The sequence below is a fragment of the Oncorhynchus tshawytscha genome, linkage group LG20 (genome assembly GCF_018296145.1).
Source record: "Oncorhynchus tshawytscha isolate Ot180627B linkage group LG20, Otsh_v2.0, whole genome shotgun sequence".
Lineage (NCBI taxonomy): Eukaryota > Metazoa > Chordata > Actinopteri > Salmoniformes > Salmonidae > Oncorhynchus > Oncorhynchus tshawytscha.
In genome coordinates, this window is record NC_056448.1 from 10,901,822 (window position 1) to 11,042,922 (window position 141,101).

The 141,101-nt window shown below is 42.9% G+C and overlaps 5 protein-coding genes and 3 non-coding genes across 10 annotated transcripts; all 8 read right to left on the reverse strand.

The window, feature by feature from the left end:
- Positions 1 to 51,063: 51,063 nt before the first annotated feature.
- nkx6.1 (NK6 homeobox 1) lies at positions 51,064 to 54,886 on the reverse strand. The gene is made up of 3 exons (XM_024380823.2): positions 53,797 to 54,886; positions 53,264 to 53,436; positions 51,064 to 52,116 (listed from the first exon to the last, which is right to left on the reverse strand). The coding sequence occupies exons 1-3, from the start codon at positions 54,347 to 54,349 to the stop codon at positions 51,871 to 51,873; spliced, it is 972 nt and encodes a 323-aa protein (XP_024236591.1). The 5' UTR covers positions 54,350 to 54,886; the 3' UTR covers positions 51,064 to 51,870.
- Positions 54,887 to 68,282: 13,396 nt separating this feature from the next.
- Positions 68,283 to 73,345, reverse strand: LOC112219515 (60S ribosomal protein L17). Its single transcript, XM_024380829.2, has 7 exons — positions 73,254 to 73,345; positions 72,767 to 72,816; positions 72,479 to 72,519; positions 72,041 to 72,175; positions 71,494 to 71,592; positions 68,735 to 68,926; positions 68,283 to 68,361 (listed from the first exon to the last, which is right to left on the reverse strand). Exons 2-7 carry the CDS (start codon positions 72,804 to 72,806, stop codon positions 68,314 to 68,316), a joined length of 555 nt encoding a protein of 184 aa, XP_024236597.1. The 5' UTR covers positions 72,807 to 72,816; positions 73,254 to 73,345; the 3' UTR covers positions 68,283 to 68,313.
- Positions 68,455 to 68,524, reverse strand: LOC112220428. The gene has a single exon (XR_002948862.1). It is a non-coding gene; the product is annotated as a small nucleolar RNA SNORD58 (small nucleolar RNA).
- On the reverse strand, positions 71,706 to 71,775 carry LOC112220429. The gene has a single exon (XR_002948863.1). It is a non-coding gene; the product is annotated as a small nucleolar RNA SNORD58 (small nucleolar RNA).
- Positions 72,601 to 72,670, reverse strand: LOC112220430. Its single transcript, XR_002948864.1, has one exon. It is a non-coding gene; the product is annotated as a small nucleolar RNA SNORD58 (small nucleolar RNA).
- A 5,513-nt stretch (positions 73,346 to 78,858) lies between the features above and the next one.
- On the reverse strand, positions 78,859 to 104,593 carry mfhas1 (multifunctional ROCO family signaling regulator 1). The gene is made up of 3 exons (XM_024380816.2): positions 101,244 to 104,593; positions 80,271 to 80,613; positions 78,859 to 80,070 (listed from the first exon to the last, which is right to left on the reverse strand). The coding sequence occupies exons 1-2, from the start codon at positions 104,200 to 104,202 to the stop codon at positions 80,483 to 80,485; spliced, it is 3,090 nt and encodes a 1,029-aa protein (XP_024236584.1). The 5' UTR covers positions 104,203 to 104,593; the 3' UTR covers positions 78,859 to 80,070; positions 80,271 to 80,482.
- A 2,999-nt stretch (positions 104,594 to 107,592) lies between these two features.
- eri1 (exoribonuclease 1) lies at positions 107,593 to 110,298 on the reverse strand. Its single transcript, XM_024380821.1, has 7 exons — positions 109,900 to 110,298; positions 109,607 to 109,779; positions 109,209 to 109,431; positions 108,977 to 109,060; positions 108,746 to 108,855; positions 108,520 to 108,634; positions 107,593 to 108,411 (listed from the first exon to the last, which is right to left on the reverse strand). The coding sequence occupies exons 1-7, from the start codon at positions 109,975 to 109,977 to the stop codon at positions 108,169 to 108,171; spliced, it is 1,026 nt and encodes a 341-aa protein (XP_024236589.1). The 5' UTR covers positions 109,978 to 110,298; the 3' UTR covers positions 107,593 to 108,168.
- Positions 110,299 to 116,418: 6,120 nt separating this feature from the next.
- On the reverse strand, positions 116,419 to 120,714 carry LOC112219513 (protein phosphatase 1 regulatory subunit 3B). Of its 3 annotated transcripts, none has more exons than XM_024380826.2 (2): positions 120,437 to 120,714; positions 116,419 to 117,387 (listed from the first exon to the last, which is right to left on the reverse strand). In XM_024380826.2, exon 2 carries the CDS (start codon positions 117,363 to 117,365, stop codon positions 116,502 to 116,504), a length of 864 nt encoding a protein of 287 aa, XP_024236594.1. In that variant the 5' UTR covers positions 117,366 to 117,387; positions 120,437 to 120,714; the 3' UTR covers positions 116,419 to 116,501. The 3 variants fall into 3 exon arrangements, with proteins under 3 accessions (XP_024236594.1, XP_024236593.1, XP_024236592.1); XM_024380825.2 differs by lacking the exon at positions 120,437 to 120,714 and adding an exon at positions 119,313 to 119,645; XM_024380824.2 differs by lacking the exon at positions 120,437 to 120,714 and adding an exon at positions 119,050 to 119,301.
- Between the last annotated feature and the right edge of the window lie 20,387 nt (positions 120,715 to 141,101).

A 141,101-nucleotide genomic window follows, 5' to 3' on the forward strand; every position in this document is an offset into this window, starting at 1 on the left:
TGATGAGGTGTCCTTTCAACCTGTTTCTGTTTCTGATCAGTATTAGCTACATGGCTAACTCCAGAGGACCTAAAATAAACAGCTCACACCACAACAAACAGCATAATGGTATAATTCACGCCTGTTTACTTTGAACCTTTCAAGTTGGATATTTATCATTTTTAACATGCAGGGTCACGTGTATGTGTCCCTACACTGTAATAACACCATGTAAAGATATAGGTTTGACTAACCGGAAGGTTGCAAGTTCAAACCCCCGAGCTGACAAGGTACAAATCTGTCGTTCTGCCCCTGAACAGGCAGTTAACCCACTGTTCCTAGGCCGTCATTGTAAATAAGAATTTGTTCTTAACTGACTTGCCTGGTTAGATAAAGGTAAAAAAAAAAAAAAAGGTTTAAGGGCCACGTGTTGTGCAATAGGACCCATTATATTAGGACCCAGTAACATTGCATAGACACAGACAAAGAGAAGACAAGGTAGAGGGATTCAGACAGGTGGAAGGGACAGGGAAAAGGAAAAGGGACCCAGAAAAAGAACAAAGAAAGAGATAAAGCGATCGGGTGAGAGAAAGCGGTGGAACAGGTGTAAAGTCAGGTGGACAGATGAGAGTGATTTGTTGAGGTTTTTCTATCAGGTGTCTGCCTGGGAGCGGTGCTGGGTCGATTGGATGTGAAGCATGTGCGCCCTGGACGTGTTGCAGCTCAGTCAGGTCCAATCCCTGGGTTGTTTTACTAAGTGACTGATGACCAAACTGGGGTCAAGAGTAATGAACAGAGCAGTCAGCAGACACATCCTGGAGGACACCCACGCACGCACGTCTAGGCCAGAGAGGAGTGTGGGTATGGCTCAGAATGGGCTGTCCACCGAGATATAGACTGGGTAGGGAGAGGGGGATAGGGGTCGGAGGTTGGGAGGGATGCAGGCTCAATCAACACTAACAGTTGATTCGAAACACATCCAGGGTGATCTGAAGGCATATAGTTAAGCACAGGCTTAGAGGTAAAGGTAGGCATCCCTGCTCTGAAAGGGCCAGGGACCTGTCCACAGCACAGTTACCACTGCAATGGTCTAATGATAACATCATTGATGACATTTAAGGTACAGCTCAAAGAGTCTCTTATAAACTGAATAAAACATCGAGCTATCACGGTGCTTTGGCTCTGCAAAGATATTGTATTCTAATGGTTTGTCTATTTAAGCATGGATAATGTAACTGCAGCAGTAACTATAAGTGCATTGGAAAATGTGTCTCCCTCTGCAACACCTTTTACTGCTTCTCATTAGTGAAACCTCACCCACTGGATGAACAGCCAGTCTTCCCACCAGGGAAAGTCACTCCAGAAAAATCACATACTCCCCCCCCCTCCCATGTTTCCTTTTGTAAATCAACCTCCTACCTGACATCTGACATTATCTTGTCTATACCCTGGTAATTCAAAGCCCTTAAGGTCTACATCCACCCAACGACACATCACCGTGTGGATCCGCAAAACAATGTCAAATACTGTATACCAACACATTAATGTCAAGCCATCAGTATGTCGCTTAAATACCGCTCCCCGTTATTGGCCTGGTGGCGGCCGGGAGGGAGGGAAGAGATCTATATTAAAATAAAATGAATGCAGAGGAAAAACGCTGTTAGATGTATGACCTCTGGCAGAAAACACATTGGGACTGAATTGATCTGGATGACATGAATAATTTAGCTGACACTAAAGAAGGCAATATAAATGCACACATATATTCTAATCTTTCAGCCACTGTTCTGTAAATGCTCTGTTTCCCGGTTCCCTCCATCTCCCCGGCGTGGAACTCAGCATGCAGTCGGCTGCCCTGGAGGCTGAATTAATCCCAAAATGTATCCTTCCTCTCCCCTATTCCACATTCAAAATTATTCACATACAAGATGCATAATAATTATTCTGAGATTAATCCGGAACAGGAATTGGTATCCACTCTCTTTCTTGTGCAGTGAGGGGAACTTTTTCTCTGTTGCCCTTTACCTTAACTGAAGTTCCATCTCTCAGGTAATCCAGTGTGGCACCTCTCGTCTCCCCTGGCCCTGGCTCTCTCTCTCGCCACAGCCTGTCCGGTTGACAGTCCGCTGTCCCGTTCCTCCTTTAAACACACTAGGAATGGATGTCCTCTCTTTGTCCTCTTCTCAATGATCAGGTTAAAACAGTGTTGACTTGATTCAAACATTCTGAAACATCTCAGTGGAAGTGACTCTGCTCAATCTGTATCGCTGGAGTGCGATAGAAATGGAAAGGCAAGTTCCAATTTTAGTCGACGTACGCTACGTTCACCGCTAACGCAGAACATTTGCCTTTGAGTGTAATTCACGCTCCACCGTTGAACTTTCACAATACGGATTGAATAGAGCCCTTAGTTAAAACATCATCTGCATAACTATGCCAATATACAGTAGATTTTATATAATCAATGTATCCTTCCATTTTGCTGTGCACAATAGAAGCCAATCACTCGCAAAGGGTCATATAGCCTATGTGAATATCCTGTCTCCATAAACATGGTATCTTTACGACTATTAAAAAGCTCATGTCACCTATATTTCATACGGCACTGTATAATTGTGTTGTGATATCAAATCAAATCAAATCAAATTGTATTTGTCACATACACATGGTTAGCAGATGTTAATGCGAGTGTAGCGAAATGCTTGTGCTTCTAGTTCCGACAATGCAGTAATAACGAACAAGTAATCTAACTAACAATTCCAAAAAAAACTACTGTCTTATACACAGTGTAAGGGGATAAAGAATATGTACATAAGGATATATGAATGAGTGATGGTACAGAGCAGCATAGGCAAGATACAGTAGATGATATCGAGTACAGTATATACATATGAGATGAGTATGTAAACCAAGTGGCATAGTTAAAGTGGCTAGTGATACATGTATTACGTAAGGATGCAGTCGATGATATAGAGTACAGTATCTACGTATGCATATGAGATGAATAATGTAGGGTAAGTAACATTATATAAGGTAGCATTGTTTAAAGTGGCTAGTGATATATTTACATCATTTCCCATCAATTCCAATTATTAAAGTGGCTGGAGTAGAGTCAGTGTCATTGACAGTGTGTTGGCAGTAGCCACTCAATGTTAGTGGTGGCTGTTTAACAGTCTGATGGCCTTGAGATAGAAGCTGTTTTTCAGTCTCTCGGTCCCAGCTTTGATGCACCTGTACTGACCTCGCCTTCTGGATGACAGCGGGGTGAACAGGCAGTGGCTCGGGTGGTTGATGTCCTTGATGATCTTTATGGCCTTCCTGTAGCATCGGGTGGTGTAGGTGTCCTGGAGGGCAGGTAGTTTGCCCCCGGTGATGCGTTGTGCAGACCTCACTACCCTCTGGAGAGCCTTACGGTTGAGGGCGGTGCAGTTGCCATACCAGGCGGTGATACAGCCCGCCAGGATGCTCTCGATTGTGCATCTGTAGAAGTTTGTGAGTGCTTTTGGTGACAAGCCGAATTTCTTCAGCCTCCTGAGGTTGAAGAGGCGCTGCTGCGCCTTCCTCACGATGCTGTCTGTGTGAGTGGACCAATTCAGTTTGTCTGTGATGTGTATGCCGAGGAACTTAAAACTTGCTACCCTCTCCACTACTGTTCCATCGATATGTGATGGAGATGGGGGATTCGATGTAGTGCCAAACTGCATGAGTCTACAATGCTGCGTTGTTGTCTGTGTGAGTCAGAGGCTAGTCACAGAGGTGATAGCACTGACAGATGGCCCATGGAAAACAACTCATTTGGACACCAACAAAGAGTCCAGAATGATTTAATGATCATTTCTGACTCGCCAATTATTTATATGGGAATATAATCAACTGACACACAATATTTAATTTGTGGAAAAAGCTCTTATGTCAACAGAAGGCCACGTCACCATCCCGCCATGTGATTCAGCACATAGCCATTGGTTCTCAGGCGCTAGAGACGAGAGAGGGTGAGAGTCTAGTTTGTGTAAAAGCTGCCTCATTATAATCCTTACTGCCACTGTTAAACCATTATCCCTCAGCATATTCATGACTTCCCGTAATGTGAATTATTATGCTGATTATAAGGTGCTTTTATGATCCACCTCTTTCAATTAAAGGGCTGGTAATGAATGCGTGACTCTGACAGGTGTTTTGTTGTCGCCCGAATTGCACTCTTCGGATTTACATGGCTGACTAATTTAGTTGCGAGGACGGTATAAAAAAAGGTCAATACCCCTATGGTGTACAGCCTTGTATTAAGCCGCGGTGTCGAGTTGTACCAGGTTGTACCAGGTTCTACCAGGTTGTGCCAGGTTCTGCCAGGTTGCACCTCTGTACATTTGGAGCTATGAGCTCCAGGTGACAGTGTTGGGGGTTCCAAATGGGGAGGTAATGAGTTCTGCGCGTGTGTGGCGTGTGGCGTGTAATGTGTAGCGTGGGGAGCGGGGTTAATTAATGAACTAATCCAGAATCAGGGAGAAAGACATGGGCCTGCCATCCAACCCTGAGCAGCAGGTCACAACACTGACAGATGCCCTATTACAATGTTAATGATAGGAGGCCCCGGGTCAGATAATCATATTCAAAGCTTTTTCTACCAGATAACAATCAGAAGCATTGCCAGGCCAAAGATGGCATCCCAGAGGAGGATCTGTAGTGTTTGGAACATATGAGGCACAAGCCGAGGGAATCCCCGAGCAGAGAAAGCTGGGATCCACCTCTACTGTGTTTGTGTTCAAACCTGAACGCGTCTATACAGCTGTGGAGGGCTCAGCCAGGCATGAAGCTGATCAATCTGATTGTGACCTGATAAGATCGGTGGGTTTAGCTCCAGTGGGTGTGTGAGCAGCATGTGCCATGTGGACCTGTGAAAGGGCTTCTATTTCCTCTGACCTATCTATTTCTTCCCAACTTAAAATAAGTCATCCCCACACAGTAACAGACAGGATGGGAAGGGAACCAGCAGTCCATGATGTGGAAAGAATTCAGAGAGAAAAGGAAAAGCTAACAACCAGAACAGGGGTGACATTTCTTTTCCAACCCCTGTCCACAAAGTGCATTAATCTAACGGCAACCTCTGACTGGCTAGATTGGTAGATGATACTGCAGTGGATTTCTCCCCATCCAACCTCTGACTGGCTAGACGGTAGATGATACTACAGTGGATTTCTCCCATCCATGGGCCCTCTTTCCTGCTCTCTCATCCCAAACATTAAATATCACCTGCCGTGAATAATCCCAACTTAATTAAATCCATCAGCGAGACAATGGCCAGGCAATGAGCTATGTAATCATTCACGTAGTAAATGAAATTATGTAAGGGGTCCTCCATGTTGACAGAGATGGAGAGGATAGGGAGAATAGGACCGGGGGTTCCCAGAAGTCTCAGCTTGGGAGGTTCTGCCTCTACCCATGCTGCCCCTTTTCTGGAAAAAACACACACATTTACTGGCGCACGGGCGCGCGCGCGCGCGCATACACACACACACACACACACACATACGCACAGCAGACTGTAACTTTGCTATAAGCCCCCTCTGCTCAGCACACATTCAAATGAATGTGAGACTTCTCCATGCTCTCCCGACCTGCCTGGGGATGCTTATGGATGGCTGCCATTTAGAGGCTGTTAGAACATGTGTGTAGGGAGCATGTCTGTGTCACTAAGCTACTGGCAGGGAGGCATTGCACACATCACATGCCACAACACACATACTCTCTCTCTGTCTGCACCAACTGGTCTGGTACTAGCCACCTGGTTTTATGGTGAACACAACAATACCACAGCTTTTTTATATATTTCACAGAGTTACGCTTAAGCATGTTACATATCCTTGAGTAATGTATCAGTAGCATGTTACATATCCTCGAGTAATGTATCAGTAGCATGTTACATATCCTCAAGTAATGTATCAGTAGCATGTTACATATCCTAAAGTAATGTAGCAGTAGCGTGTTACATATCCTAAAGTTATGTAGCAGGAGAGTGTTACATATCCTCGAGTAATGTAGCAGTAGCATGCTACATATTCTCGAGTAATGTATCAGGAGCATGTTACATATCCTTGAGTAATGTAGCAGTAGCATGCTATATATCCTCAAGTAATGTAGCAGTAGCATGTTACATATCCTAAAGTAATGTAGCAGTAGCATGTTACATACCCTCAAGTAATGTAGCAGTAGCATGCTACATATCCTCAAGTAATGTAGCAGTAGCATGTTACATATCCTAAAGTAATGTAGCAGGAGCATGTTACATATCCTTGAGTAATGTAGCAGTAGCATGTTACATATCCTAAGTTAATGTAGCAGTAGCATGTTACATATCCTAAAGTAATGTAGCAGTAGCGTGTTACATATCCTTGAGTAATGTAGCAGTAGCATGTTACATATCCTTGAGTAATGTATCAGTAGCATGTTACATATCCTTGAGTAATGTATCAGTAGCATGTTACATATCCTTGAGTAATGTATCAGTAGCATGTTACATATCCTTGAGTAATGTATCAGTAGCATGCTACATTTTCTCGAGTAATCTATCTGAAGCATGTTACATATCCTTGAGTAATGTATCAGTAGCATGTTACATATCCTTGAGTAATGTATCAGTAGCATGTTACATATCCTAAAGCAATGTAGCAGTAGCATGTTACATATCCTCAAGTAATGTTGCAGTAGCATGTTACATATCCTAAAGTAATGTAGTAGGAGCATGTTACATATCTTGAGTAATGTATCAGGAGCATGTTACATATCCTCGAGTAATGTATCAGGAGCATGTTACATATCCTCGCAAAATGTAGCAGTAGCATATTACATATCCTTGAGTAATGTAGCAGTAGCATGTTACATATCCTAAAGCAATGTAACAGTAGCATGTTACATATCTTCGAGTAATGTAGCAGTAATATTTCTGTTTTTGTTTTCATCATATCTGACAATGTGCATGAAATCCAGGTTAGAGTAGAGAGAATGTGGCAAAGACAAAAATAACAATATCAAGATATCACTAAGTTCCAGCCTGTCGTTTCCCTTCTTCTCCTCTCATATCCACTCTGGGTCAAATTATAGTCATACTTGGCCCACCTCCAATGTTTACAGATGATATCAGCAGCTCATAGAGCGTAAGTGAAGTTCAGGCCTGAAACTCTTGAATGTCCTGCTTGTGTCAATACACCAGCGATAGATAGCTGTTAGGGATACGAACACCCTGGTCCTGTAGAGGTCACCTCCTGCCTTAGCCTGTGTCTGAACCCATAAGGTGAACAGATGTGTTGGGGATGAGGATCCATCCCATAGGCATTCAAGTGCTGCTTGAAAAAAACAAGACATATCAGTGCACACACATACACGTACACACACACTCAAATGCACCCATATGCACACACACACACTCTCATAATGGGCAAACAGCAGCCACAGCTGGGATGTTAATGCCAGCAAACAGGATTATCCTCAGAAAGGATTTCTCCACTAAGCATTTCCTCCTAATTAGATTTCTCAATCTCAGGGATGAATTGCCTTTTAGCAGTCTAAGCTGCCACTGAGGGAGCTGTTAGCTCCTTATAACTGAATTAAATGCATAATTAGTGATACAATTACATTAGTATGGAATCCTTTGTGTTTGTGCGCGAGTGAAGAAGAAAGGGAGGGAGGAATGGAGGGAGGAAGAGATGCAGGGATAGCATGCCACTGCTAGTGAGTGAGACAGAGAAGATACAGATATGGAACATGGGACTGGATATGGCGCTAGAGAAGAGTGTGAGGTTTAGGAAGTTAGCGGTCAGGTAGTTGCCAACAGGTGAGGATTTTGGTAAGTAAGTGTAAATATTATGGGTAACTAAAAAAAATATGTGCTGATTCTGAATGAAGAGAAAGTGACTATAGCGTGTGAATTGCGTGGACATCACAGATGTTGCGTGGTGGACAGTGGTTAGGCACACAGTATTTGCCATTTGTATGGCAGAAAGACCTGGTAGTATCAGGTAGTGTTTACCCATAATGCACCTTTCTAATGTCCACACTAAGGATTCCAGACCAATTCATCACTGGGTCCACCCCACCTATACACACACACATATATGCCGACACACACACCGAAACACACATACACGCACGTCCCAAACATACACCCCCTACACAAGCCCCACACACACACCTCTCCCCTCTGTCCACGGTGTGGATCCCCGAACCATTCATCACCAGGCTGGCGCTGACAGTGACGGATGGGTCAGCCCGCCACTGGCACTACCCCAGACCAAGACTCATACGGCCTCACTAGCAGAGTGACAGCTGGAGCAACGTGTCAAGTGGCGGAGAGACTACGGCCATTAATAACCCCTGTCACATGATCCCACACACCGCCACGCAGGAAGTGGGGGTGGGAGGGTTACCGGGGGGGGGTGATGTCCGGGATCCACGTTGAGACATTAGGCCGGGAGGGAGATGTCACGGTGAGCAGGGGTGACAGTCATGGACGCCTGATCTTTAATCAAGTGTGCAGGGATGGTGGGTAATGAATATATCGCTCATAAATTGGAGGGTGGGGGGGCTATAGGAGAGAGGAGGGGTGGGTCTCTGAATGGGGATGGTGGTTTGCTGATGACCCATCTGTGATTTTGGTTGGACCCTTGACCCTTGGGAGATACTGCTCCTCATGCCAAAGCCCAGTGTGGTAGTGTGGCTTACTTTCCACACGTGCCTGTATGTCATGTGTCATTAATTCAGTGAGTTTGATCATAATCATCTCATTTTAAAGAGTCCCAAGACCCTGAAGAGAGGCAGGCCAGTGGTTTGAGGGCCCAGCCTTAAAGCAAAGTGCGGAGAGTATCTTAAACCATTGGACTGATCGTAATCACTTTCATCAACCTCACTGAATGACATGAATACACTGGGCATTTAGTTGTATCTTATCTTTCTATGCTGTGGTTTTTGTCAACATTTTATACCATTTTCTATTGCAAAAAAAAGGTGCGAGAAAGATACTTTTGAGGAACAAACATTACAAGAGGTGCAACACAAGGGGTACAACATGATCATTCCAGCAGAGCCATTTTACAGTGGAAGCATGAACTTTAAGTTGCCTTTCACCTCTCCTTGTGCGACGCGCTGATGTATGCAAAGCAGGAGGCGGCTGTGCAACTGCTCATAGTTTGGCACGGGCATAAGCCATTTATTTTTATGCAGTGTTTAGGAACCAAGATGATCCTTTAATCCAATTCTACACAGCAATCAAAGTTCCATGAATCAGCCACATTATAAGCAGACCTATGGCCGTTCCGAGCCTTCTGCATGTCATTAGCGGGGCTCCGCCCTAACGAAGCTGTTTTTAATGGGATTCTACAAAGCTCCAAATCAAGCTTTCCTTCATGCCCATGCATCCTGGCTAATTCAGTTTAAAAAAAATATTCATTCATAATTCATTCAAAGACAATCACCAACTGAGGAACGGGGGGATAACACCGGAAGGTTTGTCCTTCCTTCTGACGACAACCACACTTTAATTTCAACCTTCACAGGGAAGAGTAAGAGGCCCTTATCCCAATGAGGGGAAATATCATTATCGGTTTGAGCGATATTAGAGCGGGAACGAGTGAACGCACGGCGCAAGCCAAAAGCAGAGAGACAGAGTGATTAACTCAGATGTCCTCAACGTCCCTAGACTCACAGATGTAGATTTAGCAGCATGAGAGCAGCATGAGAGTACAAGAGTCCTTGAAAAAAAATACACATATCAAATTTACAGATTTCACATGTGAAATAGCTGTTTTCACATGTTGAGGTTAAATTTCACACATGAAACCATTTAGAATGTACCTGTGAACGCCGCCTTTTCACATGTGAGGAGAATGACATGTTTTCACCTCACTTGTGAATTGCATTTAAAAAAACGAACTTTCACATATGGAATCGCAAGTTTACATGTGAAAATCAATCACATGAAAATCAAATTTGCAGGTTCACATGTAAGAACCCCACATGTGAAAATCGCACTTTAACATGTGGCGACATATTGCAGTTCTGCTATATGAAGGTCACTGCCTGTATGAAGGTCACTGCCAAAATATAAACTTGTTTTGCTCCAATGTTTGTAAACAAAGTAAATGTAAACAACCACTAAAAACGGTTTAAACTATAATTTTATATCATGGATGGTCGTAGCCTATGGATTTGACGGGGGTTGCATTTCTCCAGCCCCATCCCTCAGCTTTTTGCTGAAACTGTGGTGTGGAGAACCCTTTTCATGTTTAAATTAAGGAATGTCGCTTTAAACACCTTTAATGATGTGATAGTGTTATTATATGGTGCAATACTTCAGTGAGTGAGTTACCTTTGTGTCATTAATACCAAGCAAAATTCATATCGAGCAAAGCTTGTGAAGTCGAGAGCAAGATTTGTAGCATTGCTAACAAAAATTATGATATTGAAAACAAAGCATAAACCCCAAAAGTATTGATAGCGAAACAAAATATTGCAAGGAAATCATTTCGAAATACGAGAACAAATAAGTTGTAAATGGATGCAAAAAGAAGACAAATCTGTGAATAGATTTTTATGACAACACGATTAAATAAAAGGCCTCCCACTTTCCTGCAATTTTCCCTATCTTTGGATATGTTACCCTGGCCTTTGCTTTTGCTGGCATTTTTCCAGTTGCAAGTTTTGGGCACATTCCTTCCGGAAACATATTACCCTGCATCCCACTGCTGGTTTGCGTCGGTCCTGGTCGGTCCTGGTCGGTCCCTGGATGGGAGACCAGATGTAGCTGTAAATGATGAAAAATAATGTGGAGAAGAAAAAAAATTCATGAGGGGAAAAAAAGAAAAAAAATGTACATGTGAAAGTTCACCCATGTGTCTGAAAACCATGTGTCTGATGTGAAAATGTCAACATTATTTATTCAACATTGTATATGTGAATTTACATTTTTTTGTAAGGGATGCGCTGAGATAGAAGACATACCATGACAATAACATCTGAGAATGTAAGGCTATGTGATACAGTACATTGGTTTCTTGTATATTTTAATATAAATAAAACCATGCAAAAACACTTGACCTGTCTTTTTTCTTGAGCGCAGACCTCTCTACTTAATGCCTTTCTCATCTTCACAGTGTGAACTACCACTGTAGGGGACAAATAGGAGAGAAAAAAAACTGAAAAATGTGGATCTGATGCTTCTACTCAACTATTACAATACAATATACATCATCAAGAGAGAGGGGGTCTTTATCTTGTAGTATGTCATCCCAAGTGCTTTTATGAAGGTGTTCAGACATAGATCTAGAATATTACCCCTGAATGTGTGGATGTCAGATTGGGTCAATCCATCTGTAGGGTAAGTGTGTGACCATGCACAAGACAAATGAACAAACTATGGCTCACAGATCTTTTTTTCCAGCAATCTGTTATGTTGTGAAATTACAGATTGGCTCATGTACCATCAAGAAGTCATACATTAACGTTTGATTCTGATTCTGTACAATGATCCACATTCGTACATTAATATTCTGTTCACATACTCTATGACACGCTACTGATTAGGGGCTGGGCTTGAAGACTTGTAAAACTATAAAAGTGTTGATTAAATTGCTATAATTTAAGCTTCCCTAAGTCTCCATGTTTAAAATCAGATCCAGCCTTGTTTCAGGGAAAATTGTAGCACTTTATATGCAATTCCAGAACCGACAGATAAAAGAAAGTTCTTCCATGGATATGTGTCTGTCCAAACCCCTCCAGCAGTAGAAATGTTCTGTGTGTTCAAAATGAGAATATCATGATGAGACAGCTGTGGCTTTATCATTTCCTTACATGTCTTCAGACAATAGGATAAGGATTAGCAAGGGACATATAAAGCCCCTGCCTGGACCTCAGTGCATTTACCAATAGTAGCCTCTGAAAACAATGAGGCACACCCCTGTGAAATCAGGAGACAAACTGTTACACCTTCTGGGTGAAAGGCATGAGCCTGAGCTGAGTGATGTTCCCCGTCAGAGGACACCTGCCAAAGCAGACACACAACACAGCAGGTCTGTCTGTGGGATTGGCTGGAGAGGATTCGGGGGCGGTGTTCTCCTTAACTAAGCCACACTGAGTTTCTTTTACCAAACTCTCCCCATCTGTTGAGTTGCCATTGTCTGCTAAGTGTTACAGCTGCAAAGGACCAGTCCTGTTCTCTCTACAGAAAGAAAAACACTTTAGCATATTCAGCCCCGGTCCCCTCCCACCGCCCTATTATTTTGCTACTGTTACCAGGCCCTGATTTATTCATTGGCTTTACACACCCTGCCCCATCCCGCCACCACCACCCCAACCCCTACACATGCAACACCCCCCCGGCACCCTCCATTCCCAAATTCACCCCCCCAAAAAAACCCTCCTCCACTCTTTCCTCCACCTTTTTACTCAGCCACCATATCTCATCTTCCCCTTCTCCTCATCCAGACCTCCCAGAGTCAGTCTGTGAGTCAGTCAGTCAGTCAGTCTGTCTGGCCTCATGCTCCTCACATCTTTTCAATTTGTTCCTATTCTCTGTCTCTCACTCCTGGTATCTGCTCATCCTTGTCCTGATCAGGTTAACCTCCTCCTCTCAGGTCTTTTTTGTGGACATCTGTCTCTTCAGTCTCCCTCTGTCCTCCCTCTGTCGCTCTCATCACTGCCTGCTTGGTGTTTGCTCACCCGCTGCCTCTCCTTTTGTGGCTGATTTCATGCCATGTTCACCTCTGTGGTAAGCCCTCTGTTCCTAAACACACTGGAACCATCAGTCAGAAGAGCCACAATATTGTCCTAAACATCTAATATGTTAATGTGAAACTGTCATGTTCCTTTCAGCAGTAATCAAACCACAATGTATGATTGGAGTTTGAAGAGGCATGCAGCATGTTTTATAATGGAGAACTGGCATGAAGTTGTAGCATTAGTGAATAGTTAGCATCTTCTTCGCCCATGAATCTGTCGGGCCCATAGAGCCCCTTAAAGGCGGTTTGGCCAGGCCAGGGTCGGCTAAAAGACGGTGGGAATGTTCTGTCACAACGGGGTTCAGGTCAGGCGGGTAGCTACAGTAGCTAGCCCACCCACAGTCTTTTGGGCTCGGTCTGTCGGCGGGGGCTTTAATTTGAGACTGATTTTTGTAATGCAGCCCCTCCCCCCCCCCACTTCCCCCTGTGGAGAGAACACTTTTACAAGCCCCCCTAAAGCCTGGTTAATAATGGGTCTGAAGGGGAGAGAATGGGCCCGGCACTGCCGTTTGACCGATCATGGCACGCTGTAATAAAGTGGCCCATTCATCCCACGCTCCCTTTCACTGACTCACTGAGGGGGAAGTTTAGGGTAGGGTGCTTGTGTATGGAGTGCCAAAAGCACAGCCAGCTGCAATAGATTGAATTGATCTTTTGGATTCATGCACACACATCTTAAGGTGGCTTTTCTGTTTCCCATTTCCTGGCTCTTCTTCCTCCTGCTATTGTCAGAGGGAGAGCTGTGGTATGAGATTATGAGGATGACTGGCCACTCTTGCAGTGGTGGAGTAAAGTAGTCATCAACACTTGAACACCATGCAGGCGGATCAGAGGAGGAGAGCTGCCTCAAAGCGTTAGCATCTTAAAATACTGACCACCCGAAGCAAAACCTTTACAAAGGTTTAGCAGATCTTCCCTTATATTTTGTTACATATTGACAATTTGCTGTAAATCTATTGAATATGTACCGTCATGTTTATTTTCACTGAAATGTTGTCATGCTGGGGTTTCTAGGCAATAAGTTAATAAGATATTCCAGTTTTTCTCAATCGCGTACAAGAATTCTTTGGAACAATGTTGTATAAAAAAAAAAGCACTCTGTGGCCTTTTTCAAAACAGTCAATGTGTTTTCAAAATGTTGTTGCCTTCTTAAAAACATAAATACGTTATTCAAAACTATATTATACCGTAAAAATTGCAAATTCATCAAAAGAACCCAACTGCCCACAAAACAATTAACTCAAACGCAGTCCATGCAGACAAAACATAAAGTTAGTCTGTCTTTTAAAAATCCCAGTAGATCAATACATTTTATTTGCAGTCACTAAATCACGATGATCAAAATTCAAACTATCAAAAGGTGCAGAATTATGGGTAATTTACTCTCCTCTTATGCATATTTCACCAAACGTCTACATCAAATCAAATACTATTCCTAATGAAGAGGAAAATGGAAAATGAGCACACTGTGTGCAGAATATTCACCACTGGTGTAATCATAAGACAATTCCATGTGTTCAACACATAGGCTCAATTGCTCATAGGTTAAGAGACTTTTCATCAGCAAGCAGAAACACAATCCCCATATGAAACAAGGACAGGTGAATACTGTGGAGGAACACAATGTATATGAATTCATAGGCCAGGGATCATCAACCCGCTTCAGCCACGGGGCATTTTTAAATTGAGTGGGTGGTCATGGGGCCGGAACAGGGTCACATAAAATAATTTGTTAGACTGCAAATTGACCGCAAGAAGCCCAAAATAATATCCTATTTGACTAAAACATAATAATTTCATACCTTGCTTACGTGTGTATAAGATCACATGTCTCTCTATTATGCATGGGAAGAGTTGGGAACAGATTTCTGAAATGAAAACCATTTGGAGTTGATTTCCTGGTGTTCTTACAGTCTTTTATGTCCTACAATGAAAATGTACAAAAAATATATATATATATTTTTGCTCGGGGGGAGTTAAAACCACCTGCTGGCCACCAGTTGGGGAACACTGGTATAGCCCTTTTTTTATTTTGACCTTTTTTTTAACTAGACAAGTCAGTTAAGAACCATTTCTTATTTTCAATGATGGCCTAGGAACAGTGAGTTAACTGCCTTGTTCAGGGGCAGAACGACAGATTTGTACCTTGTCAGCTCGGGGATTCGATCTTGCAACCTTTCGGTTACTAGCCTTAATCCACACCAAAGCAAAGTTCCGTAATGGAAGGTCACAAAGTTCGGAGACGACGACTTCGCAGCAACCCAAAGTTACTTAGAAGTTGAACTATACGCCAGCCGGAGTGATTGAGTAGTTTAAGTCAACGAAGTTAATGCATTTTTAATCTATTCATAATTTCTTCATAATTAGTAACTATTAAGATCATCAACTGAGGACAACTTTCAGGTCGCATATCAAAAGCAAATTATACATCATCAACACACTAACGTCCCTTTGATTGTGCTGCATATGAAGTCTTAACTAATGACAGGGCCTAGCCATCAGTGTGGCTCCATTAAATCAGCCTGCCCAAGTTAATGTTGGGAGGTGTTAACAGATTGATTTGCCTAATCTGTTAAACTACACCAACAGTCAGCATGGTGCTGCCTTAACGTAGCCAGTAGCCTCTGTGTGAGAGTGTTTGTGTGTGTGTGCGTGCGAGCGTGTGTGATAACCAATTTCACGCCCATCTGTCACGCACAGTTAAACTTTCCAGCAACACATTTTTGGCAGAGAGACCCCAGGACACTCACGGGGTACGTACAGGGGACGTGGAGGAGGAGGAAGAGGACAGGGGCCGAACAGTGGTTGCCCTTTCTGGTGTCGTCAGGAAGAATGGCAATCCTCAAGTTCATTCGGCGCGATTAAACCAGAGCAGGAACTTTTCTTCCCAGCTAATTATGTGGAAATGGCAAAGACAATAAAGCATCTGGTGGTCTTTCTTACTCTTTTCAATGTTGCTCAATATTGTGACAGGCTCATGCATTGTGTCTGAGCCTCCACTCCCTGCATGGATCAGCCTGAAAGCTGGGGTCAGCAGAGAGCAAATAGATGAATTTATAACTTTTGCCTTTTCACGTTGCGAGTGGAGCTGAGGATATTGTGTCCCGTCTGCCCCCCCCCCCCGCTGTTCCAGTCCAGAGAGCACCACTCAGTCTCAAAACAGGGCCTTTTCTCCCCCTCCATACCACCCAAACTGAATCTGGCCTCCTCCATTCTCAGCAGCCCAGGACATTGGTACTGGCCCTCCTCCCTTATTCCCCCCAGCCCTATCATGGAGAGCGATGAGGGAAAGGGGGAAAATTCTGACACACAGAAGAGGTTGGTGGCGGCGGGGGGAGTCCAAAAAGGTCCAAGCCCCTGTTGATTGGCAGACAGCCCTGACCAAGGCGTTCTCTTCTTAATCCCTGTCTGAAGGAGATGCCAGACATCGAACAGAATAGTCACAGTTAAGCCAATCACAATGGACAGGAAGTAATGTCTAAAAACTATTTGTTATTCAACTCCATGGGACGGGATAGCTAATGTTCTCATCAAGGGTATTGAAAAACATTATCTCGTTAAAGAATTTTAGTATTGAATTATAGCAGGTGTTTGCTTAGGACTCCTGAGACAGACACTACATACTTTTAAAAGAAACACAAAAATGTAACAATACACTCTCTTTTAGATGATCAGTCCCCCAATGACCTTCTATGGGATTATCTGGTTCCTGGAGAAACATAGTGAGAGAAGACAGGGACGCGTTGAGGTCCTCAGTGGCTGGAGATCATTGACATTACTATGGAACAATTGAAAAGGAGATCATTTCCCACCCCATTTGAGCCCTTCAGCTCTCCTTGTCCATCTTTCTTCCTCCAATCTTCTATCTCTCCTCAACCTGCTCAACTCCTCCTCCATTTCTCCTCTTCCATCTCTCCATCTCTCCTCCTCCACCACTTCTCCTCCTTCCTTTCCCCCTTAACGGGGAACTGCACCTGCTGATTTCGCCTCGTTTTTTGGCTTGCTCCTCAAGAAATGGGCGGCCATGACAGAAGCCAAGCGTGAGTTGGTTTGAGGGTGTGGTTTGATGTGGTTGTTTCTTGGGAGTGTCACCAACAAGACATGCCTATCTGTCAGAACCTTGCCCGTAGCTGTTTCCTTCCACTCAATCACAACAAACAAACCTCCTGCAGGTTGATTTCAATAACTACAGGCAGATGTATGGTGAGATGCCAGAATAAGCTTTAAATAGGTCAGTAGCCTACAGAGTAATATGAGAAGAATGAAATTGCTTAATTTACAGTATGTAGAATTCTAAGTGATAACTTTCAAATGTAGTAACAGGTCCATGAAGAATAAACTACCCTTTACATAATACCATAGAAGCAGTGTTCTGATAATATAACAATGTCATTCCCAGCTGATACAGACACTGTGCCTATCTGCATTTTGTCTGGTGGTAATGGGGCTACCTTGGCAATCATGTCAGAGTGGTCATACCTTCCTGTGTGACGTCCCGTATACAACAGGAGTTCCCTGATCCTGGTGCAGAAATGCCAGGATTTCTCCCTCCCCATATTGACTGATACCATTCAATTCAATGATTTAAAAAAAAGCCAAAACAAGTCAAAGTTGTGTTTAACAAAATGTACATGCAGAGTGATAGGTAACTCTCCATTCAGAGACACCAGTATCGAGACCATCTGTCAGTCTGGACTTCATCACATCATCTTGCAAGTCTCCAGGTGCTGGCTCCATACATGTTTCTGGGAACACATAGTCACTGTTCAATTACCAATGGCAGTTAGTACTTTACTGTATTACCTATCCTATGTTAAAGTTTGAACAGGTCAGATAAAAACGACACAATTATGGTCTGGCAAAAGCCCCTCCGGTCCATCTGTAGAAATAGGCAGAGTTGAGTCCGTGTTCATCAGAGACACATAGAATGAAAAGTGTGTTGCTTTTACTGGACAGTTGTGCTGTACTGTATTATTAGTAATCACCTCATTGTGGATGTGTTGAGTGGGTGTGTTGAGTGGGTGTGTTGAGCGCCAGGTCTCACTGTTCTATTACCAGTGGCAGTTCGGGATAGGTAGATATCTGACACACAAATACATACTATGTTGAAGTTTGAACAGGTCAGACTAAACCTACCTACATTTTGTTCTCCCCATCGACGACCGGCACGAGGTGAGGCTGGAGGTGAGGTCTTTGCCAGAGCCCTATTGATGGGTATAGCAGCGTAGATCGGCCCCTGACCCCTCATCAAAGATACTGGTCGGTCACACACACACAGAGCACTGATCACATTATCAATGGTGGTTATGAATAGCCTGGTGGAACCAACCTGATCGCCTTTCTATTTCACTTCAGATATCATCAAATGTGAAGTGAAATAGAATGGTGAACACAACGATCAGGCTGGTTCAACCAGGCTAGGTAGTGCTCTGGACATTATATGCATCCAAGAAGCAAATAAATACCAACAAATAATGTCAGTTTACATAAATTATGTTTCACAATTGGTTATCGAATGTATCAAAAGTAATGAAGTGGGTTACCTTCTGTATTTGTACAAATGATGAGCTTGTGAAAGCTGTTGCTGCTGACAGGTGCAGGTTTCTGGCTGGATGAGGGGCCCCTTGCTGGTCTTCTTTGTGAACTACTTCCGTCGCCGACAGAGATGGCCGCCTCGCTTCGCGTTCCTAGGAAACAATGCAGTTTTTTGTTTGTTTACATGTTATTTCTTACATTAGTACCCCAGGTCATCTTAGGTTTCATTACATACAGTCGAGAAGAACTACTGAATATAAGAGCAGCGTCAACTCACCATCAGTACGACCAAGAATATGACTTTCGCAAAGCGGATCCTGTGTTCTGCCTTTCACCCAGGACAACGGAATGGATCCCAGCCGGCGACCCCAAAAAACGACTTCGTAAAAGAGGGAAACAAAGCGGTCTTCTGGTCAGACTCCGGAGACGGGCACATCGCGCACCACTCCCTAGCATACTTCTCGCCAATGTCCAGTCTCTTGACAACAAGGTTGATGAAATCCGAGCAGGGGTAGCATTCCAGAGGGACATCAGAGACGGTAACGTTCTTTGCTTCACGGAAACATGGCTCACTGGAGAGACGCTATCGGAGTCGGTGCAGCCAGCTGGTTTCTCCACGCATCGCGCCGACAGAAACAAACATCTTTCTGGTAAGAAGAGGGGCGGGGGCGTATGCTTTATGGTTAACGAGACGTGGTGTGGTCACAACAACATACAGAAACTCAAGTCCTTCTGTTCACCTGATTTAGAATTCCTCACAATCAAATGTCGACCGCATTATCTACCAAGGGAATTCTCTTCGATTATAATCCCAGCCGTATATATTCCCCCCCCAAGCAAACACATCGATGGCTCTGAACGAACTTTATTTGACTCTTTGCAAACTGGAATCCACATATCCTGAGGCTGCATTCATTGTAGCTGGGGATTTTAACAAGGCTAATCTGAAAACAAGACTCCCTAAATTGTATCAGCATATCAATTGCGCAACATGGGCTGGCAAAACCTTGGATCATTGCTCTTCTAACTTCCGCGACGCATATAACTCCCGCTCTCCTTTCGGAAAAGCTGACCACGACTCCATTTTGTTGCTCCCTGCCTACAAACAGAAACTAAAACAAGAAGCTCTCGCGCTGAGGTCTGTTCAACGCTGGTCCGACCAATCTGATTCCACACTCCAAGACTGCTTCCATCACGTGGACTGGGATATGTTTCGTATTGCGTCAGACAACAACATTGACGAATACGCTGATTCGGTGAGCGAGTTCATTAGAATGTGTGTTGAAGATGTCGTTCCCATAGCAACGATTAAAACATTCCCAAACCAGAAACCGTGGATTGATGGCAGCATTCGCGTGAAACTGAAAGCGAACCACTGCTTTTAATCAGGGCAAGGTGACCGGAAACATGACCGAATACAAACAGTGTAGCTATTCCCTCCGCAAGGCAATCAAACAAGCTAAGCGTCAATATAGAGACAAAGTAGAATCGCAATTCAACGGCTCAGACACAAGAGGTATGTGGCAGGGTCTACAGTCAATCACGGATTACAAAAAGAAACCCAGCCCAGTCACGGACCAGGATGCCTTGCTCCCAGGCAGACTAAATAACTTTTTTGCCCGCTTTGAGGACAATACAGTGCCACTGACATGGCCCACAACCAAAACATGCGGACTCCCCTTTACTGCAGCCGAGGTGAGTAAACATTTAAACGTGTTAACCCTTGCAAGGCTGCAGGCCCAGACGGCATCCCCAGCCATGCCCTCAGAGCATGCGCAGACCAGCTGGCTGGTGTGTTTACGGACATATTCAATCAATCCCTATACCAGTCTGCTGTTCCCACATGCTTCAAGAGGGCCACCATTGTTCCTGTTCCCAAGAAAGCTAAGGAGCTAAATGACTACCGCACCGTAGCACTCACTTCCGTCATCATGAAGTGCTTTGAGAGACTAGTCAAGGACCATATCACCTCCACCCTACCTGACACCCTAGACCCACTCCAATTTGCTTACCGCGCAAATAGGTCCACAGACGATGCAATCTCAACCACACTGCACACTGCCCTAACCCATCTGGACAAGAGGAATACTTATGTGAGAATGCTGTTCATTGACTACAGCTCAGCATTTAACACCATAGTACCCTCCAAACTCATCGTCAAGCTCGAGACCCTGGGTCTCGACCCCGCCCTGTGCAACTGGGTACTGGACTTCCTGATGGGCTGCCCCCAGGTGGTGAGGGTAGGTAACAACATCTCCACCCCGCTGATCCTCAACTGGGGCCCCACAAGGGTGCGTTCTGAGCCCTTTCCTGTACTCCCTGTTCACCCACGACTGCGTGGCCACGCATGCCTCCAACTCAATCATCAAGTTTGCGGACGACACAACAGTGGTAGGCTTGATTACCAACAACGACGAGACGGCCTACAGGGAGGAGATGAGGGCCCTCAGAGTGTGGTGTCAGGAAAATAACCTCACACTCAACGTCAACAAAACTAAGGAGATGATTGTGGACTTCAGGAAACAGCAGAGGGAACACCCCCTATCCACATCGATGGAACAGCAGTGGAGAGGGTAGTAAGTTTTAAGTTCCTCGGCGTACACATCACAGACAAACTGAATTGGTCCACCCACACAGACAGCATCGTGAAGAAGGCGCAGCAGCGCCTCTTCAACCTCAGGAGGCTGAAGAAATTCGTCTTGTCACCAAAAGCACTCACAAACTTCTACAGATGCACAATCGAGAGCATCCTGGGCTTTATCACCGCCTGGTATGGCAACTGCTCCGCCTACAACCGTAAGGCTCTCCAGAGGGTAGTGAGGTCCGCACAACGCATCACCGGGGGCAAACTACCTGCCTTCCAGGACACCTACACCACCCGATGTCACATAAAGATCATCAAGGACAACAACCACCCGAGCCACTGCCTGTTCACCCCGCTATCATCCAGAAGGCGAGGTCAGTACAGGTGCATCAAAGCTGGGACCGAGAAACTGAAAAACAGCTTCTATCTCAAGGCCATCAGACTGTTCAACAGCCACCACTAACATTGAGTGGCTGCTGCCAACACACTGACTCAACTCCAGCCACTTTAATAATGGGAATTGATGTAAAATATATCACTAGCCACTTTAAACAATGCTACTTAATATAATGTTTACATACCCTACATTATTCATCTCATATGTCTACGTATATACTGTACTCTATATCATCTACTGCATCTTTATGTAATACATGTATCACTGGCCACTTTAAACTATGCCACTTTGTTTACATACTCATCTCATATGTATATACTGTACTCGATACCATCTACTGCATCTTGCCTATGCCGTTCTGTACCATCACTCATTCACATATATTTATGTACATATTCTTTATCCCTTAACACTTGTGTGTATAAGGTAGTAGTTTTGGAATTGTTAGTTAGATTACTCGTTGGTTATTACTGCATTGTCGGAATTAGAAGCACAAGCATTTCGCTACACTCGCATTAACATCTGCTAACCATGTGTATGTGAGAAATAAAATTTGATTTGATTTAATTTATGCTGCATGTTCAGCTGCAAACTGGACATCTCTCGAACAACTGCAGCAGGCAGTCATATGAGGTGGTGTTGACTGGGAGGGCCTGTGATATGGTGATATAATAAGAAAGGACAAAAGTTTTTTGCTAACGTACTTCACAAACAAAATGACTGTACTTGTTGTATCTGCTTGGCTGGGGAATTAACCTACTAGTTTCTCAAACCGGGTATTTTTTTATAGAACTTTTCACATAATACACATTACCTGACGTTGTTGATGAAGTTGTCTGTGGATCAGGGCAGCAACTCGGGTCACTATCAGAGGCCTCATGATGGCATGGCCTTTTCATAGGAGTCGAGGGAGACTAGCATAAACGGAGGAGGTGCCACAAAGTGCTTGAGGTGTCGCTACAGGCACCCTGGTTTGATTCCAGGCTGAATCTTAACCGGCCATGATTGGAGTCCCATAGGGCGGCACTCAATTGGCCCCAGCGTCGTCTAGGTTTTGCAGGTGTAGGCCGTCATTGTAAATAAGAATTTCTTCTTAACTGACTTGGCTAGTTAAATAAAGGTTACATTTAAAAAAAAAAAATATATATATATATATATTCAAAGGGATTAGTTGGTTTTTAGGGGCAGTCACTGTTTAATTAAATGTGCACTTCATTAATGTAAATTGGGGGGCTTTAATGCCCTTGTTGAAATTCTGAAGAAAGTGCAGTGGCCTCAGGAAATGCTCCAGCATCATTGCAAATTAGATTAGGGGCCAAGAAAGGCAGTAAAATTAGAATGATAATGGTTGATATGGCTCCATGACAGGCATGACTATTCAAGGATCAATGGAATGTCGAATGCTTTCGCAGCCCACTCTCAAGGCTTGGGACAAACGTCAGCCTACAGATGTGCCTTTTGGAAGCACTTTAAATTAGTTTAATTTGGTAAATGGTAGGGATTTAGAAGCTCTTAGCCTGGCTGTAACAAGACAAGAATACATTGAAATGTTTTGCCATTCCTTTTATTAGCATAAAATGCGATTGGGCTGATTTGCATTCCCAACAAGTCAACGTTTTTTCTTCATCGTTTTCCTTTTTTTTACAAGATTGCATTTCTACCCACCCTCCCCACCCTCCCCACCATCCCCACCCTCCCCACCATCCCCACCCTCCCCACCATCCCCACCCTCCCCACCATCCCCACCCTCCCCACCATCCCCACCCTCCCCACCATCCCCACCCTCCCCACCATCCCCACCCTCCCCACCATCCCCACCCATCCCCCACCCTCCCCACCATCCCCACCCTCCCCACCATCCCCACCCTCCCCACCCTCCCCACCATCCCCACCCTCCCCACCATCCCCACCATCCCCACCCTCCCCACCATCCCCACCCTCCCCACCCTCCCCACCCTCCCCACCATCCCCACCATCCCCACCATCCCCCACCCCCCCACCCTCCCCACCACCCCCACCCTCCCCACCATCCCCACCCATCCCCACCATCCCCACCATCCCCACCATCCCCACCCTCCCCACCATCCCCACCATCCCCACCCTCCTCTACAGAGTTTAGAATGAACACTTTTTAATGGCAGCTTTTTTATTCACCTTAATCCTTTTTAAAAGGGGAGGTTGACTTTATTCCAACTAATCAAATCATACACACCAATTACAAAGTCATTTTGATTGAAGCCCAACAACTGAAATAAGGCTAAGGACATTTTCATTGCCAGCCGAGACTTTAAAGTTTTCTTTGTTTTGCCAGTTCCTGTCAAAAAAATGGGATGAGAATATGAGAAATATAGGCAGCACTTGCAAAATAGAGTATAACTTTGATGTATTTTTCCATTTCACCTGTCACGAGAAGGATGAGAGTGTTGAGAATCCAACACTGCACAACAGTATTACGAGTAAGTAAAGGACCATGAAGACAGCCAGTGGCAAACTGCCCCCTGCTCACCGGATGCAAACGATGGGATTGAACTCTGGACAGTCTGGTTCCTGCTGCTCTGTCCCTTAAGCTCTGACATACCAACAGCTTTGATTCAGCCTCCATTCTTCCAGTAATCTGACATCACTGACTTAATAAGTTTACTCTGTGGGTAAACAGTCTGACTTGGGGCTCTTCTGATGGGAAGGCGACAGAAAGGGGTGGTCTGGGAGGGAAGGGGGGCTAAGAGCATTGGTCGGTGAGCGGAAGTGACTTTTAAATGCTGTGCTCCCTCCCTTCACTTTGGAAAATCAAATGTTAGGATGAATAGGGAGTGCTATGCTGTGCTTTTCTGTGCCCACAGACCAAGGTATAAGCAGTATAATGAGGATTTAGGATGGAATTATTTGAATGTTTTTTCTAATTAGAATCCAAATGAGTTTAAATTGATCCTAATGCAGAGTTCATTTATAGTTTTAGCTTGGTGGTGTTCTTTTTAAATGACTGTGCTATATTTACTGTCAAATCAAGGATATAATTGACACCTAAAACATTGTTGTCTTTGACAATTGTATTTGAATATCATCTTTACTGTTTATCAATGTTAAGTAAACCCAAGATGTACGTGACAACCCCATCCCCAAATGACCAGGGTAAAGTCCTCATAACCCCATCCCTTTACTACAGTCCACAAATTCACAGAATATCCTTGAGAATATTCAACAGTTCATTAGGATCCCCATGGACACCCATCTGTGATCTCCACAGTAGCTGCATCTGGGTGGGAGGGCAGAAGGGTCCACCAGTCCATGGAACCTCTGTCTCTGGCTGCATTATGAGCCCGGAGCAGACGAGGTTAACAGGCAAGAGTGGAGGTCCGAGGTGCTGATTTCTACGTTACATGTTTCTATTGGTGGCCATTTTAAGCCCCAGTTTCAAGGCACGTCTACAGGTAAACAGGGATGACAGACCAGGACAGATGCCAGGCCAGACCAGCCCAGGTCACTTAACCTCATTTCAACACCTTAATACTACACTGTAACACATTGAGAACAGGCTTCCTGTGGGGTGCAGGATAACATCCATACACTGTAAAAAGTAACTACCTAAATCATAAAATCTCCAACGGTTAGCAGAACACAAATCATAATAAAAGTGATACTAACTCAGATATCAATAAGATTTCTTATGACTTAATGTTTTTTAATACTGTTAACAAATATTAGGTTATTGAGTAAGTATAACTTTATCTATTTGTGTTCTGCTAATCTAAAGTTGAGTTCTTACAAATTATGATTATTGAATATTTTAAAGTCTATCTAACATGTATTAAATAAGTTGTTTTTACTTAATTCTATTACGTTTTAAGTTTTTACTGATAATAATAAAAGTAGCAGTCAGACATTGAATTTTGAGTAAAAAACACTTAATTTATCTGTCTTGTGCTGATATAGAATTATTAGGTTTTTGCAATTTGTGAATACTTAATAGTGCCACGTGGTGCTGTTGTTAAAGGATTGTGGGTAATTCAAAATGCTTAGACTTTAAGAGTCTTTTAAACAATGTTGTATGCATGTTTGAAGAAAGAAATGTACATTTCTAAAATAGTTTTAAGCAGTTTGTTGTGCTATGAGATGTAATTGATCATGACGTTAAATAATGAGACCAGCCATTCCCACCATCAACAAGATGGGGACCACTCTTAATGACAGAGGCAAATGCAGAATCCTGTCATGTTTACAGCTCGACTTCCAGTTAGTGCTAGAGGAATGAGCACTGTGCTCAACAAAGCCTGCTAAGGTGGGTTAAAATGACAAATGGTCAAATACACAAAACACATTAGACACGACCACTGAAGATGACTAATCAGAACTACTTACTACTTACACTTGAATATTTAAGTAGAAGGGACCCTAAATGTTCATGTTCAATATAACAAATATTCATGTTCAAGTAACTTTAATTGTTATAGCTCAGAATACATCATGCAATTTAGTGTCAAAAAGTTCATAAAACACAGTAATACAGTAAAGTATTTACAACTTAAAAACCATATGGGTGATGATGTCACTGTTTTACATGAAGTATTGAACACGGCCTACTTTGAGTTGGGTTACTCGAATGGTTCTAGGCAACGGGTTTCCACCCCAAAAAATCTTGTTAGCAGATCTAATTACTTTTTACAGTGCAGGTTGTTTGAAGCAAAGCAGAGCAAAGCTACTGATTGGAAATGTTAACACATCCATTTATTTCTTTCCATTCATTTTGAGTGGGTTGTGGATTTATATGCTCTCAACACAGTGGAATGCACTGATAAGACACAGAGGAAGCACCGTACGCTGCATTCATCTCACTGGCACTGTGAGGTTCAGGGGAAGCACCTTTCATAAGCAGCTACTCTGAGAGGTTGAGCAGGAAGCAGACCTGGGCTGAGATGAGTGGCAACTGGCAGACCCATAATTAATCAGCTTCCAGTGTAATTAAGGTGTCCATCAACAAGCAAGGATACTGTGTCACAGTGCCTGTCTTGCAGCCCTTCTGCCCTGGAGCTGTAGCATCGTTTCAAACAGACCTGCCGGAATAATTAATTAACCTGTAACTGGCATGGTATTAAATTAACAGCCTATGCATGTTAACAACATGTAGTTAATTAATCCCTTTATCACAAATGACCAAGGCAGGTAGGTATGATTCTTTTTTTTTTTAAATGGCATAGGTTTTAACTTCACTGTACAGCCCACTACTCTAATATTGTGAATCTCTGGGTTTTCCCCAAGAACAGCCTCAATTTGTTGGGGTATGGACTCTACAAGGTGTTGAAAGCATTCCACAGGGATGCTGGCCCATGTTGACTCCAATGCTTCCCACAGTTGTGTCAAGTTGGCTGGATGTCCTTTGGGTGGTGGACCATTCTTTTTGTTTCTTTTTTTGTTGTTGAATTTGACCCCTTTTTCTCCCCAATTTTCGTGGTATCCAATTGTTAGTAGCTACTATCTTGTCTCATCGCTACAACTCCCGTACGGGCTCGAGGGGAGACAAAGGTTGAAAGTCATGCGTCCTCCGATACACAACCCAACCAAGCCGCACTGCTTCTTAACACAGCGCGCATCCAACCCGGAAGCCAGCCGCACCAATGTGTCGGAGGAAACACCGTGCACCTGGCAACCTTGGTTAGCGTGCACTGCGCCCGGCCCGCCACAGGAGTCGCTGGTGCGCGATGAGACAAGGAAATTCCTACTGGCCAAGCCCTCTCTAACCCGGACAACGCTAGGCCAATTGTGCGTCGCCCCACGGACCTCCCGGTCGCGGCCGGTGGACCATTCTTGATACACACGGGAAATTGTTAAGTGTGAAAAAACTCAGCAGAGTTGCAGTTCTTGTCACAAACCGGTGCGCCTGGCACCTACTACCATACCCCATTCAAAGGCACTTAAATATTTTGTCTTGCCCATTCACCCTCTGAATGGAGCACATACACAATACATGTCTCAATTGTCTCAAGGCTTCAAAATCCTCCTTTAACATGTCTTCTCCCCTTCATCTACACTGATTTTAGTGGATTTAACAGGTGACATCAATAAGGGATCATATCTTTCACCTGGATTCAACTGGTCAGTTTATGTCATTGAAAAAGAAGGTGTTCTTAATGTTTTGTACACTCAGTGTATGTTGCAAGCAATAATTTTATCATTAAATGTGTCTTAGTATTTTGGAGAAAAGATCTCCGCACACACAGTCCCACTTCACGACACACGCAGAAGTAAATCTATTATTTCCTACTTTCTCCATAACGTTCAGCAATCTCATCACACAAACACAAACACTCTCTCTCTCTCTCTCTCTCTCTGCGGACATTCCCTGGCAAGGATGCATGGTTCCCATAGCGGTGGATCAATGGTAAAAAGTGGAATTAGTCATTCTAAATCATGCAGCTGTGGTCGAAGAGAGCTCCTCCAAAAATCATTAAACAATCATGTATTCCCATTGATTTATTCTAAATACCTGAGCATGGACAAGATTAAAGCAGAGGAAGAGCAAGCTAATGCAGATGAAACTGCTGAAGGATGGGAGGTCCTCTGGGACCGCTTTTGTCCTAATCAGGGGGAAACAATACTGCTGCAATTACCAGCCTACGCAGGTCTATTAAGGCGCCTTTACTTGGCATATTTATGTATTTCAGATACAGCCGGGCACATTAAATGGAGTTTACTCCGGCACTTTTACATCTCTGTTGTAAACATCAGATAAGCACAGGGACAAGGTGAACAACCCTGCTGGCCTGGCTGAGATCAGCATAAACCACAACGGATGAAAGTGATGTGTGTGGATCCTTTATAGGTAGACTACCAATGGAAGACGAATCAGTACGGTTTGAGAATTATTATTGTCATAATTTGACATGTGTCTTTATTGTGATTCACTTTTTCACCATACAGCCTATTGGAGACTAAGTAAAATTTATTCACTATCAAACATTGCAATTCATCTACAATCTAAACAAATAATAGGGTTATTCATGAAGCTGTACTACCATGTTGGATTCAGCTTGGTCTTCCTGTTATATCAGATTTGTAATAGTTTCATATCAGAAAATGACCTAATAAATCAAAAATCAAATCAAATCAAATTTTATTTGTCACATACACATGGTTAGCAGATGTTAATGCGAGTGTAGCGAAATGCTTGTGCTTCTAGTTCCGACAATGCAGTAATAACCAACAAGTAATCTAACTAACAATTCCAAAACTACTGTCTTATACACACAAGTGTACGGAGATAAAGAATATGTACATAAAGATATATGAATGAGTGATGGTACAGAGCGGCATAGGCAAGATACAGTCGATGGTATCGAGTACAGTAATATACATATGAGATGAGTATGTAAACAAAGTGGCATAGTTAAAGTGGCTAGTGAAAACATATATATTAATACAATTATCTGTTCCATCCAAACCTGGGCATGTACATTAGTTGGCTGATATGATGGGAAACCAGAAGAAATTGCAAAAGACTTAAACAAGTCCTCCAACATTTCTTATAACTGTGCCGGGGGTATAATAGCAGGGACTTTAAAGCCCTGTAACTCATTCCCTGGGAGGAAATATTCATCAAGACAGATTCATCTTTTTGCACATTTGCTTAATGTCTCGAGGGAGCCGGAGGGAGGGGGAACATATCTTGAGCTAGCACATCTATAACAAAGCTTTTACATCTTATAAACCGGAGCTGAAGTCCTAAGGAGATGTTGCCATCTCAAGGCTAAGCTACTCAAATCCTCCTGCAGCAGACAGACACTGATCACTCTTAGGATGTTGCGGAGGAAAATGCCATGGCAAAGGAGATGGTCTTTATCTCTCGTGGTTTAAGTAGAGATTAAAGTGAAGTTGCTTTTAAAGTGAAGTTGTCTTTCTGGGAATAATGAAATACATCCTCCGTTGTTGACTACGATTATTGAAAGTGGACATTTCTTTCAGCTCAGAAAAATTGCTTTGAAAAAGGAACAACTCTTCTTCTTTCTCTGTTATCTGGGTGTTTTTCATTTAGCTGCAGCTGTGGTCAAAGTTTATTGAGTTGTAACTTGACAGTTGTGCACAGCACTTGGAGACAGTGCGGGACCTTTTCTCTTGAAACTAAGCAAAGAGTCATTGTAACATTCAGTGAGTCGAGGTGGCGTGGCCCTATCCAAACAGCTGTGGGTCAACACAGACTCTCCAGTATTTAACTATTGCCTGAAACACCAGCCAGCCTTTTCTTGACTTGGAAAAAGCATGTAAAACGCTCATTTCACTCTCTTTTGTCTGAGCAGGGTTGTTTTTTTTATAGCGTCTCCATTGGTCCATGTTTTAAAGGGCCCTGGGTTGAATGACGCGTATGGACCCTTCAGATTTACAACTGGAGAATGTAATGTTGCTCTGCCTGCCATCGGTCAGGAAAAACTAGCTCTGCCTGTGACTGCTGGCCATTCTACAGAATTGATTAACCCGAAGCTGTATTTTTGATAAAAGGCAGGGGTACTTATAGTAATAAGTATTCCAGATCAAATGAAATAGTTCATGTTCTCAAGAAAGTAAACAAGCATATTTCATTGTCAGTGGTAGATAATGTGATATGGGGATATACTACGATGTCATTAGGTGCTGATGCTTACACATTCATGCAGAAATGCTTGTGTACAGCCAATCAGCTCCAGGGGATGCAAATGGGATTCTGTGATTGTGAAAAGAAAGATTCTTAGATGGTCGACAGCGTATGCCTCAGGATAGGGTTTCAGCCATGGGAATCTAGTTCATCATCGGGCTCAGTTAAACTTGTGTGTCCTGCCTCACCATTTTTCGAGGCCACATCACAAACAGGTCTCAGCGGACAGCTGAAGCCTCACAAGCAGCGAGAAAAGAAAAAGTCAATTAAACTTTGATGAAAACTCAATTCACATAGGAATGTGTGGGTGTGCGTGTGTGTGCATTCATGTGTTGGAAAGAATGGCGATGCGGGTGCTAAAACAGTATTTGATATAGCACGGTTATGCTGAAGACCGACTCGGCACAAACGTCTTGAGTCGAACCAATGGGCGGATCGATACTTCTTAAGCACAACCACACAAAATGAAAGCACTTTTAAGGGCTGAGGCGACTGCACTGCCACTGCAATCTGCATCGAAGGCAAGATTGACTGTTCAAGAGGCTTCACTATGTGGGTAATCAATGGGGGTAGGGGTTGGGATGCAATGATTAACTCTATGCGGGGGTTCCTTAGGCTGCCCTGAGGATGTCTGGGACTCTGGTAATGCTATAGGAAGACACACAATCCTTAAACAAAAGGTGATGTGTAAGGGATGAGTACATACTATTGATATGTCTCCTCATTATATCTCTATACCTCATTTATGGGCATAGGTACTGTAGCCCACACCTTGTGTACTTACTACAATATGATTAATTCACACCACATACACAGTGGTGCTGAAGCATGCTAAGTATAGTATGTACTAGGCTATATGGCAGTATTATGATGTTAATGGCCAGCCAGTTTCTAACCATGTAAATTGATGTTATGCATACGTAAGGCAATGGCTAGAGTGTCTCTGAATCAGCTAATCTGACAATCAACAGGTATTCGTGGGTTTGTTTGTTCTCAGCCGCTCGTCAGATCATCTGCAGCATTAATTTGCTGCTGGCCTTCTGTTGACAAAAGCAAACGGATGACATTCAAAGAGACACAGCGCGCAGCCATGTTGGGGAGAAACCCCACTGTTGACCTTGGCCAGATGGGATTTACTGCAACACTGGCTACCAGTAGTGGTAGACATGATGGATTATTGTAATGATCACCTCAACAGCCTCTTTGTCATGTTTAAATGGCAATACATTTTACCAGGAAGAGGGCAATTTAACAACTTGAGGCTGAAAAAGAAAATGATCCTGTTTGCGGTGCACATCAAACATGTGTCATTAAGGATGCACAGGTTAGAGTTCTGCTGACACGCAGAGAAGGGAAGGTGGATTCAAACAGACTCATCTCCCTTTCAGGTAGCCCCTGTTCAGCTAGAGGTTTGTGGTAAACGCTAAGATACACCTTCTCAGACAACTGAACCGAATAAAGAGCTTCCTTCAGAGTTACACCTATAACAATCGAAGGACTAGGGCTATGTTTAACCGTGTGTTTCTGGCCCTGTGTATCTGTCTGTTGTAATACGTTTAAACGGCATGTCAAAAAATACACCCACCACGCCGACAAATGTTACTGAGAGAATTCCACTAGTCTACGGCCAGTTGCCCCTCTAGTTAGTGAGATATTCAGCCTTGTCCTAAGACTCTGATAAGGCTATCGTAATGGTGAGAAACACTGCAGTTGGTGTCAGTGGTAGTCAATATATCCAGCGTTCAACGCCACAGGTCTCCCATCTGCCTTATCTACTACCCTCCTAGTCTCTCTCTCACACACAAGTGATTCAGTGTCCAAATCTAATCCTGCCAGCCAGAGCAATCGTCATCGTCACATCTATCATGAGAAACTTTGTCAATGACGTCTGGTTCCCACGCAATCGGAACTGAAATGAGTGAAATATCTTTAGATTCCCATGATTCATCAGCTCTCAAGTTGAAGTACTCCAACACATTGCTAATCATATCCTTGAGAGAGAACTATTTGTGCATTAGTTAATTGCCTGATTTTCAAACCTATTGTGATGATCTAATATGATTACGATAGAATATTTTCACCTTGGCGTCTCAACCCCATTACTGAGAACAACAACCAGGCGACGGATGCAAGAGGATGGAGGGACAAGGAGTTTTGAAGACATTCTCTTTCCCCAGCAGGAAGACAGGATGACAAGGAAAGGGAGTGAGCAAGACAGGTTCATCTATTTGGAGACAGAGTCTATAACAACATGTAAATGAAGTAGCCTGTGCCAACACTCCACTACTTTCTCTCTATCATGAATAAATATTAGTGGTTCTCACTCTCCCTCCAGCTTGTGGGTGCTTGTTCTCCTCACAAAGCCATTTCTGGCATCACATTCCATGTTGCTATACTGAGCGTCTTTATTAAAACAGTGGAAAAGTAGAAACGGGAGGGCTGTCCTGTTATCAAAGAGCGGGTCGGATGGTAAACACAAAGTCATTAACCTCTGACCTCGCTCGATCACAGGCTGGGGGATGGTGATCTCCTCATCCCACTGTTTGAAAAGGAGATTCCCAGGAGCTTTGGGAGGTTTCAGAAAGAAATGGGCTCATCAAATTGGCTTTACCTTCACAGTGATAATGACAGTTGTTAACCTGTATAAATCTCCATTCATGTTTGTAATGTGCTCGGGAGAGTCCACTCACCGCAAATACAATGTATTACCTATATCCACAGGGAAAAGAGCAGGAAATTAAATAAATTAAAAGGAAAACAATATATTTGGTTAATCATCATGACAGTTTCCCAATGACTATTGAGATAAAATGGAGAGAGAAGCCATGGGAGTCATGGTAATGTATCCCTCACATATGGTAAGACAAGGAAAATGAGGCGGGGGGCGACAACCTAATGAAACTCTGAGCACCGTGCGGTGCCATGGCTAAACAGGCTAGCAGCGTTTGAGGAGTTGATTTGAGCGGTGTCTCTGGTGACAGACTGCTGTCTCCTTGGCGGTGAGCTTTAAATGGTTTCTCTGTCAGGGGGAATGGAGGGGATAAACTGCACTCTCCAATCCCCAGACCCATTTAGGGAGCAGATGAAAAGACAGACGGACAGGCAATACATGTTCCTCCTCTTTTATTCAGCGCCAGCCAGCTGATAAACAAAACAGCAAATATCCAGTGCATTTCTGACAGCCACTTTTCACCTGCCACTCCACATAAAGAGACAAGCGGCCCCCAAATTCTCATGTCTTTTTTCTCTATCACTGTCACTCACACGTTAGCCTTCCAAACTCTCTTTCTCTCCCGCTCTCTCTCTCTCTCTCTGCCTCTCCCTCTTTCTCTGCCTCTTCCTCTGCCTCTCCTTCTTTCTCTGCATCTCTCGCTCTCAACCTCTCTCTCTGTATTTGATGGCACAGTGACAGAGGATTAATTCAAGTCAACTGCTGAAAATAATGATTGTATTATGGGAACTGTAATCATTATTTGGAACATGATTAAATATGTCTGCGTCTATAGACTCAGGCCTGTGTGATTTATGTATTTGTTTAGTCAATAGTCTAATGGAAATTATGCCATTAATTATGGATGGTGGTGTCAGAGTGCTGCTGGGAAAGAACGACAGAACAAGGCCCTCTGGTTCACATGGCAGATGTAAGACGACCAATCAGCGGTTTAGGGAATTCCTCAGTCCCAGAATCCAGCTCTCTCTCTCTCTCTATCTACTGTTCTTTATCACCCTTTTATTCTCTCACACACATACTCTCTCTCATTCTCTCTCTATCTTTCTCTCTCTCATCTCTGTACTGTACAATGTCTCTGGTCCCTGGTTCCTGGCGCTTGTTCCTCATTCATCCTATGTGACTGAAAGGTCTTGTTAAGCTGATAGAAACATGATGCTCTGCTCTTGTTAAAATAATTAAATAAGTAATCTCTTGTTGAGCTGGTGAAATACCAGTTGGTGAAATATAACCGTTGTGGTGGCAAGGGAGAGCCCTTAGCATGAGAGAACTAAAAATAACTTGCGTCGGGTTTCATTGATTGATTGGTAGATTGGTCTTAATCTCATCGATCTCAAACAGGTATTATAATACATTATTTACACTCTCTCACCTATCTTACCCCATCTCCATTCTCTCTCTCTCTCTCTGTCACTCTTTCTCTGAGGGATGCACGGTCAGCCTGTGGTCTCACTGGGAGGTCAGGGGTGGTCCACAGTCCCTGGTCAAGCTTCCCAGAAGTAATTTCCATTTTAATGTCACACTTCTAATCTATCAAAGATGTGATGTACACGACACAAAGGGTTTAAGTGCTCTTCATAAATCACAGGGCCCCCTGCGCTTTCACCTGGGTAGTCATCAGAATTACCCCTCATATCTCACTATCTGTTGCCCCTTGTGTAGTAACACTATTGGCCAGGCCACAACTGACTGCCTCCGAGGCATTGGAAGTGTGTGAGGATACAGTATAAGACACACCCTCGTCCACTTCCCCTCGCCTTATGCCCTTGTGGGAATCCCCGTCCCCATCTTGGACAAAAGGTCCAAACTATTAGCCAAACAAGGGAAGTTCGCAACATAAGCCCCTCGGCCCTCATTTTTGATCGAGTTTGCGAGTGAACAATTATGTTCACTTCGGGGGCCTGAAACGCACCGTTGATTCAATTTGCGATGATCGCTAAGAAAAATCTGCCGAAACTTAAAACCTCAACCTCAATATGGATAAGTCAACATACAAAGTAAAAGCGAATGTAAAAGGTTCTAAATTGTGCTACTACTGCACAAATACATCTCGTAAAAGTAATTATGTTTTGTTTGGATCTTTTGGAAATTGTAGAAATAAAACACTTTCCTTCTTCAGAGGTTCCAGCTAGGCAGGCTAATGTTAGTTAGCTAATTCATTTGCTAGCGATCATACAGTAGGCGTGTATTAATAATTATATAGTTAATTTAAGTAGACATGCAATCATAATTGACTGTAGCGCATATAAAGCACCCACAAACTACCGATGGCTGAAAACATTAATCGCGGGTTGAACTAGTGACGAATTTCCGGGCAAGGACCGTACATTTAAAAATCATTCCTTCCTCCCTCCCTCGCCCTTTGCTCTGAAAGTGTATACTGGTCAGACGTCATGTCATCAGAAGTGAGAGCGTATACTGGTCAGACATCATCAGAAGTGAAAGTGTATACTGGTCAGAAGTTATGTCATCAGAAGTGTCCACTTAATTTGAGGGCTGGGGATAGGGTGTGTCTTTTAAGTGTTTGGAATGCAACCAATGTCTATCTCTGAATTTACAGCCACGAGGATTATTCATATGGCCCATAATGATGACAACACATAATATTCTTGGGTTGTCGATCTTAATATTATTTATACTATTTCTTTAAAGTTGAGATCTGTCACATGCGAAAGCAGCTTCACTGGCTGCCCCAGGAGCATTTGTTATTATTTTCATTTTTGAGGAAATTAGAATCCAGCATAGTGGTTAAAAAAATTATATTCTGTTGCTCTATTGCGTGAAATGATGTTCGATGACCGCAGATGGGAAAAACAGTGCTTATTGTTTGAAGTAACATGTCGCAAACGGAGGTGGCAGTTTGACCGCTATGGATTCCAGCTTTAAGCAAATAATTATTAGCTATTTTCTAGGGCAAATAATGATGATCTATTTAATGACTTTACACAATTATGGGGATTCTATCCAGAGGTTGTTATGTGAGCTGAGTTTGTGTTCAGCTACGAGCCCATATGGACCGCGGTCTGGTTTAGCTGCTGCGCATAGCACACGCTGCACATGCAGCCAGTGTCTGGTGACCGGGTAAGTGGATGTCTGGTGCTCCACGTACCGTCATTTTTCCCTGTCATAGCGCCGCGAGAGAGAGCGAGAGAGGGGGGCAGCAACCTTGGCGTGAAATGTTGATATTTCACAAACAAAATGATGTTTTCAACATTGTGAGAGATGGGTGGTGGTTCCAGTGGCTGCCCTTCCCTCATGCCTGACGCGGGTTATTAATGCGCTCCAGTAACTGTTAATTTCACTTTGGAGAAGTGATTTATGGCTAGACGGAGAGGAGAGGCATAATCTAATTGAGATCAGAATGGCTGTTTCTCACACAGTCACGCCTGCACCCTCCAGATGGGGCACCATGATTAATGCATAATGAGCAAATAATCCATGAAATTAATAAAAAAAACTATTATTCAATCACTCGCCTCTCTTCATGGTAGAAAATAATAAATACAAATAGAAATGAGTGTTTTTGTCATTTTTTTCTGAATAATACTTTCTCTCTTGTTTTTTTTACACACTTCAGAGGAGATCAGCGGGACAATCAATGGAGAGGAACAGCATAATCAATCTGAGATTGGCTTGTCTGTCTCTACACTTGGTTTATATCACAATAAGGAGGTGCTGGACCATTAATGTCTTCATCTACATGTCTGCATCTCTCGAACCACAAGACAGAGAGAACTGTGTCAATGTGTGGAAATGCCAAGCACTATCACAAGCACCCAAACAAGAACTCAACGTCAAATCAAATTCACAGGTGCTGAAACAACTTCATCCTCCATGGCTTTGTTGGATGGTTTTCTCCTTGGCAGTGTGAAACAGGATGTCAAATACACACAGCAATCACTGATTCTCAAAGAATCGGACCCCCCAAAAAAAGAAGTGTTTTATGAGGCTGTGCGATCGATAAAATGGGATGAAGGAAGCAGAGAAGTGGATATGGACCAGACGACCTGACCCTCTGGATAGGGACCAGACCACCTGACCCTCTCCTCTCCCCTTAGTTCTTGCTCTCTCTCGATCCTTCCAGGGTAATGCCCTGGACAAAAGATTAGATGAAAGCAGGACGAGTGTTAACCTATGGGTTGAGGGGGTTGAGGGGACAAAATGCAAAACGAAGCATAAAGCATATTACATTTACACAGATATCCTCAATTAGCCTTAAATGGACAGAGAATTCTGCCTCGGAAATCACCATTAGTCTATCCAGAGAATCGGATGTGACCTGTTTAAGTATACTTAAAAAGATGAATGCTCTGTGAAAAGGGACCATGCTAAAAGGAGTGGACCCTTCATCGATTGACAAAACCATAACGTTTTCATTTTAAAATAGCCACAGCTTATCTGTCAAAATGATCCATAATACTAAATGCTGACACCATTCTACAGAATATCCTGTATTGATTTTAGGATCCATCTTTCTGCATTATAACCCACAATAGACACACTAAAGTGCACCTTTTGAACAGCATATTTACCATTATTTGATTGATGCCTCGTCATTGAAAGGGGCCATAGGGACATAAGAGTTCTTGTATGGGGTTAAACTTGTTTCATTGGTAATGAAGTGTGGGTTGAACCTGGAAGGGCTGAGAAAGTCTCTTTGTGTTATTACATCACACTGTTTATTTGCCTAGCAGGACTCTTTCCCATTCTGACCTGCATAGCTTACATTTCACACATAACCCATTTATACAGCTGCGGCAGAGTGCCTTGGAGGGCCACAGAGCTGGACACTCACTCCCAACAGCTGAGGGAGTTTGTGTACAGATTTATATGGTTCAAACCCACACTTTACATCATGTGAGAAGTGGCTCATATACATCAAGTTGCGTTTTCTTGTATGGTCTAAATGTATGTTTAACAACAGAATTTGTGTCACATTAGCTATTGAGTATTATCTAAATTGTTCAATTGTGGGGGGGGGTTCTCGAAAGACGATCAAACACAGCTCCTAAAACGACAATATTCACTTTTTTAATAATATAGAATAATTCAAATATTGGTAGAAATATACACATATTTAGATTTCCAGGCACTGAAGTGCATGATCCCTTGCCTCCCTCAAGTCCTGGGGCTATTTTCAAGTCATCGGATTCAGTTGAAAAGATATCCCAAGGGGGAGGAAAGATTTCAATTTACTTAGAGAGCAGCTCTGTGCTTCCCTCTCAATAAATACCTGAGGATTGGATTGGACACACTTAAAGTCATTGGCTGTAAATGAGAGAGACTGTGAGGTCACCAGACTTTATAGACCCATTATAATCTGCCTGAGAGTGACCCGGTGAAGAAATTGCTTAGAACGTGTGAAGTATTGCTTTGTGGGGACTGTGGATTGCTTTGCTTTAACACTCCTGTCGTCGTTCCCCGCAAACATATACAGCAAACTGAATTATTTAAGGTCATTGTCACATTAATTATCACACTGTGGGTCCAATGTATTGAACCAGCCTAAACACCTCCTCTCTGGTCTGGGTAGCTCTGAATGACCAATTGATAGATTGATTGCTCCATCTATACAGCTCCTAACTATGCTGATGTTCTGCCGTGTTCTACATGTTGCTGATTGGCAGCTTTGAGTATTTCTGTGGTACAAAAACCAATGAAATGTCTCTGATTCTCATGAGTCAGCGTGTCACAGTTGCAGATCATTCCAGGAGATCCATGCTGTTTGCAACACGGTTTGAAGTTTTGGTCTGTCTATTGATCAATAAGTCAACAGCACCACTCCAATAACTCTGGAAAGCTCATTCTGCATTTAATTCTTTAGTACTAATTGCTTTGTGTCCCACTGTGCCATTATTATGGACCTACTGTATTTAAATAGAGAATAGAGGTAACTTAAAGTTAGATTATGTGTGTGTGTGTGTGTGTGTGTGTGTGTGTGTGTGTGTGTGTGTGTGTGTGTGTGTGTGTGTGTGTGTGTGTGTGTGTGTGTGTGTGTGAGCGTGTGCGTGCTTGCGTGCATGTGTTTTCCCTGAGTCTTGGGTCTTCTGGAAGGAAAATGGATTGATCCTTAAGTATGTAATTCTATAATGGTTTACTTTAAGAATGTCTGGCTGGCCTGCTTCTGCTTCTCTCTATGCCATTATCATTATAATTTGTTTATCATTATATTATAAATTCCTCATGTGTCCTTAAGTTGGTATGGAAATCAAATGACCAATCCTATAAATACAGCCCCTGCCTCATATACTTTCATTGCACTCCTTATTCCATGTGACGTATACTCTATTTCTTACTGAATTCAGGAATTAAGTAGAAAGCTATGAAGCAGCCCTCCATTAAACATAAATAAATATAAAATGATCTGTCCATTGAAAGACTACACGGGCTGTAATTAAATACAGAAACATTCCACAGAGACCTCTTTCACTCGCAAGACCAACAGACCAATGTGCTGTGTTGTTTATTTTTTCATTCACATTCTATATTTAGCTTATTTTGTAAAGATCTTAAGTTTATAAGACAATGTAACATTCATATTAAACTTACTTCGCCAGTACTCAACAAAAGTTGTGCCATACATAACCCTTCAGTGAGTTCCTCAGAGGAGGAAGGGGAGGACCATCTAACTCAGTGAATTTCATAAACATTTGACTAGTGAAACATTTACAAAGCTATCCTTTTTAGATAAAACCATACTAACTTATATTCACATCAAGAAATAACTGAATAAAACACACTGTTTTACAATGAAGGTCAACAGTAGCCTCACACCAAGGAGGCTCCTCGGAGGAGGAATGGTAGGATCATCATCCATCGTGAATAAAAAATTTAAAAAACAGTGAAACATTACAAAAGTTAGCCTTTTTAGATGAAACGATAATAAATATATTCACGTCACCAAATAATTGATTAAAACACACTGTTTTGGAATGAAGGTCTACAGTAGCCTTAACAGCACTCTGTAGGGTAGCACCATGGTGTAGCCGGAGGACAGTTAGCTTCTGTCCTCCTCTGGGTACATTGACTTCAATACAAAACCTAGGAGGCTCATGGTTCTCACCCCCTTCCATAGACTTCCATAGTAATTATGACAATTTCTGGAGGACATCCTCCAACCTATTAGAGCTCTTGCAGCATGACATGTTGTCCACCCAATCAACGGATCATAAAATTAATCTAGTACTGAAAGCATAAGCTACAGCTAGCTAGCTAGAGAGCAGAGAGAGATAGTGAGAGCTATATTTCATCATATTTTATTCTTCTTAGTTTACCTTTCACTTACTTAGCTAGGTAATGCAGCTAATTTAGCCTACTCAACAACCTGACTCAAACAACGAGGAATACAATTTATGTTAGCTAGCTGGCTAAGGCTATCCAACACTGAAACTCTTTCAAGTCAAGGTAAGCTTTCGGTTTTATTAAGGTATTGCCACCGGGGCCTGCCTGTGTAACTGTTAAACTGCTTGCTGTACACTGTCCTGCGTGATTGTACACATGGATTGGATTGTGTGTTTACTAACATGTTAGTTCTAGTTTGTTGACTATAACATTAATATGGTGACAACTATGCTGTAGGCTGTGTAGAGGTTAGTGGTTATGGTATGAAGGTTTGGCTTGGAGAGGTTATTGCGCCTGGTCACAGACAGCTGTTGTGTTGTGCTGTGAAGTCCACAAGCGAAGGGAACGGCAGATCGCGTAGATGTGAGCAAAGTGATGGTGCTGTACACGGCCGCTATGAAAATCAAGTGTTCAAGGCGATATTGAATGTGTCACTCTCTGTCACCTTGACTTCTACAATTTGTCTCTTGACCTGTGGCTAGGTTGTAGCAACCTCATGATGGGGATAGAGCAAATTCTAGTTTAATATATAGTAGCCTAAACATATCAATGTTACATTGAGCTGAGTGAATGGAATATGAATGACAGTCATCCAATATGCTGTAATAGAAATAAGGCCATGCTCATAAATGTTTTTGTCATCCCTAATCTTGAACGGCACCAACCGCCACTTTAACCCTTCCAATGACTTTCCCAGTATATATCTGTAGTAGGTGACAGTCAGCTAGGATCCCATGTTGAGTTTGTGAGATGGGGGCTGGTGATGGGCAGAGAGAGGAGTTATCAACCCCCTCTTTAACATCCTACAAAGCTGTGAGACAAATTGTGACAAATTGGTATTTTTCCTCTTTATAGGATTACAAAAGGGCCCCTAACGGGCGTCTCCATTGGCCAGAACCAGCAGACAGCAGCAGCAGCAGGGAGGGAGACACGGGCTGTTAATGAACAAAGAGGCTCAGGGAATTAGCTGCCAACTGCTGTCAGGGTCAGTCCCCTCCTTACCCTGCAGCCAGACCAGGCCATACGGTGACACCTCAGGACAACTGACAACCTCTGATCCTTGACAACCTGACGTGCAATGGTACATTAATGCTGGTAATGCTGTTACTGAGGTATACTCTTATGATATTGACTTGAGGAGTAAAAGTATTGCAATGATGCCATAAAGATTTAGAGGACGTTGTTAAGTGACCATTTACATTTTTGACAGGTTTTGGCCTTTGGATATTTTGAGAATAAATATATTAGATAAATGAACAGGCACCTGTGAATTTGTATCTAGATATTGAGTAAAAAGTAGCAATTAAATCTATCCTCAGTAAGTCAGTAAGTGAGTAGGTCAACAGAGCAGGATTGAGATGGTGGCCTAGTTTCTGCCACAAGCTTGAGAGACCTGCAGGGCCGTGCATCCCTGAGAATAGACAGGAGCTGTGTCTGTTTGCTTGTTGTTTGTGCTGGGAGAGAGGTGAGCGAGAGGCAAGATCCCGCAAGCCTGATGCATCACCTCACACACAGGAACAGGGCCTTACAGCATATGGACCTGATTCTGCCTGGGAAAGTTACTATACATGATAGAAACGTGTCACTATTTCCCTATTTCTCTCTCAAACAGAGAACATCCTTCTGTAATGAAATCATACAGCATCCTGGAGGCTTATTTCTAGTTACAGCACAGAACATGTGACCGCATCTAGCTACAGATCATTTGTTAAGGTTTGCTGGTCAATGATACCAGAGATAGTGTAAAGACTAGTGAATGAATGTGATCATATGCCCCTATCCTCATTCCTCTCATACACGAGGAGGGAAAAGCTGCAGGCCCCATTAGCCTAGATACCTCAGAGAGTATACTAAAGACCACAGCCAAGCCCAGTGCTTTTTTCTCTCTCTGTATGTACTGAGGAACAATTGCTATTGGTCTTTATCAACGAAGTCATTTGGGCTTGCTGTTGATTTTCGAAAATGCAAAGCCGAATCAACTTCACGGATCTCTCTAGTGTCCTTCCCGCCCACACGTTGACACACAAACACAACACACCGTACGCCAAAAGGATATGCGTCAATGTTTCTGTAACTGCAAGAGAAGCACGACTTTCCCAACTTTCTCTCGCCACTCCCCTGGCACACGACTAGGTCCGCACATATCCATATTAGAATCGGATTGTTCTTTGTTGTCTGTTGAACCTTTCACTACAATCTCTTCTCTGACCTTGCCATCTCCACCAGAGGCCTGCGCAGCCCGGTCCAACCTGCACTCCGCCTTGTTTGGTTTATTGACTGACCACAGCACCTCCACTGGGTTAAATGGGTTTTCATTTTTTATTGGCAGGCCAATGACTGAGGAGTTTTGTTGAAGCTCTTACGAGTTTAACAGCTCGGGGCATCAATGTGTGTTTTATTGGCTCTCGTAAAAATAAAACGAAATGAAATAAAAATGTAAAGAACAACAGTCAGGAGCGGGACATGCCATGACGTCCACTGAGAACAAACAGACAGAGAGGACATGGGGCTTACACTAGGTGATGATTTACAACAGGAATACACAGCTGCTGTTGATATACTGAATATGCTGATGTATCTACAATTCATACCTTAATTAAACGACATGTGTAACAACTGAATATGCACTGTGTTACAATGCCACCATTACCATCTTACAAAACCTATCATATTCTACACATTCTTCCGTTTTTACAAAAGGTACACTATACTGAGCACTTCAAGTGCCTAACAGAGGAGTGACTTTACCTGGGCACCATTAACCATCTGACAACAAACCCCTTTCCATTACTGCTACTTGGTCTGAGAAAACTGTCCCCACCAAAATGACCACTCTGACCAGAGTGAGGGGTCATAGAAGCACAGTGTCAGATGAGGTCATCCCAAGTCCTCACAGAAAGAGCCTTTACTACGTCAGGTCAGGCCTGAACCAAGGTCCACAGCACCAGTGATCTCACTCTGACCTCTGAGTGAGAGGGCCACACAGAGAGAGTGAGAGTGGTTGGTTACCCAGGCAACTGGCACAGCTGAGAGTCCTCTGAGATACCTCCTGGGCTCCTGTAGTGTTTTCCCTATCTATCTGACAGGCAGCCTGACAATAAATAAGTATATGAAAGATGAGGAAGGAGGGAGAGCACAATAACCTGCTGAACTTGAGAGCCTCTTATCATTGATTATGGAAATGTCTCTCCCGATGAACTGGGGTATTATGAGTCTTAAGTATTGATTAAACACAACAGAGAAAATACTTTGGCAGTTAAATCAGAGTTTTATTCAATTAGCCTCTCCCCCTCAACGCACGAAATCACCACTGTTAAAAAGGATTTCATTTTTTGTGTATACACTATGTTGTCTTGAAAATGAAATGAAATGCCCAGCAATGTTAATGTCGGGTGACCTTGGGGCGGGTTGTTTGACCTTTGCCCTTTGACACTGGGGAGTGTCTGGAGCAGTAGTCATGAGGGTCGCAGGAAGGAGAGCCAGGTCAGGACCATGCACTTAAGTACCCCTCTCTCCTTGGTCCGGCCTGATTTGGCATAGACAGACATCCTATGATTTGGCATTCAGATCAATAGATTCTCCCAAATTGACTTCAAGTACGTAATAAGAAGCATTTTAGATATTAGCGCTTTACAAAGTGAGGCTGTCTGGAGTTCATGCTCCTGCCTCTCACTTAAGCTTTCACCAGAGCAATAAACTCTGAGAACATATGGGTGAATCGTCCACATTTTACAATGAGTCGCCAAAAAATATAACATTACAACAATCGTCTCCACCCCAGGTTCAATAACATAGTGGAGGTGTTTAGAGGCAATGGTTTCAATTCCATTTTCATCCTTAAATTCCATTACTTGCTGCAATGACTTATTCACAGTAAAGGGATTTTAAAGACATTAGCCCAATAATACTTTTGGGACAGAGTGAATTTCAGGGGGAAAGTTTTAAAATCACTATTTTCAAATGCAGTTATTCATGCAGACGCGACAACCTTGGGACCACAGACAAATTACTAATCTGAGCAATCCTCTAAAACCAACCAAATGCATCTTGAATGAGACGTGAACCCCTTATTCCCCCCAAAACATCACTGGTCACAGTAAAGCAACATCAGATGTGATCATAATATTACTGTGGCTACAGAGGATGTTCACCTTTTCATCATTTATCATACAGACCTAATATTTAATGCTGTTTCCCCCAAACGCACCAATAGTCACAATGAAAACGCTGTCAATGGCCACATGTCACAGCGACACCGCGGTTGCTATTGAATGAGCCGTCTACAGCAATGGAGTGATGGGCATGAGCAGAGACACCCCTCGAAACACATTTGGGTAAAATGGGGGGCACTTCCCTGTTTATCACGTGATGCATTTGCCGGATGGGAAGGGGGGCCTACGACGACGGCCGTGGGAGGGACATTATGTACATATTTCCTATTTCCCAGGCTGCATTTGTCAAAACACAGGATGTGTATAGAAGCTAATGATCCACATGAAATTAATGACTCCATAAAAAAGAGAAATCCACCATTCACACATCCATGACAGGATCTTGGGACTTTGATAAACCGTTAAATGACAGATAATCAGGGGGTGGGGCGTCTCATCATCAGGCCATATAAGTCAGAGAACACATGCTGTGAAGCTATTCTGGGGTTACATACAACGATCTTAGAACAACACATGCTAAATCACTGAAACTCCATCACCAATTGGAGTACAGTTGGGCTGGGTCATGCCATTTGATAGGTTAACTGGGCCTCAATTATTATGTATATGAAACAAGAAAAGAGCAGTCTTATGACAGCATGGTGTGAGCATTACAACAGACAGACAGAAGGTAAACGTTCCCGACCTGGACTCCTCCAACACGACTTAGCAAGTACTGCTATAAAATAACACCTCCCATTAACAACGCCAAACTGGGAACTCTACACGTAAGCTTTTGCCCATTATTCAACCTACACCAACCAGTGGACACTTTCCCTCCCTTCCTACCTTCTCTATACCTAGAGCCTATACACTCCATGTCCCGCAACACACTGCTGCTTTAATTTCATTAGGGGCATAACACATGAATGCACTTCATCACCTTTTTACTGCCTCCTTAATTCATTACCCTCAATATACTTTGTGCTGGCAATAACTCCACCTTGGTGAGTGAGGGCTATGCATCCTACGTCGGGGATCCAGACCCAAATGAATGTATAATCAGGCTTTGATTTCCAAGGCAGGCTAAGGCCTCCTCAGACAGCCAGGGCGCAATCTATTACTTCACTGCCATTTTCCTAAGTGTCTGCACCCCACCATGACCCTGCCACTTTATCTGTTGGTTTTTATTTTCAGAGTGCATGCTGTCCATGTGTTACTGTAATAGTTGCTATAATTCTTGAGCAACAGGGCTCGTGTTTTATTGTTCCTGAGCAAAAAAAAGAAGGGAGAATGCATTTTATTAAAACCCCTTTGCAATACATTAATGGGCTGACACTGATGTATTTGCATAGAGATGAATTATACTGGGCCGGCTTGACGTGACTTTTAAAATATGATTGAGGAGGTTATTATTGCTGCACTATGATACGTATTAACAGGTTATTTTAGCACGGCTAGTGCTAATAAAATTCAGAACAAAATACTTGGGTGATGAGGGCAGGTTTTTCCACAGCCAGAGTCTACTGAAGGTGCTCATTGTGTCATTACTTAGCCCAGTCTTACCCTTGCCCTCCTTCCCCTACTCCAAAGCAGGAGAAATGACACAGTCTTTCACCAAGCAGTGAGCGTCTGCGCAGAGCCCTTTGAATAAGGCCATAACAAACTTTAGCCTCCTCATCAATCACAGCAGTTTGTGTCCCTTTTTTAATAAGAAACAACATTACAGCAATGGGAAGCTGTGCACAGACAGAACAAAGTGAGAATTTGTTATTACTAGTACACGTACACAATATCCCCATAAGATAACCTTTTTGAGTTCCATATAGAACCCCCTGGGGAAAGGGTTCTACATGGAACCGGAAGGGGTTCTACCTGGAACCAAAAAGGGTTCTTCAGAGGGTTCTCCTATAGCACCTTTTTTTCTAAGTTTGTACAGTCACTGTGCTGGTGTCTCTGTGTAAGGATTAGGTTGAAGTGTGGTTATAATCATGTTTACACAAAACTCTATATTTGAGCATCTACATCTGTTCATAAGCCTGTGAAGGAGCGGTGGCATTGACTGAAGCACAGAGGAGAGACATCATTAGAGGAGATTATCTCAGAATAAATACTTGAGAGAACCTCCCACCCAGGGTGTCTTCCCCAAAAACAGAGTCAGGGGACAGTTGGGGAACATGGTGACAACACCACAAAGCCTAAAGACTAGATTTTATCTGACTGACCAAATACACACACACACTCACAACACCAGGTAAATTCTTCTAGATTCCAGAAGCACCTGACACCTGCATAAACCCTCATCCACTGTAGGATCAAGTTAATCATCAACATAAGTTGTAATTTATTTGCTCAAGCAGACAGAGCAATTAACATTTACTTTATTTCCAGGCCCTATGGGCCACTGATTACTACGCTCACTGAGCAGTGTAACACTGCAAGAATGAATTAGTTACATTCTTATGGAACGAGGTGCAATCAGAGCTCTAGACCACACAACGTTTTTATTCAAGCATAAATGGGAAGAAACAGGGGAGAAGTTACAACATAAAGAAGGGAATCAGTCTCTAATGTGAACACTGTGAAAAGCCCCTGTTCTGTTCCTCTCTGACAGTCAATTACTGTGTGGCCGGATAGGTTTTCATAATGGGGGCTCCCAAGGCGCTCCTTATCACAAGCCTCCAAACGGGAGAGGGGAGAGATAAGGCTGCAGGCAAATGTGAGCCACAATTCACAGTGTGGGATCTACTGTCCCCTTTGACACATGTCGTTGTGCGTAATCTCTTGTAGTACATGGTCAACTGAGAGCCCCATCAATGGGCTCTTTATAAAGATAGCCGGGTAAGGCTAACACATTAGTTGCACCACTAAATAGCTCATTATTTTGGCCGATTGGGAATTCAACAGGCAGGGATATGAAGACAGAGTTAAAACCTTCAACTGTATTGTATATTTGAGGTATTATGATGAATCCATTTGGGGGTTTTGTTGAACCTCAGCAACACTTTCCCAAAAAGCTGTTATTTTCAACACCCTGCAGTTAGTCATCCTGCCATTACATTGCTCCAAGCTAAATGTTTTTGAAGACAAAATACCACAAATTCACTATGTGGCATAAGAATAACACTATTGTATATAACAGTGTACATGAAGGGATGAGGCATAGCGAGACTGTGCAGGTGAGAGTGCAAATGCCCTTTTTAGAAGCAGGGTATTTATTTCTCTACTAATTAACCTCTCCTCCAGGATGTGTTTCATGTGGGAAGCTGGAGACTCCGTAGCATCTGGGTAGATGTAGCAGAATAGCTGTGGTTGGCAGAATGGTGTAGGTGAGCGTTGTCAGCAAGCATGCTGGCTGGCAGTCTGGCAGAGCAGTTGGTCAACAGATGCTGCTGCCAGTCCCCCGAGGAACACCACGTTCTCCACACCTGGAACTCACAGAACTAGTCTTCTCCACACCTGGAACCCACAGAACCAAAGTACTCCACACCTGGAAACCACCGAACCAGTGTTCTCCAGACCTGGGTTCAAAATGTTTTTGATGATTTGTTATTTACATACTTACTTTCTGTGTATTTGAGTATCTTCAAATATGTCCCGAATCAACTACTTCTATTGAAGTATTTTCAAATAATTCCCTATAAATAGCCAACTATTTTAAAGTATTTTCAAATACTTATTTCAAATACTATTTTCAAATACCTGGGTTAAATGCATGCGAGTGTACTTGCGTATATAAGTATTATTTTAAAGATACATTCCAATATTCAACTAGGCCAACTTGTCTCTTCAAATAAAACATATCTAAATACTTTGAAAGTAATTGAAATACCCTAAATAATATAGGTCTGGTGGTACCCACAATGCAAACCAATGAACCAGTGTTCACTAGGCCTACACCTGGAATCCACAGAACCAGTGTTATCTGGTGCATCAACAAATAGTATTTTCCCCCAAATAAAACAATCTGTGCTAAAAAAAAATCACATCTTATCAAAATCTCACAAGAATAAAATCACCAGTGTTAGAATATTGTGGCCTTATCCGTGACAACATGAAAACCATGTCCAGTGATAACCACTGTTGTTGTTGCTTTTCAGCATAACTCAATTTCTGTCGTCAAACATGCACTCTTTAGATCTCACCCAGAGTGAGTCTGTATTTAATTCCTCATTCAAAATCCATTTGAAGAGGTGGACGGGACAAAGCCCATGTTGAGTGCTTTTGGTGCTGACTGATATTATAGCACAGGCAGCAAATTGAAAAGCAGCCGCTAAGAATGACAAGTAGCACACAATGCAGTGGCTGCACTGACCCCTGTGGCAGTGTGAGATGCCAGTTATATGGAGGAGCTATCCCCAAACGCCATGACTTGACATCGCCATACCGCCCCCAATCTGAAATACTTCCATTGAGTGTGGCCACTGAAAAGGACCTAGCTACTCAATGTAATAATAATGGAGTAGGTAGACATCATATGGCCGTGTGGGAACACTAACTCTAACCCTATAAAGGTGTGAGATAATTGAACATTTTGTTTTTTTAAATTATTTATAGCTGGTATAAAATATACTGTCCTTATGTTTCCAAACCCTTATTGCATGCGATGCGTTTTAATGTCCCGAACGAGTATCGGGGCTCTTAAAAAAACACGGCCAGAAGATACTATCGTCATTAGGCGCTAAAGGTAGTGAGCGTCCATGAATGGATTAGGTTGGAGTTAGTTTCCCTTATTGGGATGGATGCCTTTAAGGAACTAATCCCAGTTTTGTGCTAGAGAGATTCATGTTCACTGCAAGTGTGAACAAAAGCAGCATGGGAGCAATAGGAGGAACCGAGTAAAAAGGCTACAAGTTAAATATAGCCTTTTTCATCAAACAAAAAAGTATAATATGGGAAGCATTTTACTCCAGTACACATAGAACATGCATTCCAGTCATATTGGCATAGCCTACAAACATGATGCTCTGTATAGGACTATAGGATCAACAATAGCCTACACTGGGCCTATTGCCCAAATATCTAATTTGAACGGGACGGATTTTTCACGTGTTCATGATCTTGTCATTTGACGATCACATCATTTCTGTGAAAATATAAAAACATGCTTACCCGTGCAGTTCTCATTCGACTTTTCCGCCACTGCGACCGGACAGCTATAAAAATACAAGTTTAAACTCTGAAGAGGCGCACGCGTTACACTGTGCACTGTGCAACATGAAGCTCGGGACTATTACGTTCCTGTTATGCCCTAGTGCGGTCTATAAATGGCATCAAATATATCGCCTATAGGCTGAATTAGTAGGCTAAAAAATTGCTAATGACGTTCGAAAATATGCCACAATAATATTTATAATGTGAGACATACAAATCCTCATTGTCAGCTGTTGTTCTCCATCATTGCATACTTTTAACAATTAACTTCATGTTCAAAAAACGTGGTGGCACTGCAGACTTGAGACAAAATGGCAGATAAAAATGTATTTATTGAAATCCTGCAGTTGTAGTTGTGCTACATATTCAAAGAGAAAGTGGACAGAAAAAGTGGTCAACCAAAATACACTGCCACCACATTTTTAACATGATGTTAATTGAGAAAGTTACTTAGTAGGTTATAGCCTGAATCTCAAATGGTTATACAAATAGCAGCCTCTACTGGCACGCATTGGCCTATCTTTCAAGTCCATAAACTACATCCATAAGCTACAGGTCCTTCTGTCTGGTAGCAGATATTTCGTATAGGCTTACATCAGAGTAACTAACCATTTCTGCACTCGAAATCATATCTAACTGAGAGACATCGTTGTGTTCTTTCAGGTTCCTGAACTTACTTTTATTTCAAACTGTTCATTGTATCTATGTAGGTTGCTATTAAGACTACCATATTGCAAATGTACAATAAAATTGCCGATTAGATTTAAAAATTAGCATTTATCTCTAGACCTAGTCTATATAACTTAGACCAAATGTTGATGACACTCACATACCCTTCTCAATAGGCTAAAGTCTTAAATCTAGCATTTACTAACAGTGAGTCTCTCCAAAATGACTTGGCAAATGCCTCAACTTACTTATATCCACATCTGATAAATTAAATATTTACTAGCGCTGTGAATCGGTTGAGTGATTTCCAATTTTAAAAGAACATGCTGATGTAATCATGCGAATCTGAAGACCCATAGACACTGCGGAGTGAATTTCTAGATTCTTCGACAGATAAATTAATTATGAACTTTTCAGGCCATGTTTTAAGTGTCTGTGACTGTTGGAATATTCTGCCCATCGACTGTATCTTCACGCCATCGCACGATGAACAATTTCAGCCAGATAGACAATTATAATTCATTAATATCGGCGTCAGACGATACTGTGAACGCAAGTCCATACTAGTTGTACCCTCTGGGGTCTAGGCTTACTTATTCGATTCGATATTCAAAAATCTATTATATGATCCAGTAATCTAGGGAAAGAGTGCAGAATAATTTTTATAAAAGCACTGCAAAGTGAATACTGTTATTGATTTACTATAAATTATTATTATTATTATTATTATAGCGTGGTTATAGGCCTACAACAATATATGTGCACATTGCTGGTGCTATATCATAGCAAGGAAACGTGACATGACATCACCAGCAATAATAATAATAATAACAATAATAATGATTCATATATTCACTGTTTACATAAACAAATATACAACTTTACGCTGCCCTGCAAAGAGAGATTACCCCTACATTAAGATGAATAGTAACAGTGTCTCAAATCCTGTTTATATCTTCAAATGTCTTTCGTTAATGTACACAAATAGAAATGTAGGCCTATAGGTAGATAAAATCAAACTAAATTAAATAAATTAGTTGACCCTCCCCCTATGCTTTTTCCATTATGTTCTCCATTAGCTTAATGCTACCGAGAACAACATTTAATTGTTTTATGTCCAGAGTAAAGCAACATTCATGCATTTTATCTTTTATTAAATAAAAGTGCATTACATATGATCCTGCGGTAACGTTAGGCCTACACATTTATGCAGGATTCAATCACTGTTACAAACTTAAAACATTATATAAATTAAGTAACATGTGGGGGGAAAAAAACATTTTACCATTAGGGAGACAAACAGTATTCATGTATATTACAAATTTACTTCAATTGTGTCACAACCAGTATTTTTTACACGTAAAACATGTGGCTAATTTCTTTTTCTTTTTTTTTCTTATACTCAGTATACAAAGGCAATAGGTTTAGGTAAGCTTGTTCTGATATTGTTTCGGAGTCCATAAAGGTTGAAAATTGGGTCCTATAAACAGGTGTATCTTATTACTTCACTCTGAAATGTAATGTAAATTTCAAATTTCAAAAACTAAAGGAAAATTAAGATGAGAATATAGGCTACGCTTTTAACAATTGACAAAGCTATAACAATATCAGACGTCAGAACTGAGCATAAGAGACTCAGCAGTGCTTGATACAAAAAAATGTTTTTTTTTACACATAAATATTCACAGTAATATAATTTCTATTTAATACAACTCACGTTTCTATTTACATGTAAGTACCATCTTCTTAATGCTGAAACTTCTATAAATTGAAGAGTCCATGTTTTGGCCAATGATCCAGACTACAAAATTGCGGTCTATTCCTTTGATCTGGCATGCGTCCTCCGTCCTCGTGCAAATTTATTAATTTCAAAACTTGGACGAGAAAAGGGACAACCTGCACCAGTTCCACTTTGAAATGTTGCGTCAAAAGTCGTTCCCCCCCCCTTGTCTGTCTACGAACTGTCGTTTTCTGACGTATGAATAAGGAGTGAGGAGTTTGGTTTGTGTTTTTTCAGCAGTTGTGTTATTTTCTCGTCGTCTGAGTTAGGGTCCAACGGCTTGTTATAATCATCATCATCATCTTCGTTCTCCGAAGCCCCTTTCAGCCTCTCGGTCTCAGAATCCTGCTTCTTCTTTGCCGAAGCCATCTCAGCCGCGTGCCGTTTTCTCCATTTAGTTCTTCGGTTTTGAAACCACACCTAAAAAGTTGATATTCATTGATTACATGCAAATAAAGAACCTCTTAATCCATTGCAAAGATATCGATTAACAACCATCAGACATAATTTGCATATCATTTATGTAGCCTGGGCCTACAAACGTTGCTGATATGCCAAATGAAAAGGGCATATGCCTAGGTCACGTGAAGTCACCACATATCCAAATAATAGTAGGTTATATTTCATTCTAATCGTTCGTTTAGAAAAATTGACAAAATCTTTTTCTAAAGTGAAAATATAGGTTTAATTTGCGTCCATCCATGTTGTTGGCAAACATCTACATGCTGCTCTGCACTGCAAAACGTTGCTACCATTATTTACTCATTTGCATGACATAAATTAACAAAATGCTTCGTTAAATTGTAGTTTACTTTATTAATAATTTATTAAATATACATACTAATATTTTAGAAATATTTATAGTTGTGCCTATAACAACAATTAGGCCTATTTGGCGATTCATTCATATGAAATGCAATAGAGTCATTTCTATTTAGATTCGTTGACCACTGTTATTCGACTGACAGTGTAGGCTATATCTTTCTATTTAGGAATATTGAAACGAAAGACCAAACATTGTCTAAAATACACGAGGCACTTCAACTGACAGTGTAGGCTATATCTTTTTATTTAGGAATATTGAAACGAAAGATCAAACATTGTCTAAAATACACGAGGCACTTCAACTGACAGTGTAGGCTATATCTTTCTATTTAGGAATGTTGAAACGAAAGATCAAACATTGTCTAAAATACACGAGGCACTTCAACTGACAGTGTAGGCTATATCTTTCTATTTAGGAATGTTGAAACGAAAGACCAAACATTGTCTAAAATACACGAGGCACTTCAACTGACAGTGTAGGCTATATCTTTCTATTTAGGAATGTTGAAACGAAAGACCAAACATTGTCTAAAATACACGAGGCACTTCAACTGACAGTGTAGGCTATATCTTTCTATTTAGGAATGTTGAAACGAAAGACAAATCTTCAAATTGAGTAGCAGAGTCTACAAGAGGCTAGTGTGCTCCCCTTTAGTTGCAGGTTAACTACAGACTACTTATCAAACAATATTATTATGCATATTGTTGGATTTTATAAAGACTATTTCAGAATATGCCTTACCTTCACTTGGCTCTCTGTCATTCCCAACGAGTAGGCCAGTCGTGCTCGCTCTGGCCCAGCGAGGTATTTCGTTTGTTCAAAAGTCTTTTCCAGGGCAAAGATTTGTTGTCCAGAGAAGGTGGGACGTGTATGTTTTCTTTTTCCATCTTTGTCGAGCAGTACAGAATTCTGATCTGAAAATGTAAAACATAAAGCATCTAGTCCATTAAACTAAATGTAGCCTATTGATAGAATATGCCAATAGTAGGCTATTTAATATGTATATGATATTAGAATAGGCCTAATGTTAGAATATTATCATATGATATCATAATCAATTGAATTTGAGCTGTTATAATATAAACTTTTGTTCGGGACATTATAATAATGCACATTGCAGCTAGACATTCAAGTCAGATCAGCTTCGGTTTTTAGGAATAAATACCATAGGCTACTTGGGAATTATTAATAACCCCTGTAGCCTCTACATTAACTGTAAAAAAATAAGTTAAATTGAAGTTCAGATAGCTCAAAAACGTGGACTAGTTACTTACGGGGTGAACATGCGAATCTGGCGTCTCTCCAGTGTGGGCTTTGCATGACTCCTGGCCAGAATATCGGGGTCCTGCCTGGAAGGTCTGTCAACGGCTTGGGGTAGCGAGCCACTGCCACTGCTGCAGCGCTGGGGCTGAAGTAGAGCCCATGGGGTGGCGGGGGGCTCAAACTACTGAAGCGGGGCATTCCGGACAAGATTCCGGCAGAAGAGGACGCAGCAACGGCAGCAGCAGCTCCTGGGGAAAGGATCGAGGGACGACTGAGGATGTCGTTTATTCCATGAGGTGTTCCTAGCGCGCTGCATTGATGGGGGGATCCGAGAGATGACATTCCGGAGGATGGTTTGATCCCCGGTGAGGACACCGGGATGCCACCGGGGTTTGGAGAGGTGGCAGTAGGTGAGGTAGAAGAGGCCGGCCCGGTGGAAGATAACGGGTAGGCTGGGTAGAGTGGGGTCTTCATCTCCGCCATGCTATGCAGAGCTGCTAAAGGTGGGGTGCTTAAGAGGAAAGCGCTCTGTCTGGACCCGTCCATCTGCCCCACGGCTAACATAACCGAGAATAGGTAAATGCGACGGTTTTGTCAACAACAAAAATACCCGCAATGCTCACGCTCTCAAGTGATAATACAAAGTTTTTCTCATTAAACAGACAGAATAATACAAGTTTCCTTGGAGGTAGGCCTATATTAGCCCAGCTTCAACATTTGCAAACTGAGCGCCTGAAAAATTGTCTCTAAAATGAAAATGTCGTGTTTTAAAACGAAACCATGCTAGACGAAATCCCAGATTAATTTAGCCGAGATCCAATACCCATTATTACAGGGATAACTCCGCTTCTTCAACCTTGCAAATCTTGAGAATAAAGTCGTTCAAATAGATGGATTTCCCACGTCGTCCTCGCTAACTTGGACAGACTGCTTTAGAGATGATATTATTGAATATTTGAAATCTATTGGTAAAACGCCACCATTTCTTTCCGATGCACAAGACGATCATTGAGATAATAAAACATTATCATCACTTTCCGCTGTCTTTTACCACAAAAGTAAAAACTTTGAGAGTAGAAAACAGAAAGTAGACGGGGTGTTTCTGTTGCGATTGGGTAACCCAACGGTGACGTAGGCGGTGTGTCAAGCGTGAGCGCCAACAGGATTTAGGAGTGTGTCCTCATTGGCTCTCCATCATAGCTTTGATTTGCACATTAAAAGAGTTGCCACCCGACCCACTATTAGCCAAAACACAAAAGCAACAGAATCAATCCAGTCAATTCTAGATCTACTTTTTAGATAAAGGGACATCTGCATGTGCTCATCATGTGACATAGCCTAGTAGCCTAGGTAACTATATCCAAATGTAGCTTTTGTCTATCCATACCCATTCATATTGAAGAAGCTGTAGCTTAGGCTATTGAGAGATGCTTTCAGCCATAGACCTAAATATGACTCATGACATATTTATTGTCCGTTCAACAAGGTGAAATAGTAGGCTAGCCCTAACGTTTTCGTTTATGTTGGAGGGCCATCATGAAAATGAAGCCCAAACAACATTTGGAATAAATATAGCCTTGAGTAGCCTAGCCGTTTGTATCCAGTTTTGTAGTCCACTTATTTAGGTTCAAAACTACTTTGGAACAATAGGTTATTTGATTGCTTCCTATTTGAGAAAACAGGGCACGAGTTTGTGTGTGCGTGTGTGTCTGTGATCAGCCTAATTAGATCAATTGAGTACAACACTTCCACTATTCGAATATGAATTCATTCTAGGACTTTTTGCCAACATAATTGTAAAATTATCTATTGGGATATTGTTCAACAGGTATTGACTTGAAATCAATCATAGCCTATGCCCAGTCTTCCAGCCTATCAATCCAGAGTGGCAAAATCAAATGCACCCAATAACCATGAAATAAATTGTCTACTGACGATTTAAAAATCTTGAGCAATGGATGTCAATAATATTATTCTGCATTGGAAAAAAAGTTAAATGGCTCATATATGGATGATATGGATCAACGTTTGAGTAGGCCTCCCTATTCCACATTGCAAGCTGTTCCTAAAGAACGACTGAAGGATTGCAAGACAGACACTAGTGACACCCAGAGGTAGAATCTAATACTGCACTTAATGGAATGCTGCATTTCCCTAATATTTTCTTGCAATTACATTACTTTTTCTCAAATCTGGACCTCTACCTCTACTGATGATTGTAATCCCCCCCCTCTAACCTGACACTGATTCAGAAATATAGGGCTCCGGGTGAGTGGGATGTCTGGCCAGTCAGTGACATTCATCTAACTAACTACCAAGGAGAACAGAAAGCAGTAGGCTCCTCCAGAACTCCAGGCTCAGATTTGAGTAGGCTACCCCTGTATTTGTATTTATTTGTATTTACTAGGGATCCCAATTAGCCAAGGCAGCAGCTACTCTTCCTGGGGTCCAAACACATTAAGGCACTTACATCACACACAAAATAAAAGATAAAACAGTACATCATATAACAATATTACACCACTATATATCTACAATACAAAATGTATAATACCACCATACAACAATATTACAATGTATGTGTATGTAGAGTGCGTGTGATAGCGTGTGTGTGTACCTGTGTGTGTGTCTCTTCACAGTCCCCGCTGTTCCATAAGATCTATTATTATCTGTTTTTTAAATCTGATTCTACTGCTTGCATCAGTTACCTGATGTGGGATAGAGTTCCATGTAGCCATGGCTCTATGTAGTACTGTACACCTCCCCTAGTCTGTTCTGGACTTGGGGATTGTGAAGAGACCTCTGGCCACATGTCTTGTGGGGTATGCATGGGCTGTCCATGCTGTGTGCTAGTAGTTTAAACAGACAGCTCCGTGCATTCAGCTTGTCAACACTTCCTAAAAAAACAAGTAGTGATGAAGTCAATCTCTCCTCCACTTTGAGCCATGAGAGATTGACAAGCATAAATAAATGTAGTTCTGTCCTTGAGCTGTTCTTGTCTATTGATGTTCTGTATTATTTCATTCTGTATTTTGTTTCATGTTTTGTGTGGTCCCCAGGAAGAGTAGCTGCTGCTTTTGCAACAGCTAATGGGGATCCTAATAAAATACCAAATACTATTAAGGGTTTGCTCTCTATGTGTACATTTAAGGGCCAGCCGTGCTGCCCTATTCTGAACAAATTGTAATTTTCCTAAGTCCCTCTTTATGGCACCTGACCACACGACTGAACAGTAGTCCCCCATGGCCTCTTTTAGTTGGCAGTCTTGACTAGGCAGTTTGTTACTAGCGTTCAATTACCCACGAGTTTTTAAGTGTATTTATTTAACCTTTATTTAACTAGGAAAGTCAGTTAAGAACAAATTCTTATTTACATTGACGGCCTACCAAAATGCAAAAGGCCTCCTGCGGGGACGGGGGCCTGGGATTAAAAACAAAAAATAAATGAATACAATATAAATATAGGACAAAATATATATCACAACAAGAGAGACAACACAGCACTACATAAAGAGAGACCTAAGACAACAACATAGCAAGGTAGCAACACATGACAACACAGCATGGTAGCAACACAACATAACAACAATATGGTAGCAACACAACATGGTAGCAGCACAAAACATGGTACAAACATTATTGGGCACAGAGAACAGCACAAAGGGCAAGAAGGTAGAGAGACAACAATACATCACACAAAGCAGCCACAACTGTCAGTAAGAGTGTCCATGATTGAGTCTTTGAATGAAGAGATTGAGATAAAACAGTCCGGTTTGAGTGTTTGTTGCAGCTTGTTCCAGTCGCTATCTGCAGCGAACTGAAAAGACGAGCGACCCGGGGATGTTTGTGCTTTGGGGACCTTTAACAGAATGTGACTGGCAGAACGGGTGTTGTATGTGGAGGATCAGGACTGCAGTAAATATCTCAGATAGAGGGGAGTGAGGCCTTAGAGGGTTTTATAAATGAGCATCAACCAGTGGGTCTTGCGACGGGTATACCGAGATGACCAGTTTACAGAGGAGTATAGAGTGCAGTGATGTGTCCTATAACACCTAGCCGCTCAAGAGCACCCTTAACTGCCGATCTATAAATTATGTCTCCATAATCTAGCATAGGTAGGATGGTCATCTGAATCAGGGTTAGTTTGGCAGCTGAGGTGAAAGAGGAGCGATTACGATAGAGGAAACCAAGTCTAGATTTAACTTTAGCCTGCAGCTTTGATATGTGCTGAGAGGAGGACAGTGCAACGTCTAGCCATACTCCCAAGTACTTGTATGAGGTGACTACCTCAAGCTCTAAACCCTCAGAGGTAGTAATAACACCTGTGGAACAAGGGGCATCATTCTTAGCAAACCACATGACCTTTGTTTTGGAGGTGTTCAGAACAAGGTTAAGGGCAGAGAAAGCTTGTTGGACACTAAGAAAGCTTTGTTGTAGAGCATTTAACACAAAATCCAAGGAGGGGCCAGCTGAGTATAAGGCTGTATCATCTGCATATAAATGGATGAGAGAGCTTCCTACTGCCTGAGCTATGTTGTTGATGTAAATTGAGAAGAGCGTGAGGCCTAGGATCGAGCCTTGGGTGTACTCCCTTGGTGACAGGCAGTGGCTGAGACAGCAGTTTTTCTGACTTTATATACTGCACTCTTTGAGAGAGGTTGTTAGCAAACCAGGCCAAAGACCCCTCAGAGACACCAATACTCCTTAGCCGGCCCACAAGAATGGAATGGTCTACCGTATCGAAAGCTTTGGCAAAGTCAATAAAAATAGCAGCACAATATTGCTTAGAATCGAGGGCAATGGTGGCATCACTGAGGACCTTTAAGGTTGCAGTGACACATCCATAACCTGAGGGGAAACCAAATTGCATACCCAAGAGAATACTATAGACATCAAGAAAGCCAGTCAGTTGATTATTGACAAGTTTTCCAACACTTTTGAAAAACAGGGCAAAATAGAAATAGGCTTATAACAATTAGGATCAGCTTGATCTCCCCCTTTAAATAAAGGACAAACTGTGGCTGCCTTCCAAGCAATGGGAACCTCCCAAGTAAGGAGAGACATGTTAAAAAGGTTGGAGATAGGCTTGGTAATGATATGAGCAGCAACCTTAAGGGAGAAAGGGTCTAAACCATCTGACCCAGATGTTTTTCTGGGGTCAAGTTTAAGGAGCTCCTTTAGCACCTCGCTCAGTAACTGCCTGCAGGGGGAAACTTTGTAGCGGGGCAGGGGAAAAAGAGGGAGAAGCATCGGGGATAGTTACAATAGAAGGGGTGGGAGATGAGGAAATGTTGGACGGGCAAGGAGGCAAGGCTGAGTCAAATAGGAATCCTGACTTAATGAAGTGGTGATTAAAGAGCTCAGCCATGTGCTTCTTGTCAGTAACAACCACATCATCAACATTAAGGGACATGGGCAGCTGTGAGGAGGGTTTATTCTCCTGGTCTTTAACCGTTTTCCTGAACGTCTTGGGGTTAAACCCACAGAGAGAGAACTGCTCCTTAAAGTAACTCATTTTGGCCTTCCGGATAGCCTGAGTGCACTTATTTCTCATTTGCCTGAACTATAGCCAGTCAGCCTGAGTATGCGTGTGCCAAGCCTTTTGCCAAATGCAATTCTTGAGGTGGAGTAACTCTGCAAGATCACGACTGAACCTGTTTTTAATTCTCATTTTCCTTTAAAAAAAGAGCATTTGACAGTGCGGATCAAGCTGATTCTATACCATTTTACAGAGGCCAGTTAACAGATAGACAGATTCATGAGAAGTTGAAAACTAATTGTAGACAAAATGCAGAAATGATTTAGACCTATTTACTCATGGGCAGATGTTACTCATGTGATGTGACTCTTTCAAGTGCCTTTATTCTCTGAATAAAAAAAGGTAACAATTCTGCCATGATAAACCTGTGTTGAAGCCTACATCCAGTGTAGGGATCAGAAATCTGGACATGGGCGCAACCAAGTTGAGATTTTATCCCAGTGTAGACCAATGGTGTATATGAACGGAGAGGAAGAGGCGAAGCGAGAGGTTTCACTGCGCTTGTCGCCTGCCTTCTCGTCTTTGGGACAACGACTCCCATTGTTAGGGCAGAGACATGAGCATCTCGTCATTATATATAGATCTCTGATGTAAACCCTGGATTGCTGATGCTATAAGAGAGCAGCGAATGGAAGAAGTTCAACACTTTATTCAATTAATTTCACATGGATTCACATGGATTCATCATGGATTTGAGCACAGGTCTCTCTGATTGAACTGGCGAATGGTAGCTGACAGTGTCGGCTAGAGATGATGTGCAGGAGCTTCCTGTAGGAATGTATAGTCTTGCTGAGGTCTTCTCTGTTTCTAATAAGCATTTTGAATTTGAGAGTAAATTGAGGCAAATATATTGTTAAAACTCACCTTATCCAAGAGAGAATTACACAGCTATCAAAACACTTGTATTTACCCCTCAAAAATGAAATGCTAATTAGCTGCTAATGTGGCTATCATAAAGATCTTTAAATGTAATGATGATCTGGACTAGACTGCTAAATCGAGGCAAGGATAAGAATCTCTGGATTAACTATCTAATGTTAGCTACATTTAGTAATGAATAAATTGGCTACATTTCTTTAAATTGACAATTCTGTGAACTGTCTTGTGCTAGTTTTAAATTGACACAATACCTGTTATCAAAGGTGTCAGCTAGAGATTACATGCGAGTTTGCAGAGATTTGTAGTCTTGCATGATGTCTACTTTGATGCTAATTAGCATTTTCGAATCAGAGAAAATAGAGCCGAATATACTGAGTTACCTTGTCCGAGAGAGATTTACATGGTAATCAAAATGCCACTCCAGGGTAAGCCTACATGAAACACAGACCTTATTTTGTGTTTCTAAAATTCCCTATGGGAAAAATGAATGGTGGAAAAACAATTGGAACCATTTCCCTGTTGGTTGACCGCTAGGTTTTATGGATATTATGACACCTCCACAATGGGGCTCTATTGACCAAAGAGGCTTTGACGCCACCTGTCAGCCTTATAGAGCTCTTCAGTTTGTAGTTCTAAAACCCAGAAATTAGTTACCTCTGGTTCGTGAATCCATCCCTATGGGAAAAATGAATGGGGAAAGAATAGGATTTGGAATAAATGCAGAAAATAAGATTGTTCTATAAGATAATAGCAGTCAGATACAACCTTTATGAATTATGAAGCCTTTGTGCTTTTTTTTTTTTTTTTTTTACATAAATGTCAGAATTCACAAAAAAAGGTTGTTAGCAGATTAAGATTCTCATAGATCAAAACAAATAAGATCTCCTAAACCTGTGTGTTGCCAGACATTTTCGGCATTTATCAAACGCCATTCATTATCCCATACGCTTTGTCCAACGAACCATGTCAGAGTTAGTGCCTACAAAAAGACGGCATTAATATTTCTCTCTATTGGCTCTCCACCACAGGAATTGATGTAATTCTATAGCATTTAATTTAAAGTTAAGGACAAAATTACAGTTCAGTATTTTGTTGTAGTGGCAACAGTAACATTAGTACTTGAGATTATAGCTGCACTACGCAGAAATCGCTCGACCATTTCCTGATCCAAAAATTCTAATAGTTGGCCTATTTTCAGTTTGTGACAAAACAAGCACCTATAGTGTATATAATCAATGTACCATCTAAACCATTGTGAAATCTTTTCCATAACCCAAAATATATTATTTTCAGCTGTTGAAGCTGGTGTAAAAAACAGAGACGCAAAAACGAAACTTATGTAAGGGAAGCTTTTAATAAGTGACATCTATAACTCATATTTCTAGGGGAATTTGGTCAGCTGGCCAAAATGTTACATATTGTAGCTTAAGGAAAATCTATATTTCTCATGATTAGCTCATAGAAAAAGTGGCTCAAAATGTGACATTAAAATGCATTTCTATAGCTTCCAAAATATTTTTCACAATGGAGTGCCAACATGGCTGCCAGTGGCTTCAGAACAGCGCCCTGTCAGCCATCTAATAAACACTGCTCAAAAAAATAAAGGGAATACTAAAATAACACATCCTAGATCTGAATAAATGAAATATTCTTATTAAATACTTTTTTCTTTACATAGTTGAATGTACTGACAACAAAATCACACAAAAATTATCAATGGAAATCAAATTTATCAACCCATGGAGGTCTGGATTTGGAGTGACACTCAAAATTAAAGTGGAAAACCACACTACAGGCTGATCCATCTTTGATGTAATGTCCTTAAAACAAGTCAAAATGAGGCTCAGTAGTGTGTGTGGCCTCCACGTGCCTGTATGACCTCCCTACAACACCTGGGCATGCTCCTGATGAGGTGGTGGATGGTCTCCTGAGGGATCTCCTCCCAGACCTGGACTAAAGCATCCGCCAACTCCTGGACAGTCTCTGGTGCAACGTGGCGTTGGTGGATGGAGCGAGACATGATGTCCCAGATGTGCTCAATTGGTTTCAGGTCTGGGGAACAGGCGGGCCAGTCCATAGCATCAATGCCTTCCTCTTGCAAGAACTGCTGACACACTCCAGTCACATGAGGTCTAGCATTGTCTTGTATTAGGAGGAACCCAGGGCCAACCGCACCAGCATATGGTCTCACAAGAGGTCTGAGGATCTCATCTCGGTACCTAATGGCAGTCAGGCTACCACTGGCGAGCACATGGAGGGCTGTGCGGCCCCCCAAAGAAATGCCACCCCACACCATGACTGACCCACCGCCAAACCGGTCATGCTGGAGGATGTTGTAGGCAGCAGAACGTTCTCCACGGCGTCTCCATACTGTCACATGTGCTCAGTGTGAACCTGCTTTCATCTGTGAAGAGCACAGGGCGCCAGTGGCGAATTTGCCAATCTTGGTGTTCTCTGGCAAATGCCAAACGTCCTGCACGGTGTTGGGCTGTAAGCACCCTCATGGAGTCTGTTTCTGACCGTTTGAGCAGACACATGCACATTTGTGTCCTGCTGGAGGTAATTTTGCAGGGCTCTGGCAGTGCTCCTCCTGCTCCTCCTTGCACAAAGGCGGAGGTAGCGGTCCTGCTGCTGGGTTGTTGCCCTCCTATGGCCTCCTCCACGTCTCCTGATGTACTGGCCTGTCTCCTGGTAGCGCCTCCATGCTCTGGACACTACGCTGACAGACACAGCAAACATTCTTGCCACAGTTCGCATTGATGTTCCATCCTGGATGAGCTGCACTACCTGAGCCATTTGTGTGGGTTGTAGACTCCGTCTCATGCTACCACTAGAGTGAAAGCACCGCCAGCATTCAAAAGTGACCAAAACATCAGCCAGGAAGCATAGGAACTGAGAAGTGGTCTGTGGTTGCCACCTGCAGAACCACTACTTTATTGGGGGTGTCTTGCTAATTGCCTATAATTTCACCTGTTGTCTATTCCATTTGCACAACAGCATGTGAAATGTATTGTAAATCAGTGTTGTTTCCTAAGTGGCCAGTTCGATTTCACAGAAGTGTGATTGACTTGGAGTTACATTGTGTTGTTTAAGTGTTCCCTTTATTTTTTTGAGCAGTGTATATATAGCATTCGGAATGTACTCTGACCCCTTGACTTGTTCCAAATTCAGAGACTTGTCCGGAAGCCACTCCTGTGTTGTCTTGGCTGTTGATGCTGCTACCACCAAATTCATTAGGCCCTGATCTATAGATTTCCCATGACAGGGCAGCCAATCAGAATACGTTTTTCCCCACAAAAAGGTTATTACGACAGAAATACTCCTTAGCACCCCCCTTCCCCCAACGACCCTGCAGGTGAAGCCGTATGTGGAGGTCCTGGGCTTAAGTGGTTACAAGTGGTCTCCTACAAGTGGTTGCAAAGCCGGTTGGATGTACTGCCAAATTCTCTAAAATGACATTGGAGGCGGCTTATGGTAAAGAAATTAACATTACATTCTCTGGCAACAGCTCCGTTGGACATTCCTGATATCGGCATGCCAATTGCACACTCTCTCAAAACTTGAGACATCTTTGGCAGTATTCCACTTTCGAGTGGCTTTTAATTGTCCCCAGCACAAGGTGCACCTGTGTAATGATCATGCTGTTTAATCAGCTTCTTTATATGCCACACCTGTCAAGTGGATGTTTATCTTGCAAAGGAGAAATACTCACTAACAAATGACAGAAATAAGCTTTGTGCATATGGAACATCCCTGGGATCTTTTGTTTCAGCTCATGAAAATGAGACCAACACTTTACGTGTTGTGTTTATTTTTGTTCATTTAAATAAATCATTGGTGTAGACTCATTTCCAAGTCTATGGATTAAAGGACAATTCTGCCAATAACCTCATTCATCAACTCCAGCACCAAACCAGTATCTACACGTGAACAGAGCTTTTCTATGATCTGTGGTTAAAAAGGATTAGGTCCTTCAACAATGCTTGTCTGACATCACAGGGTAGGATTAAAAGTACATTTTCATAACCTGCAACAACTTTAGACCAAGGGAGGGTATTTCCTCACACGTCACATCACCTTGAATCAGTATTTGAAAATCATTTTTTCCCTCAATTTTCACCTAAAATTACAAACCCAAATCGAACTGCCTGTAGCTCAGAACCTGAAGCAAGGATATGCATATTCTTGATAGCATTTGAAAGGAAACACTTATGTTTGTGGAAATATGAAATGAATGTAGGATAATAACACACATTGGACCTGGAATAAGATAAAACAAAAAAACATGCATTTTCTATTTGTTGTTCCATCTTTGAAATGCAAGAGTACGCCATTATATCACTTAGGACTCCAGGCGCAATTTAGATTTTGGCCACTAGACAACAGCACTGTATTTGCAATGTTTTAGACTAATCTAATGAACCATTGCATTACTGTTCAAAATGTATCAAGTCCGCCCAAATGTTACAAATTGGTCAATTGATACATTTAAGTACAAAACTTTAGAGAACATACAAATATGATAATACATTTAAGTTTATACTCTCAGTAATGTCATAAATGATGGATAATTATGTAACAGTATAACTTTAGACCGTCCCCTCACCCATACCCGGGCGCGAACCAGGGACTCTCTGCACACATCAACAACAGTCACCCTCGAAGCATCGTTACCCATCGCTCCACAAAAGCCGCGGCCCTTGCAGAGCAAGGGGAACCATTACTTCAAGGTCTCAGAGCAAGTGACGTCACCGATTGAAACACTATTTAGCGTGCACCGCTAACTAAGCTAGCCATTTCACATCCGTTACACTCACCCCCCTTTTGACCTCCTTTTCCGCAGCAACCAGTGATCCGGGTCACGGCACCAATGTAACAGTATAACTTTAGACCGTCCCCTCGCCCATACCCGGGCGCGAACCAGGGACCCTCTGCACACATCAACAACAGTCACCCTCGAAGCATCGTTACCCATCGCTCCACAAAAGCCGTGGCCCTTGCAGAGCAAGGGGAACCACTACTTCAAGGTCTCAGAGCAAGTGGCGTCACCGATTGAAACGCTATTTAGCGCGCACCGCTAACTAAGCTAGCCGTTTCACATCCGTTACAATTAGCTTCCCTGCAGAAAATACACCAACCTTGAGTTAGATGGGGGGGCAGACACAGCATGGATTCAAAGTGTAGAACCCAGTTCCTACATTTTCATATAAAAATGTATTTTATCAAACAAAACTGTGCTACATTTTATCTCTGGTACCCTCAGGATGACAAATCAGAGCAAGATGACTTGAGTACATTATTTACCTTCAGAGGCGAATGCATCAAACCAGTTGCCGTAATAAAAGTTGTGCACTCTCCTCAAACAATAGCATGGTATTTTTTCACTGTGCTAGCTACTGTAAATTGGACAGTGCAGTTGGATTAACAAGAATTTAAGCTTTCTGCCCATATAAGACCGTCCAGCGGGGGGAGGGGCGGCTGGAGATCACGTAGAGGTTAAAATGTTTAAACTTTTGATGTCGTTGAGTAGAAACGTTTAACACGTTTTTTTGTGTTTTTTTTCTCAGAGGGTGGATCAGCTTAATATTGCGGAAAGAATGTTGCTTCCAATGTAATTGTCTGCATCATTTCCAATCCCCCATATTGTTTGGGTAAATATATATATATATATCCATACACGCATGCATATTTATACACATATATACATACACATACCTATATAGACATACATACTTTTTAAAAGAATATACCTTTATTATTATTCCCCGCAAACCCTTCCGCCGATCCCCCAATTGGAGTAAACTAATAAACACTTCTGCTTCTACCTTCAATCCAAACATTTTATACACATTCTACAGACACAGTCTACTTTACAATAGTTCTCTGTTTGTTCTTAGTCCTTCCTCTATTTCTGATGTCCATCCTGTTTGATTTCTATTTGTAACTATGCTATTTCACAAAAGCTCCGAACCTATATACATTCTACAGATCCCTTATGCCCTACATTGTTTATCTTGTTATTAGTCCCACCCTTCAGCTCCACTCAACCCCTCCCATCTGTCTCTCAACATCATCCATTTCGGATTTCTACTTGCCATATATTTTTTAACTGTGCTGTGATGCTTCACAAAATAATTGAACCTTCCTATTCTCATAGCTTCTACAGATTGTAAATTAAAAAGAAACATTTTTGCTAAAATAATTATATTATTCATTGATTGACTATAGCTTTTCAAATGACCCAGTATTGCTATCTGTAGTGTTAGTTCTAGGCAAATGTTGCAATTCTTCAGCCATTCCTGGACCTGTGACCAAAAATGAGCTACATATGGACAATACCAAAATAAATTATCCAATGACTCTGCCTCCTCACAGCAGAACCTGCAGAGCTGGGAAGATCGTATCCCCCATATATATAACATTCTATTAGGTGCAAGAATTTTGTATAGTAATTTATATTGAAAAATTCGAGGTTTTGAATCCGGCGTTGTTTTGCGTATCAATTCATAAACCATGTGCCATGGAATGGGTACATCGAAAATCTCTTCCCAACTATTTTGCAATTTATATGTCACAGCTGTGTTTTTTGGTCCTTAAATGAAATTGGTATTTGTTTTTATTTATCACACTTTTCTTTAACCATTCATGTTCTTTAATACAAGGCCGACACACAAGTTCCTTACTTTTTTCCCCTTCTACTTGCCTCTTCCATTTTTGTGGTAATGCTGCAATTAATTAGTTGCAATTTTGGGTAGAGCAGACATTTCCATGTCTGTGTTAGCTGCATGTGTGACATAACCCCACCAGTCCTATTTATGATATCATTCACTAAATGTATACCTTTCTTAAACATTTCTTCAATAAATACAGTTTCTTTATCAATTAGTATATTTGAATTTAACCACAATATTTGAACAAATATTACTATTTGTTCCATCCTTTCAGGTGGATTAAACTGAAATTGCAACCAACTTTCTAAGGCTTGTTTAAAAAATAAAGATATTTTGGAGATTATTTCCTTTCAAACAACTGAAAGTGAGCAGGTGTGATCTGAATAAAGGGGAAAAGGCCCTTCCTGAATATAGGATGAAACATTCGTACCAATTGACTAGAGAACCAGTTTGGATTTAAATATAACTTTTGTATGACTGATGCCTTTAGTGAGAGGTCTAATGCTTTAATATTTAATCATTTCTGCCCACCGAATTAATATTCATTATATAAATAGGCCCTTTTAATTTTATCTGGTTTGCCGTTCCATATAAAATTGAATATTTTTTGTTCATATAATTTAAAAAGCAGGTCACTAGGTGTAGGCAAAACCATAAGCAAATAGGTAAACTGATATAACTAAGGAGTTAATCAGGGTGATTTTTCCACAAATAGACAGGTATTTTCCTTTCCATGGTAGCAAGATCTTATCTAACTTTCTATAAAAATTGGAGTAAGATAATTTCTTTCCTTTGGGATTTGTATACCGAGTATGTCTACATCTCCGTCAGACCATTTAATTGGTAAACTACATGGAAATGTAAAATGTGCATTTTTTAGTGATCCAATACGTAATATGGTACATTTATCATAATTTGGTTTTAATCCAGAGAGGATTAAAAGAGGACGTTTTTTCTATTTAAAATAAACATCTTCCCACTGATGTTCTAGAAATAATGAAAATGAGGTTGAAATGTCATGTGCACTAATCTGAAATGTAATCCTCATAGCACATTGTGGCCTAGCACTTCCATTTTTACATACATCCCTTTGCCCTTCATATGAAAGACAGCATTGGAGTCACAAGTGCCAACAGCTTGATTTTACGATGTCCATACTGATGTGAATAATAGATATCTCTTTAAGCCAGAATATGATTAGTTCGGCACGTGTTATTTCAGTAAGTAACCCAAATAACCTGTCTCACCTGCAACGTTTTAACAGCATTGCCCTTAGGATACATGATTCATGACTATCTATTTGGGTCGTATCAAACCCGGAGCCTTTAGATGGATTAAAGCCAACTTTACATGAGGTGTAGGGATTTCATAATACTTATGAAGAAGCATGAAAAGACAGAGACATTCCATTTTGGTAAGAATGATTCCATTTAATTTACATTACTCCCGTGCCATGAGTTTCTGCTTCTTCAGCTTCTTCTGAGAAACCTGCAGGACAAAGAAATTGTATTAGGCCACCATACTGATTCTGATAATACCCTCATGGGGACAGAATGATGTAGACTTAAATGCAAATGTGTGGTTGCTCAGCCCCATTCATATTTATTTTCATGGGTAATCCAAAGGTGTCCTAAGAAAGTCATCATTGCAACCATTTCAAACACACCTATGTGAAAGGTCTGATAAGATTTTACGAGTAATGCCAGAAGGATAGTAAACTCTTTTGTTCCAGTCTACAGAGCTCTTATTCAAGAGTTTATACCTTCTAATCACACTGCTTTTACATGGGAAATATGGGGCCGAGTGCATATCTTCAGGAAGATACCAAGCAGTCTTCTGCAAAATGCGTTGGCATGCGTACCTTTTTCTTAGTAGCGACTTCCTCCTCTGGTTTGGGAACGATCTGCTCCTTCTCTGTGAGGATCATCTCAATGTGGCAAGGGGAGCTCATGTAGGGGTTGATGCGACCATGGGCACGGTATGTGCGTCTGCGCATCTTGGGGGCCTTGTTGACCTGGATGTGCTCGATCACCAGGGAGTCTACATCCAGACCCTGTCAGAATAAAGCACAGATTAAACTGGTTAGCAAGTCAAATAATCCACATACATGGCCAGTTGTCTGTGGGATACAGTACTTAACTTTGACACTTGTCGGAATTGGCCTATAAGTATAGAGCTAAATGACAATGTTTCTTACAAAATAAATATGAAAAGTACATGCAAAGTAAAGATTTGAGAATATTTGCATAAAATTGTGTCGCCAACTAGATAGGAACCTAGCTTATGAAGTACTTTGAGCTATCCTAGCTGTGCCGTTGAACTAGAGCAGGCACACTTGTAGTGGTTTCTTTTGGAACACAACAATGGTCTATTTTAAGTCCCAATCTGGGTCAGGTGGGCATGATTTGAAAGCTTGTTCCATTGCCATCATGACTAGCTAAGTAATAAAATAACATTTTGGGTGTTAACCTTTCACAAGGTAATTCAGAGAAACATCGTACAACATCATTGGTGGGCATAAAGCGAATTTGGAAAGTATTGAGGCCCCTTCACGAGTTCCAAATGTGTTACATTACAGCCTTATTCTAAAATTAATTCAATTGCACCCCCTCAAATCGACACACAATACCCCATAATGACAAAGCAAAAACAAGTGACATTTTTGCAAACTAATTCAAAATAAAACTGAAATATCACATTTAAATTAGTAGTCAGACCCTTCACTCAGTACTTTGCTGAAGTACCTTTGGCAGCAATTACAGCCTCGAGCCTTCTTGGGTATGACGCTACAAGCGTGGCACATATGTATTTGGGAGTTTCTCCCATTCTTCTCTCAAGCTGTCAGGTTGGATGGGAAGTGTTGCTGCACAGTTATTTTCAGGTCTCTCCAGAGATGTTCGGTCAGGTTCAAGTCCGGGTTCTGGCTGGGCTACTCAAGGACCTTGAGAGACTTGTCCCGAAGCCATTCCTGCATTGTCTTGGCTGTGTGCTTAGGGGATTGTCCTGTTGGAAGGTGAACCTTTACCCCAGTCTGAGTGCTCTGGAGCAGGTTTTCATCAGGGATCTCTATGCACTTTGCTCCGTTCATCTTGCCCCACAATCCTGACTGGTCTCCAAGTCCTTGCCACTGAAAAACATTGGGTTCTTGGTCAGCTCCCTTCCCCCACGATTGGACAGGTGGCCAGCTCTAGGAAGAGTATTGGTGGTTACAAACTTCTTCCATTTAAGAATGATGTAGGCCACTGTTCTTGGAGACCTTCAATGCTGCAGAAATATTTTGGTACCCTTCCCAAGATCTGTGCCTCGACACAATCCTCAACTGTGGGACCTTGTATAGACAGGTGTGCCTTTGCAAATCATGTCCAATCAACTGAATTTACCACAGGTGGACTCCAATCAAGTTGTAGAAACATTGAGAATGATCAATGGAAACAGGATGCACCCGAGCGCTAAAAACTTGTTTTCGCTTTGTCATTATGGGGTATTATGTGTAGATTCATGAGGGGGAAAAAGGTAATCCATTTTAGAATAAGGGTGTAACGTAAGAAAATGTGGAAAAGTGAAGGGGCCTGAATACTTCCAAAATGCACAGTAGAAAGGAGTCATGAGTGCATTCGCATGTGTGTGCTGCAGCTAATTTTGTTCTCAATAAACAAGCTAATTCTGTTCAAAGACATGTCATCTTTGTAACTTTACAGCTAATAGTGATCATAAACATTGACACTATATGACATGAGTTTTATGATTTGGACATGTGAAGTGCACATCTGGACATCTGTTTGGCTTGCGACATCAAAGCGGTATTTATTATAATCCTCAACATCTCATCTGTAAAAATACGTAGTCATCTTAGTTTACAGCAATTCCCTTGTTCAAGCAAAATTTGCAAAAGTTCCTCAAACAGCGGGAGGGATGGAGCAACTTGTCATTCGTGGTGCTCAAGTTCAGAACGGCCATCAGTCAAAACCCCATACAGTGCTGTGAAGCGCAGAGCCAGAACTCTGGCATGTATCGTATGTCACTGTACAGCCACTACGTTCAAATTTAGGGGCGTATCAACACACAAATCTAATTCTTTACACCCATACAAGTGTTGAAAATGGCAAAGCTAGAATCCTTAATTACTACATCAATTTTAGGATTAAAATATTTTCTAAATGCCTCATGAGCTTAATTCAACTGCTGTACCCAATCAGAACCCAGAATAAGCTTGTTATGGTCCAATGTTTGAAAAGGTATATTAAACTAATACTAAAGCCTCAAAACATGGTTGAAACCAATGCTTATATCATGGATGTCAGTCCATGCATTCAAAGCTCTCGCTTTGAATTTGAGAGGGTTAACATTTCAGGCCCATCCTGCAGCTTTTGACCAAAACAATCTTCTCGATGAAGGATTCCAGCTTTAAATTATATTGTTCATACAAGCATCACGGTGGCTTAGATGCCCCATTTCATGGTTAATACAAAGGTGTCCCAAATGGTCATCGTTGCAATCATGAATTGTGCCCATTTCACAGTTTGAACCCCAACAAGCTTGGTAGCATCATACTTTTCACAAATCTCTCCACTACAGGCATGCCACAATAAGAGGCAGGCCCAACAAAAATACCAACATTACCTTAAGCTCCGCATTGCTCTCAGCGTTCTTCAGCATGTGGAGAAGGAACTCTGCACTCTTCTTGGGCCAGCGGCCCTGTGTCCAGTCAAACTGCTTTGCCTGCAGAGGAACAGTTTGGTCAGTCGTGTGCATGCAACACTGGGCCAGAATAGGTGCCCTCATTTCTGGTCAACATCGGGGAAAATGTATGTAGACATAAGCGCAAATGTGTGGTTGCTCAGCCTCGTTCATATTTATTTTCATGGCTAATCCAAAGGTGTCCTAAGAAAGTCATCATTGCAACCATTTCATACAGACATGCATTAAAACCATAAGTCCAAGGTCTGATAAGCCAGAAAGATTTTAAGTCATTTTGTGCCCCTCTCCAAAGCCCATGTTGAACAAATGTAATATATTTTATTTTTTTGATCCCTTTCATACCCGCTAATCCCAATACTTTACATAGGAAATATAATAAAGCGTAAACATTGTCAGAAGATAACCAACCAAAGTCCCCTATACACATTTAAATTGAGGCTAGAGTAAATGTAATTGGATTGGCGTTTACCTGGGCACACCTGCTGACACCCCCATTGTAGCGACGGAAGGGAACACACTGGTGCTTGATGGTAACATCCTTCAGGTACTTGGTGGCCTTGCGGATGTGCATGCCTTTGATGGTCTGAGCTGTCTCACGGGTGTTCTGATGGGAAACAAACAAGAAGCATTACTGTAGTAGCTAGCTATATCAATAACAGATTGTTATAACCGTCTTGATGGGCATGAATGCAAAATTGCTCAGTTATTTGTTAGATATTGTCACATTTGATTCCAAAGGTCTCCAATGTTGTCATCATAGCAAAGCATCATACCTTTCAACCTGCACACATTTATGACTACCAATACATATCAACCAACAGCAACTAACTCCCACACTGATACAACTACAGTAGACAAAATGTCTGAAGGCAACTTCTCATGTGAATCAGAAAAGAGAACACCTTACCTTGAAGTGAACCCGGAGATTAGAGCCCCTCGACTTGCATGCTTCAGAAGAAAATACAGCAATGATCAGTAAGGTCACAAGACATAAATAACCTTACATGGTGAATAAACCATGTATGTGTGGTTGCTCAGCCTCGTTCCTATTTATTTTCATGGGTAATCTAAAGGTGTCCTAAGAAAGTCATCATTACAACCATGGTTAAATCTGATAAACTAGCTAATTTAGCTAGTTAACTTGCATTAGCCAGCTAATGAATAAATCCAGGGCAACAATCGAACCGGTACTCACACTTAGTCGGGTTCTCGGGGTCGAGCGAGTAGCGGACCATTTTCAGAGATCTGCAAAAGATAAACGGGTTAACTAGCTAACTAAAACTAGTCGGAGAACGTGTTAGTGTGTTGGTTGACTGAGAAACAAGGCAGACACCTTGGAGGATGCGCTACGTGTTAGTTGATAGCTAGCAAACATTAAACCAACCCAAAACATCGAGCAAATCACATACGACTACATCACTGGGACTATGTATTTCATCAAGACTCATTCGTAGGGCCGGCATCATGGTCATGGTTTCGTTAGCAATGCTAAAAGTGGCTGGGGGCCAAGCATATCACAAATATGACTTTTGGTGAAAATAGCCACCGATACACGCATGGACGCCCACGTTTCTAAGTAGTCGTTTAAATACAAGCACATTTAACATTTAAGAGTCAGGATGCCATAGATATTAAAGCGATTACATGGATTCTCGGCCGCAGTTGTGTATCGGCTCACTTACTTTCTAAGGCCGCGGAAGGGAAGAGGTAGAAAGAAGCATTCTGGGAGTGGAAATCGTAAATGTCGTCTCGCGAGATATTTGGAGATCTTTGAACGAGATTAGGTGTTCTTCTTTGGTGTAATTTCTGACAGGCATTTATTCCAATAGAAAGAGTTTACCGCCGCCTTTTGTATTACAAAGATATTGCATTCTCGTTTTGAACAAGCACTGTGAAACGTTTATGAACTAGATGCACTGGCGGACATTTGGCAGAAGAGGCCTCACATCATCAAGGGGCCTCATGATCTGGGCATCAAAAAAAATAAAAAATAAGGGTCTGAAGGTAAACCAATACCGGGCTGAAAAATGAATGGAATTTAATAGTTTCAACTGTTCTGCCTGCGGCTATGGAACCCTGACCTGTTCACTGGACGTGCTACCTGTCCCAGACCTGCTGTTTTCAACTCTCTGGAGACAGCAGGAGCGGTAGAGATACTCTAAATGATCGGCTATGAAAAGCCAACTGACATTTACTCCTGAGGTGCTGACTTGCTGCACCCTCGACAACCACTGTGATTATTATTATTTGACCATGCTGGCCACCCCTCATAGCCTGGTTCGTCTCTAGGTTTCTTCCTAGGTTTTGGCCTTTCTAGGGAGTTTTTCCTAGCCACCGTGCTTCTACACCTACATTGCTTGCTGTTTGGGGTTTTAGGCTGGGTTTCTGTACAGCACTTTGAGATATCAGCTGATGTAAGAAGGGCTATATAAATCAATTTGATTTGATTTGAATAGGGAATTTTCACGTAAAAACGTGAAACGTTATCAAATCAAATCAAATTTTATTGGTCACATACACATGGTTAGCAGATGTTAATGCAAGTGTAGCGAAATGCTTGTGCTTCTAGTTCCGACCATGCAGTAATATCTAACAAGTTATCAAACAATTTCACAACAACTACCTTTTACACACAAGTGTAAAGGAATGAATAAGAATATGTACATATAAATATATGGATGAGCGATGGCCGAACAGCATAGGCAAGATGCAGTAGATGGTATCGATTACAGTATATACATATACTGGGGTGGCAAGGTAGCCTAGTGGTTAGAGCGTTGGACTAGTAGCCAGACGGAAGGTTGCAAGTTCAAACCCCCGAGCTGACAAGGTTCAAATCTGTCATTCTTCCCCTGAACAGACAGTTAACCCACTGTTCCTAGGCTGTCATTGAGAATAAGAATTTGTTCTTAACTGACTTGCCTAGTTAAATAAAGATATGAGATGGGTATGTGAACATTATATAAAGTGACTAGTGATACATTTATTACATCCATGTATTACATATATGGATAATTCAAATCAAAATCAAATCAAATGTTATTTGTCACATACACATGGTTAGCAGATGTTAATGCGAGTGTAGCGAAATGCTTGTGCTTCTAGTTCCGACAATGCAGTAATAACCATCAAGTAATCTAACTAACAATTCCAAAACTACTGTCTTATACACAGTGTAAGGGGATAAAGATAATTATCGTGGATAATTCCACGATAAAACAACATTCAGAGCTTTCTTATGCTGATTGTATTTCTCAGATATAAGACAGGTACTTCAAAACATATTTCCTTTTGTTCCTTCTATTTTCCTTGTTTGAATCTGTTATTCAATGGATTTCTATGGACTAAGGGGTAAGGTCAAATGTTTCATAAAATATATATATTTTTATATTTACAGGTATTGCTAAATTATCCTTGGTATGAAAATCTTAAAACAATTCCATATGTTTACATGCCATGTTGTGTTGCTACCATGTTGTTGTCATGTGTTGCTGCCATGCTATGTTGTTGTCTTAGGTCTCTCTTTATGTAGTATTGTGTTGTCTCTTGTCGTGTTTTGTCCTATATTTTTATTGAATTTATTTAAAAAAAATAATCCCAGACCCCACCCCCGCAGGAGGCATTTTGCCTTTTAGTAGGCCGTCATTTGTAAACAAGAATTTGTTCTTAACTGACTTGCCTAGTTAAATAAAGGTTAAATAAGATCAAATAAAATAGTAGAAAACCCAAACCTAGGCCCTTAGACTCTATGGGGATACAATACACATTTCTTTAGTAAAAAGACAGGTGCTGCTGATAATACTGACATTGTCATCGAGGCAGAGGACATGTATGTGTAGCCCATGTACGTGATGCTATCTGGCCAATTTTTTTATGGCATGTCATACTCTTTCTGGCCAGACAGCTTCAGATACATGGGCTACATACTGTATAGTAAGACAGAGGGGCGCTGCTACACTCGCTCGGATGCTTTCTCCAGTGAGATAGTTTCAGCCACTTGCGAATTGAAGGAAAGTTGGCAAGTGCACAATGCACAGTGCATTGTTTGGATGCTGGAATTATTTTGGATGAACGTGCAAGGGTAACTTACTTTTTTAAGTGATTTGTTTGACAATCAGATGAAAACATCATGACTGGTTCTGTTCATGGCACATTAAAAGGTAATACATTATTATAGTTAAATTACGTCTTTACTTTCAATCCTCTGCCTGAGCCCTCCAAATCAGTAAGTCGCCCCCTGACTAGATGGGCTCAAAGAGCAGGAAAATTATGTTCTCTGATTATTTCAAGTACAATACCACCATCAACAGAGACATTATTGTCTCCCACGATTAAATCGGGGAGGAGACTGTGCATCTGTCTCCATCCGTTAGTGCATTTGTACACTAGTCACACATGATATCTCAGACTACACTGGCCAAATTTTGACGAAACTTGGGTGAATAATGGGTCTTGCCATAGAGTTCCAGCATTTACTAAAATACACTGATTGGCCAGATGGTGGTACTATAACAAGATATTTAAAATTATTTGAAAGGTCACGCCCCTCACCCCGTTTGACAAAAGTCAATACATAGCCCCCTCTCCTCACAAGGAACAAATTTGCCTCAGTGAGCCATAAGGTCCGCCATGGTGGATTTTTATTTTGTAAAAAACACTTAAACGATACTCTTCTGGCACCAAATAATCGATCTGCTCTAAACTTGATTATGTGGCATCTATGGACAAAGATCTCTCAATGCAATATTTTACAGACTAGTACCTAAAACAACATATTGACCAATAAACATTCCAGTTGGCGTGGTCTGGCACATAAATGCATATAAATCAGTCAAGGATATTCGTATTGTCAGAAAAATTGGTATGCATCTTGTAAACACTGTCAAGACTCAGTACATGAAAGAACATTAATATCGACCACACAGTGGCACTATAATGGGCACATGTTAATATCGCTTGATCTGTTTAACTCAGAATGCTGAAATTTGGCACACATTCTCAGGGATACAAGTCTAGCTATCCCATGTGATATATCAAACACCACTGGCCCGATTTTAATGACACTTGGGTGAATGATGCGTCTTGCCAAGGGGATCCATCACTTAGACAATTACACTGATTGGCCCAAGGGGGGTGCTGCATCATTCGTGGGGGGATGACAGATTTACTGTTGCCTTTAAAAATATATATTTTGGTTTCTGTTTTTCAGTCAAAGCAGTTCAGGACCCCTGTCTAAATCAATATAAGCATAAAGGCCTGATGGGACCAATAGTCTAGTATTTTGATGGGATCATATACTGTAAGTAATTCAATGATTAACCCCCACGATGAAATCGGGGAGGTAACTGTGCATCTGTCTCTGTTCTTTAGTACGTTTGTATGTTAGTCACATGTGATATCTCAGACAGCACTAGCTGGATTTTGACAAAACTTGGGTGAATGATGCATCTTGCCATAGAGATCTGGCATTTACTAAATTCCACTGATTGGTACAAGGCGGGGGCTATAAGGTGGGAGGCTGCATCATTCGTGGGGGACAACATGCCCTGTTTTTCATAAACCACACATTTCTCTAACTACCTTTATATGTATTTAATATAAGCTCATGTTCTTGTACTGGAGGTTTTTTTGCAGTGGTGTAAAGTACTTAAGTAAAAATACTTCAAAGTACTATTTTAGTAGTTTTTTGGGGGGGTATCTGTACTTTACTTTACTATTTATATTTTTGAGAACTTTTACTTTAAATCCACTACATTCCTAAAGAAAATAATGTACTTTTTACTTCATACATTTTCCCTGACACTCAAAAGTACTTGTTTCATTTTGAATGCTGGTGGTGCACTGGTCTAAGGCACTACAGCCCAGTGCAAGAGGTGCCACTACAGTTCCTGGTTCAAATCCAAGCTCTATCACATCTGGCTGTGATTGGGAGTCCCATAGGGTGGTGCACAATTGGCTCAGCATTGTTTGAGTTTGGCCAGGGTAGGCCGTCATTGTAAATAAGAATTTGTTCTTAACTGACTTGCCTAGTTAAATAAAGGTTAAAATAAAAATGCTTAGCAGGAAAATGGTACAATTCATGCACTTATCAAGAGAACATGTCTCTGATCTGGTGGACTTGCTAAATACAAATGCTTGGAGTGTGCCCCTGGATTTCTGTTTAAAAAAACTAGAACATTGTGCTGTCTGGTTTGCTTAATTTGAAATGATTTAGACTTTTACTAGTAGTATTTTACTGGGTGACTTCTACTCAAGTCATCTTCTATTAAAGAATCTTTACTTTTACTCAAGTATGACAATTGGGTACCTTTTCCACCACTGAGTTTTTGGGACCTCTCATCTCCACCTCAAATGATTAGGTGTGCTGCTGAGGTCTGTTTTATCACTAGAGGGGCTAATCATTCAAATTCTTGTAGGAGTCTCTGATTTTGTGGTGCTGCTACCTTGGCAAATAGTCAACATTGGACCAGCTGCGACGTAAGTAACTGATATACAAGAGAGCTCCTTTTAATCAGAAAGTGCTGTGAACTAGTCTGTGAAATTCAGATTGTAAAATATATGGTCTATGCAGCATGTCATATTTTTCCCCTTGATTCTAGACTGCCTCGATCACCTATATGATTCCAGCGCATTTGTTGTGTGGAATACCTCACCTTTAGCAGCACAATATCCTGTATCTCACCCCCTCTTCTCTTGTTGCCCTGGCTCGAACATTATTGATCTCTGATTTGATCAGTCTGCAGTGGAGGTGCCCCTTCTAAGTAGATCTAATCTAGATTATAGATTAGAGGTTCAAAAATGGCAGATCATCTTTTTTTTTTTACTCTAGTCAATCTAATATCCTTGCGTTCTGGCTTGGACTGGGAGTCCAGGTCAGGAACGTGACCTCAGCTATTTAAACTGGGAGTGTGTAGTTGGCGGAGATGAGAGTGGTCATTCAATATAATATATGCCATTTAGTAGATGCTTTTATTCAAAGCGACGTAGCTGTGCTCATACACTTGAAAATATTGGGTCATCCTGGGAACTGAACCCACTATCACGGCGTTGCAACTAAGCGCCCATGCTCTACTGCTAGAGCAGTTTTACTAAGAGAGAGCATACAGAGACTACACTCCTGACTTTAATCAAACATGATATACAGTGCTGGGAGACAGTTTGCTGCCATCAGTCATAACTCTATGTAAAGTCATTTAAACACAGCGACCAATATCAAAGTATCTTTCCCATAAAGATGTATAATCAGTATTAGTGTGTAGAGAAAGACAAATGAAAAAGACAACGTGGTCATATTTAAACCAGTAGTTGGTTTATTTTGTATTCGGTGCTTTTTACGTTGTGCTGTGAGACAGTTTGACCTGCTACTTATAAAAGTGTGCGTAGCCTACACTCTCACAATGGCTAAGTGAGCCATGCACAACGTTGCACTGCAAATAATGTTGAAAGAGGGTGGTGACAACTTAAGTCAATATACAAAAATAAAGATATTATATACAAAAGTTATAAACTTTTTTCTTGCATGTTTTAAACATATTGCAGTATCTCCCCCATACCAGTGAAGACCACCTTGAAATAAATTCCTCTATTCCAACACGACCAAAGAAGGTGCTGTGAAGACTTCAGACTCAATACCTACAGACATCTTTTTCTGTTTCCTTTAGAGAACATGATCATCTTTTATTTACATACAACGATCATTTTTGAACGAGTCTAAAGTGAAACTGAGTACTTTTCTTGCTAAAGCTGAGAATGGCAAATCACAAATACATCACACCATAGTCAGGATATGCTACAAAGAAACAAGTACAGCTGAAGTGGGATTCCCTTGGCATAAACACAGTCCACTGACCTCACATAATATGTCCTTCCAGCATTTACTTCATATGATACATCTGCCCCTTTGCAAGCTAAAGCAAAGGTTAAGGTCCGTACATGGGTAACGTGTGTTGTGTTCTTTAAGAGTAGGTGGTGTTCATGTGTTTGTCTATACAAGGCTGTATTTGGTTTACAGACATAGAAACAGACAGGCAGATAGACCCCACAACTGTCAGTCATAGATTGATATAGTAGGAGGTTCAGTCAGTTCTCTTTTCTATGTTCTTCAAATCACAGCCTTTACACGTGGACACGTGGAAAATGAGCATTAAAAATGAGCATTACGGGAAATTAGAATGGGGTAGCAGTCCAGCCAAGAGGTTTCCAACATTTCATGACGCCACTAAGTAGTAAAGAGAGAAATCCGTCCAAGTCTTTGCCCACTCATCTCTCGATTGTTTAATTGATAGTTGATATGGTGGATTTCCTGTGTTTCGTCTTGGTTAGGTTATAGGCAGAGGTTTGTCATAGATCTGGAGGGCAGCGTGGAGTAAGAGAGTTGGAAAAGACACTGCTTGCTGATGGGGTCTTAAAAACGACCGAGGTGAAGGTTTGCTTTCAGCCAAAGTCCTGTAATATGGCCTTTGTCATCATAGCGAGGCAGTGTAAGAACAGTTGGATAACCTGCAAATAAAAAAATACAAAGAATATAACATACTCTTACTTATATACTTTGTCATTTGTAGTACAGCTTCACTATCATCAATTTTATCAGGTATATTCAATTACAGGTTAGATGTTGATCCATTTACACAGTATATAGAAGCTTCTAAGCATCGAACCCTCTAGTTACCAACCTATGACCCTTTCTGGAAGATACTTACAGTTATCAGCTCTACTGCATCCAGCTGACGGTGCATATCTCTGTGACCTTGCATGGCTGTGTGTCCCGTCTGGCTGCTGCCTGGGTGGGTTGAGGGGATTCAGAGGGAGAGCTGGGTTGTGGGGTTCAGACTCAGGTGTGCAGCAGGTGTTGGCTAGAGAGTCGGGAGTGAGGGTACAGTCAGACAGGACAGTAGAGGCCAGGCCGTGTGGCTCATTTGAGACAGGGGCTGACCACAGTGGGCGTAGGTGGGTAAACCAGCGCCACGTCAACCCGCTCCAAACCATTCTTTGGGCAGATTATCTCAGTCAGCCCCTCAGGGCGCGGCTGGCTTAGAAGCTCACCTAAGAAAGAGCAAGACAGGGGGAGAGTTAGTTTAAAAATAATACTCAAATTATCCAACCGACAGAGATTATTTATCCAATGATATCAGGATATAGTGGATTTTCTACAGGATCCAAAATCAATGTTTTGCCAAGATTTGAGCTGTAACAAAATAGTTCTCTATTTGTCCACTAGATGGCAATTTCACTGCATTACCACTGATTGCCAGAACCTGCTACAGAGAAAAATAACTGCATGTTCATTTCCCTTGAGACCTCTGTGGAGTGGAGGGCTCCAACAGGCTTTGTTTAATAGCTGCAGATCCCCTCATATTCAAAGGGTGTGTCCTCGTCAGCAAAATCACAAGGTACTGGCAGTTTGCTGGGGAATGTGTGTTAGTGAGAGAAAGAGCTTGTGCGTGGATGCCCGCGTGTGTTTGAATATGCGCGTGCATGTGAACGTGCATGGGTGTTTATCACCACATGTTCTGTAACCAAGGCCATTTCCTGACTATCAGCACAGAACAGGCTGTACGTCACATGTTATGGCCTTCTAATTATGGGGAAAACTAAAAAACGCCCCATTTGCCTCACTAACAGGCCATCTGCAGGCCTTTTAACCACTGTGTTGTGTGATCGCGAATGTACAGAAAAACATGCCTGAACTTCATTCTCTATCCAGGATAGTCGATTTACTCGTCATCTTCTAGAAAACTAAACCTTAATTATTACCCTTAAAGCCTTAGAACATTTTTGAAAGACCTCTTCTTTCCGTTTTCAGACACAATAGCAGGAAACAGAGCAGGTGCAGCACGAACAGAATCAGAAAGGCAGCTAAAAAGGTCAAAACAAACATCCCAAGTCTCCTTCATTCTCTGCTGCATCCTTAATGGTTCTAAAAGAAGTCCTGTGTGGCACAGCCAGGGTTCCTCCAAACACTGCCAGCCAGTTCGCAACTGACAGGGCATGTTGGGATGCTGTGCGTAGGTCTGTTTGTGATGATGGCGGGGTATCGGTCCGATTGAGGCAGGCAGAAACAATGAGTTGTTACATCATCCGTCACGGAATAAGATTACGGTCATCCTGCCTGGCTGGCTGCCTCTGACAGTAATGCAGTGCAGCACGAGACTACACCCATCAGACAGTGAGTGGGTTTAGTACATGCTCTGTCTGTACACAGACAGCCTGACCACACACTGCTACTATAGCCAACTGGATAATGTACTCACATAGTGCTTGGAAGTCCATGAGACAAACAGTGGTTAAATCCCATCAGTAATACTATGTCACTACATTCTCTATCATTAATGGTTTTATTATAAAATCTCTGTTGTGTGATATAAAGGCAACCCCAATCAATATGTTAGGGTGGGGGGGTGGGAGATGTTGCATGCTACTTTGACAGAATCTTTTATACTCACTGACGTGTACCATGCTCAGAGCTCACATGATTTGAATGGTTTAGCTGTAAGAATGGATTAGGCCCGATGATCCTTTTCCTTGGTTAAATAATGATGCACCCCTCTTGTTTGTCTTTGTTAGACTGCCTAGATAGCTCACTAATATTGTACTGCCCCATCACCGGCAGGGTCTGATCTGGGCTTATCTGCTACAGAAAAAGATTGACCTGGTTTTACTATCTGCACCTCATATCGTCATGACCCGCTGGATCAACACGGTTCAGCTCCAGTATGGTCTCCGAGGCTGTGTCTGTGTGACCATGACTGTCACCATGCTGTAAAACTAAAACCTCCATAGCAACCCTATCCAAAAGGAAATGTTTGTTTTTTTTGTTACCAAGGATATGGCAAAAAATATATAGTTTGTTACCATGGTTGATATTTGCTCTGGTCTTGGTATGTCTGATCATTTCAAGCACTGTTCATTTATCAGCGTGTTTTAGTCCTGAAACAATTTAGTTCACACAGATTTTCTTCCCTACACTCAACACAATGTATAGGATTCATCTCAATGCCTGTTCTTCCCTCTGGGTGTGTAAGGCAGTAGCCTATCTAATAGCCTGTCCTTAGCAGCACTTAACCCATTGATTTTCTCTTCTCATCAGGACAAAGCAGGGGGTCCAACTAGCATGCTGGAGTCGTTTAGCACCGGAAACAGACAGACTGGAATAAAAAGGTTAAAGTCATGGTTTTTTTTGTCCTGGTTAAAAAGGTGTGATTTTTACAGTATTGTGCTTGTAGTGCTGCTGTTCACTGCAATACAGTCGGAATGTATAACATCACAGTGTTGCTATATACAGGACGTCCTGACATGTGATGTATTAGTGGTTCATTCCTGAGAATGTTGCCGGCACCAGATCTCTCTGTGTGGAAACAGTGGGGAGTCTGTTACAGGAAGCATACGTGCTGAATCACACAGCCAGTTAGTCATCTCTGCCGCTCCCCTCATCTGGGTCAGAGAGTCAGACAGAGGACAGTAAAAGAAACGCTCACTCCAGTCTCACCTCCTTCACTGCTCACTGGGTGAAGGCTAGTTATACAGTGTGCAGATGGACAGAGGACTCTGTTGGTCCTGACATCAAGGACTAGGAATGTGCTATTCACCTCCACTCCCCCCTCCTCACAATTGCATCAGCAAGCAGGTAGGATAATGAGCATGTACATTCCTGTGCTGCTGCCCTGCTCTGCTAGGCTTGATCTTCTGCCAGGCTGTCCACTTCTGCTCTTTTTCTCTCCACTGAACTCTACCACCATAAAAGGAAAACTGCTATTTCTTCAGGCTTGCTAGAAGAAAAGAAAAAATATATATTTATATATTTCCCTGTTTCCAAGAATGTCCCAGTAGGATGCTGGATGTGTTTGGAAAAACACAGGAGGAGTCTAGCTGAGAATGTCCACGTCTGGTCTTTTCACAATGGACTCAGTCCTTCGCTTCCACTTTCCCTTTTTTCCCGGCTTTGGGCATCATTGGAAAGAGAGGGAGAGGGGCGAAGAGGGGTTGGCGGGGTCGTAGAAGGGGGTTCATTTCAAAGAAGGCTATTGACAATGATCGATAACAACACACACACTCAGAGGGGTGGAGGAGGGGCATATGAACACATGAAAGGGCCTGGTTTCGGAGGGGGTCGGACTCAATTACTTTCTCGTTCATACATCTTTCTCTGTACACAATGTTTCTGTAGGAAGATCAAATGGGCCACTTGTAGTCAGCCCCCATCCCCCGTAAAGGGAATGACCCTCAGCATCCAATCAAGACTGATTTTACAGGCCTTGTCCCTCCTCCATTCTGTCACCACATCAACATTTCCCCAAGTTTCAATCATCGTCTTCTTACACACTAATTTCCTCTTACTCATCAGGTGACATCATTCATTATACAACTAAAAGGAGGGGTTCCTCCCTCTTTCCACATCTGCCACGCTCCACACTGGTAGGTGAGAACTCACACTGGGGTTTGAGGAGATCGATAAAAAGCCAGAGTTCTTCACAGCTGTTCTAACAGAAACAAAGGCAACGCCACCGAGAAGAGGCGACTTTCCCTGGCGGACTGAGTAACAGCCAATGCCGTGACAAAGCTTGCAGTGTGCCCAGGTCAGGCCTAAAGCAAACAGGGCGGCCAGCTAGCTGCCTTCTGCCCAGTATCCACACTCACCCTCAGGGGGTCGGTAGAAACCGGAAGCACCCAGTTCAGGGGGAAAGGGGAATAGAGGTGAAGCCTGAAAACCCGATGCATACGGGTTCTGACGACCCGGCTCAGGCATTTCTTTTACGCCTGCTACATTAGGTTACTCCATATTAATGAAGGGTAAAGAGGAGAACTCCTCTTCCCTCATTGGCCTATTAAGAGCTAACACAACCACCATGGAATAAATACCAAACAGAAGAACACACACAATACTGCGAGCATGTCATAGCCATATTCATAATCACCTTTAGGGGTAAACAGGGCAGAGGGGGGATTGGACAAAGCACAAAAGATCATATTTGTTTTCAATACTAGAAATCAGCTTAGGTCACAGAAAAGGGGTTTTAGAAACCAATTCCACAGTTTAATCCCCAACCTCAAGGATGATGGTCCTCGTGATAGCATCTACACATGTCCCAGCCCCACCCGTCTACTGCAGCATTACATTATTATGCTCTTGGAGCATATCCACACAAAGGGTAACAGAACAACACTACCAACCTCCTATCAGCCTACAGCCTGCCACTGCCCGCCCCTTTCACAAAACAACATGCCCCACAGGTCTAGCCTTCTAGATGTATAACTAATGTCTGTGTGTGTGTGTGTGTGTTGTGCACACAAAGATACCGCTGAGACTCAAATGGATTGAAACAGGGAGGAAGCACCAGCCTCTCTGAGGCAGGGGGACAAAGGAGGGCAGTGGCTGTTTTCAAGCTTACACCCCTGCAGCTTTAGTCCTGTTGGGGTGGGGGTGGGGGGCTGTGTGGACACAATGGCACTACAACTGGGAGGGGCTGTGTGTGAGAGTTCCTGGAACCCCTGCAGCTGTCTCCACACTCACCATCATTAGCATGCACACACACCAGAGGAGGATTTCCACCAGCTCCCGTGCTCTAATTAGTCACACAGGACTGACTGCAGTTCTGTTGACACAGCCAGAATAATCGGACAGGGAATCGACCTACACACTGAATTCGCCACGTCACGTGTAACTTAAAAAACATATGGTTTATCTGAGAAAGGCGCCGGAGGAGATGGCTGCCATTTTACGCTCCCCTAACCAATTGTGAATGTTTTTTCACGTTATTTGTAACTTATTTTGTACATAATGTTTCTGCCACCGTCTCTTATAACCAAAAAGAGCTTCTAGATATCAGGACTGCGATTATACATCCCATACTGGAAGATATATTTTTTTTTCCTTCAACGAGTCTGACACGAAGGATTTACTCCAGACACCTGAAAAGGCCTTCATCCCCGTCATTCACAGGAGAAAGACACGGAGATATCAGGGTCTGGGTTCCGTAAGGATCCGATGGCGAGAGGGTAATCTGCCTTTACCATCAATCCTATTAGTCAACATGAATAACATACAGATGAATACGACGTGAATAACATACATAACATACAGCTGTTGGGTTGTACACTGTTTCAGCAGGATTGAACAGCCGCCTCTGGTATGACAAAGGGGTGGCAGTCTATGCATATTTGTAAACAACAGCTGGTGCATGAAATTTAAGGAAGTCTCAAGGTTTTGCTCGCCTGAGGTAGAGTATCTCATGATAAGTTGTAGACCACACTATTTACCAAGACGTTTTCATTATATTATTCGTAGCTGTCTATTTACCACCACAAACCGATGCTGGCACTAAGACCGCACTCAATGAGCTGTATAAAGCCATAAGCAAACAAGAAAATGCTCATCCAGGAGGTGGTGATCCTAGAGGCCGGGGACTTTAATGCAGGGAAACTTAAATCCGTTTCGCCTAATTTCTACCAGCATGTTACATGTGCAACCAGTCGGGAAAAACACCTTTACTCCACACACAGAGACATGTACAAAGCTCTCTCTCGCCCTCCATTTGTAAAATCTGACCATAATTCTATCCTCCCAATTCCTGCTTACAAGCAAAAACTAAAGCAGGAAGCACCAGTGACTAGATCAATAAAAAAAAATGGTCAGATGAAGCAGATGCTAAGCTACAGGACTGTTTTGTTAGCACAGACTGGAATATGTTACGGGATTCTCCTGATGGCAATGAGGAGTACACTATACCAGTCATTGGCTTCAACAATAAGAGCATCGATGACGTCGTTCCCACAGTGACTGTACGTACATACTTCAATCAGAAGCCACGGATTACAGGCAACATCCACACTGAACTAAAAGGTAGAGCTGTCGCTTTAAAGAAGCGGGACTCTAACCCGGAAACTTAAGAAATCCCGCTATGCCCTCCTAAAAACCATCCAACAGGCAAAGCGTCAATACAGGACTAAGATTGAATTGTACTACACCGGCTCCGGTGCTCGTCGGATGTGGAAGGGCTTGCAAACTATTACAGACTACAAAGGGAAGCACAGCCGCGAGCTGACCAGTGACACGAGCCTACCAGAGGAGCTAAATTACTTCTACGCTCACTTCAAGGCAAGTAACACAAACATGCATGAAAGCATCAGCTGTTCCAGACATCTGTGTAATCACGCTCTCCGTAGCCGGTGTGAATAAGACCTTGAAAACAGGTCAACATTCACAAGGCCGCAGTGCCAGATGGATTACCAGAATGAGTACTCCGAGCATGCGCTCACCTACTACTGGCAAATATCTTCACTGACATTTTCAACCTCTCCCTGTCCGAGTCTGTAATACCAACATGTTTCAAGCAGACCACCATAGTCCCTGTGCCCAAGAACACAAAGGTAACCTGCCTAAATGACTACCAACCCATAGCACTCACATCTGTAGCCATGAAGTGATTTGAAAGGCTGGTGATGGCTCATATCAACACCATTATCCCAGAAACCCCAGATCCACTCCAATTTGCATACCGCTCCAACAGATCCACAGTTGACGCAATCTTGATTGCACTCCACACTGCCCTTTCCCACCTGGACAAAAGGAACACCCATGTGAGAATGCTATTAGTTGCTTAGCGTTCAACACCATACTTACCATGCCCTCAAAGCTCATCACTAAGCTCAGGACCCTGGGACTAAACACCTCCCTCTGCAACTGGATCCTGGACTTCCTGACGGGCCGCCCCCAGGTGGTAAGGGTAGGTAACACAACCGCCACGCTGATCCTCAACACGGGGGCCCCTCAGGTGTCTGTGCTCAGTCCCCTCCTGTACTCCTTGTTCACTCATGACTTCATGGCCAGGCAGGACTCCAACACCATCATTAAGTTTGCCTGTGACACAACAGTGGTACCGCAGTCTAGGTCCAAAAGGCTACTTGACAACTTCTACCCCAAAGCCATGACTCCTGAACATCTAATCAAATGTCTACACAGACTATTTGCATTGCCCCCTCCTTTTACACTGCTGCTACTCTGTTATTATCTATGCATAGTCACCTTAATAACTCTACCTACATGTACTGTACATATTATCTTAATAACCTCGACTAACCAGGGTAATTGATTTGATATGATTTTACAGAAATGAGTCAGACCTCCCAACACAATAACTGATGTGTTGTAAACCTACTGTATTTGAACTACGACCCACAAACACAAAGCTGAGATAATGGCAGAGCTACACTACTGTAATGTTTGTGTTGTAATAATATCCTATTATAACTATCCAGTCCTGACATACCATTACGTTTTCACCAGCGCATCCAAGCAGAAACATGCTTCTGTCAAACTTTTTACAGTCAAATTTGGGTCATGTATTTCCAGCTCTCCAGGTATGTACCTTAAGTGTTCATGGGACAAAAACAACTGTACCGTATGTGGGACTGGAATATAGTTGCTCAAACAATTTTCTATTTTCTGTCTAAATTCAGCTCACAGTTAGCCAACACTGATCATGAGGAGAGACATATTTTCAGACCAACCAGGCCTAAATAATTGTGGTATTTTCAGTGTGATTTATCATGACAGAAGACGAGCCTCTCAACAACCTCAAATTAGTTCAGAAGATTTCCTTTCTTCAGCTGGAGTGTCCTCTGTCCTACAGTTCAACTGGCACACAAAGAGTTGAAGTCGGAAGTTTACATACACTTAGGTTGGAGTCATTAAAACTTGTTTTTCAACCACACCACAAATTTCTTGTTAACAAACTATAGTTTTGGCAAGTTTGTTAGGGCATCTACTTTGTGCATGACAAGTAATTTTTCCAACAATTGTTTACAGACCGATTATTTCACTTATAATTTACTGTATCACAATTCCAGTGGGTCAGAAGTTTACATACACTAAGTTGACTGTGTCTTTAAACAGCTTGGAAAATTCCAGAAAATTATGTCATGCTGCAGGAGGGACTGGTGCACTTCACAAAATAGATGGCAGCATGGGGAAGGAAAATATTGTGGACATATTGCAGCAACATCTCAAGACAACAGTCAGGAGGTTCAAGTTTGGTCACAAATGGCTCTTCCATTGACCCCAAGCATACTTCCAAAGTTGTGGCAAAATGGCTTAAGGACAACAAAGTCAAGATATTGGAGTGGCCATTAAAAAGCCCTGACCTCAATCCCATAGAAAATGTGTGGCCAGAACTGAAAAAGTGTGTGCGAGCAAGGAGGCCTACAAACCTGACTCAGTTACACCAGCTTTGTCAGGAGGAATGGCCACAATTCACCCAACTTATTGTGGAAGCTTGTGGAAGGCTACCTGAAACGTTTGACCCAAGTGAAACAATTTAAAGGCAATGCTACCAAATACTAATTGAGTGTATGTAAACGTCTGACCCACTGGGAATGTGATGAAAGATAAAAGCTGAAATAAATAACTCTACTATCATTCTGACATTTCACATTCTTAAAGTAAAGTGGTGATCCTAACTAACCTAAGACAGGGAATTTTACTAGGATTAAATGCCAGGAATTGTGAAAAACTGAGTTTAAATGTATTTGGCTAAGGTGTATGTTAACTTCCGACTTCAACTATATGTCCCTCATCAGCAGCTTACCATTTGACCCCTCACAGAGAACAGTGACGGAAATCTACACTAGTACAGGGAAAGAGAGCTCAGGTTGCCTGTACATAGTCCGATCAGTTCAGGTTCCTCCTGAGTAAAGACAGTGTGGCTCGTACAGGAACTCATGATGTTTGGATGCCAGAGTACTGGCATACTCTGATCTTTTGAGTTTCTAGTAAACAGATCAGACATCTTGGACAGTAGACAGCGCTCCGGTTGCCACCTGTGCAGCGTCAGACCAAGTGGTAGTGCCCAGGGCAGGCAGAGAGAGAGCAGTGAGTCAGTGGTAGACATAGAGCAGCTGCCTCTGCCCTGAGTTCAGATCCAGAGGCCAACAGCTCAGTCAGAGGATTAGCACCACAGTGTGTTAAAACAACAGTCAGGCCAAGCACGTCACATGAAGCAGCTGGTCATGATCAACAAACATGGCCAGAGACAACTCACTCTGTCTCACTGACACAGACCGACATATAGCAGTGCTAAATATACCTAAACACACACACACACACACACACACAAAATTCAGTTTTCCATGACACCCAAACACACACAGTCTAGCAGCCCGTCTGGTGGTCACATGCGTTTGAGTTAGGGCTGGGTGCGAATGAGATTTCCACATAGGCAGCTGTCTGCTCTGCCCAGTCTGTGCTGTGCAGGTGAGAAGGCCCAGGATGAGGCCCAAACAGAACGCCATTTAAAATGTCCCAATGAAAACCACATTCTTTCCACTTTAACACACATTTTGATCACCAGGGTCAGTCATTACCTTACACGTACTGCATAACAAGGGTTTTAAATCACTTAACGTTCTGTTGTTACTAGCCTATGTCTGTGACGTCTGGTGTGGAGCATAAACTTTGGTCTTGGTAGCCTCGGCCAAGACCTAACTCAGTCTCCACAACAACAAAAAAAGCCTGGAATTTCATTGGCTTTGAGTGTTGAAGTGGCTTTCCTTGGCCAGCAAATGTAAGTGTTCCAGTTTAAGTTGCTGCATCAATTTGGACTACCACCTCAATGAGATCATCATTTGTCTGATGAGGTAACTGACTGTTTATGAACAATGCACATTGCCAGAAAGTGGGGGGAGGATAATTACACATCAGAGTTTGCTGCTTGGCATTCTAGTCTAGTTCTAACAAACTCCATAAATCCAAAAGGAGGGAAATATCGACCAAATCATAAAATAGTTGCTCCTATCAGTTATTTAAAGCACTGCAGTCTGCTATAGAACAAGATGTGGGGTAAATCAAACACTAGACACAAATGTAGAAACACTTTGCTGACTAGTCTGATAAGAGTCAGGGTTACACAGACAGATTGGAGACATGACTATCTCCCTCTATCTTAGAGGCAGCTTAACAAAGAGACGGGAAGATATCGTGACCAGTCTCTCAAACGCGTTAAATTAGACTAATCCCTTTTGAACAGCGAGTGGCTCCTGCCTCCTGACACGGACAGGCCCACAGCCTGAGGAATGTGTGCCCTACTTCTCTGCCAGAGGAGATGGCACAAAAATAACCCATTCTGGCCATTCCACAGTGGGTTGCCTTGGAGACTGAGTTGGGCCTGCCTGGCAAACAGCAAGTAGGCCAGACGAGAATCTGGCAGTGTCAAAGGCAGCCTTCTGGGGTCCTTTAGGATGAAGAGGTGAAGACGGGAGAACCAGCCAGCAGCACTTGTGTGTTTAAGATGGCTGTGGTTAAAGTGGAGCTTAATCCTGGCAGGCAGAGAAGAGATTTTAATCACGGCGGCATTATCCTGCACATGAACACATCTGCACTAAAGAGAGAGAGGAGGCAGTAACATAAGAGCCTGTCTGCACTATCATAGCCAGGGTAGCAGCATAGTGCAGACAGGCTCCCATCATGGCCAGGGTAGCAGCATAGTGCAGACAGGCTCCCATCATGGCCAGGGTAGCAGCATAGTGCAGACAGGCTCCCATCATGGCCAGGGTAGCAGCATAGTGCAGACAGGCTCCCATCATGGCCAGGGTAGCAGCATAGTGCAGACAGGCTCCCATCATAGCCAGGGTAGCAGCATAGTGCAGACAGGCTCTTATAACCAGGGCAGGATATGGAATAACTACTAGCAGACCATTATATTCTACCCTGTATATTGTGTGCACAAAGACAGCTGCTGCTCATCTTTTCGGACAGTGGTGTGTGCATGCCCGAGCAAACGTGTGTGTGTGCGTGCTGCAGGGACAGATGTTAACATCTGGTGCATAATGAGATGATCACCCTGATGCAGCACAGCAGTCAAAAACAGCCCCAGCCCCACTGCCCTCCTCTTCCTTTGACAGTGAAGCTGTCCAATCACATTATCAGCCCACTCACACTGATGGGCCTGGCTGGTGGGGATTTAGGGCTAAGGCCCTAAATCACAATCATGTTCATTTTGAATGAGACAATCCTTGGGCTTAGCTAAAGGAACGCTAATATAGAGTAATGCATATTAAACGGATATCCGTTTTAAAACAGCGTGTGCTGTATATCGGGTTGTTGTAGCAAGGTCATATACGCAAACAAGAAAATGACTAAATATGGGTTTAATGGTAACACCTGGCGACTGTATAACGCAGGAAAATACACCATGTGATGTGACAGGCAAATATGCCTCAGTCTGCCCCAAGGAAATGGGAGAGAGAGCAGGAGAGACAGACAACAACAACAAAAATATTCCCTACAGCAAAATTCTTGCAATTATTGTCCACTTGAGCAAAATAACATTTTTTCCTGTGTGTAACAAACAGTCTTTCATAAAATCTGTCACATTCAAATGTAGCCCTTATCAAAACACTGAAAATGGACACATCCATATCCTCTTAAAAATCAGCTTGAGCACAGATACATTAAATTACACGGTAATATCAGAACATGAGAGAACCAGATACAGTTGAAGTTGGAAGTTTACATAGGTTGGGGTTAGGTCCACAAATTTCTTGTTAACAAACTATAGATTTGGTGAGTTGGTTAAGACATCTACTTTGTGCATGACACAAGTGATCTTTCCAACAATTGTATCACAATTCCAGTGGGTCAGAAGTTTACATACACTAAGTTGACTGTGCCTTTACACAGCTTGGAAAATTCCAGAAAATTATGTCATGGCTTTAGAAGCATCTGATAGGCTAATTGACATCATTTGAGTCAATTGGGAGGTGTACCTGTGGATGTACCTTCAAACTCAGTGCCTCTTTGCTTGACATCATGGGAAAAATCAAAAGAAAATCAGCCAAGACATCAGAAAAAAAAATGGTGGACCTTCACAAGTCTGGTTCATCTTTGGGAGCAATTTCCAAATGCCTGAAGGTACAACGTTCATCTGTACAAACAATAGTACGCAAGTATAAACACCATGGGACCACACAGCCGTCATACTGCTCAGGAAGGAGACGCGTTCTGTCTTCCAAAGTTGTGGCAAAATGGCTTAAGGACAACAAAGTCAAGGTATTGGAGTGGCCATCACAAAGCCCTGACCTCAAACCCATAGATAATTTGTGGGCAGAACTGAAAAAGCGTGTGCGAGCAAGGAGGCTTACAAACCTGACTCTGTTACACCAGCTCTGTCCGGAGGAATGGGCCAAAATTCAACTTATTGTGGGATGCTTGTGGAAGGCTACCCGAAACATTTGACACAAGTCAAACAATTTAAAGGCAATGCTACCAAATACTAATTGAGTGTATAAACTTCTGACCTACTGGGAATCCGATGAAAGAAATAGAAGCTGAAATAAATCACTCTACTATTATTCTGACATTTCACATTCTTAAAATAAAGTGGGGATCCTAACTGAACTATGACAGGGAATTTTTACCAGGATTAAGTGTCAGGAATTGTGAAAAAATGAGTTTAAATGTATTTGGCTATGGTGTATGTAAACGTCTGACTTCAACTGTATATGTCCACCAATGGTGAAAATAAACCCAGAGTAGAACCAACAAGAGGGGCTCCTAAAAATAGCTGTCCCCCCCCTATCATTCCACAGGCGGAGCTGAGTAATTGGCAGCTGGCAAGGCAATCTGCCAGGAACTGAACTGATCTGAGGACAGGTTCATTCTCTGTGTTAGCATGGTTCAATTACCAGCCTGGGGGCCCCTATTGATTTTGTTAGCCTGACTTCGATATCATATTTAAAACTGAAAACATTTCTATCCACCCTACGGCAAAATGTGTAGAACTGCAGGAAATGAGCTGTAAACCAAACATTTCTCTACATCCCATGGCAAAATATGCGGAATTGCAAAAAACTCTAAAACAAACCCCAAAATATCTGTGCTGTCAAGAGGGGGGGGGGTGTCACTAAAATGTTTTGCTTGCAGTGGGTGGAGGGGGTTGTGGATAGGCTAACCCGTGAGCAACTGCGGCCCCTCATCATCAGTTCAGATTTTTTTATGGCTCCCACCCCCATCGAAGTGGTCTATCCCTGGCCTAGAGGAGCATTGTGCTCATGCTTCATCCAGGACGTGAACTGTCCGACGGTGACCAAAACAGCCCATTTCCTCCATTGCTATCAGCTCTAGACCTCGGACCACGTCAAAGGAGTGTGCGCTGCCCGGAAGAAAAGCCTGAAAGTGAAGAACTATAAATGAGAGTGCCCTAATTTTACTTCCAGACACCATTTCCCTTTCAAGGCAGACAATGGCCTGCCAAATGGAGAAAATAAACTTTTAAAAAACTCTGCTGCCTTCTAGGAAACTACAAGTTTGTGCCTTGATGGCTTTGGTCAACACATTCAGGATTTTGACTGATGCTAGCGGGCAAAAGGGGAAAGCTATGCTGAAAAGGGTTTGATATACATCATCACCACAAAACGAGGGCTGGAAACCAGGCTTGCAAAACCCATATATTGTGAATACAGCAACAAAACCTGAACAGCCGGTTGTTGGGGACTCGGTGGAGGCTAGGTGACCATTGACTGTGTGTTCCCACAGGATAGAAGCTTTGAACCCATCCAAACCCGACAGCCACCGTCTGTCACATGTCTAAGAGATAATACAGTGGACAGGCTTACTGCACACAACTCCAGTTGGGCAGCCAACTGGTGACATAACAGGATTCGGCGTCCTCTCTTAGAGATTACTAGGCTGCGTTGAGGACAGATTTCATACAGCACAATACATTTTTAAAAAACAAGCTGGTGATATGGAAAACAACATTTAGTCCAGACCAAATCATTCAAAACACACAGCAACTCTGAAAAACGAATTTAGCTCACTGGTGTCTTATCCACCTAAGTGTAGTTAGTGTGTGGTAGAGAGTGCACAGGTAGGTGCAGACAGGAGTAATTCCTCAGACTACAGCGAGAATTAGAATTCACAAGTAGAAAATAAAACCATGTCAGCATGAGCTACACAGGAAGACAATCATAGGTAGGCCTATTTTACTTTATGGTCAGGTCATCAGAGGGTCACATCTAATGTGAGATATCCAGAAGACCATTTCCCATGTGATGTCCACTGAGTTAAAAACAAAACACCCTTTAGGCTAACCTTCTTTCAGGTCAACAGCTCATTCACGTCCCCAACACAGACACACACGAACATACACAACCGAGAAGAACACTTTCGGCTAACTGTACTGAACAGACAGACAATTCAGAAGGCCACAGCAGCACATCAGTCAGAGGGGCAATATGAGCTCTATCACTTTCACTTCCAGCCTCGTCCCTGAGCCGGGAAGCGCAAGACATCTGAACCTCTCCATTATAACAGAACCAGCAGGTTTCCTGCCACAATCACTAATATGATAACTCTCTCTCTGCATCAACAGTTGTGACTGGCCCACATTCACTAGATACAGCCACTCAGCAACAAGTCAGGCCCTTCAGCAGCTTACTAAGTTGGCATTAACCAATACACTGCATTTGTAGTTTATTCTGTGCCTCTCAGATCTCCAGTCTCTGAACAGTACCTGAAAACAGCTCTACTTTGGCTGTTAGATTCTGTCTCATTCTTCCAGAGTACCTTGTGTTTGGCTGTTACTGAGTTAACAATCATCACCAGCTGCTGAGTTTCCTCTTGACCCAGCGGTCAGTCCTTGGCCAAAGTGTCTAAGCTGCGTCATTTCCCAGCACTTCCACCAGTGGCATGTTTTAATGGGCAAAACACACAGTCATAAACGGACAGAGAAGTTCCAGCCGAAGAGTTGCAAGAAACATGTTTTCAACTTTTTCCTCATTTAGACTTCATCACCAATCCCTGTACTCCATTACTGGTAATGACAGCTCCATATTGCTCAAGATTTCAAAAAGGAGGTTTGCTACATTTTTAAACAATGAAACTTAGCCGATACTAGCACATAGACATCTTCTCTGTGATTCCTGTGACAGGTATCAATGTAGTGGCTCGTCTTACTTTCTCGTAAAGTTAGCCTTGGAGGCATTTGGCTATATTTGGAGCACCCACCAGTTCTGTCTCTTGGGGTAAAGCGCAATAATTTATCTTAAGTTAAGAATTTTCCAGATCTAAATAACGGGGGGATAGACTGCCTGTGCGACTATAATAACTAGCAAGCAGGGAGCCCTATGGGCACTTACTGCTCACCACTACTCATCCAATTCCTCAGCAAGCAGCAAGCAGCAAGCAGCTAGCAGCTCGTCCACAGTGAAAAGTCAGTTTTCTTATTCACTAAAAAGTCAGAATGAAATTTAAATAATGTGGGAACATGTCCCAACAAATGTTCCAGTGAACTGAAATGTCTTCATACTGTCATTGATGGGCAGGCAGCCTAAAGTTGTGAGCTTTCAGTCATCTCATGTCTTTCATTTTTAGAATACAAAAGAACAATGCAATTATACAGGAAAAACTGGGTAAAGTTCAATGTAACTACTAAACCTCTAAAGGTATGGGTGGATGAGGCTGTGAGGAGCTTGAGGGTAAGTGAAATGATGAATGCGTTTGTTTGTGTGTCTGTGTGACTGTGTTTCTGTGATAATCGAACCAACTCAGCTTTGCCTTCTTGGCCAGTCCCCTGCATGACCATTATCACTAGCAGCCTGATCTGAGCAGATCCCCTAACTGGATTAGAGGGGTTTGCAGAGTCAAATTGGGCTTGAGGATCCACACAGAGAGGGAAAGTGCTGGAGGGCTCGCCTTCGACACTAAGAATCAAAGCCGGCTTTGGACACCACTCCCTAGATCTCTTTCCTTCAACAACAGATACTTTGTTTATTACAGCTCAGCCTTCCAACACCACAGTACCCTCCAAGCTCATCATTAAGTTCGGGCCCTGGGTTTAAACTGTGCCCTGTGAAACTGGGTCCTGGACTTTCTAACGGGCCTCCCCCAGGTGAAGGTAGGAAACAACACCTCCACTACGCTGATCCTCAACACTGAGACCCCACAAGTGTGTGTGCTCAGCCCCCTCCTGTACTCCGTTCACCCATGACTGTGTGGCCATGCACGCCTCCAACTCAAACATCAAGTTTGCAGACGACACAACAGTAGTAGATCTGATTACCAAAACATCACGAGACAGCCTACATGGAGGAGGTGAGGGCCCTGGTGGAGTGGTGCCAGGAAAATAACCTCTCCCTCAACGTCAACAAAAGAGCTGATCCTTGACTTCAGGAAACAGCAGAGGGAGCACGCCCCCATCCACTTGGACGGGACCACAGTGGAGAAGGTGAAAAGCTTCAAGTTCCTCATGTACACATCACTGACAATCTGAAAATGGTCCACCCACACAGACAGTGTGGTGAAGGCGCAATAGCGCCTCTTCATCATTAGGAGGCTGAAGAAATTCAGCTTGGACCCTCAAACTTTTACAGATGCACAAATCGAGAGCATCCTGTCGGGTTGTATCACTGCCTAGTATGGCAACTGCACGGCCCACAAGTGCAGAGCTCTCCAGAGGGTGGTGCGGTCTGCCCAACGCATCACCAGGGGCACACTGTCTGCCCTCCAAGACACATACAGCACCTGATGTCACAGGAAGGCCAAAAGGATCATCAAGGACATCAATTACCCAAGCCACGGCCTGTTCAACCCGCTAGCATCCAGAAGGCAAGGTCAGTACAGGTGCATCAAAGCTGGGACAGAGAGACTGAAAAACAGCTTCTATCTCAAGGTCATCGGACTGTTAAATAGCCATCACTAACCGTCCTCCACCCGGTATCCTGCCCTGAACTTAATCACTGTCACTAGCCAGCTACCACCCGGTTACTCAACCCTGCACCTTAGAGGCCGATGCCCTACGTACATAGACATGGAATCACTGGTCACATTAATGTTTACATACTGTTTTACTCATTTCATATGTATATACTGTATTCTAGGCAATGCCACTCCGACATTGCGCGTCCTAATATTTATATATTTCTTCATTCCATTGTTTGACTTGAGATGTATGTATTGTTGGGAATTGTTATATACTACTGCACTGTTGGAGTTAGGAAGACAAGCATTTCGCTACATCCGCAATAACATCCGCTAAATATTTGGATGTGACCAATCAAATTTGATTTGAAAAGAGCAGATGTACACAAAATACTATCCTCTTCCTTTGAACTTGTATGATGGGCACGAATGATCTGTGAGATAAGGCATCTTGGTAAGCACCTGAAATATATCTATTGTACTTAGCAGCTTGGAATGTAAATTGCACCAAGCATGTTTAAAAGTTCACAGGTTGACAAACAGATATATAGGCCAGTAGGTGTATTTGTTGTGCTGTTACTGTACTACAATTCACAGGGTAGGCTTAAGCACTGGGCAGGGGTGAAGGTTGCTACACGAGGTACAGCAAAGTACAGGAGAAGGGCAGACCCTGGGCGCCCAGCCAGAGATCATGCTCTGGTTTCTCACACATCTTCCACTCAGGGTCGACTGACGGCAGCTTGGATGTCTGCACAAACACACTTTGAGACGATTTTCAGGAACGCGTACTGTACCCCCGCAAAAAAACTCAAGAGGTCAATAAGAGTTACACCAAAATGAGGGCTATTTGAAGAGTATTTTAAAACACCATTTGTGTGGTCAGGAGTGAGTGGACACATCAATTTTAAGGATAACCTGTGAAGGATCACATTCTTTCTGCTTACGACAAGTGTCATTACCTGTCAGATCAGCAGAAGGCAACAAACGAATCTGGATGTGTGTGGAAGAGGAAATAATTAACTGCACATGACTAATTACTCACTCACCACCCTCTGTCACTTTACACATACATTCAACACAAGCACAAACAGACTCTCACTTACACAAACACACAATACAAGGTTTGTGGGGTTGCATCGTGTAAGGGGGAAATTGGTCTGCAATGCTGAGATTTTTTCCAGCCATATAAAGGCAGATCAGGTCATGAATAAAAAGGGGAGTGCATGCCTTTGTTTGATTCAGAGATGTCAGGCCGAAACAGATGCAAGGAAACGATTATTTCGATGGAGGTCGTCTCTCTAGATTCCACAGAAGAAAGATTATATTCAAGAGTCCTCCATGTTTAGTCTGCCGGAAAGAGAGGAGCCCCAACACTGAGTCAACAAGCTGCAGCAGACAAAAACATGGCCATATTAGGACATATGAAAAGCTGTGCAGCTACATGGAGGAGGAACACAGGTTGTGGAAAAGGTAGAACATTTTCATTTCTACAGAGACAAAGCAGGGGTAAAGGAACATTCTATAGGAGTTGAATCACCAATGTTTTTACAGGAGAGCAAACCTATAGCGACCATCGAGTTGCTCCAGTGAACACAACAAGAGGGCACATTCCCATGGAAACAGGCAGGTGCAGCTGAACAAAAGTCACCTGCAAAGTCACTACTTGGGTGAGTTGTTCAAGTTCAGCTATTGGCCAGTCTAAATTAAGAAGCGCACAGCTGGGATTGGTCGGAAGAAGGCTACAGTGCACAGGGCTAAAGTTCCATTAATTGAATTCCAAGTCACTAACCTATAACACATTACATCCCCCCCACCCACGCAAACAAAACCATCTCCTCCCTTCCCTCCCACCCCATTCACTTTGTCAAAGTCTCCCAAGCATGATATCACATCCAGCTTGCTTCAATAAATACCCAAGCAGAAAGACTAGCTTTGTGGTAGAGTAACTCTCTCACTCCTATCTAGCAGAAATTAGAACGACACTTGCAATGAAATGTGACACATTTACATAAGCACGAAGCAGTCACCATCTAGTTACTAGTCAGTTCAATAAACTGTTGGTGTCTACAGGACAATCACCTTGGTTAACATTAATCCCTATATGTTGTGCCTTCTGAAATGTGGCAAACTACAACAGTGCGTATGTTCCTCCTAGGTCTCTACTACAGTATATGACATCTAGTCTATCTGCCAGAGAAATGCCTTACTTCGATCTACCGGACAGTTTATGTGCCTAGCTAAGCTCCAGTGTATTAGTATAGCAGGCGCTGGTCTGTGTCCCGGCTCCTGTGACAGTCAGACAGACTGTTGCTCCGGAAGCCTAGGCATGCCAGTGAAACAGCTCTGAAAAAGCACGGTCTCACGTCTAATGATTCAAACCAGCAACGCCACAGACGTGAACTAATCCACAAAAGACCGCCAAAGCCCTCCCTGGGCCAGAGAGAGGGAGAGGTGGATGAGGGGATTGAAGCGTGAAAACAAGAGTGTGAGGAGCTGACACAGAGAGAAGAAAAGAGGGAGAAATAAAATTAGGGTAGGAGGGCCAGGGATTGGGGTAGCTACCCATCCAGCCAAGACCCAGCTGTCTGCTCAATTCAGGACCACACCTAATTTACGATATCAACAATCCTGATTGGCGCATAGCTCCAGCACTACAGACTGCTTCAGCAGAAGATACAAACAAGATCTGCAGTATAAAAAGGCCCATTTAAAAGCACTATTTAAGAAAAGGGAAAGATATCAGTCTGGCAGATATTCTGTCATTCATAGGATCAGGAAAATGAGTAGGCGCTCTACTCTCATACAAAAGAGTGCACTCGAAGGAGGTAATACAATGACATCACAACAAAATCAATCTCATACTAGCAGCAGTAACGGGACAATGTACTGTAGGCCTACACTTCTTCCCAATGAATGCATGAATAGGGAGACCTTTACTGATTTCGCCATTTGAGCTTACACTGGTCTACTGATGTCTGGATGGCATTGTGCATCATAACAAAAGAGCTGAGATTGGGCTTGCTCATGCTGTATGATCCATCTACTATAGTCACATTCCAAGAAAATAAAGGCACATTGGGTTGCCATGGCAACCCCCAGTCTACACCAGAACTTGTCCATGAACTCAGCCAGAGGCCGAGAACAGACAGCTCCGAGGCCAATTTGTGTATCAGAGGTGGGGCTTGGGCCCCACGGAGCTGTTCCTCCCTCCCTCTTTTAGCTGAGCTAATGTCACCTACAGCGGCACTGTAGGCTTTGTGTAGCCTCCATCCCCCACTGACTGACTGACCTTAAACCTAATGAGTCATCCTCACACAAACAAAGCAATAAACCCCTATTTCGCTTGACTATAGCACAAGAGCAGTGAATGAGTGTACAGAACGGCTTTCACTTTCTCACTCAAACCTCCAAAGATTGCTTGACGCATTCATAATAGGTCAGACCATATTACTGTTGGGTAATTCCACGGCGTGACGCTGACTCAAATCTGTTGTTATTAGCAGTTCATTATTCTCTTTCATCCATTGAAATGAATCCCAGGAGAAGAGTATGTCATAAAAAACACCTGTATCAGATGTCCCCTCCATGAGATACTTCCATAATGCCATGATGATCCTAAACGACTGGTAATTTTACACTTCCAGTTGCTCTCACCACATATAACCCTCAATATTGTCATTAAAATAATGAAAATTAGGGTGGGGCAATGTAAACTACAAAGTCCTTTACACATCTTTGCTAAATTCGAAGTGTAACAATGAAAATGTGCCTACTTCTGGGAGGCTTGACAAGGGACTCGATAGAGAAAGAGAGGGATGTGATAGAGAAAGAGAGGGATGTGATAGAGAAAGAGAGGGATGTGATAGAGAAAGAGAGGGATGTGATAGAGAAAGAGAGGGATGTGATAGAGAAAGAGAGGGATGTGATAGAGAAAGAGCGGGACAGAGAATCAAAGAGTCAGAGAGAGAGGGGAAATCATATTTACCTGGGAAGGTGTGTGGGTTGGGTGACCCTCTTTTGAGGCACTTTGAACACAGAACATGAACAGTGTAGTAGAGCCCAGGCCACTCCTGCAGAAGGACATTCAGCTCCTCAACAAGTGGTGTTATCGCTTGCCAAGCAGTCCAGATATTTGGCAGGGAGGCATGGCTGGCTATGGACAGTGTCTCGGACTGCAGTCTGCCCTGAGCCGGACGGTAGCTGACTACCACAGGCACTTTACCACGATAGGCAAATATCTGGTGCCGCCCATCTGATCTCTGAACCACATGGCTGTTGATCTGCACACTGTAGCGTGCAAACAGTCCAGGTGGGAAGAGAAAGGGGAAGCTGTATTCAATCTTCAGCTGCTCCACAGAGAAGAACGGACTAGCAGCCACTGAGCTCCCGTTCACCCAGGCCTCGGCATGGGGCTCCTCATTGCTGACATAGCTTGGGAACTTGTACCAGACGGTGGCCCCATTCAGAGGCTTGCTGCGGGGCTTGTTGATGCAGTAGCAGACCCCCATCTTCTCCAGCAGCTCCATGATGAGGTGGAGGTCCTGCTGGGTTTGGATGAGAGGTCTCAGGAGCAGCCGGATTACGTTGGAAGGCAGGAGGCCGTGGCTGAGGAAGCCCTCCACATGGTGCTGTAGATGGGTAGCCCGGAGGTCCTCTTCCTTCTCCCCCTCCATAACCACACTGGCCCTCCTTTTGTCCCCCCTCTCCCCATCCGACAGTAGCCTCTCCAGCAGAGTGGACTCATCACTCTGGAAGAAGACATTGAGGATGGCGATGAAGCGTGGCAGGTTGTGGAAGACGTACTCTTTTAGTGTCAGACTGTCCTCGAAATAGAGTAGCTTCCCGCTCTCGTGCAGGTAGGATAGGGCACTCTGCAGGCGGTCCTCTGTGAGTCCTGCCTGGAGGCCCAAGCGGGCCGAGTCCCACCACGAGAGCCACAGGTCCTGGGGCTTAAAGTGCAATTCCTCCAGCATCTGCCAGGACTTGGGCAGCACACGGTGGAGGTTGGGGAAGATGTCCCTGTGATCAGCCACTGACATGAGCTTCTCCCTCAGCCTTTGGATGTTCCTCTGGCTCTCCGTGCAGCTGACACACAGGACAGGGGACAGGAGCTGCAGCCTGTGGTTCAGCATGTACTGCAGCTGGGCTTTCTTCCGCCTCAGGTTCTTGTCTGTGACGCCATAGAAGAGGATGTGAGGGCTGGAGGTGCGGATGTTGTAGCCCTGTTCCAGGGCCTGGTCCACCTGTTGGGCGAGGGTCCGCAGGCAATGGCTGTCCCACTTCTCCTGCAGGGCAATCTGTCTGTGAATATCCAGGCTCTTCTCCTCCACCTCCATGTCTCCGCACAGGTCTGTATGTGTGCCCACCATGCAGACCACAGCGTGGGGCACTTTGGCACTGACGAGGTGGAGGAAGTACCCCACGTGGGCGTAAAAGCTCTTGGGTGAGTACGTTTTCAGATTCACAACAAGGATGTACAGAGCACCGGGTGAGAGAAAAAACGGTTTGACGAGGTCATAATTTGGCTTCCCTGACAGGTCATACACTAAAAATGTAAGACTGCGATCGGCGTCCGCTACCCAGTTAGTCACATCAATCCCTTTGTTCCCCTGAGCAGAGTTGGCATCCTGCTGCTCACTCACCACACTCTGTCTGAGCCGTGTTTTCCCAGCATTTTTCATTCCCATCAGGACCAGTTTTAATCTGGGCTTCACAGCGAGCTGGGAATGTGTGAGTTCCTTTTGATAGGCAGCGATGTAGGGGATTCCCTTCATACAGACCTCATAGGGAGGCTGGATGAGGGGGTTATCCTTCACCTTCCAAATGTTTACCTTGGAGAGTTTTCCAAAGTTATCTGGAAGTATGGCTATTTGATTACCCTGTAAAACAAGCTCTTCCAATCTCTCTAGCTCCACAATGGAGTCAGGCAGATAAGTAATCTTATTATTGTCCAACCAGAGGTTTGCCAGCCTATGCAACTGGCCTATCTCTTCTGGGACAAAAGACAGTCGATTTCTGCTCAGGTAAAGCTCGTCTAGTCCTGTGATGTTCAGGATAACCTGGGGAAACTCCTCAAACTCATTAGATGAAAGATTGACCATTTTAAGTCTTTGTAGGTTGCCAAAGGAACGAGGCAGAGCTGAGAGGTTGTTACTGTCCAGCATCAGGCTCTCCAGGTTGTGCAGCTGACAGAAGGTGTCAGGTAATGAGGAGATGTGAATGCTGCTGAGCCACAGGATCTTGATGAACTGCAGCTTCATGATGTCCCCTGGTAGACACGCAAACGTATTCCCAGAGCAGTCGAGCTCCTCCAGGTCACCGAAGGCAAGAATCTCCGGGGGACACTGGTCCAGGTTGTTGTGGTCGGCATCCAGAGTACGGAGCCTCTTGAGCTGTGAGAAGGACCTGGGGAAATCACGTATGTCATTGAAGCTTATGTCCAGCTCCTCCAAGCACTGCAGTGCCCCAATCTGTGACGGCAGGTACTGGATCTTGTTGTGACTGATGCAGAGCTTTTTCAGCCCCTTCAGCAGGCCTATATCCTCAGAGAAGTGGCTCAAGCAGTTGTGGCTCATGTCCAGCTCCACAAGTTGACCTAGTTCAAACACCACAAAAGGAACTGTGACAAATTTGTTCCTGCGGAGGATAAGGATACGCAGGTTTGTGAGGGTAGCCCCCAATCCTTCTGGTAGCTCGTGCAGCGAGTTATTGCCCAGATTGAGCACCTCTATCTCGTTTATATTTTCAGGTAGAATTATCCTCTCCCTGTCTTTGGAGCAGATAGTGAGCTGACGCAGGTTGCTTCGCAGCTTCCTAGAGCGGACAGCAGCATCTCTCCACAGCGTAGCCGTTTTGAGATTGTTCTCCTTGTCCTCCATGGTTTTGCAGACCGACCCCTCCTTGTTATCCTGGTCGCATGGTGGTCTAGGTGCTTGTTTCATCATTTATTGTTATTATCATCAACAATACAAACAACGGGGAAAACGACAGTAACTCCATTTCGAGTAGGAGCAAGAAACCATGCTTTTCAATCCTATCAAGACGATTGGACCTGGGCAGCAGCGCTTCACGCATCTTATTTTATCTACGGCCGCGAACCACACAATGAAAAGGGAAACCTACCGCAATTTCAAGTCTATTTTAAAACCCATGCGTTTCGGCTGGCCCCTCCAGCGCATTATCTGGTATCGTAGCATCCAATCGCGTCCCTTATTCAAACAAACAATGCATGAAATCAAACAACGGGAACGGTCACTCCTTATGTCTCGCTAGTTGCTACTCTCTCTGTCCGTGTTCTCTCGTGAACTGCAGTCCTTCCTGCTCAGGGACGTGTGGAAAGAGCAACAACGCCTAGAACACACTGCGTCAGCTTTGAGCACACCTTCTTGGTTAAGTTATTGAATCTATTGACCATGATGAGGGAAAGCTATTATTATTGCTTGGCAAGAAAAATAAAGGACTATGTATGTTTAATCCAGAGAAGACAACTGTTTTTCATTTTATTTAGATATATTTTCCCCACCAACTGATGAGTTGTAAAAGTTGAATTAATGATTCTATATTGAGCTAATATCCCCCATAATTATTCTGGTCATAGATGGGATATAACATGCTTATAAGAAATACAGACCAAATAGTACCGAATTAAGTTTCTGGAATGTTATTTTGATCAAACACCATATTTAATGTCCCCCTTCCAAATGTATTTTTTAGTAGCAGACATTGAAACTGGCATGATGTAATGAGTTCAAGGCATCGTAAGGAAAGGTTCGTATGCAAGTATTTCACTTTAAAGTCTACACCAGTTGTATTCGGCGCATGTGATAAATAACATTTGATTTGATGTCTCATTGGGGGCAAATACAAAATACAGTACCACTTTCTCTTGGTATTCCTTGACGGGAAACTGCGTGTTCTTTGTACCGTAAATTACATGTGATTTGTCTCCATCTAACGGAATTGATGTGAATGCACAGTATTTGGTATAAACCATTACGTCACCATATCACATTGGATTATGTGTTGAAATTAGACATTTTTATTTTTACCTTTATTTAACTCGGCAAGTCAGTTAAGAACACATTATTGCGCCTTAGACCGCTGCGCCACTCGGGACCCCAAAGTTGAAATTTGATTGGATTTAGTGCCTTGCGAAAGTATTCCGCCCCCTTGAACTTTGCGACCTTTTGCCACATTTCAGGCTTCAAACATAAAGATATAAAACTGTATTTTTTGTGAAGAATCAACAACTATTGGGACACAATCATGAAGTGGAACGAAATTTATTGGATATTACAAACTTTTTTAACATATCAAAAACTGAAAAATTGGGCGTGCAGAATTATTCAGCCCCTTTACTTTCAGTGCAGCAAACTCTCTCCAGAAGTTCAGTGAGGATCTCTGAATGATCCAATGTTGACCTAAATGACTAATGATGATAAATACAATCCACCTGTGTGTAATCAAGTCTCCGTATAAATGCACCTGCACTGTGATAGTCTCAGAGGTCCGTTAAAAGCGCAGAGAGCATCATGAAGAACAAGGAACACACCAGGCAGGTCCGAGATACTGTTGTGAAGAAGTTTAAAGCCGTATTTGGATACAAAAAGATTTCCCAAGCTTTAAACATCCCAAGGAGCACTGTGCAAGCGATAATATTGAAATGGAAGGAGTATCAGACCACTGCAAATCTACCAAGACCTGGCCGTCCCTCTAAATTTTCAGCTCATACAAGGAGAAGACTGATCAGAGATGCAGCCAAGAGGCCCATGATCACTCTGGATGAACTGCAGAGATCTACAGCTGAGGTGGGAGACTCTGTCCATAGGACAACAATCAGTCATATATTGCACAAATCTGGCCTTTATGGAAGAGTGGCAAGAAGAAAGCCATTTCTTAAAGATATCCATAAAAAGTGTTGTTTAAAGTTTGCCACAAGCCACCTGGGAGACACACCAAACATGTGGAAGAAGGTGCTCTGGTCAGATGAAACCAAAATTGAACTTTTTGGCAACAATGCAAAACGTTATGTTTGGCGTAAAAGCAACACAGCTCATCACCCTGAACACACCATCCCCACTGTCAAACATGGTGGTGGCAGCATCATGGTTTGGGCCTGCTTTTCTTCAGCAGGGACAGGGAAGATGGTTAAAATTGATGGGAAGATGGATGGAGCCAAATACAGGACCATTCTGGAAGAAAACCTGATTGAGTCTGCAAAAGACCTGAGACTGGGATGGAGATTTGTCTTCCAACAAGAAAATGATCCAAAACATAAAGCAAAATCTACAATGGAATGGTTCAAAAATAAACATATCCATGTGTTAGAATGGCCAAGTCAAAGTCCAGACCTGAATCCAATCGAGAATCTGTGGAAAGAACTGAAAACTGCTGTTCACAAATGCTCTCCATCCAACCTCACTGAGCTGTTTTGCAAGGAGGAATGGGAAAAAATATCAGTCTCTCGATGTGCAAAACTGATAGACATACCCCAAGCGACTTACAGCTGTAATCGCAGCAAAAGGTGGCGCTACAAAGTATTAACTGAATAATTTTGCACGCCCAATTTTTCAGTTTTTGATTTGTTAAAAAAGTTTGAAATATCCAATAAATGTCATTCCACTTCATGATTGTGTCCCACTTGTTGATTCTTCACAAAAAATAGTTTTATCTTTATGTTTGAAGCCTGAAATGTGGCAAAAAGGTCGCAAAGTTCAAGGGGGCCGAATACTTTCGCAAGGCACTGTACATAACATAAAAAGGGCATAATGCTTTTCTCGTGAACCCGTTACCACGAAGCACAGAAATGTTAGATGTACCATTTGTAAATTATATTTTATGCAAATGCGATGCTACTTTTCATTCTGAGTCCATGAAGTTCAAACTGATTAAAAAACGCAACACAAACAAAAACCGAGATAGACGATACATGTTAAGGACCAGTGGTGTAAAGTACTTAAGTGAAAATACTAATAAGTACAGCAGAAGTCGTTTTGGGGAGTATCTGTACTTTACTATTTATATTTTTAACTTCACTACATTCCTAAAGAAAATGATGCACTTTTTACTCCATACATTTTTCCCTGACACCCAAATGTACTCGTTACATTTTGAATGCTTGGCAAGACAAGAAAATGGTCCAATTCACACACTTATCAAGAGAACATCCCTGGTCATCCCTATTGCCTCTGATCTGGCGGACTCATTAAACACCAACGCTCGTTTTTAAAAGATGTCTGAGTGTTGGTGTGCCCGACTCAAGTATGACAATTGTGTATTTTTCCCACAAAAGCCATTTAAAATATACTGCCCCACAGAAAGTAAAGAAAGCAGGCTAAAATGAAGGAAATATTTATTAGTATTAAACTAGAAATGGTTTAAGACAATAGCGCATACATTATTAGCCCACGAGTTTGAGCATTGCTTACAAACATATCCTCAATTTTCTTGAACCTGTTTTAGTGGACTCAAGTTCAATAAGTACACAGGCATGCGCTGTAAAATAAAAAATAAACTGAAGCTAGGCCTCTAACAGACACAGTTAAGTACATTTGAGGGTCAGCAAGGTAGTTTTGTTTTCAGACAATATGAAAGACAAAAGCCCAGCGAAATAACAATTATTCTTTAAAGAAACTTGTAGCAAACCATGTCTGAGTGCTACTGTGGAAATCTACAGAAGTTGTCAAAAGGCAGAAACAACATTTTTATTGTGGTAAGTGGCACTACTAATAAAATTAAAAAACTATCCACAGAGTCCCACAATTTGGGACAAAAAGTAGACTCAGATTGAGTGGGAAAAACAATGAATTATTTTCAAGTCATGGGAGTAAAACAGACATGGGATGCCTGCTTGAAGGCCCCAATGTGGAAGTCAGAGCCAGGGGATGTGGAGCTGAAGTCGAGGTGGGGGGCTAGACTCTGCTGCGAGGATTATGTGGGGGTGGGGCTCCTTCCACAGGGGCAGAGCTGGGCACAGTCCGCAGCTGTCCTTCATGCATGCGCTCGTTGATGCGCAGTTGGCAGCCATCCTGCAGCATGCGCAGCGCAATGCGAGCAATGTTGCGCGAGTCATCCAGGCCAGAGTGAGGGCGGCCCTCGTATTGAAGTCCCAGCTTCTCTAGCATGCTACTCAGCTTGGTCTGGGTACGAGGGACCTGTGAAAAAGAAAGTGAGGATTCTAGTTCTATTGTTCTACTCAACAGATCGTGTCTAACATGTCTCTACATTTACAGAGATATTTCTGATCATTTTATTATCACAACCTTATAGAAGTTTCCGTAGAATTTTTTGATGTTGATCCACTTCTTTGCAAACTGTGGATATCTGAGCCGACTTAAACGGCACTGGGTGTTCATGAACTTGCTCATGTCCCAAGATCTGTGGAAATAACAAAAGCACATAGTTGTACTAATGAGAACATGTAATAGCTCGCTAGTTATCATTAATACATAAAAGCAGTGTTAGTGCCCTCTGACAACACGTACGTACCCATCTGTAAGAATGGCATATTTGTATTTTGTGCCAAGCTCTTTCTCCTGAAGCCAAAGCACCACCCGCTTAAGAACATCGGGGAACGTGTCTGCTTCATCCACCATTTTCTGGCCCAAAAAAAGCAGTTAGAAAACTCTTATATTAACAGTACAATGTGTGAAGTATTGTGGATCATAGTATTCTAGTCCTTCAAAATTGGTTTAGACAACAATCTGTCTGGTGTCTCACCTGTGTTATCCCTGTCAACTTTATGCAGAACTCTGACAGCTGTGTGTTGACTTCTGGCCTGACATATTCCTGAAAGCTGTCCTCCTACAATGAAATCAAGTGTCATTCATGATAACAAAACATGTGTATTATTTGCATCAACTACTAATGTGAACTCAAAAGGGCCATACATCTGATAGTACACGCAAGCCTGACAATGCATTGATTCTAACAATGTCCCCTCCTCACTTACAATGTCTAAAGTGTGGGTGTTGAACAGGACCATTGGAAACTCAATGATTTCATGCGTGAAGTCAAGGGGGTTGTCTTGTTCACACGTTGCCTCAAAGTCCACCACACAGATGAAGTCGTAGTAGGCATCAGTTGGTCCACCCTCTGTCACAGACTGCATCAAAGACAGCTTCTGCTTCTTGTAGTAGTTCTTCAACCGCTTCTTCATCACATCCTTCACACCTCTACACACAGTGAGAGAGAGAGAGAGAGACACACACACTTGGGATCATGTTCAGTGATACAGATCTTTTTCCAGTGACATGTCAAGCAGCTCTGGGATTTCCTAACGTAGAAATCCTGATCTCCAATGGATTACGTTTGTAGCAATCTCCTGCTGAAACAAGTGTTCCTACATACCTTGTGTCAAGCTTAAACTCTGCCAGTTTAGACCGAAGCTCATCCTTGTTCATGCGGTTGATATGTCCATTTGCAAGAGCAATCTCCTTGTAAACAGGATCACTGAACTCGCCACGAGTAGAAGATACTTGAGGGACAGGTTCGCCAATGTTACTACACACCTTGTTGCAAGACTTGAAATAGAGAAAGGAATATAACGTTAGTCTCACAAGTAGGTAACTCGTTTAAAATATCACCTGGCTGTTATTCCTACTGTAGCAGAGTTAACGTTAGCTCTAAAGTAAATTACTCACCTTGTCATCTTCCTCGGGTTTAGAAGACAATTTCACATTGTCACCCTTGTCTTGAATATTCTCCTTGTATTCCTCCATTATTGAGGGATAGGATTGTCTCAACCAACTAATCCAAGTATGTTGACTGGAAATAAAATGTTTGCGTGCTACTTGCTAGCTAACTGGTCTCTTTGTAGCAAACAATCCTCCTGTCATGTCCTCTGTTTCCGCGCGTTCTTCCCGCGTGTCCGTGGTCAGTGATTAAAAAAAATATTTATCCGAAGTTTGTCGCGGAACAAGGTTAACGTTACACGATATTAGACACTTCCCTTTATTCATATCTTTCCAACCTTATTCAGACAATACACATTTTACATAATACATATAAAATTGTGGGAAAATATAAACAATCAAACGTAATCTCCGGTTGCAGTTCCGGTTAAACTTGTAGCCTAAAATACATTAGCGACACCTAATGACAGGGAAGGTCATTACATCAGTAAATCGACTACCAGGCTCCTCTTTTTAGTTGAATCTAAACAAGGAGGCACTAGAAAGTAACAAGCAATCAATCTAATTTATGAAACAAAAATATAAACGCAAAATATAAAGTGTTGGTCCCATGTTTAATGAGCTGAAATAAAATATCCTAGACATTTTCCACAAGCACAAAAAGCTTATTTCTCTCAAATGTTGTAAACAAATTTGTTTACATCTCTTTGCCAAGATAATCCATCCACTTGACAGGTGTGGCATATCAAGAAGCTGACAGGATGATCGTTACACAGGTGCAGCTCTAAAATGTGCTGTTTTGTCACACAACACAATGTCTCAAGTTTTGAGGGGTGAGCAATTTGCATGCTGACTGCAGGAATGTCCACCAGAGCTGTTACCAGAAAATTGAATGTTAATTTCTCTACCATACCATACCCAACATCATTTTAGAGAATTTGGCAATACGTCCAACCGGCCTCACAACCGTAGACCACATGTATGGCATTGTGTGAGCCAGAGATTTTCTTTTGTCAACGTTGTGAACAAAGTGCCCCATGGTGGTTGTGGGATTATGCTATGGGCAGGCATAAACTAGACAATGAACATAATTTAATTTTACCGATGACCATTTGAATGCACTGAGATACCGTGACAAGATCCTGAGACCCATTGTCGTGTCATTCATCTGCTGTCATCAACTCATGTTTCAGCATGATAATGCACAGCCCCATGTCAGAAGGTTCTGTACACATTTTCTGGAAGCTGAAAATACCAGAGTTCTTCCATGACCTGCATACTCACCAGACATGTCATCCATTGAGCATGTATGGGATGCTCTGGGTCAATGTGTACGACAGCAAGTTCCAGTTCCTGCCAATATCCAGTAATTTCGCACAGCAATTGAAGAGGAGTGGGACAACATTCCACAGGCCACAATCAACAGCCTGATCAACTCCATGCGATGGAAATGTGTCGCAATGCATGAGGTAAATGGTGGTCACACCAGATATTGACTGGTTTTCTGATCCACACCCCTACCTCTTTTTTTGTTGGTATCTGTGACCAACAAATGCATATCTGTATTCCCAGTCATGTGAAATCCATAGATTAGGGTTTAATGAGTTTACATCAATTGACTGATTTCCTTAAATTAACTGGAACTCAGTAAAATCTTTAAAATTGTTGTATGTTAAGTTGATATTGTCCTTCAGTATACAATAATGGTGAAGCTACAGTACATTGGTGGTCACAGCACAACTCATGCAGAAATACTGGTGCTTACACTGTGCATGGAAAGTTGATTTAACAGTGGGATGTGAATTATTCTCAAATGAAATTAATAACTAAACATAATTGTAAGGCTTTGTTCCACATACAGTACTAGTCAAAGGTTTGGACACAACTACTCATTCTTGTCATAATATGGACTTTTTTAAATATTTTACCATATAGGGCTATCTTCTGTATACCACCCCAACCTTGTCACAACACAACTGATTGGCTCAAACGCATTAAAAATGAACTTTTCACAAGGAACACCTATTAATTGAAATGCATTCCAAGTGACTACCTCATGAAGCTGGTTGAGAGAAAGGCAAAGGACAAAGGGTGGCTATTTGAAGAATCTCAAATATAAAATATATTTGGATTGTTTAACACTTTTTTGGTTACTACATGATTCCATATGTGTCATTTCATAGTTTTGATGTCTTCACTATTATTCTACAATGTAGAAAATAGTAAAAAATAAAAAATAAACCCTTGAATGAGTAGGTGTGTCCAAACGTTTGACTGGTACTGTACATAGTGTATTCGGAAAGTATTCAGACCCCTTGACTTTTCCCACATTTTGTTACATTACAGCCTTATTCTAAAATTGATTAAATAGTTTTTTTCCTCCTCAATGTACACACAACACCCCATAATGACAAAGCAAAAACAGTTTTTTTGTGTTTGCAAATGTATACAAAATTAAAAACGGAAATATCACATTTACATACACTACCGTTCATATGTTTGGGGTCACTTAGAAATGTCCTTGTTTTTGAAGGAAAAGCAAATTGACGATATCGTGCAAAGCTGTGTACGAGATCTGTGTACTACTCCCTTCACAGAACAACGTAAACTGGCTCTAACCAGAATAGAAAGAGGAGTGGGAGGCCCCAGTGCACAACTGAGCAATAGGACAAATACATTAGAGTGTCTAGTTTGAGAAACAGATGCCTCACAAGTCCTCACTGGCAGCTTCATTAAATAGTACCTGCAAAAAACCAGTCTCAACATCAACAGTGAAGAGGCGACTCCGGGATGCTGGCCTTCTAGGCAGAGTTCCTCTGTCCAGTGCCTGGGTTCTTTTGCCCATCTTAATCTTTTCTTTTTATTGGCCAGTCTGAGATATGGCTTTTTCGATGCAACTCTGCCTAGAAGGCCAGCATCCCGGAGTCGCCTCCTCACTGTTGACGTTGAGACTGGTGTTTTGCGGGTACTATTTAATGAAGCTGCCAGTTGAGGACTTATGATATTTGAGGCATCTGTTTCTCAAACTAGACACACTAATGTACTTGTCCTCTTGCTCAGTTGTGCACCAGGGACTCCCACTCCTCTTTCTATTCTGGTTAGGGCCAGTTTGCGTTGTTCTGTGAAGGGAGTAGTACACAGATCTCATACACAGCCTTCATTTCTCAGAACAAGAATAGACTGACGAGTTTCAGAAGAAAGGTCTTTGTTTCTGGCCATTTTGAGCCTGTAATCAAACCCAGAAATGCTGATGCTCCAGATACTCAACTAGTCTAAAGAAGGACCGTTTTATTGCTTCTTTAATCAGGACAGTTTTCAGCTGTGCTAACATAATTGCAAAAGGGTTTTCTAATGATCAATTAGCCTTTCAAAATGCTAAACCTGGATTAGTTAACACAACGTGCCATTGGAACACAGGAGTGATGGTTGCTGATAATGGGCATCTGTACACCTACGTAGACATTCCATTAAAAATCAGCCATTCCCAGCTACAATAGAAATGTACAACATTAACAATGTCTTCACTATTTCTGATCAATTTGATGCTATTTTAATGGACAAAAAAATGCTTTTCTTACAAAAACAAGGACATTTCTAAGTGACCCCAAACTTTTGAACGGTAGTGTAAGTATTCAGAACCTTTATCCAGTACTTTGTTTAAGCACCTTTGGCAGCGATTACAGCCTTTGTGGTATGATGCTAGAAGCTTGGCACACCTGTACTTGGGGAGTTTCTCCCATTCTTCTCTGCAGATCCTCTCAAGCTCCGTCAGGTTGGATGGGGAGCGTAGCTGCGCAGCTATTTTCAGGTCTCTCCAGACATGTTCGTTCGGGTTCAAGTTTTAGAGAAATGTAATCATTGAATATTGTAAGAGCCTTCATGGTCTGCTTATATGCCTCCTTTATCTATCCTACGGTTCTGACTTGGTGTACAGGGAGAACACTAACAATGGCCAATGTTCTGAATTGTCACTGTACATTTCAAAAGTGGTGGACAAATAGTTATGGCTACCTCCAACCTAGCTCACTCATTGATGTCTTAAAATTATGTATTTGCCTCTTTTCCGCTTGTCGTCCCCTTATGCCATAGTTTGTACATCTCAATTGTCAGTAGAAAACACATTTGTTTTTGCAAGTCAGCCATGATTCTTTTTGAAAGGCAGTAAATGAGGCTGAATTAACTGTTTTGCTTCCACACGAACCAACGCTGATTGCCAGGTGTGGCAGTGGTAAGGTGTTGGGACTGATGTTGGTACTCCGCAGTTGGGAAAGCTTTATGTGGGCCCTAACAGTTTGTGGGCACCGTTTGTCAGTGGTGGATAAAGTACCCAATTGTCATACTTGAGTAAAAGTTTTGATACCTTAATAGAAAGTTACTAGTAAAAGTCACCCAGCAAAATACTACTTGAGTAAAAGTCTAAAAGTATTTGATTTTAAAATATACTTAAGTATCAAAAGTAGAAGTTAAATTATAAATAATTTCAAATTCCTTATATTTTCTGTTTGCCCCAAGATTTACATGCTAAAATTGCTGACTCTTATAAGACCCTTTATAAAAGGCAGCAAATTGTTCTTAGTGACCAAGAAAGATTTCTTCCCCCTCACTCAGTTCATTTTTGTTTTTAGTGTGTTTGATATAGTAGTGAACTCTACAGTAAACAGTCTTAGCTGTTAATGTATGGCTTGGTGAATGGTGTCTAAGGGTCTTGCTGAATATAGTTCAGCTGGCAGACCTTTGTACAGGTTGCTATGCGTTGAACAGGCTTCATCAGTCACTTCTATAGACATCTGTTTGAGTATCATAGTTCATAGTGACGAGGTCATGGGATTGATAAGTCAAACAAACCTTTGGTTAGCTCTCCTATCATTTCACTGAATTGCCATCAAAAGGCTTGTTTCATATCACCCACAGTAGTAATACCACCTCTGTGCTGGAGGTTTCAACGAGGAGTTTAAATAAACAAAAAAAATGTAATATTCTTGCAAAACATATTTAATTCTGACATACAAAAATCCATCCTTCATACTTGTTCCTTTAAAAACATATCCAATGACTCTTATTTACATAGAGCAGCATAGTGAACACGGTAAAACATTTTAAATCATCAACAGGAGCAGACAGAAATGTGTATTTCTAAGGTTCCAGTCCCAAGTAAATTCCTGCCATTCCCACCCCTTTAAAAATGGAAGGATTTGAACTCAATACGCCCACATTCCAGAATGAGCTCAGTACAAACATGGTGCAAATCCTGAAGGGACTTAAAAATACCAGTCTATTCTGAAGTCATATCACTTAACATAAATCAACTTAAAGAACTCAGTACAAGAGATGTGATGTGAAAGTACAGACATTTTGATTCCAAATCTATTTGTTAAAAATCATTGAAAGTTTCATCGTAAACATTGTTCTTCCAATTATTTTGACCTGCATCACACATAAGTGTACATAGTTTTACCAGTTAATGTAATGGCTTATCCCAACACACAGTGGGGTCCAGAATTACTGGATCCCTTGACAAAGAGGGGCAAAATACACTGTATAAAATAAAAACTGAGCTATATTGCATGAAATGTATATTTTACACTAATACAATTGCTCAGAGATATATATATATATATATATATATAATACTTGTTAAACAATCTCAAAAAGATAAGGGACAAAATGATTGGATCCTCTGTTTTCAATAGTCCAGCATCCCTGTGTTTGTCCATCCCTTTTTAAGGATAACGACACAATTCACAGTAGGGCTGAAGTATTTTCTGCATGCGCATTGTTCTTTCGAAGGCTAAACCCACCATTGGTGTGCGTGGCCAAAGACTACTATTTTCATGTCTTATGACAATAGCACTGGTTCCTATCCAAGTGCCATTGCCGTTTAGCAAACTTCAGGCGGTGCTATGGTCATACGACATGAAAATAGAGCTCTTTGACCACGCACACCAATGGTGGGTTTAGCCTTCAAAAGAACAACGCATATGCAGAAAATACCTAATCCCTACTGTAAAATATAGTGGTGCATCTTTGATGTTATGGGGCCAAAACATTTTTGAAAAAGGCTCAATTGTCGTTATCCTCGCAAAGGAAGGGTGATGGCATATTGAAAACATGGGATCCCTAAATTTTGACCTCAACTTTGAGATTTTTTTTTATTACTTGTTAAACAAAATCTTTGTCTGAGCAATTGTATTAGTACAAAATATAATTTATACATTTTTTGAGCATAGAAGAGACCAGTTTGAATTTTTCGTTTTTTTACTAATCTTTATCAAGGGATCCAATAATTCCAGAACCCACTGTAGATCAAGTACAAAAGCTAGATATTAATTATGTTCTTCTCTTGGTTCAGTCAACATCTACACTGAGATATGCCTGTTAATTAAACCTGCTTTGCAATCAGTAAATGTCACATCTGAATATTCTAGTTCTGATAATCCACAGAGTATACAACCCCCATCCCAAAACGTATTTCTTTTTCTTATTGCTTTTGTTCCCCCGAGCATGGCGAGACTGGCCTGGCCTGAAAAAAAAAAAAAAAAAAAAAAAAAACATTTTCGGGAACAGCCCTTTTTCTGAACAAAAAAACACTTTACTCTAAGGATGACGGCTTTTCAGTAGTACGGTCTAATATCCTCATATCCTGCATAACTTGGCCACTCTGGGAACATCCCATGGGAGCATCTAGGACTTCCATAGAAGTCGAATTGAATTCCAAGATCAAACGAGTGTCTCTGCTGGTTATTGCTGAAGCTGCCCTGGCCGTCCATCTTCAGAGCAGACCAGATGATCCTGTAGTTTCGGCCCTGGTTACCGTCCCAGTATGTCTGGCCATTGACTTTGTAGCAGATGGCAAACTCTATGTGCTTGTGCGGCCTCAGCTCAGCTGGAAGGGAAACCTTGAAGGCGAAGGTGTCATAGTTCGAGCCTGTGTAGGTGTCCTTCAAGTACTGGCACTCCAAGTCCGTGTAGCTTTTCCAAGTGTCAAAGGTTACACGCACCTTGACAGACTTCTCAAAGGACAGGTTTTTGACTTTCACAGTTCCAGACAGTGCCTTCTCTTTCAGCATGCAGTGCTCTAGGCAGACAAGCTCAGTCTCCAGACGCTGACGGAACAGCAGGTAATCAGAGGAGGGCTGGGTGAAGCCCATTATCAGTTTGTCCTCCTCATTTGGTAACTTGAGTGAAGAGCTGAACAGCTCTGTGATGTTGAGTGGGATGTTAATAGTGTCAAAATGAGAAAAGAACTTCACCTTGGTGAGGGCCAGGCCCTTGTGGTCGGCGAAGGACACTCGCCTTTTAGGTTTCCCATTCTTCTCATGAAGCAAATCTGGCTCAGTCTGCATAGGAGGGGCAGAGGGTTTGAACTGCATGCAGGGCTTCAGACAGGGTCGTAGTGGTTGCAGTGATTTCGGGGACCTCGTGTAGCAGAAGTCATCGTTTGACAGGTAGAGCGGCATGGCCAATTCAATCGGCATGGTGGACTTGTGAGGAAAGAGGCTGAATAGACGGAGGGGAAAAAAACAAAGATACCAGAACATTGTCATTCGTCCAGTTGCTTTAAACAATGTTTGACAGAATACACATTCTCTTGTGAAATGTATACAGTATCTTTATTGCTGAATTTGCATGTGAAACATTAAGCAACCGTAGGCTAAGTGCATGGCCAGAGCAAACATTGCATAAATTTCATCAGCTGATAGATCAACCCCCAAGTTACTCATGTTCAGCCAACCATCACATGCATTTGATTGTCTGCCGTATAATATCACTGTTTAAAGTTGTCAAAAGGTCTTCTCTAACCTACTTGCCCAATGTGTATAATCATGGGTATGCCTTAGCATTTGTACAATCCATCATGCAATAATTTGGAAAAGGGAAGGTGATCATGTATAGCCTTATCCTGAAATGCTGTGGGATGGGGTGGGGGTTCTTCTGAAATGCTAAATGAGTTTGAGGTCTCCATAATATCCACATTTCTTGTACTTGACTTATTTTATTGGATAGCCTTGTCTTGAGGTGAGGCATAGGCACGCAATTGATATCTGACAGAAAGAGAGTTAAGGAAGTATTTAAGTATGATAGTATCCACAAGTTCATCTGACTCTTGGGAAGTAAATAAAGGGCGTCATTGCCAAAGTATCACTTTAAAGCCCATTCTTACTGCACTAAACTTGTCTCACTTTACTAACATGAACTTCAGAACTGAAACGCTACAGATCCTTACTTACTCAGTGTTACACACATGCTATCCTTTAATTTCTAATATGCCAAACAAGGGCAATTTAGCAGACAATTTTATCCAGTGCAACTTACAGTTGTGATTCCCTACATTTGCATACTAGCACCCGTGGGAATCGAACCCACAACCCTGGTGTTGCAACTGAGCAACACAGGACCCATAATTGTCTCTCTTTCTGGTTTCAGTTTTTCTGACAGTTCATTGTGAAACAAAAAACACGGTACACTAACTAGCCAATAAACTATACCCAACATTACATGTTAAAGCTTGCGAATAGCCATTGATATGATGGTGCTGCTTAAGGATTTGCCTAATCAGCAAATGTTTTGCCATTCATTCACACTACTTGGCGATACATTATTACATCTCGATTCAGAAGCCCGCATTGTTTTATAATCTCCTGTTCTAGTCGCAAGTAGAACCCCAATAATGAGGTAATATTCATCAGAAAGATATTAAAGGCACTTTTTGCAGAGAGTGAGGAGACATTTTAGCTAGCAGACATTTCACGTTTCCAAATTCTTTCCATAAACTATCCATTTTTTTTTGAAGTGACAATGCCGCGGCCACGCAACCCAAACAAAGATCTACACACATGCAAGACGCATTTAAGACTTTCCTGGATATTTCTTTTTTTTTGGCGTTCCACCTGCAACTGGAAACAGATGTTTATAATACACCGCAGCTTTCTGAATCAAGGACGAAGAAAGTACCGGCAAGTAAAGGTTAGTTGAATGTTGCATGACTGCATTGTCTATGGGCCATATTCAGAGACTATGTATTCTCGACCTCAGAGGCTGAGGTTTGAGTTCCTTGCCTATGAACTAACTCAATGTTATAGACTACCACTGCGAATTGGATTACAATCCTGCAAAAGTGATAGATAAATAAAATTAACGTTAGTCATGAAGCAAGCTTACCTTGTGCAATTGGTTTGTAACATTTGCAATGAATTCAGGAAGGATTGACATGATAGGCTACGTCTACTAGTCAGAAATCACCATCTCAGCGGTGAAAGCTCCTCTTCCTTGCCGTTTACATGTAGGCTATATTCAATTTTGCTGCAATGCTACTCTACTATTGCTACAAATCAAAAGTAAATAGCAATTTCAAACTGTATCCAGATTCGGTCATTCCACCGTTTCAAACACCAGACTGGGTTCAAGTGAACATGTAGGCCTACCTGTAGCCAATCACAAGTGGGCCGTGGAGGAGCGCTCGGTGAATCGTCAACTTGGTGAAAGAATATCTAGAGATAGTCGAATGACCGCTCTAACGATGGAAATACATGTCCTCAAAGATAGAAGACAGGCAAGATCAGGCGGGACCATTCTAGCAAATGAGAGGGCAGTTTTGCTCGTCAACAACTGGCACAACACCAATATAGTATTTTTTTGTTGTAAATTGCCGGAATGCCACGTGCGTCTTATTAACAACCTAACCATTTGTATTTATTATGGATCCCCGGCAGCAGGTACTCTTCCTGGGGTCTAGCAAAATTAAGGCAGTTTATACAATTTAAAAAACATTACAATACATTCACATATTTCACAACACACTGTGTGCCCTCAGGCCCCTACTCCCACCAGTACCACATTTATACAGTACTAAATCCATGTGTATGTATAGTGCGTATGTTATCGTGTGTGTATGCATGTGTCTGTGCCAATGTTTGTGTTGCTTCGCAGTCCCCGCTGTCCCATATGGTGTTTTTGTAATCTAATTTTACTGCTGTCATGATTTACTTGATGTGGAATAGAGTTCCATGTAGTCATGTAGTCACTCTTGTGGCATGTCTTGTGAGGTATGCACAGAACTTCTATTCGATCAAATAAGCCTCACGTAGCAAATTAGGAATGACATTTTTTGTTGACTAAATTCGACACTCATTGACTATCATAAAAAAATCCTCACTTCTTGGTCTTATTATCGTGGACAGATTTTAAGCTGAGCAAACCCTCTCGCTTCTCATCTTACTTTCTGTCTAGGTCCTAAAGCTAAATCAAAGCTGGTGGATCAATGAAGATGTCCCACTCAGGCCGTTTACCATTACTTTTTTGTTGTCACAGTTCCAGTCTACTTAAGCATTTTAAGGCAAGGCTGCCCAATATTGGACTAAAGTTACTCATCTTAGTCCAAGGATTTTACATGTTCTGTTTAAAGGGTGAATTGGCTCTGGAAGCCAAAACAACCAAATTCACCATCTAAAGGTTTATCGATGTTCAATTGCGGAATGGTACTAGCAACATAAATCCCTCTACTTTCATATCACATCAATCATTTCACAAATGCAAAATACACACTTACTGTACTGTATACAGTTGCAGCCTACAGTATTTTTCAGGGACAACGGGTTTGTGGCGTCGGTCTTCCGTTTACACACAGGTGTTCGGTGACAAAGATGGCTAACTAGTACAGGTAGTCCATGGTCTTCTGTCTGTTTTCCGTAAACAAGCGCTGTAACATGGAAATATGGCCTTGTGGGAACCCTAGCCCTTTTAAAAGGTGTTTATCAACAACCTTCTGTTTTTAGAAAAGTATTTCTCTCTGATATTAAAGATAAGGTCCTAATGTTTCCAAAACCATACCACAAGCAATGCGTGTTAATATTCAGACCATGCCTCACGGCTCTTAACAAATCTCATCCCCTACAGAAGACACTTTTATTCAATGATTTATGTGTAATGTAATGGGATTAAGTGCTAGGGCAGAGATACCTGGATATACAGTGCATTCGGAAAGTATTCAGACCACTTGTCTTTTTCCACATTTTGTTACATTACAGCAGTATTCTAAAATTGATTAAATTAATGTTTTTCCACATCAATCTACACACATTATCCCATAACGACAAAGCAAAAACAGGTTTTTAGACATTTTTGCAAATGTATATAAAAAAATGAAATACTATGTTGACAAGTATTCAGACCCTTTACTCAGTACCTTGTTGAAGCACCTTTGGCAGCGATTACAGCCTTGAGTTTTCTTGGGTATGACACTACAAGCTTGGCACACCTGTATTCGGGGAGTTTCTCCCATTCTTCTCTGCAGATCCTCTCAAGCTCTGTCAGGTTGGATGGGGAGCATCGCTGCACAGCTATTTTCAGGTCTCTCCAGAGATGTTCGATCGGGTTCAAGTCCGGGCTCTGGCTGGGCCACTCATGGACATTCAGAGACTTGTCCCGAAGCCACTCCTGTGTTGTCTTGGCTGTGTGCTTGGGGTCGTTGTCCTGTTGGAAGGTGAACCGTCGTCCCAGTCTGAGGTCCTGAGCGCTCTGGAGCAGGTTTTCACCACTTTGTACTTTGCTACGTTCATCTTCCCCTCAATCCTGACTAGTCTTCCAGTCCCTGCCGCTGAACGAGATCCCCACAGCAGGATGCTGCTACTACCATGCTTCACCGTAGGGATGGTGCCAGGTTTCCTCCAGACATGACGGTTGGCATTCAGGCTCAAGAGTTCAATCCTGGTTTAATCAGACCAGAGAATATTGTTTCCCATTGACTGAGAGTCCTTTAGGTGCCTATTGAAAAACTCCAAGTTGGCTGTAATGTGCCTTTTACTGAGGAGTGCCATAAAGGCCTGATTGGTGGAGTGCTGGAGAGATGGTCATGTTTCTGGAAGGTTCTCCATCTCTACAGGGGAACTCTAGAGCTCTGTCAGAGTGGCCATCGGGTTCTTGGTCACCTCCCTGTCCAAGGCCCTTCTCCCCCGATTGCCCAGTTTGGCCGGGCGGCCAGCTCTAGGAAACTCTTGGTGGTTCCAAACTTCTTCCATTTAAGAATTGATTTAATCAATTTTAGAATAAGACAATAATGTAACAAAATGTGGAAAAATTCAAAGGATCTGAATACTTTTCAAATGCACTATATATTACTATATATTATATTACTACCTGTCAAAAGTTTAGGAACACCTACTCATTCAAAGGTTTTTCTTTATTTCTACACTGTAGAATAACAGTGAAGACATCAAAACTATGAAATAACACATATGGAATAATGTAGTAACCAAAAAAGTGTTAAACCATCAATATATACAGTGGGGAGAACAAGTATTTGATAACCTGCGAAATCGGCAGTGTTTCCTACTTACAAAGCATGTAGAGGTCTGTAATTTTTATCATAGGTACACTTCAACTGTGAGAGACTGAATCTAAAACAAAAATCCAGAAAATCACATTGTATGATTTTTAAATAATTCATTTGCATTTTATTGCATGCTAGGGCCAAGAAACACGAGCAATGGACATTAGACCGGCGGAAATGTGTCCTTTGGTCTGGAGTCCAAATTGGAGATTTTTGGTTCCTACCGCCATGTCTTTGTGAGACACGGTGTGGGTGAACGGATGATCTCCGCATGTGTATTTCCCACCGTAAAGCATGGAAGAGGAGGTGTTATGATGTGGGAGTGCTTTGCTGATTACACTGTGTGATTTATTTTGAATTCAAGGCACACTTAACCAGCATGGCTTCCACAGCATTCTGCAGCGATACGCCATCCCATCTGGTTTAGAGCTTAATGTGACTATCATTTGTTTTTCAACAGGAAAACACCTCCAGGCTGTGTAAGAGCTATTTTACCCAGAAGGAGAGTGTAGGAGTGCTGCATCAGATGCATCAGATGACCTGGCCTTCACAATCGCCCGACCTCAACCAAATTGAGATGGTTTGGGATGAGTTGGACCGCAGAGTGAAGGAAAAGCAGCCAACAAGTGCTCAGTATATGTGGGAACTCCTTCAAGACTTGGAAAAGCATTCCAGGTGAAGCTGGTTGAGAGGATGCCAAGAGTGTGCAAAGCTGTCAAGACAAAGGGTGGCTATTTGAAGTATCTCAAATATATTTTGAATTGATTAACACCTTATTGATTACTACATGATTCCATATGTGTTATTTCATAGTTTTGATGTCTTCACTATTATTCTACTATGTAGAAATAGGTCAAAAGAAAGAAAAACTGGTAGTGTATAGCTACACATATATAACTTACATTGGGGCCAATGTGGAGCTGAAGAGCAAAGGCCCAATAGAGCTCGCCAGCTTGTAGTCCTGAACACCCTAAATAAGTTACCTCTGGTAACTTCCTATGGAGAAAGAATAGGGTTTTGGGATAAAATATGGTCTGAGGTTAACACAGGCTTAGGTGACCTTATACATTTTATTCTATAAGATAATAGCAGTCAGTTAACATGACCTGTATTCATTTTGAGGCGTTTATGTGCTTTGTGTTTTAATATTTAAAAAATGCTTCAAAATTCACAAAAATGTATGTTAGCTGATGAAGATCAAATAAAATCAAATCAAATTTTATTTGTCACATACACATGGTTAGCAGATGTTAATGCGAGTGTAGCGAAATGCTTGTGCTTCTAGTTCCGACAATGCAGTAATAACCAACAAGTAATCTAACTAACAATTCCAAAACTACTGTCTTATACACAGTGTAAGGGGATAAAGAATATGTACATAAGGATATATGAATGAGTGATGGTACAGAGCAGCATAGGCAAGATACAGTAGCTGATATCGAGTACAGTATATACATATGAGATGAGTATGTAAACAAAGTGGAATAGTTAAAGTGGCTAGTGATACATGTATTACATAAGGATGCAGTCGATGATATAGAGTACAGTATCTACGTATGCATATGAGATGAATAATGTAGGGTATGTAAACATTATATAAGGTAGCATTGTTTAAAGTGGCTAGTGATATATTTACATCATTTCCCATCAATTCCCATTATTAAAGTGGCTGGAGTTGAGTCAGTGTCAGTGTCAGTGTGTTGGCAGCAGCCACTCAATGTTAGTGGTGGCTGTTTAACAGTCTGATGGCCTTGAGATAGAAGCTGTTTTTCAGTCTCTCGGTCCCAGCTTTGATGCACCTGTACTGACCTCGCCTTCTGGATGATAGCGGGGTGAACAGGCAGTGGCTCGGGTGGTTGATGTCCTTGATGATCTTTATGGCCTTCCTGTAACATCGGGTGGTGTAGGTGTCCTGGAGGGCAGGTAGTTTGCCCCCGGTGATGCGTTGTGCAGACCTCGCTACCCTCTGGAGAGCCTTACGGTTGAGGGCGGAGCAGTTGCCGTACCAGGCGGTGATACAGCCCGCCAGGATGCTCTCGATTGTGCATCTGTAGAAGTTTGTGAGTGCTTTTGGTGACAAGCCGAATTTCTTCAGCCTCCTGAGGTTGAAGAGGCGCTGCTGCGCCTTCTTCACGATGCTGTCTGTGTGAGTGGACCAATTCAGTTTGTCTGTGATGTGTATGCAGAGGAACTTAAAACTTGCTACCCTCTCCACTACTGTTCCATCGATGTGGATAGGGGGGTGTTCCCTCTGCTGTTTCCTGAAGTCCACAATCATCTCCTTAGTTTTGTTGACGTTGAGTGTGAGGTTATTTTCCTGACACCACACTCCGAGGGCCCTCACCTCCTCCCTGTAGGCCGTCTCGTCGTTGTTGGTAATCAAGCCTACCACTGTTGTGTCGTCCGCAAACTTGATGATTGAGTTGGAGGCGTGCGTGGCCACGCAGTCGTGGGTGAACAGGGAGTACAGGAGAGGGCTCAGAACGCACCCTTGTGGGGCCCCAGTGTTGAGGATCAGCGGGGAGGAGATGTTGTTGCCTACCCTCACCACCTGGGGGCGGCCCGTCAGGAAGTCCAGTACCCAGTTGCACAGGGCGGGGGTCGAGACCCAGGGTCTCGAGCTTGATGATGAGTTTGGAGGGTACTATGGTGTTGAATGCCGAGCTGTAGTCGATGAACAGCATTCTCACATAGGTATTCCTCTTGTCCAGATGGGTTAGGGCAGTGTGCAGTGTGGTTGAGATTGCATCGTCTGTGGACCTATTTGGGCGGTAAGCAAATTGGAGTGGGTCTAGGGTGTCAGGTAGGGTGGAGGTGATATGGTCCTTCACTAGTCTCTCAAAGCACTTCATGATGACGGATGTGAGTGCTACGGGCGGTAGTCGTTTAGCTCAGTTACCTTAGCTTTCTTGGGAACAGGAACAATGGTGGCCCTCTTGAAGCATGTGGGAACAGCAGACTGGTATAGGGATTGATTGAATATGTCCGTAAACACACCGGCCAGATGGTCTGCGCATGCTCTGAGGGCGCGGCTGGGGATGCCGTCTGGGCCTGCAGCCTTGCGAGGGTTAACACGTTTAAATGTCTTACTCACCTCGGCTGCAGTGAAGGAGAGACCGCATGTTTTCATTGCAGGCCGTGTCAGTGGCACTGTATTGTCCTCAAAGCGGGCAAAAAAGTTATTTAGTCTGCCTGGGAGCAAGACATCCTGGTCCGTGACTGGGCTGAATTTCTTCCTGTAGTCCGTGATTGACTGTAGACCCTGCCACATGCCTCTTGTGTCTGAGCCGTTGAATTGAGATTCTACTTTGTCTCTGTACTGACGCTTAGCTTGTTTAATAGCCTTGCGGAGGAATAGCTGCACTGTTTGTATTCAGTCATGTCACCAGACACCTTGCCCTGATTAAAAGCAGTGGTTCGCGCTTTCAGTTTCACACGAATGCTGCCATCAATCCACGGTTTCTGGTTAGGGAATGTTTTAATCGTTGCTATGGGAACGACATCTTCAACGCACGTTCTAATGAACTCGCACACCGAATCAGCGTATTCGTCAATGTTGTTGTCTGACGCAATACGAAACATCTCCCAGTCCACGTGATGGAAGCAGTCTTGGAGTGTGGAGTCAGCTTGGTCGGACCAGCGTTGGACAGACCTCAGCGTGGGAGCCTCTTGTTTCAGTTTCTGTCTGTAGGCAGGGATCAACAAAATGGAGTCGTGGTCAGCTTTTCCGAAAGGAGGGTGGGGCAGGGCCTTATATGCGTCGCGGAAGTTAGAGTAACAATGATCCAAGGTCTTTCCACCCCTGGTTGCGCAATCGATATGCTGATAAAATTTAGGGAGTCTTGTTTTCAGATTAGCCTTGTTAAAAACCCCAGCTACAATGAATGCAGCCTCCGGATAAATCGTTTCCAGTTTGCAGAGAGTTAAATAAAGTTCGTTCAGAGCCATCGATGTGTCTGCTTGGGGGGGGATATATACGGCTGTGATTATAATCGAAGAGAATTCTCTTGGTAGATAATGCGGTCTACATTTGATTGTGAGGAATTCTAAATCAGGTGAAAAGAAGGATTTGAGTTCCTGTATGTTTCTTTCATCACACCATGTCACGTTGGCCATAAGGCATACGCCCCCGCCCCTCTTCTTACCAGAAAGATGTTTGTTTCTGTCAGCGCGATGCGTGGAGAAACCCGCTGGCTGCACCGCTTCGGATAGCGTCGTTCCAGTGAGCCATGTTTCCGTGAAACAAAGAACGTTACAGTCTCTGATGTCCCTCTGGAATGCTACCCTTGCTCGGATTTCATCAACCTTGTTGTCAAGAGACTGGACATTGGCAAGAAGAATGCTAGGGAGTGGTGCACGGTGTGCCCGTCTCCGGAGTCTGACCAGAAGACCGCCTCGTTTCCCTCTTTTTCGGAGTCGTCTTTTGGGTCGCTGCATGGAATCCACTCAGTTGTCCTGTTTGTAAGGCAGAACACAGGATCCGCGTCGCGAAAAACATATTCTTGGTCGTACTGATGGTGAGTTGACGCTGATCTTATATTCAGTAGTTCTTCTCGACTGTATGTAATGAAACCTAAGATGACCTGGGGTACTAATGTAAGAAATAACACATAAAAAAACAAAAACCTGCATAGTTTCCTAGGAACGCGAAGCGAGGCGGCCATCTCTGTCGGCGCCGGAAGTAATACCGCAGATCTCATAGGTTTATATGTGGCACCGACAGACATGGCAGTTTTGCTTCTAGCTCCTAAGCAACTTTGCACTATTTTGTTTTTTTTGTGTGTTATTTCTTACATTATTTGCCCAGCACCATTTTCCGTGTTATTACATACAGCCAGAAATAACTTTTGGATATCAGACTGGCGGTAGCTCACCAGCATTACGACTTTCTTGAATTGGATCCTTTGTTCGTGCCCCCCAGGGCAATTTAACTTATCCCAGAGCCTGCTCCAAGATGTGGAGAAGAGGTACTTGGAGTGGACCTTTAGTGCGAATCAGGACGCGGGCACACCATCCACCACTTCCGAGTATATTACTCAGAGATGCTAGTTAAGGATCATATCACGGGCCTCCCGGGTGGCGCAGTGGTTAAGGACGCTGTACTGCAGCGCCAGCTGTGCCATCAGTGTTCCTGGGTTCGTGCCCAGGCTCTGTCGTAACCGGCCGCGACCGGGAGGTCCATGGGGCGACGCACAATTGGCCTAGCATCGTCCGGGTTAGGGAGGGCTTGGTCAGTAGGGATTGTCTCATCGCGCACCAGCGACTCCTGTGGCGGGCCGGGCGCAGTGCGCGCTAACCAAGGTGGCCAGGTGCACGGTGTTTCCTCCGACACATTGGTGCGACTGGCTTCCGGGTTGGATGCGCACTGTGTTAAGAAGCAGTGCGGCTTGGTTGGGTTGTGTATCGGAGGACGCATGACTTTCAACCTTCGTCTCTCCCGAGCCCGTACGGGAGTTGTAGCGATGAGACAAGATAGTAGCTACTACAACAATTGGATACCATGAAATTGGGGAGAAAAAGGGGTAACATTTTTTTTAAAACAACAACAAAAAAAAGGATCATATCACCTACCTTACCTGACACCCTAGACCCACTTCAATTTGCTTACCACCCCATTAGACAGACGATGCAATCGCCATCACACTGCACGATCCCATTTGGACAAGAGAAATGCTTACGTCAGAATGGACCCCTCCAAGGTCATCATTATGCTCGGGGCCCTGGGTCTGAACCCCACCCTGTGCAACTGGGTCCTGGATTTCCTGACGGGCCACCCCCAGGTGGTGAAGGTAGGAAACTATACTTCCACTTCGCTGATCCTCAACACAGGAAACAGCAGAGGGAGCATGCCCCTATCCACATGGACGGGACCACAGTGGAGAAGGTGGAAAGTTTCAAGTTCCTCGGCATACACGTCACTGACAATTTGAAATGGTCCACCCACACAGACAGTGCGGTGAAGAAGGAGGCTGAAGACATTCGGCTTGGCCCCTAAGACCCTCAGAAACTTTTACAGATCATCCTTGAGAGCATCCTGTCGGGCTATATCACCGCCTGGTATGGCAACTGCACCACCCGCAACCGCAGGCCTCTCCAGACGGTGGAGGACGCAGGGTGGAGGACGCAGTTCACATGCGCAGGTTTGAAAACGAGCTCTTTCTGGAGGAATTTTCTGGAGTAATCCAATCGGATTAACTCCATAAATTTTACTCCCTTCTCCTTTAAGAGGAGGTGCACATCATGGTGCCTCCTCATGCCAGCCTGTGCTGCTGACATGGAGGCCCACTCCCTTTAAAACCAAACACCAGTGAAAAGAGGGAAGGGGAAGTGGAAAAGGGGGCGGGGGCAGGGGAAGGAAAAAGGGGAGTGGGAAGGGAGAGGGGGTTGGGAGAAAGGGGGAGGGGTGTAGGCAAGAAGCTAGCAGGCTCAGCTAGGCTATGTTAACAGGGCCTACCAGCACCACGGGACACACAACAAACTATCTAGCGCAGCACCAAACTAATCTTATCGACAATGGGAAGGGACACTAAGGAGGGGAATTTCAACTATCCACAAAGGGGAAAGACAAAAGCACACCACAAACCAAATAAAGGCTAGGACGCCACACCAGCAGGTCAGGCTAAGCTAACCAGCTAGCAGGCCTGCCAGCCAAGAGGCCTCACAACAAAAACAAACAAAACACACAAACCAAAAGGAGGGACAAACTAGGGGTTAAAACTAGCGAAACTGAGATGGTTGGGGTAAAGGGGAATGAGGGGACAACAAAAACACTGACCAACAATACCTGCCAAACGTAAGGGACGAGAAAGCTAGCAAGCCTCACCAGCAGGCCAGGCTAACCAGCTAGCTAGCAGGCCAGCCAGCAAAAAGGTCCCTCAGTTGACAACACAAAACAACAAGAAACTGAAACAATGGGTAATTTGTGGGATAAACTAAGGGTACAAGATGGGTGGGGTCAAAAGGGGATAACGAAAGACTATCAAACAATGCCTGTCACGCCTAAGGGGCCAGGAGGCTAGCAGGCCAATCCAAGTTAAAGTTAGCAGGCCGGCAAGCCAGAAAGCCACCCCAGCTAGCAGACAACACAAAACTGAAGACAGTGGGAGGAGCTAAGGGAAGACCATAGGATACACGGGGGGAGGGGAGATGCAAAAGGAAAAACAAAAATTGAATTAATAAAGAAAAAGGACAAGAGGGCCTTAACTTAACTCCACCACCAAAACCACCACCTAACCCAGGACCAAAGAAAACAATGGTGAAACAGAACAAGAGTAATACATTTAACAAAAATAACTTGGAACACAATTTCCCAGGCACCCTCCGGCTTATGATCGTCTCTCTGATCAAATGCAGCAACTGTTAAAGAAACTACACTTGATCTTAGCCAAAAGGCCGAGAAGCTAACTTACTTCATACTGGACACAGACTTCATCATTGGCAGTGTACAATATATCTTTTTTTAAACATTACACAACAGAACACTTAAACTGGAATGATACTCTCAGTAACGGTTGCACAAGAGGGAACGTGTGACCATAGAACTACACCCATGTATCCCTGTCCTTTGCTTTCATCAAGCCCACCAAAGCCAAGGGACATGCTACCGAGGGGCTATTTTAGGCTCACAGTCTGACAAGTTCAGAGTCTACCTCGGCTGACTGCCAGTGCAAATGTTTGGCTTATCACAAACCTGGGCCTCTTTGAACTTCACCAGGCTGCTGATAAATTACTGGATCAATATTGACATGTGGCCCATAAATCTGCCAAACACACTCTGCCTATTTCATAATTTTGTGTGACAAAATGGTGCTAGTTAGTGAGAACCTCACCTGACTGGACCAATGTAATGCTGAGAGGGAGGTGGCATGTTTGGGAGACAAAGAAACATTTATTTCTGAATAGAGCAATTCGCTATGGAGACATTAAATTATTTGAATCTGCTCTCTTGTGAAATGCGCCTTTGCTCTTGTGAAATGCGCCCAGTTTTGTCCAGTGTGGGCAGCCCAAAGGTGCTTTATTCTGTAGCTAGAGGATTCCTGATATCTCCAGGAGCCCTCCCCTAAGGCTTCAATTTTAGTTTTACCTGTGCCAGCTTCCTGAGGGAGTTCTGGGGTAAACTCCAGAACACCATGAACACCCAGGGGTCCCTGACAGCAATGTTTGAGGTGACCAAGCTGATGGATAATAGCATTAAAACCATTATTATTCGTATGTACAAAGAAATTGTAGAACCGGAAGACGTTGCAGTGTGGCTGGGCAGGTACTGCAATGTGAGGGGGCCCCTGGTCCAGGTGAAGGATCCCGATGGGATCTGGACAGGGGCCTGGAGGGTCACTGTCCAGCAGAGGGAGGATCTTGGGGGCTATGGTGGTTGAAAGCCTTCCCATCCACCATAATCCTTGGAGAGAACAGGGGCCATGTTCACTACCAGGACCAGCCCAAGCTGTGCTGTAAGTGTGATGAACATGGCCACCTAGCAGACGCCTGCGACAAGGTGGTCTGCATGAAGTGCCGGGAGGTGGGCCAACGCTATGAGGAATGCACGAACGGAAGGTCATGCAACCTCTGTAGCGAGCGGTCCCACCTCATCTGCGGCTGTGGAAGGTGCGGTGGTGGAAGAAGTGGGAGGAAAGGAAAAAACCCTCCCCACCCCAATCCCCCTGACCCAGACTGCTGTGACCCCTAAAGGAGAAAGGGCCGAGAAAGACGGCTCCGGAGAGTTTGAGCGAGAGCTCCCCAAGTGAGTCAAACGGCATGGGGACGGTGTCAGGAGATACAGGAGAGGGGGGGAGATTCTGGAGGAACACCTTCCCCACGAAAAAAAAAAATGCTGAGGAGCTCTCCGTCTCCTGAACAGGGTGAGGAAAAAAAGGGCAAGTTGGAATGGGAGAGCTCCCAGGGGGAGGAAGAATCTAGAACATCCCCCCCAACCAAATCTCCTTTTTAAGTCCTGTTTTAACCTCTTCTCCCTGCCATCCCCTTTACCCCGGAGGAGAGAGAAAGTACCTGGAAAGTGACCCATTTTAACTGTTCAAAATGTCTTCTTTTCTTTTAGCACTGTTTTTACTCACTCCTTACTACTATTAATGTAAGGAGTGTAAAAACAGAGACACAGGCACAGTTGGTTTTATCCTTTTTAGAAAGGTTTAACTCAGATGTGTTTTTATTACAGGAGTGCGGTCTACCCTTTTTGTCCTCTTACAGTAAATGGCAGGATAAGTGGCAGCACGGGCCCTCCATTTGGAGTGGTTCCAATTTTAACAAAAAATGGCAGTGTTGCCATTTTAATCAAGACCCCACAGGTGGTGGTGAGGGGAGCACGGTGGTGGTTGGTGGGTGTTCTCTTTTAGCCAATTGCACTTTTATGAAGAGGGATTTTAATGTGCTGAATGTGTATGGTTTTAACGATAAACATGACCGGTGCAAAGTTTTAGAAGACCTGCAGACCCACATGCTAGGGAGGGATCCTCTAGTTGTGGGTGGGGATTTTAACTGTGTTTTAAGTAGAGCAGATAGGAGGGGGCGGGAGAGGATTTGAAGGTAGATAGGTCAAGTGTTTTATTTTAAGGGTTGTGCAGGGATTTTAAACTGACTGACTGTTTTAAAACCCTGCATCCAAGAGAGGAGGGCTTCACCTGGACCAGTGGTGACGGCACCAGAGCCTCTCGCATTGATTATCTGTTTACCCGGGACTGTCCCCCAACTGATGCTAGAATAACCCCTGCTTTCTTCTCAGATCACATAATGCTGACGTGCACTTTTTCACTAACTTCGGGTGTGGGAAGAGGGCCCTGGAAACTGAACTGCTACCTTTTAGAAGATGATAGAGTAGTTAGTCAGTACAGGAAGCAGTTCAGCCAGTGACAGACGCTATAGGACTTCTTTGACACACGACCACAGTGGTGGAAATGGTGAAGGGTAGGACGAGGACCTTCTTTAGAGAGATAGGAAAGAAGAAAAGTAAGGAACCATGGTGGGACTGCAGAGGCGACTGGAAAGGTATTTTAATCTAGGTCAACAGGGCTTTGATTTTAACCATGAAATTAAAGTAAAAAGGGAAATGGCATTTTAGGAGAACAGAAAAGTAAGGGGTTATTTTAAGAAGTAAGGAAAGGGAATTAGAAGAAGAAGTTTTAAAGAAAATAGTAAGGGTAGGACAATGACCGGTTTAAAAACATACATGTTGTTTTAAAAACATATACAGAAGGAATAAAATAAGTTGTTGAGGATTTTTATGGGGAACTGTTTGGAGTAAAAGATGTGTGTGAGGAAACCAGGGGGATGTTTTAACATATACTGACAGTACCTTACCCAACATAGACGACCTAACAAAAGACCTGACGATGACAGAAATTGACAAAGGACTGAGACATTTTAAGAGGGTAAGTCACCGGGGGAGGACAGCCTCCCTTTGGAGTTTTACCTGACTTTCTGGGATGTTGTAGCCGACAAACTTCTGACTGTTTTTATGTACTTTGAAAAACATGACAGACTAACGGACAGGTTTACAGTAGGTATCATGACACCTTTATATAAGAAAACGACAGGACAGACCTTAGAAACAGGAGACCGATTACCCTTTTAAATTTTGATTGTAAACTTTTTACTAAGGATTTAACACTCAGAATGTCTTCTGTTTTAGGGGAAGTGATCCACCCGGACCAAACCTGTGCCATTCCCGGAAGGAAGATCACAGACAGCCTGGTACAGATCAGAGATGCCATCTGTTATGCGAGAGACAGAAACATGCGGCTTGTAGTCCTAAATTTAGATTTCGAAAAAGCTTTTGATCAGGTCTCGCACCAGTACCTCTTCAAGGTACTGCAAAATGGGCTTCCTGGACAGGTTCTTAGCTTGGGTGAGACTGCTGAATGGGGATATCACCAGCAAAATCCAATGGGCATTTGTCAAAAGCAGTGGGAGTACACTGCGGCGTCCGTCAGGGCTGTTCGTTATCTCCTCTTCTGTTTATGGCCTGCATCAAACCACTGGCACAGGTCTTGCAAAGGGACCAACGGATCAGTGGGGTGGGTATCCCGGGAGTGGGGGGATGACCGCCAAGTGCATTTTTACATGGACGACGTCAACATTTTATGCACCAACCTTTTATCTGTCGACAGGACCCTGAACAGGACTGACTGGTATGGATGAGACAAGACAGAAGCCCAATTCTTCGGACCGTGGGCAGACCCAGATTTGACCAGACTACCAATGACAGTTAAAATGACTGACGTAAGAGTACTGGGGGTAAAGTTTGACAGGAAGGGAGGAGGAAGCGGCAACTGGAGTGGGATCCTGGCGACTGTGCGACAGAGACTGGGTTTTGGGGACTTCAACAGCTGGCTTATGAGGGCAAGGTTTTAATCATTAAAGCTGTGATTTTACCTGTGTTTTTATTAATCAGTTCTGTTTTTATCCCCCACGAACAACTCTTTTAGGTTTGGAGAAGATGCTTTTTTACTTCCTGTGGGGAAGCAAGTGGGAGAAGCTGAGGAGGGAGGTGGTCAAGAGGCCCAGGTCCAAGGGGGAAAGGCTTGCCTGACCTCTACTTGTTCCTGGGCAGCCACTACACAGCACTACATCTCACTCTTGCTACCTCCCCGGTCAACAACAAGACCCAGGCCCTCGCGCGGTTCTGGCTGGGATCTTACCTCCGGACTTCGAGGCTGATCCCAGTCGACCTGCAAGACCCGGTCTCTTTCCTGCTCTCCACACACTATGTCCAGCTCTAGAAGTTTTTAAGACATTTTAAACTGGAAAAAGAGGCAGTTACGGTTTTAACTAAACACCGCTCTCTTCTCTCTCTTGTGCAGGAGCGGGAACCAGTGTGTCCAGTGCGCAGGCTTGCTACAGGTGAGCCCACAATGGTTTGGCGCAACGTGGCCCATCCTGCTCTGCTGAATCGGCACCGGGACCTGTCCTAGATGGCCGCCCAAGAGATCCTCCCGGTCAGGGCCATTATTCACTCCCGGGGCATGGCGAGGACATCCGCGTGCCCCCGACCAGGCTGCGGCCAAGATGAGTCGTGAGGCACTTGATCTGGGAGTGCAGAGCCACCAGGGACCTGTGGAAGGAGGCAGGCCCCCTGATCTCCCCGTATCTGCCAGCAGGGGAGGACCTAACGCCAAAGCTCGTGCTGTATGGGGTGGGCCGAAGGCTAATCCACCAAAGGCCTTCACTAAGCTCTGGCCCACCCTCACATGTCTGGTCCTTCCTCAACCTGCTGGTAGCAGAACGAGTAGAGACCACCCCCAGGCAGTGGCCATGGTAGCCACGGAGGCCCTGGTGTGGTACAGAAGAAGGGGGCCTCGACCACAGACAAAAGGCCCCCACTACACCCAAGGTCCCGGCGGCCACGGCTTGAAAGCGCTGCGGGGCCTAGGACGATGCGCCTAGGAGAGGGATCTCCTCTGGACCCTGAAGGACAGGACGGTTATTGATTCAGAAGAGCAGGAGGAGGACACACCCCATTCCTGTACAAAGGACCGAAGACAGCTTTTAAACAGTGACTTTTTAACACATTTTCATGTCTTAAAAATGTTTTACTTTTGTTAAATCATCTGTACACATTTTAAATGGCTTTTACAGATTGGCTGTTTACAAGAAAAAGTTATTTTATTCATAGTGGTTTCTACTGTTTTTAAATAAGCAACATGTACTTTTTAACAAATTTAAATGTAATATTTAAATGCTGTTTTTATGCTTTTATGCGGTTTTTATGTGTATAAATGTACAAATATAAATTAGCTCTTTGTAAAGGAAATGTAATAATAAAACTTTTCCAAAATAAAAAAAATGAAGGAAGTTAGATGTAGTTGGCAGAGCCAATGCTAAGTAGCGTTAGCGCAATGACTGGAAGTCTATGGGTATCTACTAGCATGCTAGCAGATACTCATAGACCTCCAGTCATTGCGTAGATACCCATAGACTTCCAGTTATTGCGCTAACATTACGTTGTAACATCTTGTTGTTGACCGGGAGGTAGCAAGAGTGAGATGTAGCGCTGTGTAGTGGCTGCCCAGGAACAAGTAGAGGTCAGGCAAGCCTTTACCCCCGCATTGGCTCGTGAAACTACCTCTAACTTCCTTCATACTGGAAACAGAGACATAAAAAATGTTATCCACGAGTTCATCTGACTCTAGGAAAGTCGTTAAGGGGCCTCATTGTCAAAATCCCAAAGTAACCCATTAAATAAATGCATGTGACATGAGAAACTTAAGGTTTCTCTGTTAATAATATATATATATACGCAACTGTTCAAAAGTTTGGGGTTACTTAGAAATGTCCTTGTTTTTGAAAGAAAAGCACATTTTTCGTCCATTAAAATACTATCACATTTATCAGAACTACAGTAGACATTGATCATGTTGTAGACATTGATAATGTTGTAAATGACTATTGTAGCTGGAAATGGCAGATTTTTATGGAATATCTACATAGGCATACAAAGGCCCATTATCAGCAACCATCACTCCTGTGTTCCAATGGCATGTTGTGTTAGCTAATCCAAGTTTATAATTTTAAAAGGCTAATTAATCATTAGAAAACCATTTTTAATGATGTAAGTAGAGCTAAAAACTGTTGTGCTGATTTACAGAAGCAATAAAACTGCCCTTCTTTAGAGTAGTTGAGTATCTGGAGCATCAGCATTTGTGGGTTCGATTACAGGCTCAAAATGGCCAGAAACAAACGACTTTCTTCTGAAACTCGTCAGTCTATTCTTGTTTTGAGAAATGAAGGCTATTCCATGCGAGAAATTGCCAAGAAACTGAAGATCTCGTACACCGCTGTGTACTACTTCCTTCACAGAACAGCGCAAACTGGCACTAACCAGAATAGAAAGAGGAGTGGGAGGCCCCGGTGCACAAATAAGCAAGAGGACAAGTACATTAGAGTGTCTAGTTTGAGAAACAGACGCCTCACAAGTCCTCAACTGGCAGCTTCATTAAATAGTACCCGCAAAACACCAGTCTCAATGTCAACAGTGAAGAGGTGACCCCGGGATGCTGGCCTTCTAGGCAGAGTTGTAAAGACAAAGCCATGTCTCAGGCTGGCCAATAAAAAGAAAATATTAAGATGGGCAAAAGAACACAGACACTGGACAGAGGAACTCTGCCTAGAAGGCCAGCATCCCGGAGTCGCCTCTTCACTGTTGACGTTGAGACTGGTGTTTTGCGGGTACTATTTAATAAAGCTGTCAGTTGAGGACTTGTGCGGCGTCTCACAACACACCTCCAGTCTGTGTAAGGGCTATTTGACCAAGAAGGAGAGTGATGGAGTGCTTCATCAGATGACCTGGCCACCACAATCAACCAACCTCAACCCAATTGAGATGGTTTGGGATGATTTGGACCGCAGAGTGAACGAGAAGCAGCCAACAAGTGCTCAGCATATGTGGGAACTCTTTCTAGCTTGTTGGAAAAGCATTCCAGGTGAAGCTGGGAGTGTGCAAAGCTGTCATCAAGGCAAAGGGTGGCTACTTTGAAGAATCTAAAATATTTGTTTTTCGTAGTTTTGATGTCTTCACTATTATTCTACAATGTAGAAAATTGTAAAAATAAAGAAAACCCTTGATGTGTCTAAACTTTTGACAGGTACCGTATATACAGTGCCTTGCGAAAGTATTCGGCCCCCTTGAACTTTGCAACCTTTTGCCACATTTCAGGCTTCAAACATAAATATATAAAACTGTATTTTTTTGTGAAGAATCAACAACAAGTGGGACACAATCATGAAGTGGAACAACATTTATTGGATATTTCAAACTTTTTAACAAATCAAAAACGGAAAAATTGGGCGTGCAAAATGATTCAGCCCCCTTAAGTTAATACTTTGTAGCGCCACCTTTTGCTGCGATTACAGCTGTAAGTCGCTTGGGGTATGTCTCTATCAGTTTTGGACATCGAGAGACTGACATTTTTTCCCATTCCTCCTTGCAAAACAGCTCAAGCTCAGTGAGGTTGGATGGAGAGCATTTGTGAACAGCAGTTTTCAGTTCTTTCCACAGATTCTCGATTGGAGTCAGGTCTGGACTTTGACTTGGCCATTCTAACACCAGGATATGTTTATTTTTGAACCATTCCATTGTAGATTTTGCTTTATGTTTTGGATCATTGTCTTGTTGGAAGACAAATCTCCGTCCCAGTCTCAGGTCTTTTGCAGACTCCATCAGGTTTTCTTCCAGAATGGTCCTGTATTTGGCTCCATCCATCTTCCCATCAATTTTAACCATCTTCTCTGTCCCTGCTGAAGAAAAGCAGGCCCAAACCATGATGCTGCCACCACCATGTTTGACAGTGGGGATGGTATGTTCAGGGTGATGAGCTGTGTTGCTTTTACGCCAAGCATAACGTTTTGCATTGTTGCCAAAAGTTCAATTTCAGTTTCATCTGACCAGAGCACCTTCTTCCACATGTTTGGTGTGTCTCCCAGGTGGCTTGTGGCAAACTTTAAACGACACTTTTTATGGATATCTTTAAGAAATGGCTTTTTCTTGCCACTCTTCCATAAAGGCCAAATTTGTGCAATATACGACTGATTGTTGTCCTATGGACAGAGTCTCCCACCTCAGCTGTAGATCTCAGCAGTTCATCCAGAGTGATCATGGGCCTCTTAGCTGCATCTCTGATCAGTCTTCTCCTTGTATGAGCTGAAAGTTTAGAGGGACGGCCAGGTCTTGGTAGATTTGCAGTGGTCTGATACTCCTTCCATTTCAATATTATCGCTTGCACAGTGCTCCTTGGGATGTTTAAAGCTTGGGAAATCTTTTTGTATCCAAATCCGGCTTTAAACTTCTTCACAACAGTATCTTGGACCTGCCTGGTGTGTTCCTTGTTCTTCATGATGCTCTCTGCGCTTTTAACAGACCTCTGAGACTATCACAGTGCAGGTGCATTTATACGGAGACTTGATTACACACAGGTGGATTGTATTTATCATCATTAGTCATTTAGGTCAACATTGGATCATTCAGAGATCCACACTGAACTTCTGGAGAGAGTTTGCTGCACTGAAAGTAAAGGGGCTGAATAATTTTGCACGCCCAATTTTTCAGTTTTTGATTTGTTAAAAAGTTTGAAATATCCAATAAATGTCGTTCCACTTCATGATTGTGTCCCACTTGTTGTTGATTCTTCACAAAAAAATACAGTTTTATATCTTTATGTTTGAAGCCTGAAATGTGGCAAAAGGTTGCAAAGTTCAAGGGGGCCGAATACTTTCGCAAGGCACTGTATATACTACATGGTCAGAAGTATTTGGATACCTGCTCGTCAAACATCTCATTCCAAAATCATGTGCATTAATATAGAGTTGGTCCCCTCTTTGCTGCTATAACAGCCTACACGATTTTGGGAATGCTTTCCCCTAGATGTTGGAACATTGCTGAGGGGACTTGCTTCCATTCAGCCACAAGGTCGGGCAGTCGGCCTTCCAATTCAGTCGGCCTGCCAGTCAAGTCCTTCCACACTGATCACGACAAACCATTGCTGTATGGACCTCGGGGGCATTGTCATGAGGAAACAGGAAGCGTTAAGATTTCCCTTCACTGGAACTAAAAGGGCCTGTCCCGAACCATGAAAAACAGCCCCAGACCATAATTCTTCATCCACCAAACTTTACAGTTGGCACTATGCATTCGAGCAGGTGGCGTTCTCCTTGAATCTGCCAAACCCAGATTTGTCTGACTGCCAGATAGTGATGCATGGTTCATCACGCCAGAGAACGTGTTTTCACTACTCTAGAGTCCAATGGCGACGAGCTTTACACCACTCCAGCCAACGCTTGGCATTGTGCATAGTTATCTTAGGCTTGTATGCGGCTGCTCGGCCATGGAAACCCATTTCCCGAGGCTCCTGACGAACAGTTATTGTGCTGATATTGCTTCCAGTGGCAGTTTGCTGCAACTGAGGACAGACGATTTTTACGCGCTTCGCACTTCAGCACTCATCAGTTCTGTTCTGTTCAGTTCTGTTCTGTGAGCATCTTCCTACTTCCGGCGCCGACAGAGATGGCCGCCTCGCTTCGCGTTCCTAGGAAACTATGCAGTTTTTTGTTTTTTTACGTGTTATTTCTTACACTAGTACCCCAGGTCATCTTAGGTTTCATTACATACAGCCGAGAAGAACTACTGAATATAAGATCAGCGTCAACTCACCATCAGTACGACCAAGAATATGTTTTTCGCGATGCGGATCCTGTGTTCTGCCTTACAACCAGTGTAACCGAGTGGATCACATGCAGCGACAAAAAAAAAAAAAAAACGACTCAGAAAAAGAGGGAAACGAAGCGGTCTTCTGGTCAGACTCCGGAGACGGGCACATCGTGCACCACTCCCTAGCATTCTTCTTGCCAATGTCCAGTCTCTTGACAACAAGGTTGATGAAATCCGAGCAAGGGTAGCATTCCAGAGGGACATCAGAGACTGTAACGTTCTCTGCTTCACGGAAACATGGCTAACTGGAGAGGCAATCCGAAGCGGTGCAGCCAGCGGGTTTCTCCACGCATCGCGCCGACAGAAACAAACATCTTTCTGGTAAGAAGACGGGCGGGGGCGTATGTGCCCCGCCCCCTTTCGGAAAAGCTGACCACGACTCCATTTGTTGATCCCTGCCTACAGACAGAAACTAAAACAAGAAGCTCCCACGCTGAGGTCTGTCCAACGCTGGTCCGACCAAAGCTGACTCCACACTCAAGACTGCTTCCATCACGTGGACTGGGAGATGTTTCGTATTGCGTCAGACAACAACATTGACGAATACGCTGATACGGTGTGCAGTTCATTAGAACGTGCGTTGAAGATGTCGTTCCCATAGCAACGATTAAAACATTCCTAACCAGAAACCGTGGATTGATGGCAGCATTCGTGTGAAACTGAAGGCACGAACCACTGCTTTTAATCAGGGCAAGGTGTCTGGTAACATGACTGAATACAAACAGTGCAGCTATTCCCTCCGCAAGGCTATCAAACAAGCTAAGCGCCAGTACAGAGACAAAGTAGAATCTCAATTCAACGGCTCAGACACAAGAGGCATGTGGCAGGGTCTACAGTCAATCACGGACTACAGGAAGAAACCCAGCCCAGTCACGGACCAGGATGTCTTGCTCCCAGGCAGACTAAATAACTTTTTTGCCCGCTTTGAGGACAATACAGTGCCACAGACACGGCCTGCAACGGAAACATGCGGTCTCTCCTTCACTGCAGCCGAAGTGAGTAAGACATTTAAACATGTTAACCCTGCAAGGCTGCAGGCCCAGGCGGCATCCCCAGTCGCGCCCTCAGAGCATGCGCAGACCAGCTGGCCGGTGTGTTTACGGACATATTCAATCAATCCCTATACCAGTCTGCTGTTCCCACATGCTTCAAGAGGGCCACCATTGTTCCTGTTCCCAAGAAAGCTAAGGTAACTGAGCTAAACGACTACCGCCCCGTAGCACTCACATCCGTCATCATGAAGTGCTTTGAGAGACTAGTCAAGGACCATATCACCTCCACCCTACCTGACACCCTTGACCCACTCCAATTTGCTTACCGCCCAAATAGGTCCACAGACGATGCAATCTCAACCACACTGCACACTGCCCTAACCCATCTGGACAAGAGGAATACCTATGTGAGAATGCTGTTCATCGACTACAGCTCGGCATTCAACACCATAGTACCCTCCAAGCTCGTCATCAAGCTCGAGACCCTGGGTCTCGACCCCGCCCTGTGCAACTGGGTACTGGACTTCCTGACGGGCCGCCCCCCAGGTGGTGAGGGTAGGCAACAACATCTCCTCCCCGCTGATCCTCAACACTGGGGCCCCACAAGGGTGCGTTCTGAGCCCTCTCCTGTACTCCCTGTTCACCCACGACTGCGTGGCCATGCACGCCTCCAACTCAATCA

Coding starts and splice junctions, on each gene's coding strand:
- LOC112219515 (XM_024380829.2), bottom strand. CDS start 72,806: ATGGTCCGCTACTCGCTCGACCCCGAGAACCCGACTAAGT. Junction 72,520..72,766: donor CCCCGAGAACCCGACTAAGT/GTGAGTACCGGT, acceptor TTTCTTCTGAAG/CATGCAAGTCGAGGGGCTCT. Junction 71,593..72,040: donor GTGTCAGCAGGTGTGCCCAG/GTAAACGCCAAT, acceptor GTTCCTCTGCAG/GCAAAGCAGTTTGACTGGAC.
- mfhas1 (XM_024380816.2), bottom strand. CDS start 104,202: ATGATGAAACAAGCACCTAGACCACCATGCGACCAGGATAACAAGGAG. Junction 80,614..101,243: donor CAACCCACACACCTTCCCAG/GTAAATATGATT, acceptor GCTCTTTCTTAG/GTGAGCTTCTAAGCCAGCCG.
- nkx6.1 (XM_024380823.2), bottom strand. CDS start 54,349: ATGTTAGCCGTGGGGCAGATGGACGGGTCCAGACAGAGCGCTTTCCTC. Junction 53,437..53,796: donor CAGATTCGCATGTTCACCCC/GTAAGTAACTAG, acceptor TTACATTTTCAG/ATCAGAATTCTGTACTGCTC. Junction 52,117..53,263: donor TGACAGAGAGCCAAGTGAAG/GTAAGGCATATT, acceptor TCAACTTTTTAG/GTGTGGTTTCAAAACCGAAG.
- eri1 (XM_024380821.1), bottom strand. CDS start 109,977: ATGGAGGAATACAAGGAGAATATTCAAGACAAGGGTGACAATGTGAAA. Junction 108,856..108,976: donor AGTTGACAGGGATAACACAG/GTGAGACACCAG, acceptor TTTTTGGGCCAG/AAAATGGTGGATGAAGCAGA. Junction 108,635..108,745: donor TATGCCATTCTTACAGATGG/GTACGTACGTGT, acceptor TTATTTCCACAG/ATCTTGGGACATGAGCAAGT.
- LOC112219513 (XM_024380824.2), bottom strand. CDS start 119,072: ATGTTACAAACCAATTGCACAAG. Junction 117,388..119,049: donor TTACAAACCAATTGCACAAG/GTAAGCTTGCTT, acceptor CCGTCTATTCAG/CCTCTTTCCTCACAAGTCCA.